This window comes from Tauraco erythrolophus, chromosome 6 (assembly GCF_009769465.1).
Source record: "Tauraco erythrolophus isolate bTauEry1 chromosome 6, bTauEry1.pri, whole genome shotgun sequence".
NCBI lineage: Eukaryota > Metazoa > Chordata > Aves > Musophagiformes > Musophagidae > Tauraco > Tauraco erythrolophus.
This window is the reverse complement of record NC_141470.1, coordinates 27,542,040-27,672,245: the sequence shown is the minus strand read 5'-3', so window position 1 is coordinate 27,672,245 and position 130,206 is coordinate 27,542,040. Positions and strand designations below refer to the sequence as shown.

The 130,206-nt window shown below is 49.1% G+C and overlaps 12 protein-coding genes across 12 annotated transcripts; 8 read left to right on the top strand and 4 right to left on the bottom strand.

Moving 5' to 3' along the window:
• The first annotated feature begins 7,631 nt into the window (after positions 1 to 7,631).
• LOC104379596 (olfactory receptor 5AR1) lies at positions 7,632 to 8,585 on the top strand. Its single transcript, XM_009986900.1, has one exon. The coding sequence runs from the start codon at positions 7,632 to 7,634 to the stop codon at positions 8,583 to 8,585; it is 954 nt and encodes a 317-aa protein (XP_009985202.1).
• A 2,434-nt stretch (positions 8,586 to 11,019) lies between these two features.
• Positions 11,020 to 12,012, top strand: LOC104379594 (olfactory receptor 5AP2). Its single transcript, XM_009986897.1, has one exon. The coding sequence runs from the start codon at positions 11,020 to 11,022 to the stop codon at positions 12,010 to 12,012; it is 993 nt and encodes a 330-aa protein (XP_009985199.1).
• Positions 12,013 to 15,873: 3,861 nt separating this feature from the next.
• LOC104379597 (olfactory receptor 9G19-like) lies at positions 15,874 to 16,463 on the bottom strand. Its single transcript, XM_009986901.1, is given in 2 exon segments — positions 15,874 to 16,259; positions 16,262 to 16,463. Coding segments are annotated over 2 exon segments (588 nt in total).
• A 3,096-nt stretch (positions 16,464 to 19,559) lies between these two features.
• On the top strand, positions 19,560 to 20,504 carry LOC104379598 (olfactory receptor 5T17). Its single transcript, XM_009986902.2, has one exon. The coding sequence runs from the start codon at positions 19,575 to 19,577 to the stop codon at positions 20,502 to 20,504; it is 930 nt and encodes a 309-aa protein (XP_009985204.2). The 5' UTR covers positions 19,560 to 19,574.
• A 7,130-nt stretch (positions 20,505 to 27,634) lies between these two features.
• Positions 27,635 to 28,570, top strand: LOC104379599 (olfactory receptor 5AP2-like). The gene has a single exon (XM_009986903.2). The coding sequence runs from the start codon at positions 27,635 to 27,637 to the stop codon at positions 28,568 to 28,570; it is 936 nt and encodes a 311-aa protein (XP_009985205.2).
• A 6,153-nt stretch (positions 28,571 to 34,723) lies between these two features.
• Positions 34,724 to 35,662, top strand: LOC104379595 (olfactory receptor 5G9). The gene has a single exon (XM_009986899.2). It carries the CDS (start codon positions 34,724 to 34,726, stop codon positions 35,660 to 35,662), a length of 939 nt encoding a protein of 312 aa, XP_009985201.2.
• Positions 35,663 to 41,456: 5,794 nt separating this feature from the next.
• LOC104378689 (olfactory receptor 5J3) lies at positions 41,457 to 52,288 on the bottom strand. The gene is made up of 2 exons (XM_009985760.2): positions 51,380 to 52,288; positions 41,457 to 41,558 (listed from the first exon to the last, which is right to left on the bottom strand). Exons 1-2 carry the CDS (start codon positions 52,286 to 52,288, stop codon positions 41,457 to 41,459), a joined length of 1,011 nt encoding a protein of 336 aa, XP_009984062.2.
• On the top strand, positions 41,972 to 42,967 carry LOC104378691 (olfactory receptor 8U3). The gene has a single exon (XM_009985762.2). It carries the CDS (start codon positions 41,972 to 41,974, stop codon positions 42,965 to 42,967), a length of 996 nt encoding a protein of 331 aa, XP_009984064.2.
• LOC104378690 (olfactory receptor 8I2) lies at positions 46,681 to 47,631 on the top strand. The gene has a single exon (XM_009985761.1). It carries the CDS (start codon positions 46,681 to 46,683, stop codon positions 47,629 to 47,631), a length of 951 nt encoding a protein of 316 aa, XP_009984063.1.
• A 6,651-nt stretch (positions 52,289 to 58,939) lies between the features above and the next one.
• On the bottom strand, positions 58,940 to 61,225 carry FEN1 (flap structure-specific endonuclease 1). Its single transcript, XM_086613273.1, has 2 exons — positions 61,193 to 61,225; positions 58,940 to 60,328 (listed from the first exon to the last, which is right to left on the bottom strand). The coding sequence occupies exon 2, from the start codon at positions 60,325 to 60,327 to the stop codon at positions 59,179 to 59,181; it is 1,149 nt and encodes a 382-aa protein (XP_086469399.1). The 5' UTR covers position 60,328; positions 61,193 to 61,225; the 3' UTR covers positions 58,940 to 59,178.
• Positions 61,226 to 61,358: 133 nt separating this feature from the next.
• TMEM258 (transmembrane protein 258) lies at positions 61,359 to 62,489 on the top strand. The gene is made up of 4 exons (XM_086613310.1): positions 61,359 to 61,414; positions 61,516 to 61,625; positions 61,710 to 61,867; positions 62,343 to 62,489. Exons 1-3 carry the CDS (start codon positions 61,412 to 61,414, stop codon positions 61,834 to 61,836), a joined length of 240 nt encoding a protein of 79 aa, XP_086469436.1. The 5' UTR covers positions 61,359 to 61,411; the 3' UTR covers positions 61,837 to 61,867; positions 62,343 to 62,489.
• A 5,107-nt stretch (positions 62,490 to 67,596) lies between these two features.
• MYRF (myelin regulatory factor) lies at positions 67,597 to 127,820 on the bottom strand. The gene is made up of 27 exons (XM_086612962.1): positions 127,775 to 127,820; positions 100,801 to 100,888; positions 99,649 to 99,978; positions 95,994 to 96,055; positions 91,514 to 91,823; positions 90,860 to 91,032; positions 90,400 to 90,523; positions 81,695 to 81,890; positions 81,160 to 81,236; positions 80,750 to 80,860; positions 80,319 to 80,409; positions 78,603 to 78,803; positions 77,818 to 77,926; positions 77,095 to 77,204; positions 75,444 to 75,604; positions 74,842 to 74,914; positions 74,443 to 74,531; positions 74,168 to 74,236; positions 73,400 to 73,480; positions 71,472 to 71,557; positions 71,074 to 71,235; positions 69,928 to 70,221; positions 69,251 to 69,338; positions 68,837 to 68,911; positions 68,581 to 68,683; positions 67,956 to 68,030; positions 67,597 to 67,683 (listed from the first exon to the last, which is right to left on the bottom strand). Exons 1-27 carry the CDS (start codon positions 127,818 to 127,820, stop codon positions 67,597 to 67,599), a joined length of 3,471 nt encoding a protein of 1,156 aa, XP_086469088.1.
• Positions 127,821 to 130,206: the final 2,386 nt, after the last annotated feature.

The following is a 130,206-nucleotide window of genomic DNA, read 5'->3' as shown; positions in this document are numbered from 1 at the left end:
GGTGCGGGTCAGGGCTTTCTGCATCTGAGCTAATTCCCTAATTACTAATTCTGCAAAACACATCTGACCTTACAGCCATTTCTGCACATTTCCATTTGGAGACTCTAAGAACAGGCTAAAGCCCTGGGAAAAGCTTTTATGGCTAAAACAATGTTATCAGGAGGGAGAGGAAACCAATACAAAACTCTGCATAAGGTTTCATAGTCAGGAAGAAGCCCCACTGAAGAGGGAAAAAGAGGGTGATTGGCAAATGCCAAGGAGAGGATGAATTATCAACTTTGCACTGTAAAGGTACTACTTTTCTCTGTGTTTCGGGTTGAGCTGGATGATCTCGAAGTCCCAGACCGAACAATAGCTCAAGGGATGAAAGGCAGCACCTAGGTAAAGCTACTCAGGTGTGTGACCTCCCTACGACTTTTCATGCTGAACATCCAGAATGGAGCCAGAGGACCAGGCACCACGTCGTGCAATGGCATTTTACACCTTGGGCAAAGCCTTGCTTTCACGTCGTCCCATTTATTTTACCTGCTACGACTTTTGGCAAGCTGTTTCTAATTGATGCGTGCCTACACCCTTCCTTTGGATCTTGTATGATTGTTTCTGAGCAGGTCCCACTGGAGAGAGGGTTTTCCACCTGGAGGATACCTGCCTGTTGGAGAAGAAACCTCCAGCAAGGAATTCATGCAGAAAGCACGAGCGCAACTAATGGCAGAAAACAACTGCACCCAAGCCAGAGTTCAGCTTAATATGGTTCACAGAGGACCTGGTGATTCAGGTCACCCTTTCTGATGGTTCTGTTCACCTATCTGTCACCGTCCTGGGGAACCCTGGGATGATCGAGTTGATCAGGGCTAGCCCTCAGCTCCACTCCCCCATGTGTTACTGCTTGGGTAACCTGGCTTTTGTAGACCACTGGTTTGCTAAGCAGAAGGGAGAGCAGCACAATGCGCAACTCGTAATTTGAGTCCAGCCAATTGTAGAAATGCCATATTCTTCTGGTTTAATTTGGGTTAAATAAATCGGATTAAATCAAGTCAGGATATCAAAGCATTTTTCTGATTTATTAACGACATAGTAACAGGCACCCAGGGTCAATCGGCTGAATCCTCCTTTGTTCGCAAAGCTTCCTGATAATTTCCTAGTCATTATTTAACCCAGCCCGATGATCGGTAGCCCAGCTAGCACCGTCAGCCTGGGGAAAATGTCCTCCCAGGCTGTTTGCGCTCCCATTCCTCTCTTATCAGCTGTGCTGCCATCATGGCTGCCCTGCCCAGGAGGGGCTGTGCTGGCTCCACCATGGTGAGGACCCCAGGAGGTTTCCGGTACAGCCACCCACACTAACCAGGGCCAACTCAGACCTCATTGTCCCACTGAGCCTTGGGGACCACCCAGGGCAGAGGTTTCATGCTCTCCCTGGCCCCTGTTTCAGTGTTTGACCACCCTTATAGAGGGTTTTTTCCTCCCGTTGTTTCAAACTGGAATTTCCCACGTTGAAAATTCATTATAGAAAGTCTCGGGTTTACCTTAATCTGCAATATGAAGCACATGGAGCACTTAAAATCTTAGAGTCATTTTGGTTGGAAGAGACCTTGAAGATCATCACGTCCAACCATTAACTTGGGCACTTGCAGGTGGCATCAAGTCAAAAGGAATATGACATTATTAATTCCTTCATGTGCCCTTTCTTTGTCCCTGAAATGGGTTACAAACCTGCACTTAGCCGTCGTTATTTCGTGCAGACTACTCGCCTCATGACGACGAGAGCCTGGATGCAGTCATAGTGAGCCAGGTTCCCCTCTCTTCGTCATCTCACCTGTCTCCAGATGTGTCCATCAGGACCTACTGAGCTGGGATCTCTGTGTAACTCCTGCTGTTCTCCCACACTTCTGCCCCTCTGCCGCTGTCACCCTCAGGATGCTGTTTAATTTAGGTGCAGGGAAAACTGTTGCCTCTTGCTTTAAATAAAAGACTCATGAATATTTTTAGTGTTTTATTTACGGTCCCAGCGCATCTCTTCTTGCTGCAGTGACCTACAGCCGTTATTTGGCAATACGTAAAATTCAACAATATTCAAAGACTTTGTGTCCAGCTGGTCTCGCCTTCCCCGTCACCTGCTGTTTAATTGCGAACACAAAATCTTAGCATCTTAAAAATGCAAGTCTGTGGCTACAGCAGTGTTGCTCCGCTCGTTGTGGCTTCCTGCCGGAGCTGCCGCTCTCAAAACCGAAAGTGTTGTGCTCGTTGCACAAGCAGTGCTTACTTTTTGGGGAAACCAGTGGTTAGCCATGTCTAACGGGCCTGAGACCTCATCTGACCATGGGAGTGGTGGCAAATCCCCTGCATGCCTTCAGGAGGGGAGTTATGGAGGGGAGAACGAGCGTCTGGTGTTGCAAGCCCCTTTCCTGATGGGTCATGATGAACGGGCGATGACATGGCTGGCGTCTTGCATCTCATTTTGCATTCACGCCGATTAGCTCCCAATTGCTTTGGAGCTCCTCTCCTCTGAAAAGGCGGGAGCTGCTACAGCTACATTCTTGTCAATAAAGGTGTTTTAGCTTGTCTCTGTGTCGTGTTAAATGCTCTAGGACTCTAGATGCAAATGAGTTTCCAATTGGAACTCATTTTACACAAAAAAGCAGAAATGAGGTGATCAAAACAGTGGTTTAACACCGTAGTTACTATGAGTTTGGGGTTTTGAGCCTGAAATTGTCCTCTGAATCCCCTGCAGAAAGCACAGGCTGCATCTCAGAGTTTAGCTGGAGCCAGCTAGGCTTGAGCTTTTAGGTAGAGCTTCCTTAATTCTGATTAAATCAGTTTTAAACAGAGGGCTGAGCAAATATGGCTATGGCAGGGGTAGGAGCCACCTCCCCTTCTTTAGATACTTGGTGATTAGAGTTGGGAATCACCTCAAATGTCTTTAGGGGAAGGACTTATGTCCTTAACTTTAAATAAACACCATGTCACCAATACGCATTGACTGGATACGTGGGCTCCCTTTATGACCAAGGTGGGGTTGCATCGGTGGGGTCTGGGTGGCTCACTGCAAGGCAGACGCCTACATTTTGTCAGATGAAGAGATTGATAAACTGCTAATTGCATCAGCCAGAGTTGTGTTAGCTGTAACAAGACCTTTGCTCACAAACAGGTAATGATAGACACCCAGATTTGGGCGTTAATATGAGCTGAATCTAAAAGAGGGTAAGGTTGCCACTACAGCTATGTCTTCTCTAGCTGGTGGGTAAAAAAGGCACAGAAACAGAGAAATGTAATTTTTTTTTTTTTCCTTCGATTAAAAAGGATTTGAAGACTTGGGCTTCAAATGTGTAAATCCTGCACTGGGGTGGTGATTCCTCTCCACTGCATGACATCCAGATGTATGGGAAGAACCAGGAACATGGTGCACAACCCTCTTCTCTCCAGGCTACCTGAAACCAAGCTGCCTTCAGCTTCCCCTAGTATAGAAACGAAAGAGTCTCGGTTTGGCATTAATCCCTTTAAAATCAATGGCCAAGGTATCTCCCTCTTCTTTTCAAAACTGAATTGAGAGATATTATAATGGCTCGTTTTAGACACAGTTACTGCCCTGGAGCAAAAAATCCTCCTGAGGTCCTGGTGGATGAAGCAAGGAGACTCCATTCAAACTCCGGTGAGTTCCTCTCTGTTCCTTTACCACCCTTCATGGCTCAGAAAGACATTTTGAACCCAAGAAAGATAAATTGGCATTTTCTGCATCTTGAGAAAGGGGAAAAGCGAGAAGGGGAAGGTTGGGTTGAGCAAGGACAAAGAGACACATGGGGCAGGACTAATCACAGGCTTTAGACATCTGCAGCGTCATCATGTGTGCCTGAGGCAGACACCCCGGAGAAAATGTGGTATTTGAGATGAGACGGCTGATGTTCTACACTCTGCAGACACTAAGAATGGCTGGTTTGGATGTTGTTGGATGTAATATGTGTGTTTTAGATGTCTATGCTCGGTTCCACAAATCCAGTCTCAGGCTAAGAAGGAAATTAGAGAGGACGAGAAGATGGCCAACCAATGCGAGAGATCTTAGCAATGGGACGCAGAAGCTGCCTCCTTCCCCCTGCCCAAGACAGGTGTAAACGACTGCAGCTGGATCTTCTGAACCCATTTAAAGATGTAAAAGCGATTTAGCAGAACACCCCATGCAATCAACCTCTCGTTTCTCCGAGGCACAAGCCACACTATCGGTTTCTCTTCCTTCCACGAGCACCAGACATCTCGCTTCCTGATACTCTTGGCAGCAGCATTCACTGGTGGTTTATGATGAAACAGCCAATCATTTTTTTTCTGAAAAGAAGAAAACAGAAACGCTAAAGTCTTATTTTTTTTTTCCCGTAGTAACAAAATACAGACAGATTAGTTCTAAATATTTGCTTGTTTAATTGTGCTTTCTCCTCTGTTTTCTCTCTGGCCTGCACAGGAGTGCTCATGTGGACCTAGAAGAGTTTAAGGCATGTGGACCGTGTTCTGCATTGCATGGCGCGTGCTTCATCTGCTGATAGTTGGACCACTCATAAGCCTTCCACCTTCCAGCCTTCATAAATCATGGGTAGAATCAGTGTTAAAAATAAATACATAAATAAATATTTCCTCTGATGATTAATCTCATGTCTCATGGCTTCCAGTTCCTCATGATTGAATAAATCAGGGAAATTCTGCAGCAGCAGCAGCAATATGGAGTGCTACGGGAGGAGCTTTGCACAGCGATTGCCTTGAAAGAGCAATGGACCTCCTTGGCTTTAAACCTCTGGATGGGGTGGAGTGAATAAAGTTGTCTTGGTAATGGAGAGCAGCAAGAGCAGTTCTTCAGTTTTATTCGGTATTTAGTACTTTCTCTTTCACTTCTATTCCTCCAAAACTGAGAACATACCACAATGCTGGGTTCATCCACATTTTGGTGCCCCTTATTTCTTCTAGACTTGATGTCAACTTCTAGGTTGATAACGTACACCATGAGGAGCACCGCGAGGAGGAGGACCTGCAGGTCTTGGCAGTGAGTGAACCAAACAAGAGAGAACTCCATCACCACAGAGTGATGCCCCTGTACCATTGCCTGGGGAGGAAACAAAGATAAAAACTGGCTAAAACGAGTTTGACTCTCCCACAAGACCATAATCAGAAAGTACGAGACATTTTCTGTCCCCCCGCCTTGGGCACAAGAAATTAGAGGTTTGGAAATTACACATCTGATACTGCAGAAAACCGAGTTTCATCCTCAGCTGTTGTAAATATTCTGCTTTCCAGTCTGTAATCATCTGTCCAGGGGATATTTTAATTTTGAAGCATACGATACAAAATGGCTTTTCAAAAGGAGCTTTTTTGTCCAAAATTGGCAGATGGGAAACATACAAACTTCAAAAAGGGAAAATGCTGAGTAATGGCCATGGGGAAGAATTGCCCCAGGCACCAGGACAGGCTGGTGAGCAGCTTAGCAGGGAAGGAGATGGAGGCTGTGGTGGCTATCAAGTGGAAGATGAGTCATCAATATGTCCTTGCATCAAAGACGCCTGCCAGCACCCCAGGAAGAGTGTTGGCAGTGGGTCAAGGGACTTTCTGTCATGAACCTCTGACCCACAGCCTGAGGAATGGGAAAGTAAATGCTGCTTTGAGGTGGGTGATGGGAGAAGAGGAATTGTCCTGAAGAAATGGTCATCTTGCTGGTGCTAGAAAGCAGACTGATCTATCAAGGCTGATAGAAAGAGGGAAGTGGGAAGGGAAGACATAGTAATACTCGCTTCTCAAAGAGGCAATGCATGTGTTTTAAGGTCATCTCTAGAGGGCAACATAAGAAGCATTCATCTCCTTTTTTTAAAAAAAAAACCACATAAATAAGAACAGAGGAAGAAAAATATATCAATTAAAATTATAGTGATAGGGAACACCAAGGTGTGTGACCAGCAGGTGGGTAGCGGGGGGGGGAAGAAGAAAAAAAGAGAAGAAAACAAAGTATTGAGTGAAATTCATGCACCTAATTGCAAATGTCTAGAAGAGAGCTACCTGAGTCTGAGTTCACCATCCCAACACACGCTTGGGTGATGTGTCCTACCCTTGGAGACAGCCTTCCATGCAAATGCTGCTTATAGGATGAGACTCTTCCTCCTGGGAAGCAATGGCACAAAAACATATTCATGGATAAAAGGAAAATGACAAGTTATCTCAAAAAAAGAAAACGACAAGATGATGGCAAATTGACATCTGTGTTTTGATCCACTTTTTCTTTTTTTCTTTATGTGAATATCTGGTACAAAAGAAAATTAATCTGACCATTGAATATATAAAACAATAATTTCCTTTAATTAATTAATTATTTAGAGTTATGTTTTTTTCTCCCATGTTCCTGGAGAATAAAAAAAGTCTTTCCAGTCTTAAGGAAAAATACGTTGCCTGGTGTTCTACTCCTCATGACGAAGCTGTGTACACAAGATGAATTGCTGAGGCTCTGCAGGTGTCATTTCTAATGCGCCTTGGGGATCTCATCCCCAAAATGGAAACCTCAGAGAGAAATCTCTGTGTTTATCCCAGGCCCTTTGGAGAAGGCTCGCTCTGTTGGCAGGTGCCCAGAGACCCTTCACTAATTTGTCCTGTGGGCACAGGATAAAACTTAAATCTTCCAGCCACATCAGAGGCTGCCGTATGGTTACCTACCTGGTTTCGGAAAGACCGACGGAGCTCGTGTTTTAACTTCAGCTCAAGGACCAGTGAGTATCTTTCTGAGAATGTCTTGAGATACCATTGACTAGAGAGAAGGTGACATTTTGAGACAATTTTTTACTGGACGGGGTAGAGCTTCCTCAATCAGTGTGTCCACTCCCTGAAGAAGCAGCAGCCCTGCCAAGAAGCAATATTGAAGTTATTCAGGTCCCTCCTGAAGGAAAAACCACATACCCCAGTGTGTCAGAATCCTAATTTCTAACTCAAATTTTGGATAAAATTTCCTGATATTAACAGACCCAGGAGGCGCAAGGGAATGGATACCTGCAAGATGACATGCAAGTATAATTCACATTAGAAGGGGGTAGTTTTCTCTTGAAGCTATACATGCATGAAATTGCAATCAGGTATGCTAGTCTCATTTTAATTGACCCAAATATATCTCTACAGAGTCAGAAAATCACTCCAGCATGGTCTGTTATTTGTTTAATGCAATACTAGTTAATGCAGCGAATTAAGGCACAGTAGTATCGCATTTACTTCCCACTAAATAAGAACATTCACCCCAACAAAGGGAAAGAAATCTTGCCAAACATGCCCACATATTGGAAAGAATTTGGATGTTCATGAGAAGATATCATCTACAAAATCTTTTGCAGAACCAATTCTTTCCATATTGTGCCAGTCAGATCTTTTTAAGATTTAAGCTTTAAGATTTTTTCCCGTATTGTGATCTATTGGCTATTATTTTGTCAATATATTATTTTTCAATATATTACTTTGGATCTTCAGCCTGCCCACTGAGGGTAACTATTGTATTTTTTTCTCCAAATAAGTGGGTGTATTCATACAGGAAACATCAAATTCTGCGTTAGCCTCAGGCACTACATATTCCTGTGAGCTGGGGGAAAATATTTCACCTGTTCCCTATCTGTCTTTGTCTTGGTGCCAGGAGAATGGCTGGGGCGAACCACTCGAGGGTGACTGAGTTCGTCCTCTTGGGCTTCACAGACCCACAGCAGCTGCTCTTTGTGATTTTTTTACTTGTCTACGTCACCACGCTGGTGGGGAACCTGGGGATGATGGTCCTTATCAAGACAAACTCTCAGCTTCACATGCCCATGTACTTCTTCCTCGGCCACCTCTCTTTCCTGGACATTTGCTGTTCTTCATCCATCATGCCAAAGCTCCTGTCGGGCCTCCTTGCAGAGAGAAATATAATATCTTTCAATGGCTGCATCACACAATTTTTCTTCTTTGCAGTATTCGGCACCGCAGAAGCCATCCTTCTGGCTGTCATGGCATATGATCGCTACGTGGCCATCTGTGAGCCTCTGCGCTACTTGGCTGTCATGTCCCATGGGGTCTGTGTTCAGCTGGTGGTGGGCTCCTATGCTGCTGGAAGCCTGAATGCCCTCGTGCACACCAGTGCTCTCCTCCGACTCTCTTTCTGCGGCCCAAACCTTATCAATCATTTCTACTGTGAAATCCCACCGCTCCTGCTACTCTCGTGCTCTGACACCTGGCTCAACAAGGTGATGATGGCCACGTGTATTGGCTTCATCATAACGACCTCACTCCTGGCCATCATTGTCTCCTACACCTGCATCCTGCTCACTACCTGGAACATCTGCTCTGCTAAGGGCAGGCACAAAGCCTTCTCCACCTGCACCTCCCACCTCATGGCTGTTGCCCTCTTCTACGGCTCTGCGGCTTTCTTGTATTTCTGTCCCTTTTCCAGACAAGGAGAAGATCAAGGGAAAACAGCTTCCATCTTCTACACCGGGGTGACTCCTATGCTCAATCCTTTCATCTACAGCCTGAGGAACAAGGAGGTGAGAAGCACCCTCAGAAGAGCTATGAACAAGGTCCTCTTCTGCATGTATCCCCACAGGTCATGCTCTAACTGAGCCAAAGCAGATATGACCTGTCACAACAGAGTGAGCAGAAGAAATAAAGCTGATGCCTGATAGAAGGACACTGTCCATTTCTATGTGTTTGATGAGATGTATGTGCACTACCTCATGATGAACACCATAAAGTATGAATTATGAATTAATTCCATATTAGGGTCCCTTGAAAAATAAATTACTTGTAATTACAATGTCTGAAAAAAGGAAGGGATGCAGGAAAGACAGACAACTCTAAAACCACGTACATTTTCAGTGAGACTTTTGGAGTAAATGAACATATAAGCAACTCTAGAACATGCATGGTTGATACTTTTAACCAAAGAGGATTTACTCAATGTTATGACAATATTTAATTCTGTGGCCTGAGAGAGGCAGCTCAGAGCAGAAGGGGACAAGCTAAATAAAGACCATATGTTGGAGAGGGACAATGTCTTTCATAACTCTGTTTTCAGATTTTTTAAGTAGTTGCCTAAGATTTTGCTTTAGTATAATAAACCTGATGTACTATTTTCTCTGGTTTGTCCAAAGGTAGTTTTTATGGGAAATAGTGCATCCCACTCTTCATATGCATTGTGTGCAGACCACCTGTCCCAGACATCTTGCTTTCCTGGATGGGTCCCTGCCGTGGACATCTACCAGCCTGGATTCACCACAATGACACGCTCCTTTGCCTAGGAGCAGAGTGGAGTTTTGTCACCAGTGATAAGCAGTCTCTCACTTCGGCCAGGAAGAGTCTTTCAAAGACATTGTCTGAGCAGTCCTGGCTTTTCCCAGGATGTCATCTGGTGTTGACAATGCAGGAAGCCTCCATGCTTCTGGCCATATGTTGAATTCAGATGTGCCTGACTCTTTGATGGCCCCAAGACTCTCAATGCTGGCCAAGACTCTCCCTCCACCTCCTCTCCTATTTATGTGTCTCCATCCAGGCAAAGTTTATTTTCCATCCCGGTTGCAGCTTATTAATAATTTCTGCTTCCAGGTTTCAGAGGTTGAATCATTTCGGTCCAGGAGTCATCTTATCTAATTGTAGGCTTTCACAGCTGAATCAGCCACCATCGGTTCCCCTTCTGGAGACAACTCTGCATTTGGGGGCTTTGATTCATCCAACCTATTTTAAATGACCACATCAGGGCGAGATGAGTTTTTCTGGAAAAAATGCCAGATTTTCTCCACTTGCTGCTTGGTAGTGAAGGGTGATGGGCTGTCATGGCTACATGGCCAATGTGGGCTTTTGTACAGAGCAGTCACACTCAGGGCATAGTCTGAAGAGTGAATTTAAGCATAAATTAACTAAATTTAAGCATAAATTAACTAATACTAATTAAATTAAGTATATTCTGTTCTATAAGGGGAAAGCTTCAGCTCACCATGCTAATGTTTTGGAGTCCTTCAAAAACCCTCTTCAAAAGAGAGAAGGTGAAATTAGCTTTTAACCAATAATTTGTAATTCAGCTGAGCATGGATGCTAAGCATTCACAAAACGCTTTCTGGAAAGAACAGAAAAGCAAAATGGATGAAGATGGTGTCCAAGCTGTGTTCTCGCTTTGAGATAAAGGTCACTAATACCAGACATTAACTTCTTGAAGAAAGGTTTATATTTTCCATGGATGGATAGGAAATAATTCCCTAGGTCTAATTACAGATACTGGTACCACTTTGTTCTTTTAAGAGCAATGAAAGAGAAACTTTTCTCCATAATCCTGGCTGTGACTCTCACAGATGCCTGGATCCAACCCTTTTGGTTTGTAAACCACAGGATATGCCAGATAACGTTAAAAAAATTGCAGCAGCAGAGTTTCTGAACAGTTTTTCCTTCCTCTTCAACAGCATTTGCAACACTTCTCCAAACCCCGAGCTAGCTCCTAATCCTTGAATCTCTATTTCTTACACCAGCTCTTTTTAGCTCTGTGATTCCAAGAGAGAAATTCTATATTCCAATAGATAAATTTATATATATATGTATACAAAATTCTTTATATATATGTAAAGAAATGGGGAAAACACCCAAGCTTACATTTAACTTGCTGAAACTACTTGTGTTTGTTTATCAGTGCATGTCTCCTCCTTAAGGAGCTGTTTCCAAAGTCATCAATTCCCAAGAGGATTTTCCTGCACGACACTGTGGGGAGGGCAGTGGCAAAACCCTTGGTCTTTCAATGAGAGAAGCTTATAAACAGCGGCTTTTCTTGGTCAAGTGTTGATGTCCTTCATGACTGGCGAATCATTCTTGCTTTTAGCACCACCACCAGGAGAAATTTGGGCTTATTTCTCAGATGAAATTTTGGTCTAGGAGATAACAAGTCTCTGATAAAACAAAAACCAAGATGTGAGTAAACAGGTGAGTTTTAGCCTAAATAACACTACAAGGAGTTGATCTGTTGCAAGAGAAGGACTTTAGACGGTAGCCTGTTTTCACACAAACAAGAATATCATGATTCCATGTTTCTCTGCATCTCTGCTTTCTTACAGCAGCTCTGTTCTGGCAACGGCCAAATGGAATCGCACACCCACCCCTGAATTTGTTCTCTTGGGGTTCTCAGAGCATGGGAATGTCCAGGCTGTCCTCTTCATGGTCTTCTTGGTGATCTACGTGATCACTCTGCTAGGGAACCTGGGGATGCTCATGTTAATCAGGCTGGATGCCCAGCTTCACACCCCCATGTACTTCTTCCTGAGCAGCCTGTCCTTCCTAGACATCTGCTATTCCTCCTCCATCACCCTCAGACTGCTCTCGGATCTCCTAGCAGAAAGGAAGGTAATTTCTTACTCCGCATGCCTTGCACAATTTTATTGCTATGCTGTGTTTGCCACCACCGAGTGTTACCTCTTGGCTGTGATGGCGTATGATCGGTACGTGGCCATCTGCACCCCACTGCTCTATGCCATCTCCATGTCCAGCAGAGTTTGTACTCTGCTGGTAGCTGGCTCATACCTTGCTGGGATCGTGAATGCCACCATCCATACAGGGTTTGCACTTCGACTGTCCTTCTGTGGTTCCAAAGTCATCAACCACTTTTACTGTGAGGGACCCCCGCTTTATGCCATCTCTTGCACAGATCCCACCATCAATGAGATTATAATGTTCGTTGTGGTTGGCTTCAACCTGTTTGTCACCAACCTTATCATCCTCATCTCCTACACCTATATCCTGTCCACCATCCTAAGAATGCGCTCGGCAGTGGGGAAACGCAAAGCCTTCTCCACATGCGCGTCCCACCTGACCACTGTGACCCTCTTCTACGGATCTGCTGCGTCCATGTACTTACGACCCAGCTCCAGGCACTCCCAGGATCTCGACAAAGTGGCCTCTGTGTTTTACACTGTGGTGACCCCCATGCTGAACCCCCTCGTCTACAGCCTGAGGAACATGGAGGTGAAGGATGCTCTGCGGAGAGTGATGCAGAGGAGACATTCATCTGAATAATAGTTTCCTCTAGTGCGTCAGAGGAATTGAGAAGTCTTCTCAGAAACGTTTATACTTTTCATTTCTGTACTGCTGTGGTATAAAAGAAGTAGCGCTCTCCTGTGAGCTTCTGGGGACAAATGTATTGGGAAACCCTAAATACTGAGTCATTAACTGCTTGTGGATTAGACTGTTCACTGACCTGTCTCAGGGATGCATTAGCTACTTTTATTTGTGTTTACAGCCTGATATTATTTTAATTTCAAAAATGTAAGCCCTTCTGACCCTTTGTAGTTTGAGAATGCATTACCACTATTGTCTTGAACTATGACAATAAATAACACCTATTGCTTTCAGTGTGACAATGATGACCAGAACTCTCTTCATATAGAATAACGAACACATTTCTGGTGAACACAAGACTCAGATAATTTAGTGCTCCCAGTACTCACAATAGGAACTGGGTTTCATAACAACAGTTCATGGCACCAATGCCTGTCAGGCCTTTGCTGCAACTTATTTTAGCTCAACTGTAGCTGTATTTTCAAATTTATTTGAGAAACTCCTGCAGTGCCTGCAACTTACTGAAGGACCAGAGAACTATCATCTGGCATTTCCTATGAGTAATGGTAAAATTACCCACTAGTCAGGTACCTGCTCACTATCCTGGCATTTTGAGCTTGTTTTGGTTATATTATTATTAACTGCTTTTGCTTAGTTTTGAGCAATTGTGTGATTTCCCCTTTAAAATAAATCGTGAGATAAGGGGAACAACTAACAAACTTTAATAGCTGTAATGTAACTAACTCTGTAGAGCAATAGGAAAGAAAAGAGGGCTGACGAGGAACAAATATGGGGTAGAAACATTTAGAAGTGATCCCAAGCAGCCTTGAGACTGGCATGGAAGAAGCTCCTACAACAACCAGTGCTCCTACCAAGCACACCACCATACCTCCTCAGCAAGGAGCTCAGGGTGCTGCTGGGTTACTGCATCATCCCATTGAGAAAGAAGGACCGCAGCCTGTGGGTGAGAATTTAACCTCAGGAATGATGGGCAGGTACTTTAATCACAGAAACCTCCAGGAGCGTTGCTCTCCATCCATCCAGGCCCATACAACTGTCCTTAATTGGACATTGCCATTATGCCATTGGAGAAGTGCCATTGGAAGACCTCTCCCACAAAGACAGGCTGAGAGAGTTAGGGTTGTTCGCTGGGAGAAGAGAAGGCTCCAGGGAAACCTTCTAGCAGCCTTCCAGCACCCAAAGGGCCCTACAAGGAAGCTGGAGAGGGACTTTTTGCAAGAGTATGTAGTGATAGGACAAGGGGCAATGGCTTTAAACTGAAAGAGGGGGTATTTAGATTAGAGATAAGGAAGAAATTCTTCCCTCTGAGGGTGGTGAGGCACTGGAACAGGTTGCCCTGAGGAGCTGTGACTGCCCCATCCCTCGAAGTGTTCAAGGCCGGGTTGGATGAGGCTTTGAGCTTTGTACTGGTCTAGTGGCAGGTGTCCCTGCCCATGGCAGGGGGTTTGGAACTACATGATCTTTAAGGTCCCTTCCAACCCAAACCATTCTATGATTCTATGATTAATACAGTCACATGCCAACACACTGACCTTCCAACTCATTGGCTTTGGAGCCTGGACTGACTCTGACAAGCAAGACAGCTGTAGAAGTGCACTTTGTCGTTAACAAGGAAGAAAGTTTCTTTCTTGTTAGCTCCTGCTAATTAGTCTCTCATGGCTTGTTAAGAAGAATGAGGTAAGTTGACTACAAACCTGCTGAGAAGCTTTCATGGTGATTAAGAAACTTTCTTGGTAAACCCCGAAAGGTCTTGTTAAGCTGATGACTCCTGGAAGGGTGGTTGGTCCTCAAGGACCACTTCTTGTTCTGGGAAGGGGAGTAGTGTCACTTGTGATGGAAATAGCTGTAACCACCCGTATGGCAAGGGCATGGATCTCAGGCCTGCTGGAGGGCCTGCTGGAGGGCTTTCTGTGCCAGTACAAGCTTGGTCATACACGCTCATTAAAGAAAGAGACATCCTTGTCTTCATGAAGTGTGCAGGTAATGTGGGTCCTTTGGTTCTCACTAATGAGGTGATTTGTCCCTGCCTGCTTTTGACCTCGTAGCAGAGGGAGACGGGGAAGCTCATTGCATTTCTCCTCAACTTTGGACCTCCTCGAGGACACCTCACACCTTGAATCTCTTGTCATTAATTGGCTTGGGATAGATTTACTTTTGTCCTTTTTGATTTTCAAACAGCGAGGTAAATTGAAGTACACTATGTACATCCTCCATGCCTGACTGATTTTCATATACATGATTTTCCTACCAGTACTTTTGGTACTGGAGAATAAGCACAGGAATGGGCTCACCTGGCTCTCAACACCTAAAAATTTGTTGTCTAATTTTAAGATAGTCAGCCAGGTCCCCTCTAAAATATATTGGAATAGGAGGATGTTTTATCACATTCTAGGACAGATGGTTGAGATGGATGTGATGCAACAAGAGCAGGTTTGAGCATCAGAAGGACTGGTACTGTGCACCTGCTGTCTACAGTACACGCATTTCAGGATAGTTTTCTCTGGATTAAATTTATTCTGGTCCAGGGATCTGAACACCTACTGCAGGTCAAGCTGCATTAGGCGCCCCCTTCAAGCCCATTCTTTGTTTTTATCCAAAAGGAACCCACCTCATGTAGCCTGACCTCAGCTTGCAACGTGAACCAAACCACGGCAAGGGGAGAAAGCTCGGAGATCCTCAAACTTCAGCTCTTTAAACTGCACTCTCTGTCTGAACAAAAACTAGGAAAATAGAAATATTACCTTTATTGGTCACAAATGGAGACAAGGAACTCTGACTTAATCACTCAACTTTTATTTATCTAAATTTGAAGGAGATGAATCTACTTCAGACTACCTAATCCCTCCTCCCAACATCTTAATAATAATAATAAAAAGAGATTTATTGAGGTTTTTTTCCCCTCTTTTAGTTGGACTAAAACTTTATAAAAGAAAAAAGAGATACTTTAATAACTAGGAAACCACTTCACCTGTTTTGCATGTTTTCCTACAAGTGGTGCTGGAAACTTTGGCTGAAGTTGCAGGAAAGGAGCAAGATGCAGTGAAGTTCCCTAGGCCAGATCTTGGTTTGATTGCCTTCATGCAGAAATCTGACAGCATTTGCTCTGTCCTGAAGCACCAAGGACATCGACATGCCTTTGGCACATATGCCATGCAACCTTCAGAAGAGTTGGGTCTTTCTGGAATGACATCTGAAAGCTCAGAGGGAGACCTGAGGGCATCTCCAAGGTGTTAATAGTCTACGTTCAGGCAACTGAACTCAATCCTGGATGCCTCTGAGCTTCTTGACATTGGTTCTTCCAATCTGACCCACTCTATCCACACCGGTGTGAACGTTTCACTGGGAAAACAGTCTAGGACTGTGAAAAGTATGTTTATGTGAGGCAATACAGCACAGTGAGAAAAAACTGGGACAGCTCAGGAGCAGAGGCATGTTACCTCATGATACATGGAGCTCCACCTCAGCTACTGGTTTGGGCATAAGCAAGGAATATTTAATTCATATAAAGCACAGAGTGAAGAAGCTGATGTACAAAAATGACGCCAGCCACTGCTAAGATGCCATTTTATAGCAGATATAAGTTATAAATGGGGAGAGGTGTGAAGGAGAGGAGGTCTGTCTGCACAGTGACATCTCCTGTCCATCAGGAAGCACTTCAGGATCAGAAGTGCTTATGTTTCTGTGTTGCATCCTCCTGCACCTGTTGTGAAAAGCAACAAATGAAAACACAAACAAGAAAAGATAGGTACACTTCTTGCCATAGGCATCTTTGGGGACACAATCCCTATTTTTCTCTTGTTAAGAAGCTGTCTGTCTCTTCACCAGTCTCTTCAGAGCCTCCTTCACCTCCTGATTCCTCAGGCTGTAGATGAAGGCGTTCAGCATGGGGATCATCACTATGTAAAACACAAAGACCACCTTTTCCTTCCTAAGGACATATGTGGAGCTGGTCCAGGCATAAATGAAGAGGATGGAACCGTAGTAGAGGGTGATGGCAATGACATGGGCGGCACAGGTGGAGAAGGTTTTGTGCTGCCCCTCAGCCGAATGAATCTTCAAGACAGCAGCCAGGATGGAGGCGTAGGAGGTGAGGATGAGCGTGGAGAGGAGGATGACGTTGGAAGTCAGGATGAAATACAGAATTGCCTGGTAGCTGTCTGTCACGTTGCAGGAGAGCTTCACATGTTGCAGAAGTCATCGATGACATTGGCGTAGCAAAAGCTGAGGGAAAATGTGCGGCTGGTAATGAGGGTGGAGTTAGCAAAGCTGCTGAGGTAGGAAGCAGCCACCAGCCCCATACACAGGTTCTTAGACATGGCAGCAGAGTAGAGCAGTGGGTTGGAGATGGCTACGTGCCGGTCATAAGCCAGGGTGTAGACAATAGACATCGCTCTATTGTAAAGGTGGGCATCCAGTGGCGTTCAGGGAAGCTGTGATATGGAATCAGGTGGGTTTTTGGTGAGTTTGCTGCAGGAAAAAGGCAGAGTGACTTCAGAAGGGGAAATAACCAGCTCGTCATGTTCAACTGGTCCTAAGTACTGTCCTTACCCCAGAGGGATGCAATGGCTGCAATGGCTGTACACAGCCCATCAAGCATTTTGGCCCCAGATCCCATTAAGAAAAAATAATACTGAAGAAAAAAGTCATATGATTCTATGAAAAAAGTCCAGCATGGAAATAAATAAGGGATCTACTTATGAGAAAAAGTTATCAACATTTTTAAAATAATTGGTGCCTTTCTTTATATATTCATATGTTTTAATCATAGAATCATAGAATGGTTTGGGTTGGAAGGGACCTTCAAGATCATCTAGTTCCAACCTCCCTGCCATGGGCAGGTACACTTTCCACTAGATCAGTTGGGTTGTGGCTTGGCACTCAGAATAAGACACAAAAATAAGGCTCTTTCACCAAAAATCTGGTTCCTGCAAGTAAAGTCGTAGGTTGAGTTCAAGGTGTTTCATCCTTCCAGATATCACAGTGATTGTTGGTGCTGATTTTCCTGGACACCTCTGGGCGATTTGAGCCTCACCTCTGCTGTTCCTGAAGCTGCTTCTCAGATGGTGTGCAAATGGAAATAACTTCATCACCCATTGGGTCAATAACAGCGGTTTCACCATTTATTGAACCATTGATGCTGTATTGCCCAGCCCTTTAAAGAGAATTAAGAAATAGACTTTCTGTATAATACAACAAGAAGTTGTGGAAAGGAGATCGATACAGATACCCTGAAGGTATCTCTGTCATATTATTAAGAAACAAATAACTTCAGGTCAAAAATACAAATATCCAACTTCAAAGGTGGGGTAAACTATGTTCTTGCTCAAGTAAATTTTCCACCCAGTTGATATTTTCTTGCACCCCCAAGAAATAGGCACCCCTGTGTGTAATTCACTCTGTTGCAAGACCAATCTCTAGAGCAAATCACATGGATCACACCCCAGAAATGCCTGTTTTTCTCCCAGCAATGGAGATTTGTGTGCACGTACGTATTTTATGGATAGCTAAAATTGAGAGATGAAGCCATGCAGCCTGTCTGAGCCTTTTTGAGCCACTACACTCATAAGAGCAGTTATATTTTCTATTTTATTATATTTTACTTTATTTTACTTATTTTGTTTATTTTATTTTGTTTTTTAATTCCTCTGACATACATATATAGGTATATGTGTGATATACATACATGTATGTCAAACATACATGTATGACAGAGAAATATAAAAATAATTACATTTCTCTCAAAGGAAGTTTTGCAAAACACTTCTCAACAAAAGCACCTTGGAAATCTCAGTGGATTAGAGACAACAGCATTAAAAAGCAATTAAACCAGGCAGGCTGGACAGACCGAACATACAAGTGTCCTCCCAATCTGCCATGAATTAATGGGAAGTAAGGAAGAAGTAAGACACAAGACCTCAACTGGTAAGGAAAAGAGGCCATCCAGATTTGTTTTATAGCTGTAACTTTAAGGTGATATATAATTTTAAGGGGATATATAATATCCTTGCAGAATACAACATCTAATTCCTTGCAGGAAGCACAAGGGAAGGAGAACGGCTTCCTCCTTCAGAGGTGAGGTCTGTAAAGATGAATTCGGTTGCTCTTGGTTGTATCTGTATTAGACACACCAAGACAAGCTGTTCCCTTCGTGTAAGAGCAATAGAACACGAGAAGGAAAATCACATGGCACACGATTTTTTTTAAGCTTATAATACCAGTTCTAATTTTTTATAATTTTTTGAATGTTATAATCCCAGTTACCAGATAAAATACCAAGTATAATACATCTTTATCTCTGCATTGCTGAGGAATTCTATCTGGAGTCATTCTGTGATTCTACAGGTTTTTCTGCAGGGTTTTTGGCCCCTGTTGTTGCATCAATCAGTGCTTGAGTTTTCTGACATACAGCTAAATCCCACACGCTTCTTCCACCTTGGTACATAGTTTATTTGATTTTTCATTATGAAATAAGCCAGGCACATTAATGCCAGTTTTACACTGATTTACCTGCTGGTTTTCCTGATGGGAAAGCTGTATTAATTCCACTAAAGAGATTTAGTCACAGTGGCAGGAACCTTATGAGCAGCACAGTATTTTCCATGATCATAGACTAAAAGCGGGGCCAGTTTACCCAACAATTTTCTAGACTCTTTTCTTGTTTTTTTTGTTTTTTGTTTGGGTTTTTTTTTAAATACATATTTATGTTACAGTGGCTGCTTATACCACCACTGTGGAGGGCTGCTCCATACTTCTCACTGATCTCGGTCATCAAAAGTCAGGATGCACTGCAGTATTTCTATATATTAAAAACTCCTACTTGTGAATTTTAGGTTGAAGAGGTGGTAGAGAAAAACGTTATTAAGGCAAAGATTCGTCGCGCCAGCTTTCTTTTTTAACTGTTTCTTTTCTCCCGAATGTCATCACTGCACCAGTTCATACACTAAGTAAAAGCATAACTCCAAATTAGTAACAGATATGAAAAGTTATGGAAGAGTAAGGGAGATTTCCATTTTTCTCTCTCTGCAGCAATGCAAGCAAAACAATCTTTAACATAAATCCCACTGGGAAGGCTTCCTAAAATTTGAAAGGTTATATTCTAGTTCAAATTCTGTGAAAAGCCCATTTTCATTATCAATATAATTAATTTGAAGAGGAATCACTGAACTCTTTTTTTTACTCTTTTTTGTTAGAACTTGGGAGGGTTACACTGAAGTGTGATATATACTGTGGGTGTACAATAGATAAAAATATATATGTATCAGAATGAATGAAAAATGGAACACTTGGCAGAGGAACTGATACTGAAACAAAATTTCCACTGTCTTGCACAATTGTTTTTTGATGAATGTTGATTTAAAATTAAACAAATCTCTGATAATGAGAGTGTTAGCCAGTAGTGGCACTGGGGATTGTTGGCCTTTTCAGATGCTGAGTCTCTCCATTTATCTATTATTTTTATGATGGCTCTATGAACATAACTCACAGTACTTTTGAAGAAGATGGCCGAGGAAAATCAAACCAAGCAAGTTACAGAGTTGACTCTTGTGGGACTGACAGACAATCCACGACTACAAGCACCTTTATTTGTCCTGTTCCTCTTCATTTACTTCACCACACTGGCAGGGAACTTGGGCATGGTTGTGCTGATCAGGAGCAGCGGTCAACTTCAATCACCCATGTACTTTTTCCTTAGCAATTTATCTCTCCTAGATGCTTGCTACTCATCAGTGGTGGCACCAAGAACGTTAATGAACCTTCTGATGGAGAAGAAAACAATCTCTCTAGCTGGCTGTGCCACCCAGCTTTTTGTTTTCATAGCTTTTGGGACCACCGAGTGCTTCCTTCTGGCTGCGATGGCGTACGACCGCTACATTGCCATCTGCAACGCTTTACTTTACCCGTCCATCATGTCTCACAGGATCTGTGTCCTGCTGGTGACTGGTTCGTACGTGCTTGGCCTGCTGCACTCTTCAGTGCACACAGACTTCGCCTTCAGCCTGCCTTTCTGCGGACCAGCTGAGATCGATCATTTCTACTGCGACATCATGCCTGTTCTAGCGCTCTCCTGCTCTGACACCCACATCAACAGGCTTTTGATATTTGGCCTCGCAGGACTGGTGGAGATGGTGACCATCTTTGCCGTCCTGGTCTCCTACTCCTTCATACTCTCTGCCGTCTCAAAGATCAGATCTGCTAAGGGCCGGCGCAAAGCCTTCTCCACTTGCACGTCTCACCTGGCTGGAGTCACCATCTTCCATGGGTCTATCCTCGCCCTGAATTTCCGACCAAGGTCCAGCAACACTCTGGGCACGGACAAGACCTTTGCTGTGTTTTACTCGCTGGTGGTGCCCATGCTGAACCCCCTGGTCTACAGCCTGAGGAACAGGGAGGTGAAGAGTGCCCTGAGGGAGTTTGTCGCATGGAAGTAGCTTTGGCATGATATTATCTGCTGGTTTTGTGATAGAGGATGCCACAGCTTGACTTGACAACAAGGATTTTTGTTTCCTTACCCTATTACTTAGGCTTCCAGATTTGGTTTGGAAACATATCCAAGTCTTGCTTTCTTTCTGTTACTGGCTTGTGCTAGTCGCCAAATGCCATAGACAGCCTGATTCATCTTCTGTATTTTATTGCACATAGCTCTTTTTTCCACTTCTTGGTCTTTTCAGACATACGCTGGACATTAGCTCCAGGCTGCTTGATAGCCCTGTCAAAATGCTTTTCCACAGCCATCAGCATCTCCCTGCATAACCTGCCTTATGACCTCTTTGTATTTTTAGGGCCTTGCTCCCTTATTGTTAAAGGGCAATGAACCTTTCCTGTACAAATAGAGGAAATTTAATGAAATTAGTTAAAGAAATACTTATTTTTACAGGAAAAAACCAGCATTTATCTCACTCATGTTAGACACAACTCTGAAATATCTATCCTCTCTTTTATCTAAAGGATAAAGCTAGATGAGATATCTAAAGCTTAAGATTTAGTAACTAATTTTTAGATAGATAAGGCTAGGTTATATGAATACAGTCTTAAATGCTCAGGTCAATACGGGCCGGCTTTGAATGATCTACTGAGCATCTGATTTTCTCTTTCCAAAACATTCAGGCTGAACTAACTGCACCTGAAGCATGGGGCAAACTGGCATGTTTCCAGCTCTTCCTGTCAAAACGTTGCTCACTTTTTGAGATGTCAGAACCACTTATGGAGAGGACTTCTAAAATTTCACAAGGGAAGTTTGTGTCTACAGCAACAGGTTTCTACATTTTGTAGATCCCTTCTCTGCAAAGATCGAAGCAAAATAATGCAATGATGCTCTTGGTAAAAAAAGTATTTCCAAAAAAAAGAAGCCTGTTTCTCATCTTGTGAGAGTTTATAATTCTGCATCCCCTGCACTTTAGACTGAAGTTCTTCTTGGAAGTTCATTGCGTTGCATCCACTCTTGGAAGCTCATCGAGTTGGATCCACTCTTGGAAGCTCATTGAGTTGGATCCACCACCCACAAGACTATGGCAAGCCAGACCTCTTTCAGGAATGTAACTTCGAGTCCAGGTGAACATTTGAGCACTTTTGTTGTCTCTGCTTTGAAAACTTAATTAAAAATGAGAGGAAATAAGGACACTCAGAGTGGGGTAATTCATGAAGCAGCAATGAGTTCTACATGCTACATTTCTCATCTAGTCTCCTTTTCTCAGATGATCTTTCGAGGTCCAACCTGAGCTTTCCATGGTTCTAGGATTCTATACTATAACCAGAAATATCCAGCAACCTAGAAGGAAGAATAACAAGGTATGGTGAAGGTTTTAAAAGAAAGAAACTATTCGATATCATAGAATCATACAATGGTTTGGGTTGGAAGGGGACCTTAAAGATCAAAAGTCAAGCTCTTTAACATTTAATTATATCGATTCCAGTTCCTCCATTCAGCTGCAGGTGAAGGACATTTTTCCCCCAGACCTAAGACAAGGTATCCTCTCCTGCTGCTGTTTGCCAGAGCACACAAAACAGACTGTTCACCATCCATCTACTTTCTAAATATAATTTACAAAGGCTAAGGGAAAGATATTTTTCTGCTGCAGACAAGGCACACGGTCTGTAACTCTGCAGAGTCAGAACTCACCCCGCCACTTGAAGGTGATGAAGTGGCATCAACAAGCAAGGGGCAACCAAAACCAAGTGTTTGAGAAGAAAGAAGACCCTGAACTTATCTAGCCAACCTGAATTTTGCTGAGTTTTGCAAGGATGTTGCAGAATTGCACCCAATCACAAATGCTTATGAGTGTGCACTCAAGAAACAATGAATGTCCTTTGGAATTAATTAGGCTGAGCAGAAATTAGGATGTTTTTTCTCTTACATGCCTGCCAGGTAAAGATGAAGGATTGCTGGCCCCTCCTCAATGTTGTGACCACATTTCATGTCCCCCCCTTCCTTAATGAGCCATAATTTGCAGAATTGCTGGGTTTTGGCTTTTTTCAGACCCAGACAGCTATCAGCTACCCAGAGATCATGTGTCCAGGATTGTCTTTCAACTGTGGAAACTAGACACATGCTTAATTTTTAAATGAAATACGCCATTTGTTTTTCACTGTGTGTTTTAGCACGAGCTGGCCATTTGCATGTGGGATATTGGTGAGTATTTTAAGGTGTAATTCCATCTGTCACCAGTTAAGTAAAAGGCACTTGAGACGAATGTAAAACATCACTTGAAATGAATGGCAGCCCCCCTTGATGTTATCACTGTGCAGAAATTGTCCTTAACACCGAGCAGTCTCGGCATGGTTCATCATCCTCTATTTTTAATTCTATTACCTACACTTTCTTCCTTTAAGTGAAGATATATGCCAAAGTGTGCAGCCTGGGGAGGGATTCCCCTTGATATTCGAAGGTATAGTTTGAGATCCTGACTCCCACCAGCTTTTTCACTTTTTAAATTCGAAACAAATGCACCGTAGATTTTCAAGCCTTTTATCTTACTCTTTTTGGGTAAGCAAATTTTAAAATACATTTACTCTTCCAAAATGTTCCCTCCCACCCCAAAAACTTAACTGTCATAAATAACTTGCAGGTAACAGTGAGGAAATTTATTGGAGTTTAGGGATAAAGTCAGTAACTTTGCAAGAAAAATACATATTTATCAGTGAAAAAAAGTTGTAAAACAATAAAACTATGATTCTTGCTTCCTGTGAGAAAGAGAGGCCTGGAATGATTCAGGGTGTTTTCTTCCTACAGGCTGGTGACTGCAAAGTGAAATAAAGTTTGAGGCTCCCAGACCTCCTGGTTTCCTTCCAAGGAAGATGCAATTGTGGGGTCTGTAATTCCCAAGAGGATGAATTTAGTCTGTGTATGATTTCCTCCTATCATCAGATGTTACCAGCTGAGGCAAAAGGAAGAAAAATAGCAAAATGATAAAAAACAGAGTTTCACTTTTGGACCATATTTCACTCCGATCAATCAATAGTTTCACCGCCACATTTTGGCATATTGTGCTTTGTGTTCTAAATCCAAATAGTGTACGTTTTTTGTTTTTCATCTGAAGTGTTCAGAAAAGAACAGAAAGGGAGTTGAAGCCATATGAATGGCAATTTTGCTTTTCTGTGCTTGGATACTTAAAACTATGAATTTATTCTAGTATGTCTGTTTTCAGATTTAAGAAAAGAATCAGTTTCACTTTCAATTTGAAAGTGATTTGTTTCAGAAGACACCTCAGAATAACCTCATAGGAGTGCACATAAACCTGGAGTGAGAGAATGCCAGTGTCAGTGAAATCACAGATTACACAACATTAACAACCTCTAGATGTTTTCCCTTGGCTTTTAATTATTATTCCAGTCTTTCCACCACTATTATCAATTTATTATATATCATTTACAATGGATATAATCCACACTAGTAAATTCATGATTTATACCTTCATGAGCTCCAGGACGCTGAAACATCCTAAAACCATGGGCATTAAGTTAAGATGCTTACTTGAAAACTGAGTTAATTCTAGAATGATTCCAAAGTCTGATTTGTCAATGACTTTATTCTGCTGACAATTTGAAAAGTTGCATCTCTTTATAACAAAATAAGACTTGTCATTATTCAACACTCACATAGATCAGTTCATCATGTTTTAACTGCCTAAGTAAAAGAAAAGCAATTTACATAAGCCATCACTCTCTCTTACTATAAAGAAAACCTACTTTGGTAAGGCTGTTTTCCGACAGAGCCCAAAAAAAGAGGACATGAGGACATGAAGAAGAAAGCCCACTGCTGAAACGTAAGCGTGGGCTTTGCCTTGGCATTAGGGCTCCTCCTGTGCCTTTGCTGCTATCGAGTGATGGGAGCCAAGAATTTATTCCAAATGCAGCAGAGAACATCTACGTGTCTGCATAACGTCCATTAACCACCTGATGTGAAGAGAGACACACTCCTTCCCAGACTCAATAGCTGAGCTCGTGGGTGATGAGGCTGTAAATACAGTCCCACAGGGTTCCTCAGAGCACAGTTTACCAGAAAAAAAAAAAAAAAAAAAAAAAAAGGGAGCAAAATGAAATTCTGAAAGCCCTCGTGTTGCTTTGGGTATCTGAAAGACATTGTGTGGATGAGCCATCACTGAGCACAGGTACACAGCAGCAGTGCTAATCAGCTCATATGATGCTTCTGAGATACTTGTGGATGGTGCAAAAGTTTCAGTCTGACCTTGTCAAAAGAATGAAAACAGGTTTAGAGATGTTTCAGATCTTTCAGAGGTTCCCCAAACGATTCATAAAGCACAACTGACTCCATCTCTGGAGGTGCTGAAGTCTCTCTGTGGACATTATACAGTCCAGTTTTCCAGCAAGGGTGGGGTTATCCACATTTGAGTACCTCTAGTGCTGATGTTCACACCTGAGCTTTGGTGACTCTGGGCTTCCACTATATTTAATGGTGAGAAATGGGCGTTTTCAGATAGGGATTAATCTCTCCCAGACTGAACTAATAGGCCTTAACGGCCCTGACCAACCTCACCTGGTGCCTCCATCCCCACCCAACCTTTGCCCAGTTGCCCATGAGGTCTATTTAAGCTCAGTCCAGGGAATTCACCCCTCTCTTGGGTTGTGCCAGAGGAGTGCTGGTTTCCAGCTTAGCAATAGGTGTGCACGCCTATGGTCTCCTTTGATCTGCACCTTGGCTTGATTATGGACCTGCCTAGCAATTGCTGGACCTGACCCTGGCCAGAAGATTGACTTGGTTTGACCTTGAACCTGCCTGTTGCCACCAATTTGCCTGATGGTCTGGAGTCTTGACTGAATTTGGCCCTGATTTCTTAATCTACCCTGGAAATCGCCTGTTGCCATCAACTTGCCTGATGGTCTGGAGTCTTGACTGAATTTGACCCTGATTTCTTGGTCTACCTTACTCACCTTGCTCAGGTATGGTGGGATGGTCCCCTGCATGCCATGGTGTTCCCCTTGGCTCTATTCAAAGAGACAGAAGAGGACAAACCCCTGTGGCACTCCCCTGGTCATCAGCCTCTAGGCAGAGTATGACCCATCTCCCTCTGCACCCAATAGCCCAGCCAGTGCTTGCTCCTCTGGCAGTATCTCTCCATCCAGACCATGTCCCTACATGGCTACCAAGGGAGACAGCATTCTCAGTGAGGGAAACAGAGTAATAAATTTAACATGATATTCAAGTGTTATTATCTGGTCCTTAGTAGCTCCTCCATTTCATAATGTGATATTAGGATTATGATCTTCAGTAGGCTGGCAATGTTTTGTTTTGGAAATGGGTAGAGTGTTAATTTTGATTTTCGAGGCTTAGTAAACATTGGTAAATCTTTCTGACTTGAATGTTTCCATAGTTACAAGACGCTGAGACGCTATTTCTCAATAACTTCACAACAGTTTCTCATCTTGGCATACTCTGGCTCCCAGAAGACAACCCATCTCAGGGGTTGAGGCAGTGATAGCTCCAGAGCTCTAACTCTTGAATTCATTGAGGGAACTTTCTAATTATATCTGAGGAGGAGAAAAAAGCAGAAGTGATTGGCATGGGGTGATGTGCCCAGTGAGGCTGTGGGCAGCTTGTTCCAACCACCTAAGCAATAAATAATGAAGACAAGAGACTCTGAGAGACACAGCCATACATGGACACCCAACACCATGTAGGATTCAAGAGAAGAAAAGGAGACTTGGAATAAAATTGTTTCCCTGAAGCTCTGACTTATGCAGCAAGCTAAAAGGTGGAAAATCAATTTTTAAGTAAGCAGTGATTGTATGCAAAACAGTTGTTCAGACAAGTGAGGAAGATCTGATGAGAAACAATGCCAAAGAAACGTAGAAGTAATTGTCACAAGAGCAAAAATCACTGTTTCTTTTTGAAAATATATCCTTGCCTACTGGTAAGTGTTATACTGGGACAAATATATATGTGTGTGTATGGAGGAATCTCTAGTATGTCTTATGTGCTTCCTCTTTCCCAAGAAACAATCTTTTTTTGAGGTATACCAATTATTTTATCCTGCCTGAGATGCACTTTCAAATGAATTTAATAGGAAATTGTCTAATTTTCTGTTTTGTTACTTTTTTAGTTTTCCTTGGAAATAAAAAGGTGCAAATTCTCTCTGTTAAATGGTCTCCTTGTAGAAACTAATAACAGAGGTGGGCATGAAAGTGGTTCAGACTAGAAAAGGCTGGACCTTCTACAGGAAACTGGAAGAGGTGGCATCTCGGGTATCATTTGGGGGATAGTGGTGGAATTGGTGGCAAGCAAACCCAGGACAGTGAGTTTTCAGAGTCAAGCAGAGGATGGGACTGGTTGCTTAAAATGTAATTTAAATGATACAAATAAAGAGAAAAGCACAATTCTTAGCAAGTCTTCAGTTAGGCTGGAAGCTATTGGAAAATGAAAGACACATACATGTGTCCTTCTGTCCATGTGTTTATTCTCATGAGATGAGAGCAGTTATTAAAATGCAGTTTATTTCCCTAAAGTAGCCACTAACTTTGTCAGCAATCACTTATGTTTTTTTTAAAAAACACATTATTTTTGTTTCTGAGCACTTAGAATAAGAAGCCCTGAGCAACCAGTTCAAACTCTGGACTACCTGGGATAATAAAAAGAGTCTCCGAGACATTGTCAACCTGAAAACTGGAGTGAACACTAATTTTCATCCAGTTTCTATGTTATCAGAACAAACATCAATGAATGTGAGCGGCTCTTCTCTTAACATGGCAAAAACTGCTGATGAATGGAAACAATGTACATTGAAGACCACAGTGATGTCCAAAGGGAAACTGGCTTTATACTTTTTTCTTTGAAATCAGTACATGAAGGCAGAAGATAAGCTTGATTTTAACCAATAAAAGCTTGGTTTAAGATGGAGATGTAGTTAGGAGACATGGGTCTCTGCTTGGCCAGGTGGTTGTGGACCAACTGAGTGTCCTGCCAGGGTGTCTGGCAGTGATTCATTAGGAAATGCCCTCATTATCTACAGAGCAGAGGATTAAAACCTACTAATAATGAAGAGATCAAGTCAGCATAATTGATGGAAATTGTCTCCCTGCTTGAGAGCTGTGTATCTCTTGCACACTCATGGCTTGGGAAAATTGGACTACAGTGACAGAATTTGTTTTCAGGGGATTCACAGATTTCCCCAACCTTCAGGTTACCCTCTTTGTGGTTTTCCTGCTCATCTATGTCATCACCATGGTGGGAAACCTCGGTATCATTGCTGTAGTCTGGCTCAATTCCCAGCTTCAAACTCCCATGTACTTTTTTCTCAGCAACTTGTCCTTCTTGGACCTGTGCTACTCCTCAGTGGTGACACCCAAAATGCTGCTGAACCTCTCCTCAGGAAGGAATACTATTTCTTTCGCTGGCTGCTTTGTTCAGCTGTATTTCTATGTTGCTTTTGTCATTGCGGAGTGTTACCTCCTGGCCGTGATGGCGTATGACCGCTACGTCGCCATCTGCAACCCCCTGCGCTACCCCGTCATCATGTCCCAGAAGGTCTGTGTTTCCCTCTTGGCTGGGTCCTATGCAGTTGGTTTTTTTAATTCGGTGGTGCACACAGGATTTGCACTGCAAGTGTCCTTCTGTGGCCCAAACATCATTGACCACTTCTTCTGTGATGGGCCACCGCTGTCAAAACTGGCCTGCTCTGATACTCGCCTCAACCAAGTGTTGCTACTTGTTTTCGGGGCCTTCAACGAGGTCACCACCGTATCAGTTGTCCTCATCTCCTACAGCTGCATCCTATTCACCATCTTGAGGATGGACTCTGCACTGGGCAAGCACAAAGCTTTTGGTACCTGTGCATCTCACCTGGTGGTCGTCACCATCTTCTATGGGACTCTTCTCTTCATGTACCTACAGCCCAGATCCAGCTACTCCCTGGGTAGGGACAAAATTGTCTCTATCTTTTACACAGTGGTGACTCCTCTGCTGAACCCTTTCATCTACAGCCTGAGGAACCATGAGGTGAAGAGAGCAGCAGAGAGAACAATAATTTCCCTGCTAAAGCAATAAATGGTTTGACATGTAGGCAGTGATGGGAATGGAGACTGTGTTTTGGGGTCTTTTTGAAACCAGAAAGAAGTGGTGATAATTCTGTATATTACCATCCATTTTATAGTCTGGCCCTATTGATGTGGGATTAACTTGTTATATGTTCCCCTCTAATGCATCTCATACAGGAGAAGTATATACTCATTATACTCATTAGGGGCTGGAAAATAAAACTTATGAGGAGCGGCTGAGGGAGTTGGGGCTGTTTAGCCTGGAGAAGAGGAGGCTGAGGGGAGACCTGATTACGGCCTATAAATACTTGAGAAAAGATGGTGGGGAGGTGAGGGAAGGGCTCTTTACATTAGTGATGGGTGATAGGACAAGAGGAAATGGGCATAAGCTTAGTCAGGGGAGATTCAGGTTGGATGTTAGAAAGTATTTCTTCTCTGAAAGGGTTGTCAGCCACTGGAATAGGCTGCCCAGGGAGGTGGTTGAGTCCCCATCCCTAGATGTGTTTAAGAATAGGGTGGATGATCTACTTGAGGATATGGTTTAATGGGGATTAGGGATGGTTGGACTCGATGATCTCTAAGGTCTTTTCCAACCTAGAAATCTATGAATCATTGAAGAACCACCAAAGGTTGATTTGTGAGGAAATGTGTTAAAATGTCCAATTTGTTTCTGAATATTTGGAGGCAAGTATGTTTTAGGTTTCTTCATGGACCTAGCAGTCTTCCAGCACTTAAAGGGGCTACAAGAAAGCTGGAGAGGGACTTTTGACACAGGTATGTAGTGATAGGACAAGGGGCAATGGCTTTAAACCGAAACAGGGGAGATTTCAATTAGATATAAGTAGGAAATTCTTCCCTCTGAGTGTGGTGAGGCACTGGAACACGTTGCCCAGAGAAGTTGTTGCTGCCCCATCCCTGGAAGTGTTCAAGGTCAGGTTGGATGAGGCTTTGAGCAACCTGGTCTAGTGGCAGGTGTCCCTGTTGATGGCAGCGGAGATGGAACTAGATGATCTTGAAGACCTCTTCCAACCCAAAACATTCTATGGTTCCGTAGGCAGTCCCAAGTCACCTCTCTCTTGAAGGGAAATATGATGACAAGGCTCAGCCCTGTAAAAATAGCACATGTGAGATTTCAGCTGAGGACTTGGACCATTTTCTTCTCAGCTGTCTTGGTCTGACCCTACTCATGGCCACCCTGTCCTACAGTTCAGATATCGTTCATCAGCACAGTGGACTACATCCCTACTAAGTGCTGTACCTCTTCCAGCTGTGAGATGGGATCTACAGATTGAAGGTGGACTTCAGTACTTCCAGGTAACTCCATGACAGATGGGAGTGTGCAGGAGAACACATGGAGAAGACCAAGGAGGCTTGGATGGAGAGGAGGAAATGTTTCTCTAAAGCTGCAGGAAATGGGGAAAATTGAGAGGAAGTTCTCTGAATCCTCTTCTTCCCCAATGACTTATCAAAGTATGTTCAAAGATATTTTAAACATTTTCTGCTGCACTTTAATCCTTCAAAAGACATTCTATAGTGAATAAATACTTCAAATGATTTTGTTAATACTCAATATTAAGTATTGGACAGTGACAGTTCCTAAATGTACTGTTTATTGGAATTTTTCTGTATATCTGTTCAAACTTAAGGATGTACAGTAAAGCTATGGCATATTAGTTACAATAAAGCTAACATTTCTAATTCCTCCTCTAATTTTCTCAAAGTGTGTAGTTATTTGTATTGGAAAGACCATTAGTTGTGGGATTTAACTGGCCAAATTCAAAGTTTAAAAGGTAAACATGAAATCTGATCTTAATCTCCCTCCCTAGCAGGATCAAAAGACCATGGCTCTTGCTAAGATAAACATGTGAAATGGCTTGAGGTAAACTATGTTGCATAAAGATGTAATGTTGCATATGGGAAATGTAGCAAGACTCTGATATGTGAATTTACAGTGGCTGAAATCCACCCAGCCCATGGGTCATGCCATTTCCATATGTCAGATTTCAGTTTATATACTATTTTAATGTTGATTTAAAAAAAAAATAAAATTGCAACTCTCCTTTCTATTTCTACTGCCATTATAAGAGGAAAAATGATAGGCTGAAAATATCCTTAAACATAGCAATACATGACACGGCTGCATAGCTACTACAAGGGAGAGGAAGGATTTAGTGATGAACACTTCAAAGGTTTATACATAATCGCTTCTACAATTTTTCCTTGTTTGTCATTCTTTTGTAGGAAGCAAAAGTAGTTTCTTTTGGAAATAAACTGGAATGCATGTTTTTATTTACCCTCTCAAGAAGGATGGGAGTGTTTTGAGTTGTACCTGGAGGATTGATGATAAAGTTGGACTCAGCAGTGAAAGCGTTGCCACAGAAACTCCCTGAATATAAACCTTGCTGTGAAAATATTGTTTGTAGAGCTACATCCAACCAAAACATTTGTATGGGGCCAGCACAGGTGTCTGCAGTGCTCTTCTCTGTCAATGTTTGGGTTTGCTGATGCAGGTGCTGGTTGTGCTGGCTTTGGTCTCTAGTGCCATTGAGGGATTCCTGCTGGGCTTCAGCTGCTCCTCCAGAAGGTGATATGTTCCTCTAAGTCCTGTAGTATTTCTGCTAGAGCTGTCCCTTTGGCCAACTGAATTACACCATTGGAGCTCAGAGACTGGAAGAGAAGTTGGGAAGCCTATAGCCCATGTGTAGGTCTGTATGTCATGCAGACTTGGAGAGAGGTGAGCCCAAGCCCATCCCAGGTGTGCAGCTCTCAGCCAGTCCTCTAGACTCTCAGTAATACTGATGGAGAACTTACCTGTTCATGTGATCATGCATGGGTCTCTCCTTTGGACATGGCAAATTCCTCTCTGGGCTCATTTGAGTCTATCAATGCACCTAATTCCTCCTTAGATGTCACAGGACGTACGAACACGAGTCTGGCAGATATGGCACAAGATGGAAGGAGACTTGTGCCCTTTGGAGGAGCAGGAGAGATGTATATTGAGTCTCAGATGGTCCTGGACACCCATGTCTGAACAGCTGAATCATCACCTTCATTTCTACTGACTGCAGAGAGAGCTGGGACAGTTGGCTTATATGTCTATGCTTAACATTGCTGACAATTGATTGGTGAATAAATCTCATCTGTGGATCAAAAATGATCCAAATATGAACTGCTTTTTATGTGGTGACTCCATCCATGCTGTCAGTTTACCTAAAAGCAGGGATTTCTAGTACTTAAAGGGAAAAATTAACTCTACTGAAAGAAATAGGGTGAATTGTAAACTGCTGAAAACGTTCCAGACTCTGAAAGAAGCTGGTGTCTATTGAGTGTGGTGAACAGAGACCAATTACAGACATTCCCTTGAATGTGCTATCATTTTTCTGCTAGTCAAAAAAAAGGGTTTGCAGAAAGGGCTGGAATAGCACCATTTATTTTCCGAATAGGCTGTGATGGGATGTTTTTGATCTTTGCTGGAGGTGGAGCAGCAGCAGGACCCTGCTGTCTGCAAAAGGGAGGGAAAAACGGGCAGTTGAGATATTCCTGGAAATATCTGGAGCACAGAAAAAAGGTTTAATGGATTGTCTATTAATCATGTCCTGACAGGTGGGTCCTGTATACACCTCCCTGCTTTTAACCATCACTATTCTGGAAGTCTTTCAGGCTCATTCCTTGCCCGGAGGCTAGGGTCAGCCTTCATGTCCTGTAATCCCAGCCATCTGCTCCAGACATCCATCCAGAGCTAATTACAACAGCCTAAGCTGCTCGCAATGGATATCAAAGATACTTGGAGTAAAGTGCCCTTTGGATGCACCTTCTCACCTCCCCCTTGGTTTTTGGAGGGGTTTATGAAGAATAACTTGTGTGCGTTTGGATCTCTACCTTTTCTGTCCTGTGGGGCTGCCGAGCGTTGTAACGGGTTATTGGTATTTATGACAATAATCAGCACAGGATTTTGCATCCTCCTGTGTGCATCGCTAAGTCTTTGTTAACAGATTAGACTGTTGTGACTCATGGATTCTCGTGAAGGAGCTGGCAGTGTACAATCAAGATTCACCTCTTTGTGTTCCCTTTGGCTACACTTCAGCCAAAGTCATGACAATCACTTATTCCCTGAGGAGGGGTGCCTGTTGCCCACGAAGACCTGCAGACACACATATAAAAGCAACATGTTGCTGCAAGTGAAGAACTTAATCTGATGGAAACACGCAGGCGGCTTTCAACTGCTCAGGAGAGACATCCTTGTCTATCTGGAAGCTAGGAGGATGGTGTCAGGGGTTAGTCCTCCAGATTTACAATGCAGACATCCTGAGCCTGTAGCATCATCCAAAGTGGAAGAGACCCTGCAGATGGTAAAAGGAGGTGGCACCATCCATGGGTAGGTGTGACCATTCCCCAAAAGGTCCAGGTAAGCTCTGTGGGACTACCCTGCTCTGGTATAAATCACTGCAGTGATGTTGCCTTTGGGGAGGCTGCTCTGATTTACACCAGTGGAAGGTTTGTTCCTCCGTGTTGGTTAAAGAATATGAAATATCTCTGCTGGGATGCGTTTGCGATGTGCTGCAGCATTTTGAACTCAAAAGATCAGAAATCATTGTGGTATGTTTAAGGAGCCTGGGAGAAGAAGAGAGGAGAACACTCTCAAGGGAATATTAATCCACTCACCAAGCCTGAAATTGAGTGATATTCACTTTAAAGTACAAAGAATATTTCTATAAAGAAACATTCAGCTGATGGAGAATGGTTCTTCAACGAGCCTTCTGATCCTCGTGCTCGTCTGGTGGGGTAAGACTTTGATTCTCATTTTTAATCCTGTAAAGATGTAATTGTTTTACTCTGAGTCTTCATGTTACCAGGGACAGAAACCTGTATTTCATGTCTTCATCTGGGTGAGCAGCTTAACTAGGTGCTTAAACTCAGGCAACCAGAGTTGAATGAGTTTGGCTCGACTCAGCTCCGTAGGCTCATTCGTGGTGTTAACTCCTCTTCCAGCTGAAGGGAGATACAGGAGCTGTTGGGCTTTTGTCTGCTGAAAATGGGCTGAGAGAAGTCCTCATTAGTGCCCTGACCACCAGGACGCCATGATGTGCCACCATTGGGCTCTCTCTGGGAAGGTTTATCGTCCTCATATGGCATCTTAAACACTGAATTTTCAGCCTGGCTTTTTTCCCCTTGACTGTTCCCCTCCCTCATGCCTTCTGCCGGTGCTCTCAGCCATACTTTATTTTCACCCAGAAACGAGGTGCAATTCACAGTTGGATGCTGCTGTTTGCACACACCGGGGAGAGCTCCAGGTGTGACTTTATATTCCAGGGCAAAGGCGTGGATCCCACTTTTGCCTGGGCTCAGTTGGAGCGCTACAGCTGCTTCATACTCATGAACACTGGCAGGTATCTCCTGATGCTTCAATCACTTCTGTACGTCAAGTTCCATCTCCTGGTCCGCTTCTGAAAACACAAGGCATGATCAACGTCATTGGTGTGTGGCGGCAATTTGCAGTGCTGTGGACTACGGCAGTGGGCGAGGGGAGCCGTGACCAGGGACATGAGGGGCTTGCTCATCACAAGGCTGGGTCATCATTTGTTAAACCCACATAGACTCTTTGTGCAGGGCACCCTGACACCACAGCTGGTACCTTTGCTCTGAACGTCATGGGGAAATCAAGACAGATTTTACAGTGTTTAGTCTCTTAACTGTGTGTTCCCTAAACTCTACTGAGGAAAGAATAGAAAGCTTGCAACAGTTCAAAATAACACCTTCGGACCCAAACTTTGCGCATGATCTCCCTGATTTCATCTCCCCAAGATGTAATATTAAACTCTTCATGTCCTGAATGAGTTTTAGGATCATGCGACATCCCCTTCCTCTCTCCCTCCCTACAAATTCAAGACCCTTTTCTTTACCACAGTGTCTTTTCCAAAATCAATGAAAGAAAGCTACCATATTTTCACATTTACTCCAAGCTATTACAATTATAAGCAGAGCTCTCTTGTTCTTGATCTGTTAGCATGATTGATTTGAAAGGGGGGGGAAGGGAGGAAACAAACGTGGAGGAAAAACCCATAATTATCAAGTTGTCCCATTTCAGTTCTAATAAATAAAGACATGGTTTCCTTTGTCCTGTATTTTCAGGCTCTGTCCTTCCTCGGCAGACATGAAGCCCTGAATGGTGGGGCAGAATCACACCTCGGTTGTAGAGTTTGTTCTCGAGGGCCTGAGTGACCAGGCGGAGATGAAGGCAGCCCTTTTTGTGCTGTTGCTGCTCACCTACATCATCACCCTTTTGGGCAACATGGGGATAATCACAGTCATTCGAGGTGACCCACGGCTCCACACATCCATGTGCTTCTTCCATGGCAGCCTCTCCATTGTTGACATCTGTTTCTCCTCTGTGATTGCCCCCAGGACTTTGGTGAACTTCCTATCAGAGAGGAAGACCATTTCCTTTGTTGGCTGCATGGGCCAAGCCTTCTTCTACATTGTCTTTGTGATGACTGGGTGTTTTCTGCTGGCTGTCATGGCATACGACCGGTTCGTGGCCATCTGTAATTCTCTGCTCTATTCCTCTGTTATGACTCGAAGGTTGTGCATGTGGCTGGTGGTGGGATCCTACATTGGGGGTGTCCTGAACTCCATCATACAGATGACCTTCATCATCAGGCTGCCCTTCTGCAGTTCCAATGTCATCAACCACTTTTTCTGTGATGTTCCTCCCCTCCTGGCACTGTCCTGTGCCAGCATGTACATCAACGAGATGATCTTCTTCTCCTTGGCGGGGGTAGTTGAACTCAGCACCATCTCCACAATTCTGGTCTCCTATATCTTCATCTCCTTTGCCATCCTGAGGATCTGTTCAGCTGAAGGTAGGCAAAAAGCTTTCTCCACCTGCGTGTCCCACCTGACAGTGGTGACCATGTTGTGTGGGATGACCATCGTCATGTGTTTACGCCCCAGCTCTAGTTACTCCCTGAACACCGACAAAGTGGTCTCTGTCTTCTACATGGTGGTGATTCCCATGCTGAACCCCCTCATCTGCAGCCTGAGGAACAAGGAAGTGAAGGATGCTCTGAAGAAAACAGCAGAAAGAATCACAGTCAGGCTCTGAACCCTCCTCATGAAAACCTCATGCAGGAATGTGGATAACACGCGGATTTGTCCCAGAGCCTGTGGACCCTCCACCCACGGAGATATCCAAAAGCTGTCTGAATGAGGCCACGAGCAACCTGATAGGGTTGTGATGTGAACCCTACTTTGGGCAGGACATGGAATAATTTTCGATGAGAAGGACATCCAGGAGGTCTCTGGTCCTATGAATAGCAAGTTATACATATACATACATACCAGGCCAAGTACAAGGTCCTACGTCTGGGTCGTGGCAATCCCAGGCACAAATACAGACTGGGCGGAGAATGGATCGAGAGCAGCCCTGAGGAGAAGGACTTGGGAGTACTGGTGGACGAGAAGCTCAATATGAGCCGGCAATGTGCTCTTGCGGCCCAGAAGGCCAACCGCGTCCTGGGCTGCATCAAGAGGAGCGTGGCCAGCAGGTCGAGGGAGGTGATTCTCTCCCTCTACTCTGCCCTCGTGAGACCTCACTTGGAGTATTGCGTCCAGTTCTGGAGTCCCCAAAATAAGAAGGACATGGACCAGTTGGAGAGGGTCCAGAGGAGGGCCACGAAGATGATAAGAGGGCTGGAGCACCTGTCCTGTGAGGACAGGCTGAAAGAGTTGGGGCTTTTCAGCCTGGAGAAGAGGATGCTCCAGGGTGACCTTATAGCGGTCTTCCAGTACCTCAAGGGGGCCTACAAGAAAGATGGGGAGAGGCTGTTCAGGAGGGCCTGTTGTGATAGGACAAGGGGTAATGGTTTTAAAATAGAGGGAGGTAGATTCAGATTGGATATTAGGAAAAAATTTTTTACCATGAGAGTTGTAGAACACTGGAACAGGTTGCCCAGAGAGGTGGTGGATGCTCCATCCCTGGAGACGTTCAAGGCCAGGTTGGACGAGGCCCTGAGCAACCTGATCTAGTTGGAGATATCCCTGTTCCTTGCAGGGGGGTTGGACTAGATGACCTTTGAAGGTCCCTTCCAGCCCTAACCATTCTATGATTCTATGATTCTATATTCTGTGTGTATATATATAAAATATAATATTAAATGTATATTACATTATATATTTTTATATATAATGCAATACATTCTTGTGTTAAATGCGTATGTCAACAGTCTCAATGATTGATGGGCTGGGTCAGGGAGGCAGCTACTGTGCAAAGATTTTCCTAGGAAGGACTGGAAACACGAGATCTAAATGGATAAACTTTGAAATTTTAATACAATTTCAGGGGTTAACGGGGTATTGTGCATCAGCCAAGTAAATGTAGTAGAAGCTCTTAAATAGATCAGTCTTTGAAACCAGTCTGCTGAGTTAAATTGCAGGATTAAATTGATCTTTGTCACTTCTTTTTAGGCAACTATACACCTTTCTCCTTTCATTCCCCCCCACTGACAATTTCTGTTTTTCCAAGCCTTGAAAAAAAGCTTTAATGAGTTTTCTAATTTATGCCCACAGCAGTTTGTTAAAAACAAAGATGATAAAATTCTCAGTAGAGTTTGCATCCAGAGATTTGAACTTTGGCAGTTGGGAAAAGGACTTAAAAAAATCAAAACAAACAGAAAACAAGAAAAAAAACAACACCCTGAAACAAAAATAACTGAGGGTAATAAAAAAAACCCCAACCCAAAACTAAACTAGTTTTTATTTCCTATGCAACAAGCAACTCCTGCCAGAAATTGCAGCTCCCGCATTTCCCCATATTCTGAAGAGAAACTTGTGTTTGCTGTGAAAATGCAGCATCATCAGGGGGAATAGGACCTACAATATTCCTCTACAAAAAAAAAACCAACAAAACTCTTTTCTGTTTCCTTAGCAGTTCATCACTCAAAGGTAAGAGACGCCCCTGAGCGAATCATCTTAACAAGCTCCTCTGGGAGGGGATGTAGAGATTATGGTCTGGGACGGAGAAGTCTTGGCTGCGTCCTGGATGAGGATTTTCCACCTGCAGTCACTTGATGTGAGTGGTTTTGTCCACAGTGGGGAAAAATACTCTAACACAGTGAAAAATAACCCAAACAGTGATGTGACACTCATTAACACCTAAAACTTATTATTATTTTTATTATTTTATTATTATTATTATTTTGATATTGAAGTTACCAGCCCAAATCTGACTCTCACTGTTGCTGGCAAGAGAGTGTCCAAATATACCTGTTCCTTAGATGCCCCTTTCCTTCTCAAAAGTCGCATTTCATCTACTTCTGAATGAAATCTGTGCCTGTATAGAGGAAGGATTTATTTTTGTTCCTTCTGTGTACCATCAGGCTCTGTTGTCAGCCCCAAAAGGCACGAAATGACCATAACAGACTTTCCGATATTAAAAAGGGAGTGTGGTGGGGGGGGTGATGCTAAATAAGTGGTTAGAGAAACACTGATCAGGATTTCTTGTGCATCGTCACCATCTATTGGACATTGTTGGGAATATCTACTCCTTTTTATTTTAGATGAAAACATTTTTATGTGCTAGTAAGCCTTGAGTAGCAAAGTGACTTGTCTATGTTCAGGAAACTGAGAAATAGTGCATAAATCAAACAAGACCATTGTCTCGCCTCTACAGTTGGCTGATCGCTTTTAGATCTTTTATTTTCTCAGCATCAGTTGAGCTCCTGAGCCTCCTAAAAATGAACGGGCAATGTTAGATCATAGAATGGTTAGGGTTGGAAGAGGCCTTCAAGATCATCTAGTTCCAATGCCCTTGCCATGGTCAGGGACATTTGCCACTAGACCAGGTTGCTCAAAACCTCATCCAACCTGGCCTTGACACTGCGAGGGATGGGGCAACCACAACTCCTCTGGGCAACCTATTTCAGTGCCTCACCACACTCAGAGGGAAGAATTTCTTCCTTATATCTAAATCCCCCTTCTTTCACTTCAAAGCCATTGCCCCTTGTCCTATCACTACACGTCCTTGTAAAAAGTTTCTCTCCATCTTTCTTGTAGGCAACCCCCCCCCCTCCCCGGAGAAGCTCTTCACTTCAGCACTCAGCAGCTTTAAACAAGCTTATGACCAACTTCCTCACATTTAGAAATTATATTTTAAACTGTTTAAACTGTGATTGTTTTTTTGTTTTGTTTTGTTTTGTTTTTGCTTTTTTCTTCTTGATTGAGGTTTCAGGTTGTATGAACTCAAGATTATCGAGTTGACTCTGCCCTGTGAATTATTTTTCTCTTAAATAGAGTGGGCTAACCATACACGTCTTGAAGTGATAATTCCTGGTATTTTAAATTATTACCTCCTGTATCAATTGCTTCCTGTGGATCTTCAGATCATTCTTAGAAAGGGTTCCTACAGCACATCTTTACCTTTGACAAAGCTACCCTAGATTTGGGGTAGACAAGCAAAAACATATAGCGAGATCTGAACTTTTATCCCGCGTAGGTGAAGGATTTAATTTTTTGTTGTTGACTTATGTAAATTGCATCCATCCCTACCTAAATAATCCCAGGTGAGCAGCTGCCCCAGTGCTCTCGGATGCTGAATTAAATGGATGAGGCTGCCTATATAGTTACCTGGTTCTTGGATGACCATGGGGGATTCATCCTGGTCACCTTCATGGAGAGGCAGCCCACACTTCACTGTGAAATGCTGAGTGCTAGGTGGATAAAAGCGGGGTCGTTCTATACTTGGTTTTTTGGAGCAAAGAGGTGACTTTCGTCCTTTCCTGGAAGGCACTGCAGCTGGTGCAGCCCTCTCTCGTCTTCAGGAGCAAAGTATAGGATGAGTTTCTGATTGAAAAACAAAGGCAGATACATCAAAATGAAAATTAAGCCTCTTTTTTTGTTCTAGACATCAGCATAAACTGAAGAAAGGGAGTGTTGCATTTCTCATTGTATGCAATCTGCACCGAGGGTCCAACGCTTCCAAGAAAAGCTGCTGCGCGGAAAAAAAAGAAGAGGTTTTTTTGAATACAGGTATCGCACACTACACACAGATATCGCAATAAACTACCTTTGGGGATCTTTTTAGGGTGTATGAAACTATTTAGGGCAACATTTTTGAGCCAGTATTGTTCAAATAACGTCTTCTAGTGTCATTGATTTAAAAAACCCATTGGCTATACCTTGGCCTGGCAGTGGAGGATCTCCTCCTGGCAGAGGAGCCCAGAGGACTCCTCTGGGCTCGGCAGGGGCTGCGCATCGCTTGGTCTGACAGCTCCCGGGAAGTCAGGACATTATTCCCTGACTTGTTTTACCTGGGTTCTGTGAACATTGCAAAGGCAAAGCTCTGGAAGCACGGGTAGATTTTGCATGGTATACTTTTCCAGCTGGAGCAGGGAGTGGCTGTGGTTATAAAACCTCCTTCAACTGGGCCTGAGGGCAAAGCAGAAGAAATCCCTGCTGTGAAAATCTCAACAGTGTCCACAGCATCCCTAGGACGTGTGGCAGACTGTCCCCCACCATCTCTGCTTCAGGGTGGTGAAGACGGTCACCCTCAGAAACCAGAGGGACACTGGAGGCGTGAGCACAGGGTGCTTTCACTTCACATGTTAAACCATCCTATTAATGAGGCGTTTCTGCATTCACTAGATAGTTGGGGCTGTAAGACTCAAAGCACCGGCTAGCCGAAGAGCGTGTTTTAGCTCAATAGATCTGGGACCTTCCCCTTGTCCCTAGACCAAGATTTTGAAGATAACGTTCACCATGAGAGCCGGCCAATGGGTGTCTAACCAGGAGGATGCACTGCAAGGCTGTGGGGTCTCAGCAGTGGCTGGTATTTCTCCAGTCTATAACGTCATGAATTACATTTCAGAAACCACTAACGACAAGCTGCTTGGTGAGTCCTAGGGCAGCTTGTTGCAAGGTCTTGCACTGGCATGCCCAAGGGATGCAAGACCTCACCAAATATGAATAGGAAAGCAGGTATCACAAATGAAAAGCCTTTGCTCAGGAGGACAAGAAGAAGTATTTGGGGATTTGCTGGCAGTTATTTAGCAGAGGGTGGCCCAAGCATCTGGCTGCCAGCAGGAACAATATCTAATCCGAGGCAGCAAGGTATGGGGTTTTTAAGTTAATTTATCTCCATTCCAGCCAGTGTCTTCAAGCTGCAGAGAGATGTGGCTCCCAGTGGGCGCTCTCGTGCACGGCACAACCTGCAGCCTTAGAAATTCCCCAGGTTTCGTATCTACATCTTGACTCGCTCCACACAACACAGTTGGCTTGTCAAATATGAAAAAAGTTGAGGGTGAGCCTTAGTTAATTGTGAAATTCAGGTCGATTCTCCAATGGCAGTAGCTGTCTGCATCTGGGCAGGTGGATGCTGCCTCTGGGGGAGAATTCAGCCCCAGACTCAAACAGCTCGATTTTCATTATTTGTAGAGCATCTTCCAGCACCATGCGGATGTCTCAGCAGCTGCTTTGCCTCCGGCATCTCTATGTGGGCGTTGAAAATCAGCTCTAAATTCCCAACAACAGCACCAGGAGACCAGCCAGGTTGCTCACAGGACATCTGAAATGAGCTGTCTACATCTGGTGGTGAATCTCACCCCTTCAGCAAAGAGTCATCAAATAATTATGATTTTTAAGTTCGAATCTGTTTGTCAGACACCAGGCAGCGCGCGCTCTCGCTTTGCTCTCCAGTGGAACTCTGTCAAGCGATGATTAATGTCATCCAGGAAGAATCAATATTTATTTATTCTGTCTGTCATAGAGTGTGATTTGAGGAGCTGCTGGTTTCTCCCTGGTGAGCAGAGAGAACCAGCCTGAATTTATCTTTTATCTCCAAGTTAGGCATCACGTCTCAAACAAAGTGAGGCGAGGCAAATCCTGGCTCTTATGACTGCATCATCCTACACAGGAAAAATCAAGCTCAGGAAAGTCGCCTTTTCCAATGCTTTCACCTGGAAGAGATCTTCCTGGGACACGGGGAACTGATATTTATTCGTCATGTACTCACGTTGGACCGGGAGTGCTCAAAAGATGAGAAAGAACTCAATTTTCCCAGCAGTTATTCTGAAAATCACACACTGCTGTGTGTAAACAGCTTGAGAGGAACTGCGAAAAAACCCTGTAATTTATTTAAGCTTTTTTCTGGTATTGTATTGCCCTCCTGACTTGCCTTAAAATATCCACCCGCTTCCTAGGGTATTGCTGGTGGTTGTATGCGTTTAGCAAAGGCTGAATCGGGAGATTGGCCTGGGGAACTTGAGTTTTTCCTCTCTGAAAGAGAATTTACCTTATATTGACTTAAACCAGTGTAGCTGCTGGATAGATAAAAAATTGACGTTCTTAACGTTATTGACAGATGCTATTAAGCACTTCCATTCAAAAGACGGAAAGCAGCTGAACTGCTTGTATAGCCAATATGACTGAAGATAACGATACATTTGCATCCGAGTTTATTCTCCTGGGCTTCACAAACCAAGACGACCTGCAGGTGACATGCTTTATCTTATTCCTTGCCGTCTATGTGGTCACTCTAATAGGAAATCTGGGAGTAATTGTATTAATCAGAATCGATTCGTGCCTACACACCCCCATGTACTTCTTCCTAAGCCATTTGTCTCTCCTGGACATCTGCTACTCCTCCACCATCATCCCTCAAACCTTGCTGAATTTTTTAGTGGAGAAGAAGGTAATTTCCTTTGTTAGGTGCGCTGCTCAGCTCTTCTTCTTCGCGACTTGTGCCACCACCGAGTGCTATGTGTTGGCTGCTATGGCTTATGATCGCTACATGGCCATTTGTAACCCTCTGCTCTACTCTGTGGTCATGTCCCAGAGGCTCTGCGTTGGGATGCTGGCTGGTTCCTACTTAGCTGGTGTGATCAGCTCCATCATACACACTGTTTCCATATTTCGTCTCCCATTCTGCCAGTCCAAGAGAATCAATCATTTCTTCTGTGATGGACCACCGCTGCTGGCCATCTCCTGCTCTGGCACCCATATCATTGAGGCGATGGTTTCTGCCATGGTGGGGTTCAACGTCCTAAGCACCACAGTCTTCATCCTAGTCTCCTACTTGTCAGTCCTCTCCTCCGTCTTGCGGATCCGCTCCATGTCTGGTCGACACAAAGCCTTCTCCACCTGTGCCTCTCATTTGGTCTCCATTGCTTTGTACTATGGCAGCTCCCTCTTTGTGTACCTGCACCCTGGCTCCAGACACTCCTTGAAGCATGACAAGGTGGTCTCCACACTGTATTCCGTTGCAGTCCCCATGCTGAACCCACTCATCTATAGCCTGAGAAACACGAGCATGAAGAATGCCATGAGGAAAGCAAAAGGTAGAGTCCTCTCCTTGTCTGTCCGCTGTTCCCGGTCAACTGAAAGGAGAGGGTTACCCTTCCATGGTAAGGAGGGTTAGATATGGAACCTTCAAGAAGGAGGGTTAGATGTTGCGTCTTCAAGAAGCAGAGACTAAATGCACCTGGAAGCACAACACTTGGAAAACATGTTTCTCCTTGAACCAAGGCTATGAACCACACTAGGAGGGACAACAGGTCTTTCTCCAGCTGTAGCCTGAGACCTGTCAGTGACTTTGTATAGGGCAGAAAGTTATTATCCAAATAAATGTAATTTAAAAATCATTGAAATAAATATTATTTATTATTTAAGTACTATGCAAAATAACAATCAACTTCATTTCAGGCTTCAGAGAGCTGAAGGTAGAACACGGGTGGTGGCTTTGCCCTGCTAACATCAAACCAGCCGACATCTGACCACTCATGTTTTATACTGATGAACATCCTCTGGTGATGTTCCCAGTATTAGGAGGATGTTAACAGAATTTTCCAGGAGTTTTAACTCTAGACCACAATGTCAGGTGGCTTGCAATAATGCTGTGAAGGTGTGTTGGTCATCAAAGTGCTCATGGTAAGTGGGGACAAGACATGTTTGAGCCTCTGTTCTGCCGTGAATTTAACCAGGCATGTAAAGAACCAAAGTGCTTGTGAGAAGGGAGGATTTCAGGTCCACTTTCCCCCAGAACAGCCAAGGTGCTGGTGGCCTGGGTGGCCTCACGATGGAGAAGAAGCAAGTGCAGTACCAAGCTGCCTGGATCTGGGATTTCAAGCTGCGTTATTTATGCCACAGACACACACCCTCCCTAGCAGACATCCTTACTGGGTTATTTTGCCTTCCATGTATTTTTTTTTTTAATAATCTTTGAAACCTCTTATTTTTCCACCTCCCTGTTATGTTGCTTTTCGCACTTCACAAGATTTAGTTTTAACCCAATACCGAATAGGGAAGAAAAAAATCAAAAACCACCATGAAATCCTTTTCTACTCACCTTCAAGACTAATAGTCTGGTGCATTCCAGAAAAAAAACCCACCAAATTTACATTAAAAACCTCTAAAACTATCTATATACTTCTCCATCTTGCTTCCTCACGCTTTCATAGCTCGGTATTCTCTTCCATCCGCCCCATTCTTTGTGTTTTCAAAATGTCTGGGACAAAGTTTACATTTAGTATTTGTGCTAAAGGTTTTATAATGCCTCTCCATCTAGCCGAAGCTTTCAGGGAACATTGGCACTCAGGATTCATCGGAATAAAACTGGTAAATCTGAGTTAATTCAGTTACATCCTCAAAGCAGCTGTGTAAAATGATGCTTTTGAGTAAATGTCTTGTGCAGACACCAGTAAAATGTGTGGAAATAAATATATCTATTAGAGAAGACTGCCCATGGCCACACTCACATCCTTCATACAGTACATGCTCCATCAGGTTTGTTTCCAGCATCCTTCAATGCACCATTAACTCATCAATCAGATCTCCTCCTTGGTAGCAAAGGGCTTTTTTTTTTCAATACAGAAAGTTGTGAGAGGTGGATAAATAAAAAGTGAACTGCCCTAGACTTGTCTTTCTGCAAGACCAGGTGATGGCATGGGTAGGTCTCTACCAGAGAGGCGTTGGTGCCACCAGAAAGGTTTTGGAGGGTTGAAGTTGAAAGAGGCTTTTGTTGAGCAGGTCAAAAATAATTATCAGCTGAAGGAAGGTCCCTAGGGAGAGTGGCTTCCACGAACAGCTGAGGTAATTCTTCAGCTGGGATAAAACCCCTCTGCCAGACAGCCCGGGTGATCCTGCTGCCAAGCATCTCCGCTCCTACCACGAATTCCATTCATCATATAGGTTTCTCAAGGAGCTGCAGGCATCGTGTCTCCCAACGCCTTCCCTTCTAACCAAGGAGGTTGAAAAGGGTGGGACGTTTCCTTTTGGTGACCCCTGTTGTGCCGCCTCTCACGTGCTCGAAAGTGTTTTTGAGTGCCAGTGGTACAAGAAGACTCATCCCAGTGCTTTGTTGCTCTCTCTGTTATCCCTCAGCCCCTAACACCATTCATGACACTGCTCCCAACATGACTCGACTAATTTATCTCTTCAGCTCTTTGTATACCTCATACTGAAAAAAAAAAAAAAGACATTAATATTGATGGACAGTGGAAAAATGCACACCAGCCCGTTTTTGGGGTTGTAATTTTTTAAAAAAATTCTGCATTCAAGTGATCAATTGGCAAACCTAAACAAACAAACAAAACCAAAAAAAAGCCTAATTAATGATTCTATTTTGTTCACATGGCTAAAGATTCCCATGTTCCTGTTGAGGTGAGAAGAAAATTCAGAATAAAAGCTTCTGCTCTGTGAAGTCCTGCAGCACAGGCTCATGCTCACAAGTAGCTCCGTCAAGAGCTTGGCAAGATTTTAAATATTTTCATTATTAAAAACAGTTCCTTTAATATTTAATTATTTTTAAATATTTACCATGTTCTTAACCTTGAAGCTGTTTAAGATACGATTGTCCTCTCCAGGGCTGGAAGTTCACGTACGAGCTGGTCACCACAAGTTGCCTCTACGGGATGGAAACGGGCACCTCTGGGACACAACCCGTTTAATTCCAGTGATGGAATTGTTGTCAATAGAAAGAAATGTGTTCTTCAAGAGTACCGGTCATCCAGACGGAGCTACAACCACGTCTCCATCACCAAGCAACATTGACCAAGAAGATCTGAGGTCAGTATAGTAAAACGAGTGGTGCAGGACTTTATTCCCCTCCTGCACTCAATTCAGCCTTCTATATTTTTTAATTCAGCCTATTTTGGGGGAGTGGATGCTGTTTTGTGGCCAGGAGGTATCAATTCAGCTGCATTTAAAGGAAGCCCATCTATGCTCTCCAAAAGCATCCATGGTGTGAACCCAAGTGCCCAGGCAGGGGCTAAAAGGTTGGCTTGAAAGCACATGCCTGACCCCATCTACGGCTGATCTAGGGACATTTTAGGTGAGACATAGACTGTAGATAGATCTTCCATTAGATAATTCATCAGCAGAGGGGCTGGATGAGGGAGATGGTGGGAATATCCAAGCTGAAGCTTTGAAGAGTTTGATTTGTAGATGATGTATTTTGACACCATTACATGGATATTTGAGTTGGTCATAGACAGCTCACTGCAATCATGGCAGAGCTGTGCCGGAGGCACCACCACTGCTTCAGCCCCCACCCAGCACACGCAGGGGGTTTTCTTTAAAAGCAGAAAAATTTAGAAACTGAAAAAAAAACATAACCCAAACAGTTTCAAGTGCCTGGCTTTGTTTTGTGGTGAAAAGGCTGCACTGGAACAAACGAGGCCACGGAAAAACACTGATCCAGTCGGGGGAAAAAAAAAAAAAGAAAGAAAGAAAGAAAAAAAAAAATCCTTTAAATTTCCAGGAATCAGAGGTGAGAATCTGAATTTCCTCTGTTTTCTGCATTTTGGAATGTGTTTCTTTAACTTCATTTTTTTACACTTGAATAAACATTTTTATATTTCTTCACGTCTCATCAATACAGTGTACATAAATCATGGCAGGATTATTCTCTTTTAAAATCTGGCTGCGTAATTAGCTCCTTCACCTGTTTGACTTCAGATCTTGGGTTAAAGGTAGAAACACAGTTGCTTTGTATTTTTCTGAAAAAAACCACGCCATTTTCTATTGCATTTACTTTATGGATTAAAATCCCATGTCTCTGCAGAATTTCTCTCTTAGGGATTTATTTCACTGATTCATTTTATTTCTACTCAAATTATCTAACTTGTAGAAACGATGGACGCAGAAAACCTCACTGTTCTGTCTGGCTTCATCCTCTTGGGTTTCTCTGATGCTCCAGAGCTACAAACCACCATATTCACAATTTTCTTATCCCTGTATGTCTTAATGGTGCTGGGGAACCTGATGATGATCCTGCTCATCAATGCCGACCCCCAGCTCCACACTCCCATGTATTTCTTCCTGACCCACTTATCTTTCATGGATTTTTGCCTTTCCTCATCTGTCGTCCCAAAGGCTCTGGAAACCTTCCTGCTGGGCAGAAGTCATATTTCTTTTTTGGGTTGCTTTGCCCAGGTGTACTTTTTCCTTGCTCTGATTGTCTGTGAGTGTTTCCTCCTGGGAGTGATGGCTTATGACCGATACATGGCTGTGTGCAAGCCGCTGCTTTATGTCACCATCATGTCCAGGGCATGTCGCTATGGCTTAATGGTCCTGGTGTACACCATGGGCTTCCTCAGCTCCCTGGTCCACACCGTCCTGGCGGGGAGGTTGTCCTTCTGCCGGGACAGGAGCATCAACCACTTCTTCTGTGAGCTGCCCACTCTCCTGCAGCTCTCCTGCTCTGATGCCCACGCAAATGAGATCTTGCAGGTTTGTGATGCTGGGCTGAATATTGTGGGCTCGATCCTGGTGATCCTAGTTTCCTACACCTACATCCTCCGCACCATCTTGCAAATCCCTTTGGCCAGGAGGAGGCTTAAAGCTTTCTCTACCTGCGCCTCCCACCTGGTTGCCGTCACCATCTTCTACGGTCCAGGGATGCTCGCCTATGTCCAGCCTTGCAAGGCATACGCCTGGGATCAGGCAATGCTGGTTTCAGCATGTTACACCCTCCTGACCCCCACCCTCAACCCCCTCATCTACAGCCTGAGGAACAAGGAGGTGAAGGGGGCCCTGAGGAGGCTGTGGGTGCGAAAGCTGGTGCCACATCTATCCGGGCTTTGAGAAGGCACTTGCAGCTTTTCGGTATCTTGGAGGTAACAAAGGAATGTGCGTTACAGGTCGTTATTGGTCTACTTACTGACAAGGAAACCACACTGCAAGTGCAGGGTACAGAGAACAAGCATAATGACTCATTCTCTTCAAACAACTTCAACTTATTTTAATCCTGGCATCAGCCGCCCGCAATTAATCAGAATGACTATCAATAGCAAAACTGAAAACAATACCATGACGTTTTGTGTCTAAATTGTGTTAAATGAAAATATTGCTCACAAAAAGGATGCTCAGACTGGGGATAGATCATTGCAGATATTTCCATCACCTGCTTAATAATCATCTTTCCCAAATAAGCTTGAAGAACTGAGGATCTGTTGAAGCCAGCGATATATGGAGAGCTGCAACGTGGCCTGGACTGAATTTTTCTAGGAGCACTATCAGATCTGCTCTTCAGAAGCCTTCACTGAGACAGGCACCCTTTGTAAAGGCTGCAAGAGGAAAATATGAGTTCTCTGTACAAGGGGCTGAGGAGGTTTATGGGATACTGCTGGAGGCAATCCAGACAAGAGGGGTACATTTACCCAACATGAGTGACCTGGTGATAGCAGGGTGGAATGTGACCATCAAAGTCCAAGTCCAGCTGTGACCTCAGATGCAATTTCTGACTAAGGTATAGAAAAAACATCAAAAAGCACAAAGCCATGGTGTTGGTTCTGGAGACCTGGAGCTGGGCTAACGACTTGTCATGGGCACATGTATGTTAGCGCATTGCCAGACATGTGTCCCAATCCAGACCTTCTTGGGAGCTATTGTATTTACATTTACTAATCTTTTTCTTTTTGGATGATTGGTAACAGGCCCGTGACTTGTGTAGCAATTCGAAAGCTGGAGAGGGACTTTTTACAAGGACGTGCAGTGATAGGACAAGGGGCGATGGCTTTAAACTGAAACAGGGGACACTTTGATTAGATCTAAGGAAGAAATTCTTCCCTCTGAGGATGGTGAAACACTGGAACAGGTTGCCCAGAGAAGTTGTGGCTGCCTCATCCCTGGAAATGTTCAAAGCCAGGTTGGATGAGGCTCTGAGCAACCTGGTCTAGTGGAAGTTGTCCCTGCCGATGGCAGGGGGGTTGGAACTACATCATCTTTAAGGTCTTTTCCAACCCAAACCATTCTATGATTTGACTGAGTTACGACTTTTCTGTGCATCATCGCATGGTTAAGACGGAAGATGCTCTAAAGAAAACAATAGACAAACGGTTTTTTAACATTAATCAAGACACATCTTTTATGTTTAATGAACTATACAATTTCTGGAAGAACATGTAGCTTGTATAATGACAAAGTGAATACATTTTATGTTTTAAAATAAACACCTTTGTAAATCATGGCCTTCCTAAAAGAATTGTAAAGAATAATGAATTAATGCAATGGCAACCAGTTAAAACCAGCTTTAAGCTGGAGTGACATTAAATGTTACAAAACTTTTCATCAAAGTTTCCAATGGAGTTTTTGTGAAAACTAGAGGCATTTGGACATTTTCCCCGAGAAACAGAGAACATGACATCTGAAGCGCCTTATTCTGCATGACTCAGGAGGAGAGAGAAGAATCGTTAACATGAGCAAAGGAGCCCATCGCTCCCCTTTCTGCTCTGTCCATCCATCCTCTGTGCAAAGGGATGCGTCAGAGCAGACTGGATACAGTGCTGTAGCAGGGTTCAGGGCACTGGATGGGTAAAAAACCCCATTCCCCTCTCCCTGAGACATCAAGGAGTGCAACCACTATAATTACCATGGCCAGCTTCACCTGGGACCTCCACCCACACCGTCTGCCCAGGGCTCTGGGCACTATTTAAGCTCAGCCCTGGGTCTTTAACCACTTTCAGAGCTGTGCTTGGTCCTGGTCCTGGTCCTGGTCCTGGTCCTGGTCCTGGTCCTGGTCCTGGTCCTGGTCCTGGTCCTGGTCCTGGTCCTGGTCCTGACTTGAATTTGGCCCTTGGTTTCCTCTGAACCATTGTCAGGAGCTGCTGCTCTGCTTGGGTGCTCTGGGGCCATGCCCTGTGGGTGAGGCTGTTGCCCACCATCACGGCCACCTTCAACTCCCAGTTTGCCTCCCCTTAGGGAGTCACTGGTCCTTGCTGCTCCCTGAGCCACACTGCATTGTGCAAATAGCACAAATAATCCTTAATGTGAAACAAGACCCTCTTGTCCCAGCTGAGGACAAAGCAAGCTCTTACGAAAGGTAAGTGATATAAGGATCTTCTCCTCTGCCCTGTTTTCTGTGGTTGCCTCTTAAGAAAAATGAGCCCTGCTCAGCTGCATGCCCTGGGAGGACTTTATTTTACCCTGCATTAGGTATCCACAACGTAGACTCTTACATCTGAGCCAAAAAAAAAAAAAGGGTTATTGGTATAACACTGTGGGTGTGCTTAGGTCCTGGTTTCTATGGCCATCTGAAAGAAATCGTGCAAGGAGTATTAATCTTTTATTTTAGCTATGAAAAAAGCAATGTCTGGACTAATTCAGGTGCACCCATATGCAAATGGACAATAAGTGACAAATGACCCCTTTCTCCTCTCTGTGGGGATCTGGCACCCCAGCTCTTATTGCTAAAGGTCTCTTAACAGGTTGCAGTCAGTCGTCTCTGCTTTAGAGAGCAGGAGACTGCAGCAGCATCTCTCAGTGGCACCTCCTCAGCTACACTGCTGGCTTAGGGAAGGGTCAGCTGGGAGGAAATATAATTTACAACAGCCCCAGAACAAGAAAATAGGGGGAAAAAAATAGTTCTCCATAGCTAGTTACATTCAATCACACTAAACTCCTTGCCCACAAGGAGAAGTACGAGTCCCAGCTGGTCCTTTTCCTAAAGCAGATGTAAGACACAGGTCAGATGAAGCTTATTTCTCTTCCTTGGAGTAATCCTGGCTGAGTTAGATGTCTTGCAGCTGTAGGAACAAAGGTGTAGGATAAGATCCAAGGGGGTGGCTGAGGCCACAGCTGTGCTGTTGGGTACAGACAGAGACAAGCCAGAGCTTGATGTGGAAGCCCCAGGGACAAAAGTGCTTGGGAGTTGAGCAAGAGGACCCACCCAGCTGCTTGGGTGGAAGTCTCCCCTCCAGGTCTGGAGGGAAAAGCAGTGGGGTGGCTTCAGCGCAGACCCAGCTCTGCTGCCTCTGGGCTGGGATGCTTTGGTCTCTCAATGATTTAGCATCTTCCTAATGCTGGATCACAGCACCTGCTACTCCCAGCCCCCTGCAGCTCAGTGGTCTCTGCTTCTTCTCCCTTTCCATGGCACAACACCCTGGAAGCAAATAAGATTTTCCTTTTTCCTTGTAGTTAGCCCAAAGTGAGGGTTTGGGTGGTGTTTTTTTTTAATACCTCCCAAAAGCCTCCAGTCCTCCTTGAACTTGCATCTGGAGGAATCAGTGCACCTTCTTAAGAAGCTAAGCTTAAGAGGGAAAATCCTAATAAGCTTATTTTTATCACCTTCTATAATATTACATCCTTTCACAGGCAAAAAACCTCAAGAGAAGTCAAAGAAACATTTATGAGACCTGCAATGACAGGATGTTTGTTAACATCCAGTCTCTGCAGATTTTAAAGAACGGTTAAAATTTGCTGTACCTGCTTCTGTTCTTGCACCTCCAGACAGCTGATGTAAGACTATTTAAAAAGGGAAGCAGGAGGGGTTTCGTCAACTGATTGGGATCAGTTTGGCCAGTAGGCAACCCCTCAAAATGTTATTTGCCGTTGCTTTCCTAAGTGCATCCTTGATCTCCTTGTTCCTCAAGCTGTAGATCAGAGGGTTGAGCATAGGGATGACCAGGGTGTAAAACACAGCGGTGACTTTCTCCATCTCCAGTGAGTACTTGGAGCCTGGTTGCATGTGGCTCAGCCCTGCGGGCACGTAGAACAAGGTGACTGTCAGGAGGTGGGAGGCACAGGTGGAGAAGGCTTTGTGCCTTCCTTTGGCAGACCTGATCCTCAGGATGGAGAAGAGGATGTACACATATGAGATGATGATGCTGACAAGCACAGACATGGAAATGGTCCCATTGAAGGTTACGAGCAAAAGCTCGTTGAGGTGGTCATCAGAGCAGGTGAGTTTCAGCAGAGGGTTAGTGTCACAGAAGTAATGGTTGATGACATTGGGTCCACAAAAAGGCAATGGCAGCAAGGAGCACGTCTGGATTAATGAGTTTAAAATCCTCCCAGTGTATGACCCGGCCACCAGCTGAATGCAAACTCTCCTGGGCATGGAAATAGCATAGAGCAGTGGGTTGCAGATGGCTACGTAGCGGTCGTACGCCATCACAGCCAGCAGGAACACCTCTGTGGTCACAAACACAAGGAAAAAGAAATGCTGGGCAAAGCAGGCGGAGTAAGAAATTGTTTTCTTTTCCACCAAGAAGCTGATAAGCAGCTTTGGAGAAAAGACAGAGGAGTAGCAAAGGTCCACCACAGACAGATTGCAGAGGAAGAAGTACATGGGAGTGTGCAGCTGGGGGTTGGTCTTGATCAATGTGATCAGCCCAAGGTTGCCCGTCAGGGTGATGAGATAAATCATTAAGAAGATTACAAAGAGAGGAGTCTGCAGCTTGGGCTGGCTTGTCAGTCCCAGGAGGATGAAGTGGGTCACAGTGGTGCGATTACCCTGAGCCATGTTACCGTGTTTTGCAGCGGCATGCCTGTTGGGAGGAGGAGAAACAATTGGTGTGAAATAAGGAAGAGCAGCAGTGGCACACACTGCTGTGACCAGCAAGTGCTTTATGAGGCTGTTCATTAAAAGTACAAAGCTTTGATACTGGAGATAATGTCTGACCATGCTCGGGTTCTCGGCAGAGCCTCACAAAGAGCACAACTCATCTGAAACCTTTCAGAAGTCATGTCTTTAACCATGCGGTTGAATTGCAAAATTAGGTTTTTCATTTTTTAAAAAAAAATCTCAATATTGAATGATTTGAAAACTGGAGAAGGCATGAAGAATCTGCAAACTTGTCATCTCGTTTCATTAGACTAAGAGGCAGAAAAAAGGAAAATACTTCATTTTCCCCATGGGAAGACTAAACACATGTGAGTGATGATGACCCTGGGAGCCCTGAATCCACCGTGCCCTCTCTGACCACCTTTGCTGGGTCCCAGGTTGCTGACCTTGCCTGGGCAAGCGAGCGGCCAGGGACTTGAGACAAACTCCGGTGTTAAATAGCAAGAATAAGCTGAGCTGCCACATTTTTATCAAAACTCTCTTGGTCAGGTTCCAGCACAGAGAGAAATATCTCCCCCCAGTGTTGCGAGTTGTAACGAAACAGGGTTTTATCACACTTGATTTTATCTGCTTCAGTACAATTGTTATTTACACGTTTTTCTCCCTTGGGATAGGAAAGGAACGTGCTTTCAGGCTGCTCTTCACGATTAGAAGACCAAGAAATGCATTGTACCTGATGTGTTAGATATGAAATAGAAAGCTGCTGGCTGTATTCACAGGCATTCAGGAGGAGATGAGGAAAAGGAAAATAATTGCTTTTATGAGAAGGCTCTATATAGCAAAAGGAGAACTGGTGCCTTCATTTTCACACCACACAACACTTTGCACACAGTATTTTGAATTTTTTTTCTAATCAAGCCCCTCCAGTGCTGGTCACTCACTTTCTAGCAGAACACAGTAGATGTTGGGAATCCTTCCTTCCTAATCAATCCTTAGTGGTCCTGGTACTAATTAACAATAACATCAGTGTGATAAACAGCAGTGGGAATCTTTTGTTGAGAATAGAAAATGTAAGCCAAAAAATAACTGGTAGTGAAGGTAACAAGGCGGGTGATGGTGCCATACCTGGAGTAAATGGCTGGGACAGAGGACTTTACCATGAGCTACATGAAGCAGAGATGTGTGCCATCACATCAGTAAAACCACTTTCACCTGGATCATCCCTGTGATTCCCCTCCTTCAGCAAGGAGAGAGGATAAACAGTTTCTCTGCAATACTGAGACCAAATGCTCTGCTGTCTCCTGATTTTTTTTTTTTTTTTTTTTTTTAAAGATGCTTGTAACCCCTTTTGTAAAGGCAGGATTGGGACCTACCGAAACAGCATGCTGCCATTTCCCTTACGGCATGCTGCACCGGAGTGTGGCAGGATGCTGTGGGTGATGCCTGGCAGTTTTACCGATGCACCAGGTGCTGGTGGATGTGTCACTTTATTGTTGTTCTTGGGTTTTAGCAGTCTCCATCAGATGGCTATCTCACATTTGAGATCTACTGCTGCACTCTGCTTTCCTTGCTACAAAACCAGATTCTTACTTAAATCTTTGTAACAGACAAGAGTTTTCACTTTAAAAACACTTATAACATTCCAACATACCAGAAATGGTGGGTAGGACATTTCTAAGTTTCTGCTGCAGCTGCATTTCCCTTCCACTAAATGAACATTTTTTGAGAAGGCTTGAACATCCTGATATATAAAATTCCATGTCAGAGTGGAATCCACCCAATCCTACTGTTGGGACCAAGCTCTCACCTTCTGCAAAGGAGGAATAACACTGCAGCATGGGCAGAAGCAGAAGGCTGCTCCAGGCTCTGTGGCATGTTTTTAGTCTTCCTAGAGAAAAATTGTGAAGGTTTCCTCAGGGGCTGAGCCCTGGTCATCCCTCCCAGGCTACAAGTCTTTCTGTAGCTCCATTGTGCAGTCCTGCTCTTGTCTCCCCTATTCAGTTTGTATATGGTCAGGGCAGAAGAGCAGCTTTTCAAATGTTTCCTCAGAGGTTTTATCACAATGAGATGGTGACACCATACTTGGAAAGTCTGAAGATAAGATCGGGTTGCTCAAAGCCTCATTCACGCCAGGTCAGATGAGGCTTTGAGCAATCTGTCTAGTGGAAAGTGTCCCTGCCCATGGCAGGGGTTGGAACTAGATGATCTTGAAGGTCCCTTCCAACTCAAACCATTCTATGATTCTATAATGCCTAGAAATTCAGACATATGGAAAATACACAGTTCAGGTATATTCTGTTAACAAGCTTTTGTCCTGAATCAGTAAACTTGCAAGTTTGAATGCTGCAGGGTTTAATTTTACTCTACATTTGAAGCCCAAGCCCACAGTCCCACTTTCCTGCGTAACATCAAGTTCTCACCCAGTGTCCGGATGCATCTTTCTGCAATTCGCACGCAACACCTGCGCTTCGTCCTAAGGCAGAGAGAAGAAACACGACCCGTTTTCCTCCATTCTTCCAATTACTCCAATGCTACAGGAGGAGGGAAGCAGCGGTTCGCAGATGTGGTGCTCAGAAGCGACATTGAGTTAGGCAGCAGCTCCGTTAGCAAGGAGTGACGGAGCGGAGCCCCAGCCTTTTGACTGGGGCAGACGCCGTTGGTGCCGCGAAGGGCTTGTGCAGGGGGACAGCTTCTGAGTTTTACTACTTTGGCCCTCATCGATAAAATCCCTGAAGTAAATCGTAGCTGAGCAAAGAGCTTCACGCCAGCCGCGGAGGGGATCATTAGAAACTCTCAGAATAGTCTGGAAGAAGTTTGGACTTGGGTCCTGTCCCCACCCCCAGCTAACCATGCAAGGCTCATTAACCTTTCTTGGCTCAGTGCTGATGTGGAGCTGAGGGAGGAATTTTCATCCGAGCTGAGCCACCGGTGGGAAAGAAGCCATACGAGTGTGCTAAATCATGTGTAATGGGATGCCAGGGTCTGGAATTTATTCTCCTGTTTGGACTGTGTAAGTTCAGGCTGCGCTTAAGCTATACAGCTTAGGGTAGCTGAAAGCATGAGCGCTGTAACCAAAATCAAACCCCCACCTAAACTGCTTTCTCTCCCTGCACATGTAACAGCTTTTTATGACTCCAACATAGAAAATCCTGATGTCTCAAGCTGATCGCTTCTGCGCCTGGGGATCCCCACTGCCGCTGTGTCCTACGCAAAACACACTGAGGAAAGCCACGGAGGCCGTGAAGACGTGCTGCCAACCCGAAGGTACAAAGCGTAACGCGTGTTTCGGTGTAACAGCATGAGCCGAGCGTACAAACACCAAACCCTATTTCCGTAATCGTGCTTACGACGTTACTTGAGGCTCATGAGAGAAATCCTGTTCATTTAAAGTTCATTTCCTTTGTGTGCGTCCCTTGACAAAAAGGGAAGCAGCAAACTTTAACGTTAAGTAAACTACAGGTATGTGAAACAGGCAGTCACACTTTCTTAGAAAGGTTTCACGATTCCCGTCTCATTCCTTGAATTATTCTCAGCATCGTCCTAAGGTGATAAATAATAATGCGATGAACTGAACCCTATTCAGGTCAGCAACAGTGGGCAGGATGAAGGGGGACTCCGCAACCAGATACGGAGACCGGGGTCAGGTCAAGGACAGTAAGTTCACAGTTTCTTTCTCCTGCTGCTGACTTAGTTTACTTCCTTGCTATAAGCATTTTCCTGACTCTTACTTCCACATATTATTTCTTATTATCATCCTTCATTCCCTCACCACAAACCCAGTTCACTGTACCTTTCTACGTGGTCACAATGAAGGTATTCACAGATAAAACAGGAATATTTAGTTCCTGTTAAGACAAATTACGGATTGAAACATTTAAGAGAATACACACGGAGAAAATGTAATTTGTCTTTACCACGTTTTGAAATGAAATAACATCAGTAATGAAATCTGAGTAGGTAAAATACCTGAACCATTATGACTTCCAGGCGAATATCGGCTAACAGAGACCTTTGCAACATCTTAGGAAAACGTATTGTCCTAGTTTTAGCTGGGACAGAGTTTTTAACAGCTAGAAGAGCTCTGTGTTTTGGTTTTACTCAGAGGCTCACTCTGAGAAGAATGCTGATAGCAAGCTGATGTTTGAGACTCCAAGGACTTTTCAGTGTGCCGGAGTGCAGAAGCACGGCGGGATAAGGGGGGAGCATAGCTGGGACAAGGGGGACACGATTCCCCTTGTGATTTGTGGTGGAACTTAGGATTGAGGGCCAAACTGGCCAATTAGTATTCCATATCACGCAGCGTCATGCCCAGTATAAAAGTGAGGGTCAGCCAGAAAGAAGGGCTTTTGCGCTTTGGCTCTTTCGCCACTTTTGCTCTTTTGCGCTTGCTGCGCTTTTGCTCTATCGCTTTTTTTTTTTTTCTTTTTCTTTTTCTCTCTCTCTCCCAGTACTCCCACTCTCAGAGTACCATCTCTCTCTCTCTGCCCCTCTCTATTCCGGGGCCTCGCGTTTGTCCGGGATTGCAGCTTCGGGACGAGATGGGCTTCACATACGAGGGGGTGGTGAGCATCCACATTGTGTATTAAATCATCTGTATTAAATTCTTATCTCAACCCACGGGTTTCCCGTTTATCCTTTAATTCTCTCCCTCATTCCTGGGGGTGGGGGAGGGGGAGTGACCGGCTGGGTGTGGGATTCGGCCTAACCCACGACACGTATTTCAATCAGTTTTCACCGACAGCTGTCTACGCACAATAAACACATTTCAAAAGTTATCTTTATCATTTGAAACTCATATAGTAGATGGCCTACTGTGTAGTGTAAGAGTGTGCAGCCTACTGCATATCCCACCATATAGCACAAAACACGGCCCACTACACATTTTGTACCATACCAGTAGTATAGCCCACTGCGTTTTATAATAGTGTAGGGATAGCTTACCCTGGTGACTGAGTCAATGTGGATGGAAGGTAATGGGGAAGGCAGGAGAGGGAGAGGAAGGACAGAGGGACAGGGATGTGGCAGACACTACAGCATCCCAGCAGCGCCAGGCTTTCCAAGTAACCTGCCCAGCAAAGCTGTACCTTAAAATAAAGCCTCCTGGGAAAACTGCAGAGAGAATTTAGCCTGGGCTCTGCTTCTCCGTCAGAAAAGACAAACCTGTGACAGGACGTTCAGACATTAACTGCCTGATTTTCCAGCTGAAGGAAAAAAAGAAAAATAACAAAATTGTGGCTCAGAGCTCACAAGGGTTCAGGGCGGAAATACAGACGGACAGAAGCCTTGTTAAATACAGCACAGAACAGGTGGCAAAACATCACCCCCCCATGTTGATTTTAAAATCTGATTTCCCCCGCAGCCGTTTCCTGGCTTTCTGGGTACAGATTCTGCAAATATCTTAACTTTTGGGTGCTGTGCTGCAGGTGCCCCATCCTACATTACACACGCAGCAATCAGGGCCAGGCAGGACATCCAACTCGAAAAGCTCCACGTGCAGCAGTTCCTGCTATTCTTCATGTTATGTTCAAGAAAACTCCTGAGGTGGCTTAAAAATCAGGATTATTTGAGCAGCATTAATTGAATTCCCCTGTGAAACAAGCTCAGCTTATTTTTTAACTTGGCAGAGAGTTGACCCACAGGTCTTTGATGTCTACAAAGCATCCAAAAGCCACTGTTAACACCAGGATTAAAATCCAAATTTTCTATATTCAGGCCCGCGCTTGATTTGTTGGCTGGTGTCACTCACAGGTTTCCCTCTAAAACTGGGATTTTTCTTCACCTGCACAGCCTTCAGCAACCAGGTTCAAGCCACTTCTCCAGAGAATGAGAAACATGGTATTTGTGTATAAACTTTATTGTGAAAACAAAACCCAGCACATCGCTTTGGCAAGCAAAATACTACGCAAAATACAGAATAAAATAAAATAAGGAAAATAAGAGGCACTGTCTTCTTTTCCTTCTTAGTCTGGGACCTGTCTCTGTGTGTGTAACGCGGAAGAACGCCTCATGAAATCAGGGAGTGAACAGGCTTCCATTCCAGGTTTATTGACATTTTTCTTTTTCAACATAAAACAGAACCCAGCAGCAAAACCCAGACTTGGGGAGCTGCAGTCTCAGCTCAGCTTGTCCTTTGTTTATGCACTAAGAGCGGGCCAGGACTTTGCAGGAAATTGGGATTACAACATTTATTTTTTTTTTAAAAACACAGAAAAGTGACTACAATAAGAGAAGGAAGAACCTATACTCAATCCTCATTAAAGAGAGAAGTTTATCTCATTATTTCAACTCTCCTTCCCAATTCCAGCTTGCCTTCCATTCACACCTCCCCAGTTTCCCCTTCAGCCTCTGCTGTTTGCACCTACCTCTTTTTGGATGGACTGTGTCAGGCAGAAATCTTATCATTTGTACCCAGTTCGCTCTCTAGCTGCTCAACTTTTTATTTCTTAAATTGGAGAGGGTGTCTGCGATCAGCACCTCCCTTTAACTCCACAGCCTGGGTATCACCTCTGGTCCCTGTGGCCTCATCAAAAGCCTCAAACCGATGAATGCTGCTGCTGAACTGCCAAATGCAACTCCCTGGTTCTTCACCCACCCCTTCCTCACCCCTCCAAACCCCCCCTCACTGCGGTGGTTTCAGCTCTCTTTGCTCCTAGCCTCATACGTTACTACTGCTGCGCAGGAAGACGCTTACCTGATTCACTAACCTAGCCTTGTTGGGAAGCACTTTAGCAGCGTCCTTCCTAGCACTAACACGCAGCACAGAAAGATGACCGTTTGTTATTAGCCTAAAATTCCTGGTTGAGCATAAAAACCAATCAGCCACAGGGGTCTGGGGTCAGCCGGTCTGGCTATTTTCCCTTTTTGGTCTTTGCGGTTGCGGCGTTGTTGGTCTTGGCTTTCTTCTTCGCCGAGCCCTTGGTCTCCGGCTCTTTGCGCTTGGCCGACGTGATGGAGCCCGTCACCTTGAAGAAGTCATCCAGCCGGCCCTGCGTGCTGCCCTGCCGGCTTTTGCTCAGCCTCTTGACCCCGTTGCGGATCCGCTCTTCATTGAACTGCTTCTCCCCACACATGAACTGGACGAGCTGCTCTTCATTCGGCTCGGTCCACTTCAGCTCAACAGTGTCGGGGTCGACCACGTCAGGCTCTAGAAAGAGCTTCTGGGCCTCTTTGTGTAACCAGTTCTCAGGAAGAGGGTACTTCTTGGTGTCGATCTGCTGAATGATCTTCTCGATGGTTTTGTGCTCCTTGATGAGCTCAACAGCTCGCTTGGGCCCAATGCCGCGGATGCTCTCGCAGTAGTCACAGCCCAGGAGGATACACAGATCCACAAACTGCTCCCACGTCACACCTAGATCCTGCAGAACACGGTTCAGGTGAAACTCCTGGATGGGCAGCTTCTTCGTCTCACTGGCAGTAAGGTGCCGCATCAGTACGGGACTGCCGAAGGTCAGGCAATCCATGTCTTCCGTGGCAGCTGCATAGACCTTCCCAGCCTTCACCAAGGTAGCGCAGCTGGCTTCAGCCTCCCCCGGTGCCTCCACGTAGGGGATGCCCATCAGCGTGAGTAACTTCTTGCACTCGTCAGTGTGCTGCTGGGTCACCTTGACCAGCCTCTTGCTGTACTTCTCAATGTTATTCTCCTCTCCAGCCTCCTGAGCCTCCTGTAAGTGTTTCTCAGCCTCAGCCCGGCGCTCAGTCCGCTTTGCCAGCTCCCCCGATTTCAGCTGCGGGGGCTTGCCATCAAAGACATAAACCGGCTTGATGCCGTTCTCCACCATGCGGATGGTTCGGTAGAACATGCCCATCAGGTGGCTTGTGGTCTCGCCCTCTTCATTCTGAAGGACCTCAGCTCCCTGCCGCACGGCGATCAGGAACTGGTAGATGCTCATGGAGGCATCTATAGCGACCTTCCGGCCGAAGTAAGACTTGATGTCATTCTCCCGGATGGCAGCAGGAGCCACATCGGCAATAAGCTTGGCCAGGCCATGGATTCCCATCCTGGGGAGAAGAAAAGGGGATGTTTGGATCAGGTCTGCACATACACTGAGCTGGGGGGTAACAGCTGGGCTGCGGGGGTGGTGTACCACCTAAGCAGAGGGGACCAAAGGGAGGTGGCTGTTTCCCTTACGAACCATTACCCCATGGGCTGCAGCCTCCGCTGGCTTCCATTACTTGGCTCTCAGCCTGCCTTGGCCCACCACTGTCTCCTCTACGCAACACTACCCCACCTTCCCCCCATCAGCCTCCCTTGGCACACCATTTCATGCCCTGCCTAGGCCCACTGGTACCCCTCCTGCGTAACTCAGCCGCTCTCTCCATTCCAACCATTATAACCATCCAGGCCTCATTACCCCCCTGTTCCCACGTCCCTGTTTCCCGGCTCCACCACTACCTCCCTACCTACTATTACCTCTCCTGACCGCAGCCTCCCCAGACCTGCCGTTAACCCTTCTTCTCGCTTCCCCCTCCCCAGGACATCGCTACCCGCCCCCCTTCCACTACCCCTCTCTTTCCGCCTTGGCCTCTCCCGGCCCACCGCTCCACCCCTCGTCCTCAGGGCCCTCCGTTACCCTCTCCTTCTAATCACAGTCTCCTTCAGCCCCACCATTACGCCCTCTTTTCCGCTGCGATCTCTCCCAGCCCGCAGATACGCGCCCCGGGCCTGCCTCGGCTGCCATTATCCACCCTCTTCTCGCCTCCGTCAGCCGCCACTTCCCCCCGGGCCAGCCTCAACCACGGATACCTCCCCGTTTCCCGCCTCAGCCTCCCCCAGCCGCCATTATCCCCCGCAGGCCCGCCTCAGCCTCCCCCAGCCGCCATTATCCCCCACAGGCCCGCCTCAGCCTCTCCGGCCGCCATTACCCCGCAGCTCGAGCCAGCCACCGCTCCCGCGCTCCGCCGCAATGCCCGCCGGGAACCGGCAGAGCCAATAGCGAGCGGCTCCCATTCGCCCAGCCGACCCGTCCCGGCATACCCGGCTCCCGCTTTCCTCTTCCGCTTCCGGCGGGGGGCGGGCAGCGGCGGGAGTGGCGGCAGTGGCGGCGACGTGTCGGAGTCGAGCGGTGGCCGGGACTGGGCGACATGGTGAGGGTCGGGAGCCGCGACGGGGGCCCGGGGACAGGAATGGGAGCCGGGAGCGGCCCCGGCCCCCGGCGGCGCCGTTCACCTCCGTCGTGTCCCCGCAGGAGCTGGAGGCGATGAGCAGATACACCAGCCCGGTGAACCCGGCCGTCTTCCCGCACCTCACCGTGGTGCTGCTGGCCATCGGCATGTTCTTCACCGCTTGGTTCTTCGTGTATCCCGGGGCGGGGGCGGGGGAGCGGGCGGGGGTCCCCTCACTTGTTCTGCCTCCGTTACCGCCTTAACCCCCGGGCTGCAGCTACGAGGTGACTTCTACCAAGTACACGCGTGACATCTACAAGGAGCTGCTCATCTCGCTGGTGGCCTCGCTCTTCATGGGCTTCGGTGTCCTCTTCCTGCTGCTGTGGGTCGGTATCTACGTCTGAGGTGCGGGTGGAGGAGCGCCGGTCCCGCCTCGTGAGTGCCCCGTGGCTGTAAGGTCCCTGCGCTCTTGGCGCTCTTCGTGTGTCTGGGTGGGGAGTCCTGGAAACGCAGCCCCGTGACAGCTGGTCTTTGCGAAGTTCGGGGTTGAATTTAGGAAATGGCTGTGCCTTCATCCTAGTAGCAGCTCTTGGGCTTAATCAGTGCAGCTACCCTGCGGGCAGCACGTTGCTGTAGGTATGGGGCTGTTGGCTGGTTTTCATCCATTGTCTGTGCTTCTGCCAGCACCTGAGCTGCAAAGCAACTGTTGGGTAACTTGGCTGGAGAGTGGTCTTGTGCCCATCCATTAACTGTGGGCAGAACTGGTGTTCATCCCTGTTTGAGGCAGTAGGGAATTGCGCATGCTGGGTATTGTCCTTTGCTCTGTGGCTTTAGTAGCCACAGGGTCCAGCTGCAGTGCCACCCTGGGGAACACTGTCTCACTGACCTCCTTCGTCTCATTTGGTTCTAGGTGGGAAGTCCTGCAGAAGCTCTTTTTGTATTTCTTTTATACTTCAGCAACAAAGCCCGTATCAGGCATGAGCTGTGCTCCTGTCGAGTGACTTCTGCCAGCCCAACAAACCAAACCTGAATAAAACTGGCTCTGTGATGCACCTGCCGTTGGACTCATGGTTTGTCTTTTAGATACCTTTTTTGTTTTTCCACCTGGCTTTTCCAAAGCCCTTTGATATCGGCACAAGAGCCACGTGCCTTGGGATGGGCCCCGTGTTTATCATAAATCTCCACAGCTGTGTACGCCCAGAAGCGTTTCAGTGCCACCTTGTGTTCTAGTGCAGCTAGACTCTAGAAAATAAGTGCTTCCTGCTTCTTCCGTAGCCTGCTTTTGTATCCCTCAACCTTTGTTACCATCGTGTATCACCCTCTTTCTGGAACACTGTGCCTGTTCTCATCCCGAGCCAGCAGCTTTGTGGCTCAGCAGCGCACCTGGCCCTTCACAAAGCAGAGAGGGACAGGGTCCGCTCCGAGGTGGTTCGTGTACCGTCAGCAGCCCATGTTGGGGACCTCCTGTGCTAGAAACGGAGCTGATGGAAATGCCTGGTCCTGCTCTTCGGCCAGGCTCCATGCTCCTGAGGTGGTACATGTATGGTGGCGGTGGCTGGGTGGATGTACCGTTTGGCCTGGGTGAAACGGCTCTTGCACAACGGCCTCTGGCCAGGCTTCCCAGGTAACGCGCTGGTGCGGCTCCTCGGACACAAAGCACGAATAATGCTTGTCTGGCGGGAACCACAGTGGGTGACATAAGCTGTGTTCGTGGGGAACGAGGCTTTGAGAGGAATGCTTGAGGAGTGCAGGACAGAATGATCTTGCAGCTGGATGTGTCATTCAGTCAAGTAGCGTATTTACTGCCTTGCTTGTAAAAGGGGTTTATTTATGGCATGCAGGACTGTACTTTTAAGGTCGCTTTGAATCTGCAGCTCAGCTTTCAAAGCAGTTAGATTTCAAAATCAGAAATCCAACAGGCAGCTTACAGATCCAAAGCCCTAATTTCCTCCTTGGGAAGGAAGCTTTCCCCTCTGCGGATGCTCTCGGATGCCTCTGGATCCGGCCCCAACCTCAGGCGTGAGCAACTGGAGCTCTTTTTCACACCTGTTTGAAAGCGCGCAGTGTAGCTGTGAGCAGCCACGGGCTGGGGCTGTGCTGACCCCGACTGGACCCTGCGTGGGCATGTCTGGAAAAACCCCACTGATTAATGACAACGGCGTTACGCCGTCTTGTAGGAAGCAGTTTTATAACTACTGAACTGAAAGACACTTATGTCATGGCAAGGGAGGAATGCGCCAGGAGCCGTCCTTGGATACAAAGCAGTATTTATATATTTATTTATATGGGCATATTTACCTCCAGCATAAAACAAAGTCTAAATAAGCCAAACAAAAAAAAAAAAAAGTGGGGAATCCGGAGACTCAGCACTCAAATTCAGCAAAATATAAATACAAATCAGAAAGAAAGGAGGGAAACCACGCTTGTTCCCCACAAATAAAAACCGATAATCAATAATACCTGCTAAGAATGCAATTCTACAAACTTGCTGGCAATATACAGTGATTAAAGCTGTGACAGCAACATTTAAACCAAATTAGTGCTTTACTTTTTTTTTTCTTAATTCTTGCAGTGGTGGCATAGTCTCTATTTACAGGCTTTAAGCTCTAACAGTAGGACAGAACATTTGTGAATTTGCTTTTGAAACAAACTCCGAAACAGCCAAACTTTGGCAAGTGGCCTCATTTCCACGCTTGTCTTCCTTCCTGCCAAGAATGTCCAGAGAGATGAAGCGTCAAGTTTCCAGCGGAAAGAGGGTTTTCCCCAAGCTGTACGGCTGGAGACAGCGGCTCAGAGCTCCCTCCGTCTCATGCAGGGAAAGGCCTGATTGTTAACTCTCTTGTTACTGATTGGGGACGGGGAACATGTCTTCAGTTAGGGCAGAGACACCTTTGCAGGGGAAGTCGATGCAAACAGCTGTTTCCGCGGGCTTAGAAGCGATCCTGTGGCCCTTTAATAATTACAAACCCCTTTTGAGCTCATTTCTGCCTTGCTGTGCAGCGGCTGGTGGAACTGGCATACACTTTGTGATCAACTTTTAAGACAAAAGTTAACTATTTGTGATATAAGGCGCTACAAACTGCGTTCTGAATCCCTCTCCTCTTTGATACCAGGGATTGCTGTCAGCCTGGTGCTGCTCTGCTGTGAAACAGCTGTACATGGATAGGGCCGGCCTTTGCACTTCAGTTGTCGCCTCGTCTCACTTTTTAAACCAACTGGCCACCGTTTCTGAGGCACGCAGCATTTTACACACGTGTGGGGAAACCACTGTTCCCTTGTGCTGTCCTGTTAACAGAAAAAGGCACTGGAGATGTTCCTGTAGCCCTTAGGCACTTGGTTTGCCAGTGGCCCTTGTAAACCCCATGGCTAAGCGTCACAGGGACACCTGAGAGACTCCATCTCCCTCTAGGGCCACCACTGCTGGCACGTTTCTAGTGATTGATTGGCTCCTCACCTCCAGGAGTAGGGCGAGACGTACTTGTGGGTCCTGACCTCAGCCAGGACCGCCAGTGAGGGGGTGGATGGGTGGTGGCGATTGCAGGCAGTGCTTTCAGCTCTGGCCCTCACAACGCCGCCCGTTACCTCTTCCGGGGCTAAACGAGCGGGCAGGCATTGAGCCCAGCTCAACAAGGCAAGGGAAAACAGCAGGTCTGAGAAGGCGACCTCTCGGCTGCGCAGACGTCAAAGAGCACGTGGCATCACTCGCCTGAATACGGACTTGCCAGACTGGTCCACTGATTGCCAAGTGGAGAGTAAAAGCTGCCAAGAAAGTAACTTCCCAGTTTAAGGCCAAGCAAAAGAGCTCAGGGCAGGTGGAGGGAAGAACGCTGAGCGGCCTCTCTCCAAAGAGCTACAGCAGAGAGTTTCCTTCCCAACTGCAGGCAGAAACGGAATCTTGCTGAGCATGGAGCTGACCTGCTTGCCACTGGTACTCTCAAGCCTTGGGACCTCTTGCTTTTTTTTCTAGGGTAGTCCCCTAGCTTCACTCCTCCTTGGCTGCCCGGCATTCCCTGCTCACCTTCTGGTTGCTGCTGGCCCAGGCTTCAGTGCATTTTAGTAACTGGAGAGGATCACCAATGTACAGTTAAGTGTTTGCTGCCCGTAGGCATACAGTGGGAATGAAGACTTGACCTTGAAACCGCCCTAAAAATAAAGTTGCCAGAGACACCAGCTCCTAGCGGTGTCATGAGGAATTGCAGGGCTATGGCTGCTTTGCTGGGACAAGCTCAGAAAGAGGTTCCGAGATGGGTGACAGGAGAGAAAATTGCTCCCCATATGGGGAGAGAAGGCTGGGTAGGGTCCCATGGATGTGCACAGGAACCATCTCTCCCTATCCAGATAAAAAAAATGTCTTTGCAGCTTGCTTCTCTGGAGCAGTGGAGCCAGCCACACGCTCCTCAGTGCTGGTACCACCACGGCCTGCAGCTGGCAAAGGGATTGCTGCATCTGTCTCCGCTGTGGGCAACAAAACGCAGCAGCCCAGAACCTGATGCCATTTCCCAAAACCAGTTTGGTTCCACTTGCCTATGTCCAGTGACGGGGCTGCGAGGGGTGAGGTGTGCTCTTCTCCAAAACAAGCTTTAGAGCGTGCTTCAGGTCTGGTGAGTGGTGTTTCCCCCTCATTGTCCTTCCCAGCGATGGCTGCTGTTTCCTTAGAGAAATGCACCTCAGATATGAGAACCTGGTGGTGGCTCAGCCTCCAGGAAGGCGGATGTCTCCTCCTTTAGCAAGAGATGCTGGAGCAGGACGGGGAGGAGGACTCGCGTGCTGGTCAGTCAGTCTGACGTGTCCCAGCACTGCTGTAGCAGTCGAGCTTTAATGTGGAGCTAAGTGGTGGCCCCCTTTGGTTTCCTATGCGAGACACGCGTAGCTCAACAGGGATAGAATTAAGAGACCCATTTTTATACGGCTTTAAAAAAAAATAATTCAGTAGTTTAGCAAGTTAAGAACTTGTAACAGTAAAATACCCAAAATACACTCAACATAACTGCTTTCCGAGAAGGTGACAGCAAGGACCCACAGCTGCTGTCGTTCCCCGCTTGGTGGGAGAGGATCAGCCTCTTCAGTGCCTGGCAGAGACCTGTCAGCCCAGGGGTGCAGCAAAGCCACATCGCACGTCCCCAGCGACTCAGCCTTGCTCTGCAGGGCGCACCGGGCTCTGCCAGTGGTCTCTCTTCTGCACATCTGGGCAGAGGTGGCTGTGTTGACTCGAGAGCTGACCAGGCAGCTCCACATGCACTGTGAGAGGCCGCATGCTGCTGCCAAATGAAAAAAACCCCACAAGTCCCATGACACTTAATGCAGGTGACTCACGGTAAGTTTTCTCCCATGGGTTGATGGTGAATGTCCCCACATACGGTTCAGCCTGGGCACAGCCTCAGCAGCATCTTTAGTGGGGTTCTTGAGTTTATCCATCCAGACCTGGATACGGTGAAAGTCAAGAGTACAGTGAGGAGGGAGAGAGACAGGGCTAACGTTGAAGCTGCACCTTCTCTTGTTGTCCACAGAGGACTGTCCGTCTGTGGGTCCTGGGGGTCTCTGAGGGTCTGTGGAGTGGGGCTGCGGGGGATGGCCCTGGGCCAACTAGAAGGAACAGCAACTCCAGTGTACGACTTCCAGTATGTCCAGGCACAGCCTTCCTTTCCAGGCCAAACTCCAGTGTTTTGCTCTTGGAAAGGGCTCCAGTGTCGAGCAATTCCAGTGTTGTGAAGAACTGATGTGGCGCATTGGGGACCACTGGGCCAGTAGAGGATGGAGCTCTCATCCGTGCTCTGGGATGTGGCAGACCCGTCCACGCTCAGTCCAGTGTAATGCTTTCAAATCCAGTGTTGCAAGGGGAGGGAGAAGTGACGGAGGACACAAGCGTCCCCATAAGGGAAGGAGAGAAACGTTTAGGGTGGCGTGGGATGGTGGGAGTCGGTGTGAGGTGAGCCCAGGAGATACCGCAGGGCTGGTTGTGTTTCCGTGGCTTAGGTCCTGTGTTCTGCGTGTGCTGTGCTTCACTGCCGGCGTCACCAGCCACAACCAAACCAGCTCCACGCCCCACGCAGGAGACAGGGGTAAGGTGGGGCTAGGGGCTAGTGGAGGAGGGTGTACAGGAGTCTTCCCCATTGTCACCAGTACCCCTCCTCTCTCCAACCAGAGGGCACTGGTGCTGCCAGGACTCACTCACAGAGCCAGTAAAACTGAAAATAATAGTCAGTGAAAAGGTGTCCCATCTGCTCGGGAGCAGCACTGCAGTTGGCTCGGCCCTGTGGGGGAGCGAGAAAAAGAGCTTACAGACAGGGGTAGGACACATGCTCTGAGAGCAGAATTGTGCATGAATTACGTGCAGTTGCAGAGAACAATCATACCCCTGCTAGCCATGTAACTAGCCATGTAACTGCAGGAGGCAACAGCCATGACGGAGAGGGCCATGGAAGGCTCTCAGCGCAATGTGGCCGCTAAACCTGCCATGGTGCCGTTGCTCTCCTTCTGCTCAGCTCTGGACAAGAGGAAAGACAAAGGAGGGGATGGTACTCACAGGCTGTGCCACTCTGAAGTGGTAGGTAAACTCCCGGAAAGACATCATCACGAGAGGCCAACGGTGCGTTGTTTCCTGGGGAAGAAAACAGAACAGGTGGGATGAAATCGGGGCTGAGCATCTGGGAATGCACTCCCATGCCAGACTGGCAAGGAATCACACAACCCCGCGCTGCCGAGTGGAGGAGCAACCTCTTTAGGGTCAGCAAGGGAACTGGACCAAGAGGGGCAAGAGGCACTTGAGGGTAAGAAGGGTCTGATGCAGGTGGAGCACACGCAGAGCTGCAAAATTCCCCTGAAGGGATTTCCTGAGGATGCATTATGGCAGCTCACATCTTGGCCTTTTCCCCACAGTCCTGGAGCTCGTGCAGAGGGGTCGGGGGGATGATTTCATTCGAGTGACCACATATATCAGGTTTACGGACACCTCCCTGTCAGGGTTGGAAGGATCTGGGGGTCACTGACGCTAGCCAGTGCAGAGCACGTCTACGTTTGAGCATCAGTTCCCTCCAGCAACTGCTGCGCTGCTGTAGCTGGGCTACTGTAGTCCCTTCTGGAGGGGTCGGTGTTGCGTTGGGACGACACAACGCATGTGGATTTTTGTGAGCCGTGTCCTCCCTCCCTACCTGTGCGTCTGTGGCATTGGTGGAGCTGTTCGTGCTTATGGCGTCCTGGCAGGGGTCACTGGAGACAAGGCCACAAAGGGAGATGGACACAACGGAGGAGGAGCTGGGGAGACAGGACACGGTAAGACCCTGGCAGGAAGCAGCCTCTGCCATCTCTTCCCCAGCTCAAGCAGGAGATGCTGTGGCCACAAGGCACAGCATCCCACCAACATCAGGGGTACCAAAAACACCTAAGAGATGAGCCCTGTCCACTTACTTCATCTCCAGGGTCAGGTTGGTGTTCACTGCTGTCAGCTGGTTGACAGGGATGCGGTAGGTGAAATTTCCGGTCCTAGGGACACAGAGCGAGTGTCAGACCTCACTGCAGTGCTTCAGGTGGCTGTGAGATGGCCAGGACAGGACCCGAAGTCTCTTTTGGGCTGAGACTTCAGAGGGGAAGGCTTCCTAGGCTAGTTCCCAAGGATGAATGCATCACCAAATGCAATTTTCCTGCACTCTGAGCAAAGGACTCTCTGCCCCAGCTCCTGCACCCGAGGGGCAGTGTGGGCTGCCTTGGGGTGATGGCAGAAACCAGCCCAAGGCTCCAGGAGCTGCCCATCTGCTGCCTTCCCTGGAGCTCCCACAGTGCTGCTGCCACCAAAGTGCTGGCAGCCAGCCTTGCCTCGCTCACCTGCACGCGTCGGCGGCTGCGCAGTACTGGGACTGGATGGCCATATTGATCTCCACGATGCGGACGGAGCGCAGCACTGGGCTTGGCTCTGTGGGTGGGAGAACAGGCTATTTAGGAAGGGCAAAGGGACGGCAGCTGGGCTATCCTGAGTGAGAAGGGCTGTAAGGGACGCCTGGCACTTGAGACCACCTTTCCACATCACTCTGTCAACAGAGAAGGGGTCAGATCACTGCAAGACTGCACTAACACCATGTCCAGGCACGAAGAGCCAGCAGAAGTGGTGTCCCAGACTATGCCAATGGCTGGTCATGGACACTCCTTTCTCTCTGCTGCCAGCATGACCAAGTCTGTGCATTTCTTCTTCTAGGTCTGATTTAGAAATGGCTGAGCAAGCCCAGATGGAGGTAAGAGTGGAGATGCTAGTACGGCAGCCTCAGAAGGGAACTAGCAGCTGGCTAATATGGCCAGAAAACACAGGGCAGCATAGGGGAGGAAGGGCAGGGCTGGAGGTTGAATCTGGCTGCACTGGGAGAGCTGGGGACAAAGAAGCTGCAGGACAGGGACACAGCGAGAGCTGTGCAGGACAGTTGAGACCCAGGTGGTTGAGGATACCCGAGGACAGAGAGCCCAGGACCATGGTGCTGCTGCAGGGAGAGAAGAAGATAGGGTCCACCTACCATCCGTGCTGAGATCCTCCGTGCGGAGCTGCTCGCTCACTGACTGCCTGATGCTGCGCTGCTGCCGGGCCTGCCCCAGCGGAGAGTTGCTGCGGGAGAGCGAGAGGTTGGAGATGTACTTGGATTTGCCCTGGATGTGGGTGAAGGGGGAGGAGGGGCTGGCATTGGGGCTGCCGAAGCTCTGAGACCTGTCAGGTGTCTTTGGCCACTTGGTGTAGGAGGTCGCTTTCCCGGTGATGCCCCTGGATTTGGCTTTGATATTTGTCACTGGCAGGAGTGAGGTCTGACTTTGGTCTGTGAAGACAAGGGGGGGAAAGGCTGTGCTGAGAGGCAGAGAGAGGCTGGCGGCACTCCCCACCTCCGAGGCCAGTGCAGAGAGAACAGGGACCAGCTCGGGGTTCATCCTGTCCCTGTGTCACCTCTGGTATTGCCCCGCTCTGTGCAGCTGAGGCTTCTCAGGCTCTGTGCCAGCAGGGGCCAGTGGGATTCTCGCAGCAAAGGGAAGCTAGAGCAGGGTCTGGGGACAAAGCAGGGGCACAGCCCTGCACCATTGTTTAAGGTAGGGTTAAGGCACGACTCCAGGGGTGTTACAGCTCTGCAGGGACTGCCTGAGATGCTGTTCCTCCTCCAACAGCAACCGGTGATGGAGCAACGAAGCTTGCAAAAGCCCTGCTTGGGCAGCCAAGAGGCAGCACACCTCCCAGCCTGGCCAAACCCTGCTCAAAGCAAACAAAAGAATGAGATCAGATTGTAAGGTACAGCTGCTCGCGCACACTGGCCAGCCTGGCGTAGCCTCTCATGACCTCATGCTGGCAAAGCAGGCAGCTCCGAAGATCTTCCAGCCCCCACTTACCGCTGGCAACACAATTGTGGATGTCTGAACCATGCCAGGAGGACAGCAAAGGCTGCTCAGCCTGGCCATCCCACTTTGCCCCCCATCTGCCTGCTGGAGTGGGCCTCAACCCTGGCAGCAGGTGTGGAGGAAACAAGGCATGTTTTGAAGGGGAGGCTGCACGGCCTTTTCATAATGTGCAGACATAGGACACGAGGTAGAGAGGAGGCTGGGGATACGAGATGATGCAATGGTGGGACACGCACACCTTGGTGTTGTTGCAGCACCTCCTGGGTGCCTGGGCTGGTACTTACCTGTCCGGTTAGTGGCATGAGTGGGGCTGGTCTCAGAGAGGGTGATGGAGGAGACGTTGGTGGGAGCAGCAGAACAGCACGTGGAGAAACACGGTGGGCTGAAGCATACTAGCACGCTGTGACCAGGTAAACCGAAGATTAAGTCAAGCGTGTCTGCTGTGGCTGCAGGTCAAACAGCAAGGACACATGGAGTAAATCGAGGGGAGAGGCATCTGAGAGGAGCCTCACCAACCTCCTCCAGCCTCCCTTCCACAAAAACATAGCCCCAGGACCTGCCAGCACGAAGACGGCACAATGCCAGCAAGCCCCGGGCATGGAGGAGCAGCCACGTACTTCACCCTCCACCGCAACCCAGCATCGCGTGTGTCTGCCAAGCCCTCTGCCCCGCCATGACCTACCGTGGTGCGTGGGGGTCCTGCCACTGGCTCTGTCTGACGCAGCTGTGGATCGCACTGTCTGTGTTTTATCAAAGTTCTGACTTGACCTGAAATGCAGGAAAATACAGTCAAAACCACTACCATGGGGGACAATGGTGTCACTTGTGCATGAAGAGAGAAGCAGCTGTAGCAGTGAGTGGGGCGATGGGACTAGGTACACGGGACAAGAGCAGATGTGGAGAGCGCAAGGGTGAGGAGCGAAGACTGGAGTGATCTAGGAAATGAAAGGCAGGAGAGAGGCACGCAAGCTGGGAAGACAGCAAGGAGAGCTAGGAAATGCCACAGCAGATCGTGTGGCAGTCCCATGTCTGGCAGGGACAAGTCACAGCTGGTTCTGAGGACATCAGCAACGTTCCCTCGACGCTCACTGTGGAACAGGGTGTACTTGGTGGACTTGATTTCCAACAGTGATCTCCGGGGTGGATTTATTTGCTCTGGTCTCAACGTGTTAGGCCATAACGGGCTCCAAGCACTCACCATCCCCTGAGGGAGGGAGGAGCCCCTTATCTCTCAGAAACAGACTGTTCCTCATCTTGTTTTTTTTTTAGAAATACACACAATCCCACCCAGATTGATCCCACATGATTTCAGCTGTTTCACTGAAGCTACTGAGTCCTGAGCTGAGGACACCACCGGCGCCTCCCAAGGGTATGGCAGATGTGAAAGGGGAGGAACCGCTGCCTGGTGCTGTTTTTCTCCCATGTTTGCACAGGAGCCCAGAGCCTCACCACTTCTGGGCACTAGTTATTGCCTACAGAAACAGGAGATAAACCAAGGCTATCGCCTTCATGGATTGTAGCTGCCCACTGAGCAGAAAGTTTTACTGAGCTCCTAATAAAGATTTTCAAGATTTTACCTGTCCAGACCCTGCCCAGGCATAGGAGCGGTTCGGTTTTATCTGTCCCATATTTTCCTTGTCCTGTATCCACGTCTTGCCTGTCATCTTAGCATCACTCAAGGTTTCTCAAAGAGAGAGAAATCAAAATACTACTTTGTCACCTGCAAGCCTTATCTTATTACATGTGTTTCTTTTTCCGGTGAAAGGAGATGCAACGTCGGTCTCCTGGAGGGAATGTGGGCACCAGCCTCTGGAGCTAACCTTCATCCCAGCCAAAAACCTTCCACTGCCTTGTGAACACTGTGCATGGCTTTATCTTGCATCCCACAAGCAATTACTTTTTAATAGCTACCTGTGAAACACTGATGTGGAGTTCTTAAAAGAACAAATTAATTGTGCCTTCCACCGCTCTTTATGCAGTGTTCTGTTGTAAGGGTGCTGACAGACAGGCATGGCCTGTTTTCCTCTTAAGGGAAGTGTTTTGCAGCAGCCCTGCAGATCCCATTAACTGAGGTGCTTTACAGGTCTGTCTCTAATAAGTAACTCAAGCAGCTTTGCCTGTGTCAGTACCTTTCTAAACATTCCCAGTGGTGATGGCTCATAAAAAGAAGTAATTTAGTGTTTTTTTTCTGTCCTTCTTTTGCACAGTAAGATGTCCTGTACTTGAGAGTGACCCTCCACAATAAAGCTACTCACACAAGAAGAGAGGGTAGGAACAGCTTTTTGGCTAACTCTTCCAAGTCTTCATTCTTTTTACATACTCCTTCCACTCCTTTCAGACTGTGCTCTTGCTCTACCTTTAGAACATAATTCCTTTATTTAGCCTTTGATTAATTGGTTCTTCAATCTCCTAATCCTAATTTCCCCTTCCTGACAGAGTCCATAATCCTCCCTCCTGGAGTCCCACTTGCCGAAGTATATTCATATCCCTCTCTTTGCTTTCAATTTTCCTTAAGATTCTTGGTCTTCTGTGGCGCAGACGGAAAAAAGAAGAGGGATTGAGAGAAAGGATGCAGCAATTAAATAACAGTAAAATGAAACAGTAACATACCGTGGACACAGAGCGACCGGGACCCCAGGACCCCTGTGCCGAAAGAGGGCCAGGAGACAGGCAGTGGGCACAGCAAAAGAGCTACAGGACAGTGAAGGGTGACAGGAAGAAAAGGCAGGTGGGCAGAAGATGAGGAGGACATGGGGGAATGAAAGAGGACATGGAAGATAATGGAAATGAAAAGAGAAGAATGGAAAAATCAAAGACAAAGTGGAAAGAAAATGGGTTGGATGAGAAATGGAACCGGAACAGGAGGGAGAGAAATAGGACAAGGAGAAGAGAGAGAGAGAAAAAGAGACTCATTATCTGGTAACATGAACTCCCCTAAGAGTGAAGTGTGCCAAAACCAAATGCCCAGCACAGGCTGCCTGTGCGCTTGCTTGCCGGGCTGGGGCCGTTCCCTCAATGCTCTCTCCACACTAAGGACACTGTTTGCAGGGGAAAACTCTTGCCGAGTACAGACTGGTCCAGCCCCACTGCAGTGAGTGGGACGGTGCTGTTTTAGTCCAGCTGAAGAGGCATCCCAAGAACATTCAGACCAGCCACAAGTAGATATGTGAGCAGCCAAACCATACGGTATTTTCTTTTTCTTCTCTGTTCCTCACTTCTTGCTCCAGATAATTTAACTGACATCAGATTTGGATGTGCGGATGCATTTGGTTGACTTGACTGACTGGAACCATGGTCAATAACCCCACGGAGGCTGCTTTTTGCATTTCAGACTGTCCCCGTCACCACGTCCCTCCCACAGAGCCCAGAAGTACCTACCCATCGATATCCACGAGGTCCTCTTCACTGCGCAAGCTCAGCACGTAGAGCGTGGACATGGACACCACACTGGAAAGCAAGAGAGAGGTACAGGCTGAGGATGGGCATGGGGCAAGGGACACGTCATGGTACTGATATGCTTCCAAGCGATTTCAGGCCATGAAAGAAGCCATAGGTCCGCAGCCTCTTGCTACAAACCCCAGAGATGGCGTGGGCCAAACCGATGAGCTGGAGAGAGACAGTGGAGAAGTGGCAGCCTGGGTGTGCGGTCTCACCTGAATGCCATGATGATGACCAGGGCAATGATGGTGCCTTGCAGGAAGCGCTGGCTGATGCAGGCTTGTTCCGGGACAACCGATGGTGACTGCAAGAGAAACACCCCAAGATCAGCTCAGGGCTCCTTACTGCTCTGGTCCTCACACAGATCCCACCCAGCTCATCCCAACCTCTCTTCCTGCTCCCCTGCAAACTCTGAACCCTTGCAGAGTGGAAACCAGATTAATGTCTTCATTAGGGACAGACAAAAAGGAAGGAGGGATCACGGAAATGGGAGCAGACAGGTTCCCTCCCTCTGCAGTATGAGTAAGAAAACACAGGAGGACCATGCAGACGACCGTTCCCAGACAGGCCACCTTCCCTCGCACAGCGCTGCTCCTCTGGGAGTGGTCCCTTACCTTGCTGGCTACTTTGTGGGGTCTTTTTTTGTGGGGTACACTTCCCGCACGGCTGAACTGGCTTCCTGTTTGGCTGCAAGGAGAAAGGAGGGGAACGGAGCTGAGCTGTACAGGGACAGCACTCGGAGCAATTCCCAGGTAAAAACGTGATTCTCTGGTAGGGGAGAAATCTCTGTGTGGCACAACAGTCACAAACTCTTGTTACTTCATCTGCTCGGGGGTTGGTGCAGCGCTGGTCCATTGCCCAGAGATCCTGAATTCTGCCCCAAAACCTGCCTAAGCTGATCAGGGTCAGTATGATGATTTTGGAAGCACAAGAAACTCTTTGCCCTGAGAAAGCTGCTCACTTACTCTAGCGAAACATGGAGACAATTTCATACCGGGGTTTTTGGGCTGGTCTAAGAGCAGGCTGCTGGTACATGTATGCCAGACCTGTCTCACCAATCTCAGCTCCTTGAATCTACCCCAGGCCAAATGACAACTGCCAACATCCCACCACTCCTCCCTATCTCCCCTTTCCCAAACTGAGCTGCCACGCAGGGCTGTCTGGGCTCAAAAGAAGACATCCCTTCTGGCTCCCCGTGCCCTCAGTACGCCCGTACCTAAATGCCCCAGAGCTCACGGTTGACTTCATGCTGTCCAGCCGCTTGAGCTTGGCCAGCTTGTGACTCCACCTCTCCAGCTCATCGATGCGGGTCTCCAGGTTGTCTGTGAGTTTGCACAGCTCCTTCACGGCTCCCACGTTCTCCATGAAGATGCGCTCCTGCCAGGAAACAGGTCAGCAGTCTGAGTGGCCTGGTATGTGGAGGTACTCCTGCTCCCATGGATGTGGCCAGCCCGACTACTCTCCTGTGTCCTACCCCAGAAGAAGGGCTACACACCAACTAGCTCTGGGGGTAGGGAATCATCCAACACAGCACATCTAGATCTCTACAGCCCCTGGATGCAAGAACAAGAGATATCCTCGTCAAACCCAATCAAAACAATAAATGTTGGTGCAGGATCCCTGAGGTCTCCTGCTGACGCTAATCCAAAGAGCCTTCCTCAGCCACAAAGGACAGACACGAAGTCTCCATCTTCATCAGGAGCCCTCGGTCAAATCATGTGAGCAACGTTCCCCATCTACCGCTCCTCTGCCTCTCCCCAGCCCTCTGTCTCTTGCTCTACAGCACAAGCTACTGCAGTTACTCTGCAGCATTATCCAACAGACAGTTGATCAGACCAATGGAGAGCCCAAACCCAGAAGCCTCTGGAGAGCAATCTTCCTCCTGCAGCCGCCCTGGTAAGGGCAAGGTGTTCCAGCACAAGCATCTCCCTCTGGCACAACCGCAGCCACATCCCACGTACCGCTGCCAGCACTGTAGTATCACCCCTGCCCCTTATCCACCCTCAGGCTCTGCCACTCTGCTTTCCCATACAGAGCTCCCCGAGGCAAAAGTTATTGGCGTGCTGCTCCAGCACTATGCTCAGAGGATCTCCAACAACGTGGATGATTTGTAGCAGCAGGTAGATGCTTCTTCGGAGAGCTCAGCTAGAGCAGAACACACTGCTTGCTGTGACGGGCTGTTCTGCAGCACACACCAGCTCCTTTCAGAGGGCTGATGCTGAGCTGCAGCCCACAGAAGAGAGCTGTACGCAAAAACAAAGGACAGCAATGGCCTGGCCACGTGCAGATGGGACAGAACATGCCATGCTCACAGCTACTGCTAGCTGGTGATGTAACTGCAGGGATCTAGGCTTCCACAAAGGAGAAACATGGCAGTAAGGTCAGTCCTGGCTGTTCCTAACTCTGGACGAAGTGATGCAGGAGAGAGCTGGCAGCTTTGGGAGGCTGTCCCCTCGGTATATGCTGTGGCAGGCTGTCCCCTCAACGCCCAGAGCAGCAAACAGGCTGCCATAGGTTACGGAGAGGTCAGGCAGCCAGGTGCACTGGGTTATCTTGACATAACCACCTTATCTTATCTAGGACGGGGAGACTATGACTAAGAGCCTCCCTACAGGAGGCTGCCAACAAGGAGCCCTTCCTGAGAGAGATGCTGCCAACTTTCACCAACACAGGGCTAGTTCCTCCCTGCTGATGTCTGCCGTTCACCCTGGGCTGCTCCTGGCATCTGAAAGATCATATGGGTGGTATTGGCTTAGAAGCATTTCCCAGGAACCACAATTTTCCTCTTCCATTTCCAGATCATCAACCCTCTTAAGCCACGTTGAACAGCCTCCTCAGCTTCCCTGTCCCTTTAGGCTGCCACTGACCTTGTTCACCACCAGAAAGTTCTCAAGGGTCTTCCCATTGGAAAAGACCAGGTCCCCAGTGTCCTTCACAGCTTCAGGGAGGATTTCCTTTACTTCCTGAGCGATAACACCTGTGTGGAAACAGCACAGTGGGTTAAGGTGTTCTGGGCAGGGCTCCTCCTGCCACAGCTCTTCCTCTGGCCCATGGGGTGGTTGGCAGAAACCCTTTTCACTGGGGATGACACAAGGGCTGTCCTCCCCTCACCCCAGCCTGTGCAGGGCCACGCAGAGCTCGTTGGAGGCCCCATGGCCTGGGCAGCCCATACAGGCTCAGCAACGGAAGAGCAGAGGCTGTTCAGACAAGGCTGGTTCCTAGATTATGTGGACAGGGGTATTTGCCTCACTCCGCTGGAGTGTGTACCCATGCCCAGGCTCCCTGTGTGCCCCTGGAGAGAGGTGTGTACTTGGAGATGCCTTATCATAGGAGCTCTATAAGCCAACTATGGGAAGTGCCATCTTCTCTCCCGCTCACTAAAGAGGGAGTTTCATCAGGTGCTTAAACTTCAGGCAGTGAGAAGCCCCCTCTGTCCTACACCATTCCATCCGTGGGAGGCTGCCCCAGGGCAGAACTGGGTACAGGCGCCCACTCGGCATTGTGAACAAAACGCTGCTGTAGGTTGCGGAACGCGAGGTCCAGCGCTGCAGGCACAAGCAGATCACCGTGGTGCGACGCAGGGTCCGTACCTGTCTCAGAGGTGTTGTCAATGCCCACCGTGGCTGCAAACTCAGGTTTGTAGTTGTAGTGTACTAGCCGCATACGGGAGATTCTCTTCAGCTGCTCTGTGGTGTCCACCTAGAACAAAACAGACACAAGTAACATCTAAGTGGGGTGTTGCTTCTTAAGTTCCCATAACTCTGACCTTGAAGCAGCAAAACCCACTATGGCTCATGGTAACACCTTTGTGAGAGAGCCCTTCACGAGGCAGCCCTGAACCCTGCTCAGATCAGCCATTGCAACAAACAGCATTTGCACTGGCATTAAAACCCCAGTTTTTGTCACTGGACAAGTTCCTTGGGTAGCAAAGCCAGGAGGAGACCGAGTCCCATGGCACAACCACGCACAGGGCAGTTCTCAAAAAAGAGACATGATTGTACCCAGCTTTTCTGGACAGGCACATCCAGCTGAGAGGATTTCAAAGCAGAGCTGAGCCAGGTTCTGGCAAGCCCCAGTGTGATATCTGATGTATTCATCTGTTTCCAGGTTTGTAACTTCTGCATTTGCTAGTTCTGGCTAACAGTGGAAGAGTCAATATTCCCTAAGACACAGTGGACAGGCTGTGTTTGGGACAGACAGGGACAGACAGACTTCTAAGGCACTTCCTGTCTGGTCAGCAGGAGCTCAGGTTGACCATAAGGACTATGTCAAAATCAGCAGCTGAAACAGGCGCACGAGGACCCTCAACACTTTCTGCGGTGCCTCTTCAGATCCCCGATCACCCCAAACCTATCCTGGTTTGCCTGGCTCTTACCTCCTGGATGTCCTCCTTCACTCGGACGTCTGAAGGGTGCATCAGTGAACCCATGACCTTCACATTGCCATGGACCACGAGGGCTTCATCGGGGCGGTCTGTGTTGATTCCAACCCGGCCGTGGTGAAAAACAGTATCAGGGAGCTGTGCCCGCTGCCAGAGCACATCGCTGTCACTCTCAAACTGGCCGGGGTTGGAGGCCTGGGGAGAGATGAGAAGTGTGAGAATGTCAGAAGAGCCCCACAGACCCATCCCTCTATGCACATTGCAGAAGGACTATATAGCAGGAGAGCCCATGGGCAGCAGACGGACATCAGAGAGCCCCAAGCTGCTGCAGTGGCCTGGACAGTGTGAGGCACCCTACTGCGGCAGTGTGCCATTCCATTAGCATGAGTGGGAAACAGCTGCAAAACAAAGCTTGGCAGAAGCAGAAGCACCCAGGAGCAGGGACACGCAGGAGCAGGGACACCCAGGAGCAGGAACACCTTCCCAGAGAAGGGAAACAGAGATAGAGAAGATCTGGGATGAAACTGGGGCATGTTCATCCAGGTCTCCTGAGAAGTGGGAGAAGGCTTTTGGGATGAATTGTCCAGGTCATGAGATCCTGGCATGGGTGCCCTCTCCAGCCTGCAGCGCATTGAACTACAGCCTGAGGAAGACCTCAAGGCTGAGCTGTGGCAGCCCCAGCCTCACCAAAGGGACAGCAGGGAGTTGGACAGATGGTCAGGGCAGAGCCAGCAGAGGACAAGCAAGGCCACAGAGGTGTCAGACAGAGCTTTGCAGCAGCACAAGGCAAAGTGGCAGGGGCAGGGATCCACTGCCAGCCCTGGGAACAGATCCCAGCCTGCCCTTACAGCAGAGACAGCCTTGGCACTTGTCTGCTGGCCCTCTCTAAGCATCTCTCCACAGGAACCCAGGCTATGCCTGCTCTGCTCCTCTCTCTAAAGGAATATCCTAGCTTTCTTGACCTGGCTGTTATCTCAGCTTTCAGAGCTGTTCCAACAACCCCAACCAGAACCACACAGGACAGCAGGAGATCATAAGTGTTGCTCCTGAGTCCCAAATCCCAGGGTTCTGGCCTGCTGAGGTGGTTCTGTGACCCACTCACAGGCTGAGATGGGGCAGTCCAGGCTGCCTGCAATTCCCTGCAGTTCTGCGCTGGGCACTCTAAGGGCTGCATAATTCATCGTGGACTTACTTGTCTGCAGACCCCGAGGTCCCTCAGTTTGTGTTTTACTCTCTGCCTTCATGTTCCACAGCCAAGTGCTCTAACTGGGGATGGTGCCTGTCCCTTCCCGTGCCTCTGCACTGGAGCACTGCTGCCTTAGCACACGCAAAAGGTGTTGCCCTGGGAAGGCACCCAGTCTTCCTGCACCTGGAGGCCTTGGCCCTGCTGCAGAGTTCCAACAACACTGTTCCCTTGCTCTCAACAGCTCTAATTTGGACACTGGTCCAGCCCTGGGAGAATGGGACACCTTCCCTGTCCTGCAACAGGTTCTTGCGTGCCCTGAGGCTGCTCCGGCTAAGCAGGTGTGGAAAGGCTGGAGGCAGAACCCAGGCATGGACAAGGCAAGGCAGTAAGAGTTTGGAGAAGGCGGGAAAGGGCTGGGTGGGGAAAGTGCTGAAAAGCCAGAGGAAGGTCGGAAGATTGCCCAGGACATCCAGCAAAGGACCGTGGGGCACCTGCAAAGGCTGAGGGAGTAGAGAGGGACTTACTCTGACGATGATGCGCTCAGAGATGTGGGCTGCGAGTGTGTAGTTCTGGTTCTGCGCATGTGCCTGCAAGGCTACCACGAGCATGAAATACCTGCCAAGAGGGGAGAGACAGAGGTCAGAGTGCCATCCTGCACTGCAAACTGCCGAGTTTGCTTCCCCTCCGGAGGCCGAGGCACCAAGCTGCCATGGTGGGCTTGGCACATCCCCTCTCCTTGTGCTGTGGGGCACAGGCACTGTCCCCAACCCCTCACGGAGAGGGGGGAGACCCTTCTCGAGGCCACAGCAGACACCTCCTTCCCTCCACGCAGACAAGGACTGCCAATTCAGGACCTGGCCTCCTCCCTCCAGCCACACTCCCCAACCCAAGGACTGGCACATCCACAGGCCTTGAGTATTCAGAACAGCTTGGAGAAGGCACGTGTGCTCCTCACCTCTGGTCTGGGTTGGGTTTGCCTTTCTTCCGCATGTTGTTGGCTGTGGTCTCGCTGAAGTGCAGCCGCCCCACGGTCACCTTGGTGACCTGCTCTGGAGGCAGGTTGACCCTGGGTAAAGGAAAACAGAGGAGCGAGTGAGGACACTCACTGGAGAGGAGGTTCTTTGGCGAATGGCCATGTCCTGGTCTGCTCCACCAAGGCAGGTCTATGAACTGGGCACAGAGCAGAGTGGGGAATGTAAAGAGAGGAAAACGTTGCTGTGAGAAACAGAAGAGAAAACCAGAGAACGTGACACCCACAGTACTATCCTGAGACCTCCAGCTTGGCCTCTTTCCCAACCCTCTCCTGCTATTGCTTATTCCCCCGCAGCATTTCCCCGATATGAACACACTCCAGGCAATACTCACGTGACGGGGTTGAAGGGCCGTTTGCTGCGGTCAGACTGCGACTGCTCTATGTTGATCGATTGGTTCAAGGCCTCTAGCTGGAGAGAAAGATTTGGGTGTGTGACAAAGAGCGGAAGGCTGAGACCTTCCCCTTCCCACCTCCTTCTCCCCAGCACAGGCTAGCTGTCTGCCAAGCCCTCCTACAACTCAGTACAACTGACGTGCAACGCCCAACTTAAGTGTGGTCGTTGTCCAAGTGTGGGTGCCTCCCTTGGCACGGGGGCAGCTGAGGGTGAAAGGATCTTCCCAAAGTGCCTATATACCTCTGGAGTCAAAGCTGAAGGTGAGTGAGAGGCAGCCCTGAAGACACCCAAGCAGTGATCGAGTCCATCTTAGGACTCGTATTTCAAGATCCGCCTTGTTCTGGCCTTCAGCACTCTCCTACACACTCCCTGACAACTTAGCACATGAAGACGTAGTGTTGCGTGACCCCAGCCGTCTGCCAAGCACCCCTTCTCCCTGCCAGATTCACCACTGGCCCTTAGCTCCCACTTGCCTTCACTCCATGCAGCTTCAGGTAGAAGCACTCTAAGGGTTTCAGGCCCTCGGGGGTCTTCACATACTTGGGATCTCCAAGCATGCCGATATAGACCGTGACTTGGAAGTGATTCTTCTTCTGGCACACAAAGGCGTCATCTCCCACCGAGAAGTTGAACCCCTTGTCGGCATCTACACGGTACGTGAGCATCGGGCTGTGGAAAAGGCGGTGGGCATTAGACCAAAGCCCTGTGTGCACCACGACAGGCTTATGCTTGTGGGGAGAAGGACGAGCCACACACTCAGAAGAAGAGTCAACGAGGGGTCCATACGGCACAGTACAGGGCCACATCCCGGGTGGTGGGAAGGGCTGGGGGACAGCTCACCTCCATGTCCCACCACACACGAAGAGTGACTTGTGAACAGTCTCACCCCTACGCAGACTGCGAAGGCCACCTCTGCTCACACGTACAGCCACAAGGCGATCCTGAGGCACGGCGGGCGTGTGGGAAGGGAAGGCGGGCTGTGTTGGGGTGAAAGAGCCAGCCTCTGAGGCTGATCCCTCCTGCCCCGCACCGATGTGGCTCTCAGGTGCCCATGGGGCTGATGGGCACAGGCACTGCCTGACATGAACGCAACACCTTGCCTAAGTCCACACAACAACCCTTCCTGCTGTGTGGGGAGGAGAGTTCAGGGAAGGTCCGTTATTACCTTGAAGCTGCAAAATTTGCTTCAGGTGGGTGTTCAACTGGGAAGGAATATGGTTCCTGGGACTAGGATTTGATGCAGATGTGGGGCAACCATCCCTCTATACGATACGCTATAGCACTAATACTATAAACGGAGTAAATATGAGCCACAACAGGGTAGATCTCCTTTCTGAGTGCTGCTTCTGCTTAACCCTGGCTCTACACACACTGGAGTTACCAAGCTCCGCAACATGCCCAAAGCCTGGAGCAGAGTCCTGAATGCTGCTCGCTGGGAGAAACAGCTCAGGGTGACCTGGGGGTGAGGGTGTCCCACATCTCCACTCACTTCACCCATCTCATTCCCGACGTCGCCTGCGCTGGCCCTGCTACCAGGCAGTACCGTCCGCGTGCTGGATTCCTGTTGAAATCACAACCACCTGCTCCGGTGGCTGCAAAAAGCTTCCAGCTCTCGGCAGGCACGTCCAGAGGAGGAGGAGGAGGGGGGAGCCCTGGGCTGCCCGATGAACACACACCAGCTGGGGAGGTTTAATCTACATCTCCTTAATGGGCTGGTTACCATGGGAATGAGGGAAATATGTGGCCTTTGCAGCAAGTCCCCTTTCTCTCACCATCCAAAAACCCAGAGCTGGGCTGGTGGGCCCCCGGGGCACTGCCTGCCCTACACAGGGGGGAAGGAGATGCCTCTCATCCCACCGCCTCATCAAGCAGTTCCAGCAGAACACCAAAATCCCCTCGTTTTTAATTAAAGAACTCTGGATGAGGTAAAGCAAAGCAGAGCTCAGCCTAGCCTTTGACATCAGCCTTAAAAATCATGGAACACTCTTCCACAAAAGCAAACTGCTTCTGACTTCTTCCACCTCCAGTTCTTAACACAGACAGACACTGCCTGGGAGCAGATACTCCCAGAGCAACGGGAGGGGAGACAGACAGACTGACAGTGACGGAAGAGGCAAACATTGGCAGACTTTGGGAAGCAGGAGATACAGAAAGGTTAGTCTTGCTTCCCCTGGTGTCCCCAGGCTGGTCAGCTCCTTCCTTCTGGGAAGAAAGCCATTCTCCTCCCACACACACTGGAGGGGTTAACGTGGATGAAAGCTGTGGGTATTTCCAGGCAGCCATGAATAATGCTGGGATGGCCATGAGCAGCTACTCATTTCTTGCCCCTGAGGGACCTGGGGCTGCCGTGCCGTGCTCTGAACACAAACCAGACGGTGGGAGCAGAGCACTACCTTAGCCCAGAAGCACGACAGGAATTCCCCTCTGCTCTCAGCCTCAGCCCCGAATTCTCCATCTGGCTCTTCTTGATGTGGAGCTGAGGTTTGGGCTGGCCCAAGCACCCTCTGCGCCCACTCCGGGGGTGCTGGAGCTCTTCCTGACTGCTTCCACCAACACCCCTCTCTGCCTCCTGAGCTGCCTCCGTCTGCCCAAGACCCCAAGCACTCACCACTCACCCCACTGTTTTTTAACAGAGAAAGCCAAGGAGAGGTAGGGTCTGACCAAATTTTCAAACCACGGATGCTTCCAAAATGTGCTCTGGCTAATGTCACTCAAACTGACGGCTGCTAAACACACGTGTTGAGAGAGGAGAGACAGTCAGGCTTCCCTTCCTCTGTCTTCTAGAAATGCCTGGTCCCTCCTGAGTCCCTTTCTCAGATATCCGCTTTCCCTCAGTTTTCCCAAGGCTGTGACTGGTGTCATTCCTCAAAGTGCGATCCCTGTGCTGGGGTAGATTGGAGGCAAGAAAAGAAGCTGCTTCCCAGGTATTGGAGAGGCCATGGATCTCCCCAGCCCTCTGCCTGCACCTGTCACCTTCGGCTGAACCAAGGGGCTGCTCTCACCTTGCAGTGCACAGGGATCCCCTGGACCTCCTGTTCTAGTAATTTTGTACTTTCACGTTTTTAATCCCACCTGAAAGCAGCAAACTTGCACCCCTGTGGTGTGGGGACATCACTGCCTGAGGCACCATTAAGGACTCCGGCGATAATTATGAAAAAAATCCATCCTGCCCTTCATCTTAACCCACAGAGACCTTGGAGTCACCAGCACCCTGCCCCAGACCCCATCCTCGGGCAGCAGCCTGGCACTGTGCCCCTCCTGCGACAGGTCTCCCTGGGTGGGTGACAGCCACCAAGGCAGCGGTAGGAGAAGGAAGTGCAGGTGACCCCGATGGAGAAGCAGTTCCTGGGATTAAGAATGACAACAGCTGCTGACAAGTCAATGTCCCGGGGCAGCCAAAGCCACATTAGCTTTACCCAGGGAGGGTGCAGGGGTCAGAGGGGAAAGTATCAGGAATAAAAGGTCTGGGGTCAAATGGATTATTTTAGCCAAAATGCCCCCACTGCCAAAAGCACATGAAGGCAGGACTCAGGGATCAGAGGAGGGGAGGTTTCTCCCAGCCCCAGTGAGGGTAAGAAGTTGCAAACTCCCTGAAGCCACGTCTGGAATCTGGCTCAGAGGAGCAGGAGCACCCTTGCCCTCCACGTCACAGTGCAAAGCAAAGGGAGAGGCCGTGCAAGGAGAACCGTGTCTCTGATGAAAAGGGAACTGTATGGGGATCTGCGGCCAAGGGCAGAGATGCTCACAGGTCTCAACTGTTTCCTCTCTGGATGAAAAACTTCCTCCATTTCTCTCCTCCTTCCTTCCACATTCCCCAATATCTCAACCACTCCTAAGACAAAATGTATGGAGATCCCCTAATTCAAGGACCACTCACTAATTCCGTGCAGTCCCTGCTTTGTTTCTCTTCCAGGAATCAAACACCAGATTGGAGGGATAGGAACCTACAGTTGAGCAGCCTGATGCTGCCACCTCACCCAGTGTGTCTTAGACTGACACAATCCCACCAGCGTGTATGTAGACCTGTAGACCCCTCAGCACTGTATGTAGACCCTTCAGCTGCCTGAGATACATTCACAGGATGAGAGAGTGAGACCTCAGTGATGCATCACCACGGGATTAGCCAAGTTGGCCCACCCCAACTTTACTCAAGCCACTCTTTGTCACCTAACCCTGAAGACATCCAGCAGGACTGGACCACATCACACTGGTCTCCGTCCCGTCAGGGAGAAGCCAGGGTCTGCAGTGAGACCAGGTTTGATGCTGTTCATGAGGACGTTTCTTCCAACCAAGAAGCACGATCTGAAAGCTCAGGTTTAGCCCACAGCCCTGAGCTTCTGAGGAGAGGGTGTGGAGAGCACCAGTTGGCTTGATGGGAAGAGAACGTCGCCAGCCCAGTTCCCAGGGTCAGAGCAGAGAAGCTCTGGCCTCATCATGGAAACGTGTCCGTCAGGCATTGCTCTACCCTTCGCCAGCTGCCTTACCTCAAACTGTAAACAAATGGGGAGAGGGAGGAGGGAGCTGCTGGCATTTATCAGAGTGCACTGTCAGGGAGATGAATTACTCCTGCTTCCAGGAGTAAATTAGTGAACTGCCTGGTTCCAGGCCTCTTCGGCACCACTGCTGGAAAACAGCTAACCCTTTTGAAGGTTCAGTGAGTCCGAAACCACAAAACCAGTGCAAAAGGCTAAGAAGAAACATATTATCTATAAAACTAATCCAGAGACTTTGGTCTCCTTCAGCCAACACAGATTCCTCAGCCCACATCAGCAAAGCCTGAGACACAAGCCCAGCGAGCCAAGACTGGGATTTCCAGGCACTTCCACTTGAAATCATGCAGCAACCCTCCCTCCCTTCCTCCCTTCCTTCCTCCCTTCCTCCCTTCCTCCCTTCCTTTCCTCCATTTCCTTAATCCAGCCTCCTTCTAGGAAGCCTGGGTCAAAATGAAACCTGCATAGTTTGTATGAATCCACCTTCCATTTGCTCTTCTCCTGGCAGAGAGGGCAGCTGCAGAGCTGGCTCCACTTCTCCACACCTGCCTGGGGATGGGGAATCTGTTGCCATTCACACAACCAAATTGACTGTAACGGTCTCTTAGAAGGCAGAAAAGCTACTTAGGAACTGCAGAAGGAGTTTGGAACCCCCCTATGCTGTCTTCATCTCATCAAGCCACAGCAATGGCTGAGAAGGAGCTTGGCTCCACGACACAACCCAGAACAGCAGAAAAAGAGAAATGGTTGAAGGGCTCCTACTCTGCAGTTTTCTGCCAGGAAAATGACTGAACAGAAATGAAATTTTCCACTTATTTACAAGCACAAGATACAAATATGATTTGGTGCGACAGCTACGCTCACTGCGTAAGAAAAGAGAGCTGTTAAATGGGCTTGAGTGGTGCTGATAGAAGCTGGAACAAACTCCCACAGGGCTATTGATCACCATAAACCATAGCAGAAAACTCTTCTGAGTTTCAGCCATGGTTACTAGTGAACTCAATGATCTTAGGGATCTTTTCCAACCTAAACGATTCTGTGATTCGATACTAAGGGACCTAATTTTGCGTGTGCAAGAGCAGGAGAACATGGGATATCATTTAGTTGCATTTTTTGCCCTGTAAGATTACACTTAGCATGGAAGGTTACACACAAATCGTTACAGGCACAAGCATTTAACATAGTTTTGAACCTACATGGAATAGTTAAGTACTGATAAAGCAATTATTCCACTAGCCCAACAGAAAACATCATGCCTAGATGCAGGAGCAGAGCTGGATCTCTCCTATGCAGCAGTAACAAGAGGATTGGCTTTTTCTGAGGCAGAACAGGAGGAAGCTCTACAGGGCTGAAAAATTCCCCTCCATGGAGGCTGCGAGCAGGATGGACCTGCAGGGATGGCTTTGGAGAAGTCAATCTTTGGCACACGCTGGGGCACCAACCTGCTCTTTGCATGCAGCAATTGCTGTTAAAACACTGACAAGCTCTTGGCTAGTGAGAAACACCATGCTGGGGTAAGAACCTGAACAGCTTCCTACAGGCTCATGGCATCCTAAAGGCTCGGTCTCCCTCCTTAACCTACCTTTCTAGTCTCTTTTCTTAAGAACAAGTGTAGGAAAAATCAGATGATTCAGATGATTCGAATTCCTGGGGCTGCGAATAGGTTGTGGGCACCTGGATCACAGGGGAAAAAAATACATTCCCTGTAGGGGCAGGAAATTCTTCACAACGCACACGAACTAGAGGACAGCTTGCAGCAGAAAACAGACCAGGGATGGCTGGTCCTTGCTTTATGAGCTCACAGGAAACTGAATTGTGGAAATACTCACAGAGCTCTAAGAGACACAGACGTCTGCTCATTTGCTGAGTATACCCAAAAGGCAGAAAAGAACAAGACTCCTACCTGCTAAAACATGAATCAGTCAACCTGAAAAATGCCATTCTGCAAGGAGGAAGGGAAGATGGGAGTTTTTGGAGTTTCTCAGGTGCAGCATTATTCTGGTGCAGTGTTCTGCGGACGTATTCTGGTGCACTGCTCTACTAGAAGAACTAAGTGATCTTCCATTTCGGAAGAGACGTAAGTTCAGCTCGCACAGGCTCTCCTAGAGCTACCTGGCCTCGAACCCACCGCAAAGGAGGAAGAGTCCACTGAGGTAGCACATAAAAAATTAATTGATCAACCCTTGACCTTAACACTTAACTCTGGTCAAATCCAGTGCTGCAACAAACTGCACGTGTCTTCCTAAAATCTACATGAAGTCAGTTAAAAGGAATTTATTCATTACACAACGAGATGATGACCTCAATGCCACAAAAGTAGGTTTGCCCTGGCTTTCGCCCTAAATCCTAAAAGCAGGTATTAGGCAAGTGATCCCAAGCACAAATCTAAAGAACATGGCAGAGCAGGGCTGGGTTTGCAGAAGTTAAAACCTGTCGTTTGCAGCACTCCTGCAACGTCTCTGTGCCCAGCAGAAAATCTCACGTAGTTTGCCTCTGCCAGCCTGCCTGTACGATAGCAGGGCGCACGGCACATCTCTGGAACGGGGACCGTAACACCTGCAAACGGTCCGTGACAAGCTGAAAGAGTTGTGACGTGTTTCGGACGAGAAACCATTTACCCAGCGCAGGTAAACAGTGAGACGGAAGGAAAAGGGGGACTCATTATGTCAAAGAGAAAAGCGAGGCCGCGCGAAAGGTCTGCTTCTACGATGCGCAGAGCTCTCTGGACCCTGCTGACTACACAAGGTGCGTTTGTGCTTCTGTCACCTAGTGAAAGCCCTGATGAGATTGATGGTGGAAAAGAGGCCGCTCCAGGGACTGACAGGCTGCGGCCAAGCATTGCCCGAGTTAAAGAAGGGAGGTTCGCTTCTCCTGGTGCTTCCACTTCTCAGAAGCCCTTTGACACAGGGCAAAGATACTGAGGCTCATGGCTGGGGGCACAAAAAGAGTCTGGGAGAAGCAAGAACAGCAGCAACAGCCGAAGGTGGCTTCATCAGGTGGGAAAATGGCAGCGTCACAACTGGCCCGTGATGCCCAGAACCTGGTTGAAAATGAAGCAATAGAGATGACAAGTCCAGACAGTGCCCAGAGGAGGTCAGAGCCGACTGCGAACACTGCCCTGTGCGGGAAGGCAGGAACTGGGGACTGCGGCGTATGTGCGCTCAGCGAGAGATGGTCAGCTTCCCCCGTCCCTCGATCCACAGAAAAACAAACTGATGGTGGAGAGCAGGGGTAGAGCTGCAGGCCTGGAATTCAGAGCTGCTCACAAGTTCCCAGAAGTAGTTGATATTCCACCTGAATGTGGGAGATGCTTCCTTTATGGAAACAGTTTAGTAAAAGAGAAGTAACCACCTCCCCAAATTACCTCTCTCCTGCTGCGGCTGGGGAAACAGCCACAAACACAGTCTTTGCAAATGACAGGATGTCACCGAAGAAGTAACCAACTCCAACAGCCACTTCTCTGCAGGGGAACAACCCACAGCACGCCCCAGTCACCACCAGGTCTGTGTTAAAGACGGCACAAGGACTAGGGCTGGGCTGAGAAGGAGGTTTGTGTGCAGCAGGGCTGGGGCTTGCAGCAGCAGCTTCCCCTGCACATCACAGATCTCGCTCTGCCTCCACAACTGGCCTCGCCTGGTGTCCTTGGCTCCCTTCCTGAGCACCATCCAGGCAGGTGTGATAACTGTCTTGGGTTATTTGGTATCGCAGACAACAGAGCAACCCCTCCTCCATGTCCCCCAAGAGGACCCCTCCCAGACGCTGACTGTGCACAGAGGAGGGTTCGTTTGCTCGGTGAGCGGTTCCTGGAACCCAGCCTGCTGCTTGCCAGTTCTCTGTCACCTCCAAGGAATGCAGGGAGGATCCAGAAGGTTTCCTCCTGAGCACTCCTCTCTTTCCCTGTGCAGCTTGTCCACGCGCTGTCTCCACCCTCCTCTGCCCCAACCTCTCCTTCCAGCCCCCCTTCCCACCCAGCTGCTCTCTGCTCTCCCATCTGCCCCGGTCACCCCAACTTTCCTCTCCACCCGCTCCCCTCGCCTCTCTGCCACCTCACTGCCCCTCCTGGCTTCCCAACTTTCCTCAGCCCCTTCCCTCTTCCTTTCTTTCTCCCCTTTCCTTGTCTGCCCATCAACCACTCCCACTCCTCCTCCTCAGGCTCCTTTCTATGCTGCTCTCAAGCTGTGCTGAAGTGGCTCCAGATTACCTCCAGTCATCCATGATATGCGATATGCATTGACTAGTAAATTCTAATACTTATTTTAAAATCTAGGACCTTGGTAAGCCTGGGCAGGAGGAAAGGGCACCGCTGGTCCAAATCACGCTCAGCGCAAGGCTGTATTTACCAATACAACCCCCCATGGCAGACCAAGGTCTGAGCAGCTGCTGAATTGCCACCAAAGCTGCTGAACTGCCTTCTGCTGGCTCCTACAGTGCCAGCCCCATTTCTTAATCCTCCATCAGCCCTGCAGAAGTGCAGAGAAGTAACTTTCCCAACGGCCAAGGTACAGTGGAGAGAGTATCTCCACCGCAGTGCAAGTAAGCAGAGATCAGCAGGTGACACGAGAGGACAAGGGGGAACTCAGAACGATCCTTGTCCCACCTTGTGAATAAGGTGCCCCCAACCCCGGTCCCTTGCCACGAATACACGAAAGGTGAATCTGACTTTCTCCAAAGGAGGATGAATTACTCACAGTTCTTTGTAGTTGGCATCGTACAGAGTTGCCCACTTGTTCTGTTGATGTGGCTGCCACTTTATAGACTGGTAATTGGGATCCAAGTAGGAGCCGTTCAAGCTGTCGTTATCTTGGATCAGGCCTGCCGTGAGGGGAAAACACCGATTTCAATCACTCCGACGGAGCGTCTGGCTGGGTAGGAGCACAAGGAAGCGACTGGCATTGCCTGAGTGGCCAGCCTGAAGCTCACCGCCTGACTGCCAGGGCACCACCAAGGGCACGAGATGTGGGCCAGGATGAACTCACCGCCCTGGGGACCCAGCCGGGGTGAGCCCAACAGCTGGCACCCTGGCACCCATGTGCCCTCCCTCCCAAGCACCCTGACCCAGTGGGGTGCCCAGGCTGGCAGCAGGGGTTGCATGCTGGGGCTATTAAGGGGAGAGGGATGGGGTGGCGGTGGGGGGCAAAAACCACATACCTGGTGAGATCGCTCCCGGCTGGTGCCAGGGAGGCGTTTGGACTCTGTCAGGGTTGAGTGGCACAGACCCCATACCTGGCTCCTGCTTTATCAGCCCGTTGAGCATCTGTGCATTGAGAGTGTTGGGGGGCGACTCAGAGTGTTTCCGCTTCTTGGCAGGGTGCACCGGGAGGCTGCAGGGACCCGTGGGAAAGCAAAGGCTGAGCAGGAAAGCAAGAGGTGGGGAGGTAACAGCCCACAGCCATGACCAGGAAAAAGCTGGGATCTCACATAAAACCCCAAACCTTCACGCAGGGAGCCACAGGCTCTCTCGGCACCATCACCACCTTCTCCCATGAGGCTCTGCCCACCCGCCATGACTGCCAAGCTCCATGCCATCCATGCATCGTGCCACATCTTCGCTTTCCTCTTGTCTGCCCCCACCACCCAACTCCGAGCCGTGCACTGCAAACCCCTGCCCCACGCTTTGGGTCATCTCCACCTCAATGCCTCCCCAGCTCACTCCTGCACAACCAGGGCACACTCCTTAATTGCAGTTAAAACCCGGTCATTTTGCTCATGCATTCTACAAGCCTCCAGCTCCCGTTCCCTCATCTCCCCTTCACCAAATCATGCAAAATCACACTGAAAAACCCCAGCACCCTGATGTCTTACTCTGCTCCGTGTTGCTGGAGTAGCTGGTGCAGCATCTGCGACTGCTGGGCATGGTGGAGGTCAGCCGGCGCCATGCCCTGCCCGATGCCATACGGTGGCATCAGGGGCTCAGCCTTCATGTACATGTCCCGCTGCAGGCTGGGGTAGTGAGGGTTGTGCTGCTGCTGCTGGTGTGGGTGAGGAGGCGGCGGAGGAGGACCCTGAAGGTGGGGGGGTGGAGGTGGAGGTGGCGGAGGAGGGTGCTCCAGGCGAGAAGGGGGAGTGATGTGGCACATGTTTTCGGGAGTCATGGTCCGGAGGAGGTGAGGATCTTGAAAGAGAGGAAGAGTAACAGATGTTAGACCTGCAGGTAGGGCCATGCGCTAGGTGTCCCAAGCCCGTATCCAGCATGGACACTGCACTCCTCTTCCCCTGAACCATCCCAGTCCTGATTATCTTCATGAACCCGCACCTCTCTGCCTCTTCTGCCTAGCCTCAGCACGACCATGTCCCCTTTGCCACCCCATCTGCCTTGCAACGGTCACCTTGCCCTGCCATTGACTTTTCCTACCAGGTTCCTTAACGGCCCCAGTACCCCACAGACACCTCCAGGCTTTCCCCAGCATGAGAACCAGAGCAGCGCTTCCTTTCTCGTGTCAGCAGCCTTGGCTGTCGACTTCAGACACAGTCTGTCCAAGAGGTATCTACAGAGCAAGGATACAGCAGGGTCCTGGCTGGCCAGCTGATAAAGGGATACACGATGCTACAAAACCAAGCGTCTTGTACCACTCATCTTCTGAGAAGAGGTGAGACTGGAAGCGGTAAGCACAAGGGAAGCAGGCAAGACCCAGCATCTTGAAGCTCAAAAGAACCAAAACTCAAAGGGCAACCAGGTCCTCCGGCTGAGGGACGACAAGGAAGATTTCCACAAATATTCCTGATACTTGCTAAACTTAGGTACCTTGCATGGATGCTCTGCAGTGAGAGCATGTCTTTAGGAATTCCCTGGCAGTTTTTGTGTGAGCTTTGTGTTTCCCTTCAGATGGAAAATCCATCCACGACAACATCCCTGTAGCACCAAGGAACTGCAGGGACCAAGGAAACACAGCTGGGTGGCAAAGGTCCAACAGTCAGCAACAGCAATCCGAAGCTTGTGCCTGGAAATGCAGTGCTGGAGAGAAAGCTTCAGAACTTTGCCTAATTTTACTGACTCTGGGCATCTGAGCAAGGATAGTGCCCAGCGATACACTCTTGTGGCAAAGACCACCCACTTCATGATGCCAAAGCTCCTCAGAGCAGTGGTCCACAACACCCTGCCAAGAAACAAGACTCTCACTCAGTGACAGAGCCTTGAGAAGCCAAGGGTGGGATTCATCCCACAAAGCACTGGCCAGCTGAGAGCTCAGAGTCCCAGCTTGGTGCATTGCCTGGTCTCCTCCACAGTCCCTGCAGAGAGATGTCCCAAGGATGCCCCACACCCAGCTTGGGCCAGAGGCACAAAGAAGGCTTGTCACTGCGTTAGAGTTCTACTGTGCAGGGACACTTGCTGTGCTCTTCTCCAACGAGAGCAGAGACAGGTGTGGGAACAACTAGGGAGGAGAAGAGACAACTGCACGACTGGAACACCTCCACCTCATCAGCATCACCAGTGAGAACTTCTGGGGGGAGAACTTGCTTGTTTTTTTTCTTTTAATTTAAACCAGAAGGAGACTTTGATCTCTAAATGTAAATAAACAAAAAGGGACATTCAAATGGGATTCTACCTTTCTCCTCCCCTATTTGGAATTAGATACTAAAGCCATGCTATGATTGACTATATCACCACCAAGAGAATTCTTGGTGTGAGGAGGGGTATGCAAAGCCCTCTCTCTTTCTGCAGCTGCTTAGGCCTCCAGCTAGCTGCAAGCTCCCAGCACAGCAACACCAGTGCTCAGCCAAGGGCTTTAACCGAAACCAAAATATTTTTGGAGGCTAAATGCAAAAGTAAAGTGCGTAAAGTAAAGCAACATGATTGAATCTCACCCAACATACCCAGAGAATGACTAGAAATTAGTGATTTGACCAAAGGAAATGATATGAATCTTTTTACTAAAGAAAATACAGGCGTTGGTGCGAAAGTTGGTGTGCTGGCAAGAGTCGTACAGGCTCAGTGCTCATCTCAGACGGAGCAGAACATGATTTTTGTATTCTCTGAACTCGGGTGTTTGCATGACACTGCCTACAGCATGGAAGGACTGGTCACACTAGTGACTGTCCCGGTGAAGTTTTAACACCAGTCTCATCAGAACTCAGCCATAACGACATGATTAAGTGCCTGCTCCAAACTTTCGGTGAATAGTCAGTGTTGGCATCATTTCAGCAGCTGATTTTACGTTTTAATGCACCTTAAAAAAGACTGAGTTTGTGCCATGAGCAAATGGAAGGCAAAGATCTGAGTGGGGTGAATTGCAATGATCTCGTATTCCAGCTTCTCTATTCTCACTGCAGAAGCTGTAACGAAGGGAAGGTACCTGCTGGGTCTTCGCCAGGCTGCTTCCCTAAGCAGGTGCCACCAGTCAGCCTTGAGCCATACACTGGCCTGGGTGGACTTTGGTCTCAAAATAACCAGTCTGTGGCTGACTAATGAGGCCAAAGCACTCGACCAGGAATCAGAAAACTCCTCCCGATGCAAGGTCTGGAAAAGTGAAACGTATTTATGCTGAGCCCTCCTACTGAACGCTGCCGGGGCAGGGCCACTTCCACCCCTTCACCCATTCTGCCCCCTTCAAAGGCTTTCTGCTGCCCGCCAAGATCTCTCAGCGTCCTTTTCCAGCACACATCAAGCTGGATTCCTCTGCCAGCTCCCAGGCAGGGTCTTGCTCCCAGGGAGGAGGGGAGGTCTCCATCCTCAGGAGTTTGGAGATCACAACCAAAGAGCAGCCTTGCTTTCATACAATGGCTGGGGCTGACAGGTGACATCCTGGGATGTATCCTCTCTGCTTTTCAGCCAGGTAGTGATGGTACCGGGCACGACATTCCCCTTACCCAGCTCTGCTCCCGCCATCCTGACAAGCACTCAACTTCCATCCACGTAACTGGGAGCAAAGACCAGCACAGCTCAACAACGCAACTGGCCACGCAGCTTTGGTCCCGCTCAGCCCAGCTGCTGGCTACAGCTTCCAGCAGCCTCAGAACAACCCCCAGAGCCCAAGCCCGCGCAGAAGGACAACCGCTTCAGGGCTGGGAGAGGAGCCTTGCATCCATCCTTGCGAAACGCTGCAAGAATGCATCTTTACAACATCTTAAGTGAATGTCCTGACCCTGCAGCATGGTGGCTCGGGCACAAGCTGGGAGACCTCATGCAGCTTTCAAGGGACAACTCAGGCACGAGTGTCCGAGAACGTGCCTTCGGACAAGATGCGTCTTCACCGTGTCCACAGCACATTGCAATGTCCACATGCTTCTAACCGGGGTGGGGTCAGAGGCTGATGCATTTGCCAAATGCAGGACCCATGCTCTGTGCTCCCAGCTCCAGGGAAAAACCAGGTCCAGGGATCGAATCCATCCCTTGCGAGGAAGGAGCTGCTTTGCGGGTGCTCTCCGGAGCCTCCTCTCCTCCCCGAGCAGAGGTGCTGCTGCTCTGCCAGCACGTCAAAGCAGCTCTCCCCATGGTGAGCAACCCAGCCTCTTTGTTATATTTAAGGAAGGGCCAGGAGGAATTCCAGGGATTTTTTTTAGCAAGATAAACAGAACTCTTGACCTCTTCCATCAGAAAAAAAAAAGAGCAGGCACTGTTCCTGGTGGGGACTGGGCTGGAGCCTGAGGAAGAGGGTGCTGCTGCTGAGGGGGAAGGGAGACCAGAAGCAACCTTCCTTCCTCCCCAAGGAGTTTCTTCCACCGTAGAGCAGTGAAGGTCACCAGAGGAACCAAATAATGCTCGGTGACTTACCCAGGGGGGCCTGGCAGTGACCTCGCCTGCACCTGGGGGGACCCAGCTCCCTCTGCCCTTTGCAGGGGGAGCAGAAGACCCCCTGGAATCAGCTGGCCCCACTGGAAGGGGAGGGAAGGGCTGGGAAGGAACTTACTGCTGAACGGCGGGTTCATTTCTGTCTCCCCAAGCCAGGCTCCATTTCAGGGACGCGCTTACACTCCTTGCCTTTCGCTCACCCGAGGTGGAGGGCAGGACAAGGAGGCTTTCAGGCTCCACATCCCACCCTGCCCGGGGATAAGCCACAGCGCCGATCTCTGCCCGTGTCAGTGGATTCCCACCTTGCCTTCTCTCCTGGTCCCTCTCTCGCTTGCTCTCCCCCTCACAAGACCAGCAGCAGAACAATAGGCGAAAGTCTAGGGATATTTACTAACTGATAATCTCCCCACGTATTGCAGCCGCCTGTTTTCTCCCGTCTGATAAAGATTTCAGAGCCAACCACTTTCCCAGAACAAAGAGGGGGAGGGATGTTGGATTTGGGGTTTGGATTTTTACTGTTTTTTCTCCCTCTTTCTCTCTCTTTTAAGCACTTACCATTCACCTGCTGAGGGGAGTAGGCTTCTGATCCAGAGTCTGGGGGAGAGTCAGGTAAAGTGCTGCAGAGCAATGGGGAAAGAGAAGGGAAGGCCATTTTAAACCAGCTTCCAGCACAAGCCATAGGTCCAGTTTGATCAAAGCACCCTCCAGGCTCTGCTCGGAAATCCCAGCTGCGCCTGCAGCAGATCCCCGTTACCCCAACTGCATCCAGCTGACGAGCTTGGGACTTCCATAGCTGTCATTGCTACCCCACTCCCCCACACGATTCCCTGGACCTCAGGAGCAGGGACAGACATTTTGCTGACCTGTCAATGAGACCTCAAGTTAAAAGAAGCCAAACAGAAATTTATCTGTGCTTCACCATGGGTAAATGGAGGCTCTGAGGAAGCTGAGCTGGGATCTAATGCACGAAAGCGAAGGCTGGGAAGCCCACGGGATGGATTCTGCCTTGTGACCTGTACGAACCTGAGCACCACCACAGCTGCTGGCTGTATCACCCTGGCTTTACTCCGACATCACCAGGAGCAGGATTTGGCCCTGGCTGAAAAATGCAACCAAATAAAGGGGGAAGCTCTCAGCTGCCCACACCAGCACACCCATGGCTTGGGGACGGCAGGGCTGAGGGCTAGCCCTGCCGTGTGCGGTGGCAGTGGAGACGCACTGCAAAGAGCTGGGGAGCTCCTGCATCCTTCCTTATTTTACCTCGAGCCAGTAGGGACTCCAGGCAGCTGGGCTCTTCAGCCATTTCCAAAGCACCTCCTTAGCAATTAATTTCTTTTTCTTTTCTCAGCACCTCCTCAACATGCATCCCTCCCCTGCAGCAGAATCTGAGGCCTCACACATCTTCAGGCGCAAGTAAAATTTCCACCATCCTGGTGCACAAGTAAAGGGCTTGCTCGTCTTCAGACATCGGTTCTTCTCTAGCAATGTTTTGGAGATCAAACACATGAAAAAGTTGAGGCCCTGCTCCCAGCTGGACTGAGCCATGGTCACTGCAAGGCAGAGCTACAGCAGAGACCAGTAGGGAGACAGCGGATCCGGTGGCTGGAGCAGACGTCGCCTATGCTCTAGAGAAAGACTCACTTTGCCTTAGCGTTTGTGATATGCTCTGCCCTGCAGAGATCTTTGCCAGGGAGATACCTTGTCTGCCCATTTGTGTCTGCTCCATTGCCAGTGACACACAGCCCCAGCAGGTTTCAGCAGTCCCAGCAGCTCGGCAAAGTCTGCTCCTTCTAAGACAAAGGTGGCTGTTTTCCTCCCTGTCTCCTGACACCTCCTGTTTCCTCATCACAAACGGATTCTCAATGGGGATCCTTTCCATTCCCTTTTTACACCCATTAGCTTTGTGGCTGCAAAATAATCCCACACAAACCAATGCTTCTTGGAGGAAAGCTGGCCAAAAAGCAAACAAGGCCCTTAGAGCTGCAGGGGAGGCCTCCCTGCACCTCTCCACATGCACCTCTCAAACTGCTCCTGACGGCACCCACAGGTCAGTTGCCAACCAGGACACCGACCAGGACCTTCCTGCACCAGAGGAGCCCAAGACCCCATAAGTGAGTTCTCCATAATAAATGGTACACAGAAGGAGCTGGAGACGGATGAGGTAGGGTAACCCTGTCAAAGAGCCCCTCACCATCCTTCCTTCATCCTCTACCTTCACTTGCAGCACCTTTCCAGCACTCCTCTCCTACACTTGGTCTGGAGCATCTATCACAGCCTTATTTCCAGGTTCCTTGCCACGCTGGCCATGACTTCATACTGTATTTCTTATTCATTTATCAGGATCTGTGCTTCAGCAAGCCAAGGTTTGGGCCAACAACAAAGGGTCCAAGACAATCCAGTGAATCCTGCATCCTATTCTGTGATTCTGGAGGCTGGGAAAGGCCTTGTAGCAGAAAGATGGACACTGCAGGATTCACATAGGGAGGTAATGTGGATTGCCCAGCCTAAGGGAAGGGTTTGTTGGTATCCAACATACAAGACATTGCTCCTCCAGGAAAGCCTAGTACAACGGAGAACAGTCATTCTGGGGTACTGAAGAAATGCTGTCATCAAAACTTATGCAGTTCGTCTACACTCAAACCAAGGTCCTCCACCTCCAACAGCAAAATATGATCCTATCTCATGAGTCCTCCATCCCGGCAAATGCCAGATGCATGTAGAAGAAAGGGACATGACAAGGCATCACGTCATGCTTTTAGGCATGGTTCCCTCTAAGCTGCATGTGGCCTTCCGGGTACACGGCAAGGGAGAACTCCCTGGTCTGGGAATAAATAAGGGCAGATTTGTTTAGCTTGTCTCTTCCTGGAAGATGTTTCCAAGTTCATCCAAAGGGCCAAAGTAATCCCAGTGGAGCTGCATTACAGCTGAATCATTTGTTCAGTGTGCTTGAGGCTTCCAAACTGGGCATCGCCACGCCATACTTGCTGGCACACTAGAGGGCACAAGGCAGAGGAAGAAAAGCCAGGAAGAAGGTGTCTTGCAGACATGAGCAGTCCGGGGGCTATCCTGGCCTCCTTGTCCCTTCCATCCACCATCTCCAGTGGAGAGGGCACAGAGGTCGGCTGTGCAGAGAACGTGTCAAGGGCCACTCATTGCCTGTGCTAGAGAGAAGGTTGGACGGTGGCACAGCTCCTCCTGGTATGACCACTGCAACTGTCAAGGCCTCCTGCTGATGAACACACTGCTGCAAACTTTTGATTTTCATCTGTCCAGCTTCAGATCATCTTCTTGTTTCACTCCCCTATGGCTAGCGAAGAGCAGCATGGATCAGAGAGGTGCATGAGGACGAAGAGCCCAGATGTGTTCTTCCCTTTGGATCTTCAGGCAGTAAAGCTTTATGCACCCAGCTCCTACCCCAGACACCACTGCAGGCTATACCACTCTCTGCTGACGTGGTCTCTGTTTGGCCTTTCTGGCCACTGCAGATGGCAGCTGCCATGTCACTGTGCCCTCCCAGCTGCCAGGGTCGTTTCCTTCCAGCCTGCTCCAGAAAAGATCATCCAAGAGAGCAGGAGCCACACCTTTTCTCCTCCCAGGACTAATTGTCTGTTCAGTCCATCCGCAATACTAACCCCAGTCGTCTCTTTCCCCTTCACCAGGATTGCATCCAGAGCTCATTCCAAGGAGTACCAATCCAGCTCAGATACCACCTCTTTCTTCTTTTGAGTGGAGCATCTAAACATCAGGCAGAGAGCAGGACATCTCTCTGCCAATTTAGTTAACATCTTCCCTGGGCCAGCGATAGGAACATCCTGGAGACCGAATTTTGTCTTGTTAAAATTTATTCTGTGTCTCTTCCTTCGTAAAAGAATACAATACTACACATTCTTCCATCACACACTTGCAGATGTGCAGTGTGGATATCCTGGTCACCCAGAGCCAACAGCTCTACCATCACCTGCAGACGTGGAGAACGTTACTGATCCTCTCTAACTCAATGCATACAGACAAGATCTAAAACAACAACCTTCAGGAAACTTCAGACCCACACTTGTAAAAAAGCACGTCTGTGAAGCCAGTGCTCAACACAAGTGACGCTGCGGCAGTTAAGGCACTGTGGGACAAACTACACCAACCCTCCAAGCCCCACCAGCCTGGAGGAGCACTTGTCCCACCATTTGTCCTTGTTCTGCCTCCCCAGCCACACTACCCAGGTGCGTAGGAGGCCTTGGGCTCTGATTTGATTGGAGGGACCACGTTGTTTAGGCAGTGGCCACCAAGGTATAGCCCTTGGGCATCCACCATGCCATTGTTGTTATTGCAGTTGAGGTGAGCACCGTAGCTGGGTCCACAAGGGTTGGCCAGAAGAGGACCATGCCGAATTGGGATCTGGCTGCCCGGGGGAGGAAGGTGGAGGGAACCGTTGGAAGTGGGGTTGGTCACATTGGCGATGGAGCTGGCAAGAGGCGCGTTGATGGTGGTGGAGCTGGAGGGCTGGGGGTGTGCATAGCTGGCTGAAGCAGGGATGTCAGGGAAACAGCTGAGAGAGAGAAGGGGACAACCTCAGCAGAGGGACAGGTAGGTGGTACTTTCTGCCCACCCCTCCCCTCCCCAGCCATACAGCAATGGGGACGGAGCCACTCAGGTGCTCTGGGACACCCAGAAAACAGCAAAACAGGCTAGGCATTGTGGTGGCACCAGCAGGAGCGTACAGGGAGGCAGGTCAGTCACCTGGGTTGATGAAACTGATGCAACCCCAAGGGTGTAAAATCCACCCATGGAGCTGTAAAGACCAGAAGTGCCCAGGACACCAAGCTCAAAGCTTGTGAAGGCAGCAGGAGGCAGCAGGATCTGCTCACTGTGCGTCAGCTTACAGACTAGCACAGGGAAGACCCACAGAATCCCGCTCCCACCCTGTGGTCCAGAATTGCCCCCGGCTGCTATCCGAGTCTGATCCCCACCTCTTTGCGAACGTCAGCTCACACACGGAGATCATTCCCTTCTCTGCACTCCTGTTTCACTGTGGATTTAACCTTTCACACTGAGATCCCGGCGCTTGCTTTCCCGTTGCTCAAATTAAGGAAAAGTCTTTTGTGGTGCCCTTGGGAGGGGAAGAGGGTATAGAAGAGATGGGGAGGAAATCCAAAAGGCAAGAGGCCAGGATGAGACAGAAGGAAGAACTGGAGACGAGCAAGGGAGCAAAGAGCAACAGAGGAGGACTCTGGGAGGGACAGAGGCGCAGGCAGGGTGCACAGTGATTTCTAAATGATTCCTCGAATTGCAGGTCTGGAAATTGTCACCATCCCTCCACAGAAAACAACAGTGAATGCTGCTCTTGCTGCAGAGCAAGGGAAGCACTTACATATCTGGTGAGTCCTCCTTGCTGATGTACTCTTCCAGGATGCTAGTGTCGATGTTAGACGGTTCCAGAGCTCCATTAATGTCGTGGCCTGCGAGGGGAAAGGAGGTGGAAGCATGAGCCATGAGAAGGATACAAAAGGCCCTTGCTTCGCAGGTCAAAAACACCACCAGACCTTTGCGGAGTCAAGAAATTGATCTGAGAATGTCAGCAGATCCTTGGTTGGAGGTCTGCCATCTGTCCATACCCATCTGCATCCCAGCGTAAAACCAGACAGAGATGGGGCACGTGGGACAAGCCAGGGTGGTATTACCACCTGGGAAGCCGGACACACAGGTGGGGTCTGTCTACAGCAATTTGCAAGCCATGCTCTGGCTGTGGGACACGTGGGGTTCCCGGGGCCAGGCTCAGGACATGTGGCAGAAGGGAGATCACGGGGTCAGGCCTGAGCTATGCAAGAGCACGAGAGCCAGGTCTTGCCCTACCGCCACCAACTTGGCAACAGCTTTGTCAGCGGAGCTGCAAGAGCCGCTGGCCTCGCCGGGGCCAATGGAGGGGCTGCCCTTTGCCGGCCACCAGAGAGAGCGATCCCTGCAGTGGCAGAGCTGCCAGTGTGTGCTCAGGGGGTGCTCTGGGAAAGCTGGTTTCCTTCCTTCCCTTTGGAGCCTTGCCTCCGCTTTGCAGAATGCGCTGTAATTTCTCCGCCGCTGCCACGACAGCTCTGGATCAGCTCCCAGCCCTGAAGGAGCCTTTCCACCCTCTCCTCTCCCCGCACAGTGGACTTCCCTCTCCTTTCTCCTGGAGGGTTCCTCCTCCCCTCTCCTGTTCTGGGGAAGCTGGGCTGGGTTTTGTTGACAGAAAGCGCTTTTTATCTGTCTCTCTGAAGTGGGAGTCTGCAGCCCTCTGGGGTCGGTGCCAGCCCTCGGTGCCAAAGACACTGCCAAGAAAGTGGAAGAGAAGACCCAGTTCCCCCCCAACCTTTCCGAGCTCAGATAACGAAGATGGCCCTTCCTGAAAGATCCTGCAGCTCCGCGTTAAAGCACGACGTCCCTTGCCCAGAAGAAGACCTGACCCCACCTCCCTCCCCGCAGACCATGCGCTGGGGAAAGGTCAGCCACTGAACCGCAAAACCCAGGACGGGGGTTTCAGCCCACCCCCGGCCAATTGCAGCTCTCCCCTCTGCAAATCCCTTTCATACCAAGACAAGCAAATCGGCAGAAATAAATCCAGCCAGGAATTCTGCCAAACGGACAGGGTGTGTTTGCGGATAGAGGGATCTCTCCCTTAGTAACCCTGGCTAGAGGGGAAAAAACCTGGATAGCTGCTCACTCGTGAGACACCTAACCCTTTGTGCACCACATGCCTCTGCAGCAGAGCCCGGGGCCTCGGAGGAGAAGGTGGTGATGTTCTCTCATGTGAACTCCTGCTACGAAAGGATGCATCTGGAGCAGGGACACGTGATGCTGCTGCCAGGCTGGCATCGTGGTGGGAAGAGGAGAGGGCAGGCAGAGTGTATGAGGCCCGGAGCTGTGCCAGCACCTCACTTATAGAGTCGCAGACCCCAGGTCAGCACAGGGGTACTCCTTTGTGACAGCCACATCCTCTCCTGAAGTTGCAGTGACATGCTAGCAACCATGTCGTTGTCCTGCTTTGAGTTATGGTTGACTGGAAGAGCTCACGAATGACCAGTACCGTGAGTGGTTGTGTCCCTCGCTCAGCCCCAAGGACCTCTGCTATAGCCTGCTCCCGATACTTCACCACATGTGGCTCTATCGAGGCACCTCTTCTACAAGCAGCCGCGCCTTGGCCACTGTGACCCCTTAACATTGGCCAAAACCCCTCTGCCAGGGGATGAGCGCTCCCCCCTCTCCTTTGCCTAGCTCTTGGCCAAAGAGACCATGCTATACATCACACGATGTATTGGCAAACATCTGCCACAAAAAGCTATCAGAAAACTGGTCTTCGTCCCAAGTCCCAGGGTTGGGACCCAGGTTCAAAGAAATAAAAAAGGTACTTTACCAATTTGCTGCCTTTCCACAAGCTACCGAGCCTGCCCAAGAAAAGTCTGACCCCAGTGGGTTTCCCTCACACCTCCAAACTCCAGGAGCTTCTCCATGGCAGAAGAGGAGCCCAGGACCTATCCAGGAAGGACAGGAGGCCATCAGAAAGCGATGTGCTGGGCTTTTCTATTTATTTGCTACCTGGTCTTAAAAGTCACCTTCAGGAGCCCTCAGCTGAGACCCAGACGAAGGGTGAGATAAGCACCGTGACGCGAGAGGTGTGTCAGCTGTGCTGCTGTGGAGCTGAGACGTGATAACAGCCATGGTGGGGTCTGGCCACACACATGCGATGGGAAGGGGCTGCCCGCTGAAAATAAAGGACTTTCCTCTGCTTGGGTACAGAGGCACTCGCACCAGCTATGGTGAATCGGGCATGTCAGGGCAGTGGGTCTTGCTGGCAAACCTGCCCAAGGAACATCCCATCGCCCGTAGCTTCCACGCAGGCTGGGCTCTTACCGAAAGCCAGCTTAGGTGATTAATAAAAAGCTAATACTTCTCCATAGAGTCACGAGCTCCTAACGACACCAGCAACACTCCCTCCCCCTCCAAAGTAGGGATTAGGAGGAAGCAGGAAGCCACCAAGGAGGGACCCTGGCAGGCTCAGCACCCATGGCTCCGCACCAGACAGACTCCCACGATACCTTGTCCCAGCAAAGAGACAGAGGAGCCCAAGGAAGCTCTGAGCTCCTCCATGCTGGCAGCATTTGCCATCTCACTGTGGGAAGAACATCAGCGATTCCCATACAGCATCTCCTGTCTACGGCCCTGCCTCTGCACCAGTGCCTGCTCCAAAGGGTACACAAGAGCTCTCATCACTGGTAACCCCTTTGATGTCCCCGAAGCTCAGCAGGATGAATTCTGCCTTCCATCGCAGAGCAGGGACCAGGAGAGGTGTCACAGGCACCCGCACAGCTGCCCAAAGAGCACTGTCAGCTTATTAGTGCTCCCTGCACACAATGAACATCCCAGGGCAGGAGAGGACCAAGTAATTCGGCCACTTCTAACACGCTGACCTCCCTGTACAGACACAGAGACTCCTCAGGGCAAACTCCTTCTATTTCACAACTCTTTCAGTCAATGCTGCTGCGAACAAACTCCCAAACCTGCCATGTCCTTCTGTCCTGTCCTCCTCTTGGCCCCCATGTTGCCACTCCATTCTCACACCATGCCCCTCCATCTGCTCCACTTTCCACCCTCTCCCTTGCAAAAGGGTTGAGAAGATCCCCAAAAAGTAAACTTTGCCTGAAGAACAAGAAGATGTTAAACCCACAGCACCCTCCTCGTGAGCACAGCTGGGCAAGCAGAGGCCCCCGTACGTGTGAGAATGTCAGGAATCCCAATGTTTGGACTGGTTTTCCCTGCCTTCCCCAAATCTCTAAACACGATTGACATCCAAACGGAGGTGCTTCCCACACCATCTCCTCCCTGCCCTTGCTCCGACGGTGTGGCTGTGCCAGCTTGTCCCTCCTGGGGATGTCCTCTTGGCTCAGCAACTCGCTTCCGGTCCCGTTTTCAGGTGCTTCACCGCCTCCCGCCTCCCATCAGAGATGGGCACGCGGCCACGGGGCTCTGAAAGAGTTAATGGCGTCTGGCCCCCGTGAGTCGTCATATTTACAGGTCTGAGAGATTAAAACCAGAATTTACCTCGAGTGATAGGCTGATAAGTTTATGGTATTTCTATTTATAACAGTCCCCCCCCAACTATTCTTGCTCTGTTGCCTGTCTCCTAATCACCCATAATCCTGCCTGGGTCACCTGGGGGTGGGAGGAAGGGAGAGAGCTGAAGAACTTCATCCTGGGATCTGCTAACAAGAACCAGATGTGGGAACCTGAAGATGACAATGAGGTCAACCATTTTCACAGGCTGGGGAACATTAGCGAAGGGTGGGGGGACACCAATGACCAGGAGGAGGAGAAGAGGCTGTGTCAAGCCCAGAGCCTCCCTGTGGCACTGAAGCCACGTACCAGGAGGTGAATTTTTGTTCTGGGTTTCAGGGACCCACTGGGGGCTTGAATTACAAATGAAGCACAGTGCTCCGACCCAAGCGCTGCGAAAGCCAGTGAGAAGAGGACTGTGATTAAAATGAACGAAAAGCCATAGACCCCGGTAAGCCTGAGTGCCACACCACTCTGTTCCCTGCCTGGTTCCCAAAACAGACAGGCACAAGCCACAGCCTCCACCATGGGCTGCTCAAAGTCCAGCTGCTTCTCCGAAACACTTGCCTGATCACAGCAGACGTTGCCGGCTGTAGCGCTGCCCCGTGTTCGCTTCAGACAGGACCAGGAGTGCTCCAGCAGCACTGTGGCAGCTGAGCCTCCCGCCCCGTTGCCAGAACAGCAGGGACGGGGACCAGGCGTCAGTAGTCCCAAGGTTTTGGAGGAGTGCTGCTGCACTGCCTTTGAATCGCGGTGGGCAGTGCCCGGGGTGTGGAACAGCAGGAACTGCCTGCAGGAGATGGTGCCACCGGCCCTTGGCTTTGAAGTCCTTAACCTACAGATGGGCCAGGTCCGTTACCCCAACATGTACAAACCTTCATCTGAAACCTGGTGCAAAGGGCTCGTGGCTCGCTCGCCTCCATGGAAGGCCGGGGAGCCATCAGATGCAGCAGAGCAGAGAGAGGAGGCTCACAGATGTGGTGCTGGTGGCACAGCACAGGCGTCTGGAGCAGGTTGGAGGGTCCATAGCTTTTGGGACAGTCCTTCAGTTGGTCACTGCAACCAGCAAAGCACATCCACCTGCCTAAGGACCTCCACTTGGTGTCCTCCCTATGCGAAGCACATTAAGGCAAGGTGCTTATGGGGAAACTGAGGCACAGAGCACCCTGCTGACAAAACCACTGCTGAACAAGGAGGCAATAACAAAATATCGAGCAGGTGCATGGTAGAACGAGACCAGCAGACCCCAGGAGCTCCTAGCTGCTGGTCCTACAGGGCAAGGTATAGCATTCCCTCTGCCAGCAGCTCTCCAGCACTCACTGGAGCAGGTGCCAAGCGTTGGTGGGATACGCAGCAAGCAGCAGAACGAATGTAGCCAGCCTCAAACGCTGGCAGGCATGAAGGTTCACCAGTCATTCCCTGGTACAGCACAGCGTTACCCGTGAAGCTCAGCAGCCACACGCCACGCCAGGGCAGCCAGTGCAGCAGCGAGGTGCAGAGACCTGGTGCAGCCCTGAGCACGTTCCTGTGGCCGTGCACGAGGGGTTGTGCAATCAGCAGCCCGGGCTGCCGCATCGGCACATTCCCGGGGCCTCACGCTACTCAGCACCCCCTTCTTCTTCCTCCCTGTTTATCCTTCGGCCCTGGCGGATTGGCTGCCGGCCTGGCCGCGAGCACGAGGAATCCGTGCCGTGGCTGGCTAACCAAACACCACCTAAGCCCGGGAGCTGCACGGCCGGCGCTCGGCTCCAAACCTACATCCCCATCAGCAAGAGCCCAGCTGGCTCTGCCACATGGGACAAAGCTCGAAGAGCATCCAGTGTGACAGCCCTGCTCTGCTCCGGCTGGGGATGGCATCTCGTGCCTGCCCTCGTGGAGTGGGTCACGGCGAGGGGCCGCAAGAAAATCTCATCCCTGCCCAGAGACCTGGGCTACGCATCTGCCAGCTGGGGAGAGCTAGCTGCAGGGACACAGCTCCTTGCATAAGGGACAGCAGGACAATCCCCCTGTCGCTCCACGTGCTCGACCCTGGGCTGCCCAGAGGGTACAGAGGGGTGGAAATATCCCCTCTGGCAGGAGGGACGGCGCCCCGCAGCCCCTGCCTCCCCCAGATACCAACCCAGCATTCCTCCTTAATTAATGCTCTTTATTACCTGACTGTAACAATAACCAGTCACTCCCAGCAGAAGTGGCTCCTGTAACCTGAGCGGGATGCCGAGCCAGCCCACCCCATCTTCCCCAAAGCAGGACCACCCCAGAGCGAAGCCCTGGCTGTCTGAGACACTGGAAGGGGACCCAGGTCCCCTGCCTGAACGGCAGCACAGTTCTTCCATGGGGTGAGCCCCTCCTCATGCCAACTCTTCTATCATCTTCCTTCGGCCCCTCCAGGAGAGCATGCTGGGCTCTGCATGGGCTCTCAGTGGGGGGAACCTTTACATGGTGCCAACTGCTCTACTTCAGGGGCCTTCACTTGATCTGATGCTGATGGAGCTACGCTGAGCTACACCAGCTGGTTACCCACTGCTAAATACCATCCTTGAGCAGTTTTGGTCGCATTAGGACACCCCTCTCTCGCACACATGCAAACACAGCACATGCCCCTTCCCATCACAAAAGGTAGGGCTGCCCCAGTCAACGCAGAGGTACGACCACCACCCTGTGTCCCTTCCTGGGGACATTCCCTGTCAGGCCATCACCAAGAGGATCAACCTGCCCCTGCAAAGCAATGGGGCAGCTCACACGTCCCCATTCATGCCAGAGCAGAAAACCCAAGATCCAAAGTCACACCAGAAACATGGCCAAGGCTGAGCTCTGGGAATCCGTGGGGCAAGATCCAGGGCTAAGGAGATGGAGGTTCCTGTGAATTTGGGCATTACCCGGAACCTGTGGGCTCCAGGGAGCCTAATTTGGGTGTCACGTATTTGAAAGGAACTAATGAATGGAGCAATTGAGAGGGGCTTTGAACATAGACACAACTCCCCAACATTCTCCATGGAGAGGCCAAGAGTGTACCCAGCCTGACTGTACATCACCTTCTCCTCCCTGGCATCTCTTTTCACTCTCGGTGACCCCTCTGACAGCATTCCTGCTCTCAGTCTAACCCCACTGCCATCCTCTCACTGCTAAGAGGAGAAACTATCCCATGCCAGCTAGGGTGAGACGCAGAGAAAGTGGTGCATCAGGAATGGACATATGGGACAGGTGGGATTTAGCCAAGACCTCAGACTTACCATAGCGAGTAAAAAGTGTTACAGTGGCCAGGAAGACCCTGGAGCAACAACCTGGCTAAACTGTGAACCAGCACCAGTGGCAAAACACTCAGAGTACTGAACCAAACTGAACGTAGGAGGTGCCACCAAACCACGGCCAGCCTGCAGCCCAGTGTCCAGAGCCAGCAGCACCATCTGCAGCAGCATCTCCACGTCCCCCGGGAAGCTCCCTTCTGCTCTCATGCAGGCTCACAGCTCCTTATCTTAGATGCACAGAAGAACGTGTCTGACAAAAGTGCCTTCAGATAAGCTGGAAAGTGTCCCTAACCATTTGATGTGTCCTGGCTCAGGCCCACAGCAACCCTCACACCCAGACCTGCTGCACAGCGTTGCTATTCCTGACATACTAGCAGGAAGGGAATACGAGCCAGTACATATGCCCTGTATAGGTGGAGAGAGAGAGAGATAATGCCCTCTCTCCGATTCCCAGGCCTCGCAGAGGACAAGGTGTGCGGTGAGAGACATCCTGAGAGAGAAGTTTGAGGAGCCAGAGGAAATTATCCCGCTGCACCACAGCAGGTCATGGGCACATCCCTCAGGAAGCCCTGTGGGAAAAGTCAGGCAGCTCCATGCAGAATAAATGACCGAGCCCCATCTTCCCTCCCAAACCTTCCTGCGTTATTCTCTTTCTTCTCCTCCTTCCCACTGCCCTCTCTGGTCTCTCCTCCAGCCACCTCTCAGCACCTTATCCTGTTCCAGCCCCTCTTGAATTTCCTTATCTCCTGCCTCCCTTGTCTCTTCCCTCCCAGAGCCACTCCCTCCAGACCCTCCTAAGTCCCTTCTCCTTCCGGCTTCCACCCTTGTCCTGGCCTCTCCTCCGCCCTTGCCAGCTGTGAACCTTGGCATGGATGGAGCTATTGTCCTCCGGGCATCAGGGCCGAGGAGGAGGAGGGGAAGGTGTGAGAGGGGACACAGTGGCGCGTTTGTGGTGTCCCCGCAGCCGTCAATGCCCTGCTTGTCCATTCATGCACTAAGATGGCAGGAACAGCAGCACCCACACAAGCGTCGCCATTTGGCGGGTCCAAGGTGCCTGCCCAGGGCAACATTGCCCTGTTTGTTTGGAGTCCCGTGGAGGCAGCAGACAACGCCTTTATCTCCCTCTCTGGACGAGGGTCGGAGGGCTGGCAGCAGGGACAACAGGACCAGAGAAGGTCGCTTCACCTGACATCTCAGGAGCTCAGGACTGACAGGGAGGTACCGCTGCACGAGGCTGGCTCTGACTTCACCTAGATGGCAAGTTTGGGGGACAGGAGTGACCTTTTTCTATACAATACACCTACGTGCATGAGCTCCCTGTCACCACCGTGGCAGCGAAGGCCCAGCACGGCTCTTTTCACTATCAGCATAGACTTTCTCCAGTGTGAATTATTACCAGAGAATATCAGCAATACAAGAAAATAAAAAAAAAAATTATTACCAGCTACATACCGGCATTAAGCCGAGACTATGACCCAGCTGCCCAGAGCCTTGGCGTGCTCAGTGGTGATGGGAGAGGCAATAAAGACTCAGAGAGGCAAAGAGACTTGACAAGGGTGCTGGCAGATGGCTCAGCAGTGTCACTGCTGCTCTGCTACTGCCAGGGAGAGAGCCCAGGGACACAGTCCCCAGACACTGACCTCGCTGCAGGGCCACCAACTCTGCTGGGCTTATGGCTCCTGGAAAGGCTCTTAGGAAACTCAGAGATTCAGGAGCCACTCCAGAGACCACTTTCAGCTCAATTCCAAACACCTGCACATCACGCATATGGGGGACTTGGAGCTGCGCTGCCTCTCCTGGAAACACCCCCAGCACAAAACAATCCTTATGCAGGAAGATAATAATCAAACAGCAACAGAATACAAGTTTGCAGGCAGCCAAGCATCGCCTGGAACACCACGTCCAGATCGGGCATCTTGTTCCTCCTTCTAACTGGAAGGCAACAAGGTCTCTCCTGTCCAGCCTGGACAGCCTCCAGAGGAGACTGAATGTAAGAAAGTGATTTATCTAGATGGGACTTTTTGCCAGGGCTCGAGTTGGGCCATCACTACTTTTATGCAACCGACACTGATCTTTCACAAGCAGGAGTGTCAGGTCGTCAGGCTTTTCCTTCTTCTCACACAGCTGGGACCTACAGCCATACTGCGTTTTCTCTCAGTACTACATTGCAATAGCATTTGCTCCAGAATTGACTCCTGTGAAAATCACAAAGGGCACCAAAAGCTTCTTACATCATTAGGTTTCCCCTACCATTGCTGCAGTAAGTCAGAGTCACAGAATGGTTTGGGTTGGACGGGACCTTAAAGATCATCTAGTTCCAACCCGCTGCCATGGGCAGAGACATCTGCCACTAGATCAGGTTGCTCAAAGCCTCATCCAACCCGGCCTTGAACACTTCCAGGGATGGGGCAGCCACAACTTCTCTGGGCAACGTGTTCCAGCGCCTCACCACCCTCAGAGGGAAGAATTTCTTCCTTAGATCTGATCAAAATCTCCCCTCTTTCAGTTTAAAGCCATTGCCCCTTGTCCTATCACTACATGCCCTTGTAAAAAGTCCCTCTCCAGCTTTCACTGGAGTCCTGCTGCCCACATGGCACAAACCTCCCAAGGCCGCTTCCAGGATCTAAGAGCAGAGCAATGCGGCCAAGAGAATGGACCAGTCAAGCACCCAGGTACAGGGGAGTCATTTTTTTCCCCAAGGAGAAGATTCAACATATCCTGCTTCAGTGGTCCAAGTCTTACTCGGCAGCTGTGGAGCGTAATTGGTGTGCTTGTAGGTACTACTGCAGCCAGCGCATACTGGGCGAGCAAGCAGCTTTGGGTCATGTAAATGGTCCAGTGAGGACCCTCCTGCTTTGCTGCTTGGCTTCTGTTTAGGGTTGATTCATGAGCTGATGTGCCCTGCTTGAAAGTTCTTGCCCTCCTTGTGCTCCTGAGAGAGGAAGAGACTGAAGGACGCAGTGAACACTATTCCTCTCCGATTTCATCATCTGAAGACTATACCAACCATTATATCCCTGAATCATGCAGACCACAGAGTTCTACTCAGGTTGTCCCCCACCAAACCCAGAGTTTCTTGCTGTAGAGGACACATCCTTTGGACAGATGCAATTGTGAATTAGGCTACACCTAATTAATTCATCTCCCTGAGGAAGGGGCCACACTATTCCATTTCTACCCTTAGTCTCATCTTAGTTCACAAGATGTATCTCCAGACCTTTAACTACCAGACTGAAGAGCCCTCCGCTTCAAGAAAGCTACTTTTCAACAAGTGTTTGGGGACTAGCTCAGTCACCTTCATGCTTTGCCTTTTCCTGAGCTAAGCTAAGCTTCTCTAGCCACCCACAATAAATAACAAGTAATGATGCAATTAAAATAATTATTTAAAAAAAAATCTCTAGGGATTACTGCCATGATGGTTATTTCCAATAGGCTTTCAGACTGAAACTGAGGTGTTCTTTAAAAAAAACAAATTGTTGTTTGCATTTTCTGACTAACTGTGAGCTGTCTCCTGCACTGGAACATAGTTCCTGCACCAAGGATTTAGCAAACAGTTACCAGACAATACAAATCAGATACCAAACGTGCTGCTTGGATCCCATCCACCCCGCAAGCTCTCTGTGTGTTCTGGGTCTCACTTCAAAGCAGCGTGCTGCCTGGAGCGGTACAAACCAAGAGGGAAGGTGCCTGGCACGCTGCTCAAGGATGCCGTGCAGGGAGGGCGCATGGAGGAGAGGATGAGGAGGTCACCCTGGGTCCGGGGAGGTGGGAGGCACCAACTGCATACATTCCCGCAGGCAAAACAGCTCCTCAGGCTCTTGATGGCGCAGAACGAGTCATCTCCATCCTCCAAGTGGAGGCAAATACTGGCACTGAAATACAGATGAGATGTGCCCAAAGCGAAATAAACCTCAGGGCAGCGCTGCCCGAGCTGCGGGCGCAGAAGCACAAGAGACGGATGATGACAGGTAAGACCTTCTCGCAAAGGACCGAGCGCAGAAGACGAGGAACGTCAGGGACCTGTGAAGTAAACTGAGAGCCCTCTCCTGGTACCTGGCCCGAGTAGACTCTGGGACCATCCCTCCTCTGCTCTCTCCATCTCCCTCCAGCGCAGAGGACAATGAGGCAGTTACTGCTGCTTCCCAGCATCGCTCACCCAGCTCCTTCCACCAGAGCCAAGTTCACATGTTGCTGCTGTTTTAAAGCACCTGCTGGGAAAAGCAGCGTGTAGGTCCTGAGCGAACAAGCCTGTCTTGCTGCCAGCCAGAACTGTGACAAAGAGCTGAGTTATGAAGGAAGAGTGGGAAGGCAAGGAAATCACACAAATCGTTATGAGTCATTAGATCAATAGATTAAAAGCCTCTTAGAGCCTTCTGTCCGGGCCAGCGTAAGGTCATTCATTCCCAGCTTGCTCCTTGGGGCTCTGGCCCGTGCGTCTGGACTTTCATCACTTCCATTCGGGAGCCAATGCTGCAGCCCCACACTCCTCCAAGTCTGCTGCCCTCCCAGAGCCCGACCTGAATGCTCCCATTCTCATTGCCCCTCACCACCAGTGCCCCTTGTGCTAAACAACACGAGGATTTCACAGCTGGGCCATTCACTGTCTTCTAACCACAACTGCTCACAGGCCAACTCCTCCAGTCCTGACTACCAGCAGCCTGACATTATCCATCTCCGGCGGCTGTCCCCAGCCTGCACACAATTCCCGTGCTATTGCTTCCTGTTGCCACTCCAGCATCTGTCGCAGCCGGCAGCAGGGAGGCTGTCTCTCTCCCTTTAACTATCTATGTATGGAATTTATTTTCCCCCAGATGCATCTTCTTTTGCTTTCCCCAAAAACGAGGGCCCCAGCTGGGCTGAACCACAGCAGTCGGGCTGACTTCATGGGAAACGGAGCAGAAAACCTGGTCTTCCTGCAAAATCCGCTTTTCATCTTCTCACTCAAAGCTTGTGGTACCGGCAGCATCTTTAGATTCCTAAATACACTTGTTATCGAGGTGCCTCCGTAAAATGTGCTCTGAGGTCTGCTGGGCTAGATGTTGTCAATTCAAATATCAGCCAGACAGCCCCTGCCCCGCAGCGTTCACAGCCTTGAACTTCTCCAGTGTGTTTCACTTAATTCCAAACAACATCCTGATTAGAAACCTCCCCTGAACAGAACCGACAGGGAGAACCTGAGAGCAAACACCGCCTCACTGATGGAGCTAAAATACAGCTGTTATATAGAGACATCAAAGAGCAGAGGGGGTTACTGGCAGAGACCCCCAGGGATTGGTACCTGGGCCAAAGCCATTCAGCATTTTTTTTTATCGCTGCTCTCCACTGGCGAAGTTTGAAGGTGGCACGCGTATTGGTGGGATAGCAAAGAAAGGAAAAAAAGCAAAATACTCATTCTTACAGAATGTCTTGAATCACCTGGTAAGTGACAGCAGCCTGTCTGCTGCATAATAACAAAGCAAAAGGCAAGAGAATCACCCAAAGTTGCATGTACAGGCTGGGAAACACTTGGAAAAAAAAAAAAGACTCAATGAAAGGCTCCAGTTTTCAGGAACAACCGCAGCCACGCAAGCCCTTGACACGACATCGTAGCTCTGACAGCAACTGCAGAGTTTTCCATGCACATGATGGAGAAGAAAATGGAAAAACGGTCCTGGCTTTTCTGCATACCACTGCTGGAATCCATGGCCCACCTCGGTTTGTCTGGAAGAAGGCATGGAAATACTCGAGAGACTTTAGAAAAGGTCGAAACAACGCTGCTAGGGATGCACAAGAAGCTTTACAAAAGTCCCTGTCTGGTCTGTTATCACCAGGAGGTTGAGCGGTGCTTGAATCCTCATGTATATGAGCTCACGTTGGAGAAAGCAGCCTGCTAGAAGGGAGTTTCAGCCTCATGGAGAGGATATGGCAGTTGGAGTGCAAGATTTGAGCATGTCAGCCACGAAACAAGACGTTGCTCATAGCAGGAGACAACAGCTTTGCCAGTGAGGTGAAACATGCAGGTCAGGGATCATCTGCTCCTCCATGCTTGCAAAGCACAGCCACAGCAGACCCATGGCCCTCACGTCTGACTGCAATAAATATGAATGTTAACGTTACTGGTCACCATCTTTTGGAAAGTATAGAAAAATTACTTTCAAAGCAATGCTCTAGGAGCAATTCTACCTCTCAGATATCTTGGTGGCCCCTCCTAGTTGTAAGGCCCACACACAGAGGCAGCAGACGGTGTCTCAACAGATATAAGAAGCTCAAGGAGACAAACCAACTTTCTCAGCACAGGAAACCACAACCATGGCCCTCTCACTGTTCAAGTTCTCCACACCATTGAGCTACGGACAAAGGTTTCAGAGCTAATCACTCAGTGATTAGAAGCCAATTTAGGATTTTCAGCAGAACATTTTGGACACTATTTTCCTTTTTCCTTATCCCCACTGTAGTTCACTGACCCTCCTGAGAGAGTTCTATTAGCAAAATTCAGTCACAGCACGTTACCATAGCTCCATATATCATGAGTTGTCCATGGAAGGGGAGCAGGGAGAACACTGACTTTGTCCCACTCCCACCAGACACCTCCCTCTAGCATAGCATCCCTTGCCCCGAGTCTTTCAGCCAGACTCTAGCTGTGACAGGAGCTTCCCTGGAAGCCGACACACAAGTGACAAACCATTCATTAACCTCGTTTTTTCTGGAGCTAATCTCCCTCTCTAAAGGATGTAGGGACAATTCCTCGCTGCCTATGAACAACACTGGGAGCTACGAATGAAAGATGATCTAAAATGATGGCTGTGGTGGTAACTGTAACCAATTCTGGGGGAATAAGCTAAGTCAAGATGATGAATAACCAGAGTTTCAGCCACCCAAAACTCCCCCAAGACAGCACAGCCCACTTTGCTGAAGTTTTCTAAGCTTTGTTTTCCCACTTTCCTTCCTTTTTTGACAGATCCCATATCTCTCTGGCACAGCACGGATGTACCCTGCAGCCAGGATCCATCCTCTGCCAGACCTCACTCCACTTCTTCTGAAGGTTAGTTGTGCAGATTCGGGTCTGTCAATGATAGAAAAGTCACAGTCCCTTTCTGCAGATTCCTGGCTCTCTCCTAGAAGCCTGCTCACACGCACGAGGCTCAGGAAGAGCAACGCCACGTCACTAGGGAAGTATGTCAGTGCTTATGCCTTAGGTCTAGAGCTGAATTAAAACCAGACTTTCAGCTTGATGCACCTCCTTTAGGTGCTCAGTGAACATTCTGGAGCTCTTCCACCCAACTGCACCTGCAAATGGGAAACGGGCTGGAAATGGGAAATTGTCTGCAAATGGGAAATGAGCTGCAACTGTCCGGCAAGGACTGACCGTCCTGCCATCTCCCTGTGGCTGATGGGCTCTCCGTGGGGCTGGAGGTGACCTCCTGGCTGGAGAAGGGCATGGAGAAGAACCTGCCAGGGACAGCACTGCTGTCCAAGGTACCACCATGCCGCAGCACCCGTCGTGTCTTACCGTGCACCGCGCCAGCATGCACCAGAAGGTAGAGACGAGCAGACTCTTTCCCAGAAGGACAGTCTACACCTATTGAAACAGCCACGGTGGTCTCCATTAGATGTTTTTACAGTACCGTGTGTAGAGCTCTGATCTCTGTGACATCTCTGCCCATGTGGGTTGAAAGGAATTCCCAAGATTACTGGCCTCTTGTTTCTGTTGGTCACTTATGCAAAGGTCTGCATGCACACAAGGAGAGATGGATCTTGCCCCAAAAAATTGTACAAGTGTGTTACACAAAGGGCTGACACAGGCCAAGCAATAGGAAACTGCCTGGATTAGTGCTGTAAAACGGTGGTAGAGCTCAAAATCAGAAAACACATGCCCAGTGTTTTGTGTGGAAGAGATCCTTGCTTATCCCTTCAGAAAAGAGCTCACAGACCTGAAGATCTGCTGGAAGAAGCTAGCAGACCTGGCCTCTGCCGCACAGACACAACACTTTCTTTTATAGAGACTTGTATTGAGACCAGTCAGCAAGTCAGACCCACGTGCTGATCAACCTGTACCCTGTGCTCTTGTTGGAAACTTCTGTTGTGGTTTATTTCTTTGATTTTTTCTTTTTTTTTAAAAAAGCTTACCACAGAAACAAATGAATTTCTGACAATTTCTGACAATCTGCACTAAGTCTCTTTGATTTCTCCAGTCCCTCAGAGAAGTCCTCAGTCCATGCAGGGCTCTCAGGGCTGAGCCAAGGGCAAAGTTTGACCAGTTTCTCACAGTCCAACAGGACACATTCCTTCCCTGTAAAAGCTCCAAACCACAGCTATGGGGTTTTCGGTTGGTTAGTTGGGGTTTTTTCTTTACAGATGAAACACACAAAGCCACAACCACACGTGATGAGAAGCTCCACAGTTCTCCTGGCAAAGCCAGACTGTTAGCCTCCCTTCTCAGACATAAATTCTCAGTGGCAGAAAAAAAACACCAAACCTATTATTCCTCCACAGTTTCAGATAGAGGTTGCATTGCTCAAAGTTGTTATATGGATCAGGCTAGAAGATCTGATGGTTCCTTCTAACCTCAGTTAAGCATCTTTATTTTAAGAAATGATACTGTCAAAGTAGGGAAAATCAGAATGTAATTTTACTGAAAGACTTACTGGGGCCTTATGAAATTACAGCAAGCAAGAAAGAGGAGTAGACAGGGTAAGAACAGAGGGGAGGAGGTCCCTTTATCCCAGGTGGTCCTTAGCTGCCTCTGTAAGCGGGGAGGTTCATATCTCCACTCTTCCACACCTCACCTGGACTATAAAGACTGTCTCCCACTGTCAGTCTGAAGAGGTTCTGAGCTCACCCCTGCTGTGATGCAACCAGCAAGAAGGACAAACATCTTAAGGTTCTGAGACTTCCCAACCACTCATTGACTCAAAGCCTCTGGATTCAGTGAGTGATATCGTTTGCAAAACAGAAGAAACAAACAAACAAAAAAGATTTAAACACGTCTCTTGCATTGACAAAAGCCCTAAAACAACAAGCACCACCTTGACCAATTTAGACAATAGGCTGATCAAAGCAGAAACAACTTTTATGAAACTTGGGGTTTAGTTCTGCAAAACCAGAGGCCTCCACTAGTCTCCTTCAGGCAATGACTAACCCGCACTCTTAAAACTCATTCCCTTTTTGCTTGCTCACATTGATTGTTCACTGGCTGATCAACCCACATCTTCAAACACAAAACAAGGACACATCAGACCAACTTTCTCCATCCCAATTCCTACCATCTAGTTCTCAAGCTCACTCTCAGAGTGGTTTGGTTTCCAAATCTGCAGAGAAGAGGGTTTAAACAAAAAAGCCCAGTAAACCCCACTACTTCTCTCCTTCAGACAAGCCAACCGAAAGCATTCCAGCCTACGCATTATGTCCTCCTGACGAGGTGTTGCTCTGCACCAGTGGTGGCAAATATTTGTCATGGCTGGTACCAACTTTACTACTCATCACAGCTCACTGTCACTGGGACTATCCTCATCTCTTTCAAAGCCAAACTTGGCCAATGCCATGATCACCTACAAATTTGTGCCTTGACTAAATTAAGAAAGCTGTGCTGAAAATTCATGGTCAAAATGCCGTAGAAATCTCTACCAGTCACCATCCATGATCTACTGCATCCACAGATGCCTCCTGGGTGTAACAGTCACAGTACCTGTATCTAAAAGCAGAGTAGTAAAGGTCCATACCCTGATGTCCACAAGATCATCCTGTTGGACTCGGTGACTTTGACCAGTTCCTCTTTCCAAGCACACCAGCACCACCTCCAGCACCCAAGCTTCTCATTCTGGGCTGTGAAGCCCATCCCCAGTCTGCAGGTCCCCACATTGCTGCTTCTTGTGTCCCTTCAGCCCCTCAACACCAATGAGATGAGTTTGGAAACATCATTTATCACTCCTCTCTCTTCATTACACATTCCACTATGTTGCATGCGAAAACTCATCACCATCCGCCTCTCCATTCCAACACCCCTTTCCAAAGAGTGAATTAAAATAGACAGGAGGGAGGGGAGATGGACAGAAGTTCTCCTACTACCCCCTACCCAGAACTTCTCATTGACCTCAGATTTTGATTCAGACGGGACCTCATCAGGGAAAAGACCGTTTCTGTTCTTATACTGAGCAGAGCATCGATTATATTATCAGCAAGCAGCCAACTATGAAATGGCTTGATGGTCCTCATAACGCACAGTTTTTAGCTTCTGCCTTACTTAAGCAGGTGTTTCATTTCCAATAAAGTCAAAGCGCACTTTTTAGTGCTTTATTGGATCAATGTCCATAACCATTGCTTGTCATAACAGAAGAGATAAGCCAAGATCAACCAGGCTGATAAGTTGTTTGGTTTCCTGTTTATCTGGATTTCTAGCAGTCAGTTGTAATCAGCACACGGGATTAAAAGTCAATAACGATAGTTCTTGATTATTAAGTATTGTCAGACACAAACTAAGTGAATCTTCATACTCCAAATTAAGTTGAACGTACTCTTTATATTATGTTCACTTCTCCAGGCTGCAAGCAAGAGCAGCTCAGCATGTTCTGTGGTCCTTGCCATCAAAATGGACAGACAGCTCACAGGAATTGGCCTCCAACTCTTTTGGAAACCCCACCTGTCCCTCTGCAAACCCTGTCCCATGCCCACCCCCACACCCTCTGCATTGTCTCCTCCCCACCAATTACTATCTTCTTCTCCTTGGGTAAGAGAATCAGATCAATTTTGGCACCCTGAATCTCCTGAGATAATACACTGCTGCAATGTTGGGGTGATGACAAAAAGATGCTACAAGAAAAAAAAACTAAACCTAAAAAACAGCCACAGCAAAAATTGCTTTAATTACGGTTTTCAAAAAAAAAAATCAGAGACCTTACCAAGCTAGGCCATGGCTGTTGGCATGGCACATGCCTATCAGCTCCTCAGTCACTGCTGGTCCCATCCCACACTGCCTCAGCCAGCCCATTTGGTCTCTATTCACACAACATGCTGGTCTGCAATCACCAGCACCACTTTTTTTTGTTCCTCTTCCTACTGATGCAGTTTGCAATCATTTAAGGTGTAATTCAGTACATATCCTTCAAACACACTGCAAACAAATGATGAGAGCAGTTGAAGAAAAAAAGAATGGATAAAGCAAAAGGGATGGGGAAAGGAAAGAGTAGGATAAGTCAGAGAGGTTCAGAAAACTTTAACCACTGCAGAGACTGATGCCTTCCTATTGCCAAGGCGGTCTGTCACAGCAACCGAGATGTGAAAGAGAAGCACTAAGGTTGTGCTGCACCAGGGGGAACGACTCCCACCTCTGCCTGCAGCCCCTGCACACAGCCTCAGCCCTGGACATGCCACGAGACTATGATCACAGCTGCGTGGCACTCCCCGGAGTGCTCCCCGGGGTTCAACTCTACCTTCTGCCCTCAAATCCTGGATCTGAGCACACCAAGGCTATTTAAAACCCTTTGGCTTTGGCCTTTCCAACCAGTCCTCCTCCCCATCACCCCAAAAGCCAACAAAATCCACAAGTGTGGACACCACAAATCTGTTTGCAGCCAGGGCTGGCCACTCTCCCCAGCCCCACAGCCCTGCTCCCACACTCCCTTTCATCATTTCAATTAACTGCATCAAAACAGACAAAGTTTAGCGAGATAAGTGGTGGACCCTGAGTATCACAATTACACTTTTCCTCAGGAAGGAAGCCTTTCATTCAAACATGCCTCGAACACTCTCCAGGATGTGCTGGAAAATGGCGAGGAGCACAGGGTCCTGGCCTGACCGGCCTGTCCACCTCCACCACCTCAGACAGAAGACATCATCCTCCGTCCTTGCTGTGTGTAACAAATGGTGCCGATGGGAGAAGGAAGGTCTAGATGATAAGCAAGGCTATGTCAAAGTGTGCCAGTCAGTAGGAATGGTGTATCCATGAAACCGTAAGTGGGAGTCACCAGATAGCCAAAGTGTGGTGTCAAAGCGATCCACTCTCTACTTCTAAGAGCATCTCTTTGCCCTACACACAGCAGTATCCTCCCTTGGACTCTGCACTTTCCCTGCTGATGTGACAGTCTCATCTCTCTGTGTCCATCTCTAATTCTGATATTTGCCTGGAAATGAAGGACAGGCTGAGAGAGTTGGGGTTGTTCAGCCTCAAGAAGACAAGGCTCCAGGGAGCCCGGAGAAGGCTTCTAGCAGTCTTCCAGTACTTAAAGGGTTCCTACGAGAAAGGTGGAGAGGGAGTTTTTGCAAGGGCGTGTAGTGATAGGACAAGGGGAAATGGCTTTAAACTGAAGGAGGAGAGATTTTGATCAGATATAAGGAAGAAATTCTTCCCTCTGAGGGTGGTGAGGCACTGGAGCAGGTTGCCCAGAGAAGTTGTGGCTGCCCCATCCCTGGAAGTGTTCAAGGCGGGTTGGATGAGGCTTTGAGCAACCTGTTCTAGGGGAAGGTGTCCCTGCCCATGGCAAGAGAGGTTGGAACTAGATGATCTTTAAGGTCCCTTCCAATCCAACCATTCTATAATTCTATGAAAGCATGAAGGAAGCCATGGTGTTGGGTTCTGTCTCCTAAAGGATGTACCCTATGAGCTGGCGCAAAGGAGAGGCATCCGGGAAGCACCAGCTCGGGCCCAAAAGCTACAAGTCTGTTCCTGTTTGTGTCTCCAGTCACAGCTGCTCCCTGTCCTCTGGCAACACACATGCTAGTTAATCATTCCTCAGACACGTTTAGCTTACTGAGGTTCTTATCAGAGAGTGCAAAGTCCAAGACCAGTCAGCAACGCTACTGGAAAGAGGCAAGGGGGTTACCCAGCAAGCTCTGCAAAGCTCTGCCGGGGCAATGCCATCCCCAGGCAAGGAAATCCCCAGGCGGAGATACACTGCGGCGATGCCGAACCACGGGCTAGAAGCCTGTCTGGGCAGCACAGAGGAAGGATAGACATCTGCAGCACTGCTGCAGGCCAGGGGTCCCTGGGCCACACAGCCTGACACCCTCCTAGCACAGCTCCCAGCTCCAGATCACTCAGGTCTTGTCTCAGCAGGAGGAATCCACAAGTCCCCCAACCAGAAGAGGACAAGTGCAGCAAGGGTCCCATCTTCTCTTCCTTCTTTGAAAGGCCTCTTCTGGTTTTATTGTCACTAAGTGACCATGGGCAGAGAACGACAGCAGGGCAGAGAATGACAGCAGGGCAGAGAACAGGGTGAAAGCAGAAAGCAAAAGATGACCCCTGAACTATGGCAGGAGGCAGAAGGCCCATGGGGACAGCAACTTCCCTACACACCACTCAGGTGGAGTGGCACTTCTCCAGGCAATGCGCAGCTCTCTCCAGGCTCACCATGCCCAAGAGCCATTTTATTCCGCGTTTATTGCAGCCAGTGCCACGGCAGCTGGGATGGCTCTGGCCCCAGAAGGCCAGCTCTAGAGAACGCTTTGGTCTCGCAAAAAAAAGGCGGGGGAGCGGAGGGAAACCCTGCCTACCCAGCACCCCAGGAAGGCTCCTTCTTGACCAGCATCTCTTTCCCATATCCTTGCATGCAGCAGCCCTTGCGCAATCCCAGCCCAGGCACAGGGAGCTGCATGGGTCAGCCAGATCTCTGAGTCACCAACATGCCCGTTTCCATCAGGCCTGGTCACACCTCCAGCACAACTCCCTTCTAATCTGCCCCAATGGCCACCTCTCCGTGCTACCTCCTCCCAAACTCCCTTCCTGGTCCGTGTCCAGGCATTGCTCCCAAGACACCAACCTGTGGAAGATACATTAACCAGAGCACGGGCAAAGTACCTCTCTCCGTCCCCGACAGAATGCCTCTTGCGGGCGTGTGCTCACGTCGCTCTTTCTGAATCACAGCCCACCCCTTATCGGACGTCTGCAGGGATCCACCCTCCTACAAACAGCTCTCCAGCCTTACTCCATCTGGATGTCTCCTGTCCTTCTCACGTTCAGGAAAAAGGAGTTTGGGGAAACTGGGGAGAAAGGGTAGATCCCAGAGAAGTACCAGCACAGTCACAAGACCACTGAGGAATGGATGAGAACAAGCGCTTTGGCTAAAGACTCTGGGAACTTCCCTCCTGCTGGTCCTGCTGGGATGGAGGTGGCAGGAATGCCAGCAGTGTGCCCAGGAATGCCACCGGGGCCTCAGCCAAGTGCTGCAGGCTGCTGGTGATGAGCTCAAGGGAACGTTTTTCTCTATTCCCTCCTCTGCTCAGGCCCTAGGATAGAGCTGGGTTCACCAGCAGCTTCACATTACCTGCTCTTGTTGAGGGCATGTGCTGAGCAGAGGCAGACACCAACTCGGGTGGGCAGGGAAAGCTCAAGAGAGAGGGTAGAGAGAGGAGGACCAGAAAAAAAATCACACTGGAAAGAGAGATGGAGAGGCAGAAGGGAAAGAAGCTGAGCCGTGGAAGAGTTGGAGAATCTGTGCTGTTACCTGCTCGGATCCAGCGCATCCTGAGCATGGTGAGAGCAGATGTCAAGCTCCCGCTGCGTTCCTGCTCTCCCCCTCTGTCATTATGCTGCCTAGCTCAGCTTGTCTAGGTCCCAGGGCTGCTGCTTGCTGGTTTTTCTGTTCCCTCAGGGAAGAGTGGGAGGGCCAGGGAGGAGGCTGGGAGGCTGCTGCCACATGCTGGGATTTGGGTCTGCGAGGGGATTACCAGAAGGGATGGTCATGTGTTTGTGCTGTACCAGGTTCCCCAGGACCATTCTGTCACGGGCTAACTCCATCCAGCAAAGCACTCCACATAAAGCCTCTTACCTTCCCCACTGCACCAGCCAGGCCCTGGAGAGACTGTCACCCCGCAAAGCCACCGCTTCCTCGACCCCGCTCCTCCCGAGAGTCGGGTCTAGGCACAAAGCACCCCCAGTGACGTGCAGCAAAAATCAGGCTGTGCTTTTAGCATGGAGCCCGTGATTCTCCCAGCCTTTCCCTGGTGCTTTCCCTCTCCCCTCACTCTTGCCACATCAAACAGCTCCATGCAAGCGGTGCTGGAAATCCTTCCTCCAGCACAGCATCGAAGTTTGGGGATGCATTTGGGGGATGCAGAGACTAAGGGCCAGACAGTCACTGGGCGGGCAAAGGGTGAACAGCAAGCATGAGCCCAGCTCCCCAAAAAGTGATTCTTTCATATAATTCAAAGGAATTAGATGCTCTGAATCGCTGTAGTTGCATTGCTACGTCACGCTCAGGTGTCTAAAGGGGCCAGTTGTTCTGGTTTGTGTGTGTGGCTTCTGCCCACCAGCCAGCACCACGACAGACACCATGGTCTCTGCTCTGGAGGCCTCGGGTCTACTGTTCCTCCTGCCCTTCCTGCTCCCAGCATTTTCAGCCTCAAGAAACCACCCCTCTGTACCCCTAAGCAGCCAGGAAGACTCCAAAGCAGGCCCTTGTTTCTCTCTGCCTCTTTTTCACAATCCTCCAGCCTCCTGCCTGGCAGAAACTGAAACAGCCCCCATGGTTCGGAGAACCCCCGGTGAGCTGTAACTCACAGGTGGGTCACCCCAGCACTGCTACCAGCCAGAGCCCTTCCAGCTCAGGGACACTTCAGCCCACCATGAGGTGCTGGCCAGCTCTGAGGAGAACCAGTTATTCCTCTTCCCTTCAGCTCATGGTTTCACTGTTTTACATCAGCGAAAGTTTTACCAGTGAAGTACTTCTCTGCTCATTCCCATTCACCACCAAATCCTCCTGCACACACTTAGCATGCAGGGACCAACCCTTACGACGCAGCACGGTGGACAAGGTGCCAACCCAGGAGTCCTGGCTTCAGCTCTCAGCCTCAGCCCCATCATTTCATATTTCTTCAACCAAATAAATGGGGCAACAGCCCAGACCTCTTCTTGCAGGCGTTTCCTACTCACATACATAAAGTCTCCACAACACACAATAAAAGTCACCAAGAAAGTAACTGACATCGTCAACACACACATACCCGCACTCCTACGGGCAAAACCATTCGCTAAGACAAAGGCGCTCACTGCCTTTGCTGACAAAATGCCCCTCCAGCAGCAAGCGCCATGCCTGCAGCCCCGCATGTGCACGCACAGACACACGGCCGCTCAACAAACACACGCTTCCCACTGCTCCAGCCGCTTGTGCTCGCCGGAAAAATTGTAAAGGGCGGCTCCATTCACAGGACTCACGTGCCCTCACTGAAATCTTGCCCCTTCTGTTTAACCAATACTGTCTTTCCCCACTACAGTTCAACCCCAAATCCTCCAAACCTTTAGCGTTAGCTATTCTTTCTCCATCTCTTGCCCTATCCCCGTTCAGCCATCTGCCAAACCGCCCACTCCCCTGCCCCCTAAGCCCTGCTCTGCACATCTTTCCCGATATACATTCTTCAACAACCTCTTATCTCATAAATTAGCCGAGAGAGAGAGGGATCCCGAATAGCTGAGCTCTGTCGTAAACTGTTTCCCTTACGCGAGTGGTAGGCAGGGAGGAAGGTAAGGTTTCTAGCAGGATGCCAGCCAAGGGTCAGACGCTTTCAACTCCCTCCTTTTCCTTTGATACAAAATACAAATGCTCTGGATAAACACTCCCAATACTATGGAAAGACCAAACTGAGCTCCTTTACCTCCTCTGCCAGAACGCTCAGCATCCCACGCTCTCTGCCTCGAAGCTTTCCCAGCTGTCTGCCCAAGCTCTGCTCAGCAGGATGGTCCTGGGCTCCACCAAACACATTTACCAGCTGTGCTAAAACAAAGCAGGACAGGGATGATCTTCCTAAGACAGGACAGGCTCACCTCGGGGATGCTCAGAGACCACACTGCCAGCCAGACTCACACTCACAGCACCTTCATCCTGCTCCCCAGGAGGGTGTGAAGTTATGCCCAACCCATCTCTCCTCTCAGAGACTATGTAGGCTTTTCCCTAGTCCCTTCCCAAACATCAGAACAAAGCCCTAAACTTTTCGCATCGTTCTTCTACTTCTCCATCCTCACGTCTCAGATCTCGCTCTCAAAGTGCAGACAGGCAACTACATCCCAGGGAAATAAGGACATCCTGCCCAAGCAATACTGAGAGCCTCTCTTTATGAAAATAAAGGTCCATCTCTTGGAGCTGAGAAAAAAAGAGGTGGGCAATCGAACCCGAGATCTCGGGAGCACTCGCTCCCCAAAACAAGACTTGCTCCGTAGATGGGACCTGCCGCACTGTTGCTGGAGCCAGGCAAATAGCAGGATTTGGAAGCAGCACAGATACCAACTCTCCTTCCCACCTCAGCCAGCACAGCCCCCACTCCCCAAAAGTCTGCAAGAAGACCAGTTAATCCTTGTCTGACACTTTGAAATACCGAGTGCTACACAAGCACTAAAGGATTACTCTTAAATATAGCAGGACTGCTCAGAGCAGGCTCAGATCCTGTGCAAATCAGAGTCCAGCAAAGGAAAGAAAATTCCCAAATTATTTCAGGGTTTTCAGTGTACAGGAAGAAATCCCTTTAGTGAAGAACATCCACTTGGTGAGAAAACAGTCTGTGAGAAGGAAAAATATTTCACTGTAAGAGAAAAATATGTTTTGAGCTTGTGTTCCCCCTAGGAAGGGAATCAGCAGACACCTTTTAAAGAAGTGACAGCGTAGCGAGGACTTGGTTCTATTAATAAATTTTTTCCTGTAAATTCATAAACTCTAACAGATCTATTGTTCACCACTATATTACACATCCAGAAACTGTTAATTCTTCAGGACAGTGAGATTTCAGGGTAAACCCGACTCCATGCTGCAAAACTAGCACTGATCCTCACTTCCAAGTAACAGAGGATCCGTTGGCCGCATACTCCTTCAGAGGACCATACTTAAAGCATGCTCAAAGGAAAAGAACTGTTTCTTCACTCACTGCATAAACTGAACTGAGCAGCAATCCTTCGTGGGTAAAACTTTCTCCTCTTCCCCTCTCACCCTCAAGCGCTGTGTTGTAAGAGATGCTCTTTAAGAACAGCGACAAAGGGAACTAGCTGCCCAAATGAAATAAATAGCCACATTAGGCACACAAAAAAATTATGCTCCGAGAAGTTCTAAAAGGAAGTTAAACAAGTAGGCAATAGCAGAGGCTAAGAAATATCCTTCAGCCCCAGTTTCCCTCAAGGACAAGATGCTTTCAGTTCAAAAGAGAAAGAGAACTGAAAGAAAGAAGGAGAAAGAGACAAAAGAAGGAAAGAAGGAATCCTAGAATGACTGAGGTTGGCAGAGACCTCTTGAGGTCATCTTGTCCAGCTCCCCTGCTCAAGCAGGATCACCCACAGTACTCAGGAAAAAAGAACAAGACAGACAAGACAGACAAAGAAAGAAATCTTCAACCCTATAAAAGATGGTCTGGGAGAGGGAAAGTCCCCTTCTACAAATGAAAAGAAGAGGACCAACAGTTTGAAGTCTAATGCCTGTAAATAAAGTCAAGGTGCCGAGCAAGGGCTGCGCAGGACACCAGGGAGGTGCTTGGTGCCTCGAGGACAGGAGGTGGGTGGGCAGGATTTAGGAGGTTGGTCCAAGTGAAATCCTGAAACCAAAACAAGCCCCCCTGAAGGCATGAGAACACAGGCTGGGAGCACACGATAAGAGCCCGTGTAGGGAGGCTTCCCATCCTCACTATCCTATCGCTCCCGGGAATCCAGAATCATGGCTGAACAAACAGGGGATGCTTTTTCCTTTGAAGAAGAAGAGATGTGTTACTGAGGCATCACAGGGATGCCAGAAGAGAAGAAAGCGAGGAGTAAGCAGCTTGAGCCTCTGTTCGCTTTCAAGAGCATCTTCCACTCGTGGTGCATCTTCACTTTCTTCCCCAGCTTAAGTCCTTCCACCAGTCAAAGAAACAGAAGGGACACAGTCCTCCCACCCCAGTTGCCCCAGGCGAAGCACAGCACGAGGACTCCGGAAGGAATCCAAGCTCCAGAACCAATCCATGCACGCAGCCCACTCTCCACAGACAGGGGTCCCCCCCAGCAGACTCCAGTTCTGACACCGGCACCAGGAGCTGTTGATGCAACAGAGCCTCGCCAGGATGGGCACATTGTTCCCCCTCAACCAGGGCATCTGCGTGCCAGGGGCTCACACTAAGGTGCACAGCCCACGCAACCAAAACCTCTGCCTGGCAAACAGCCCCCCCCAGAAAAGAAGGGGCGCATGGTGCAGGGCACGGCAGTAGAAAAAGAGAAACAGAGAGAACAAGCGAAAAAGAGAAGCAACAATACAGTCAACAAGAGTGAAGCGTGGCAACAAAGTCAGACCAGGGAGAAGAAACACTGAGCTGAGGGAGGAACAACAAAGGGCATCGGGGTCCCAGCGCCTCCCTAGCCTCTCAGTTCAGTCCTACCAACCCCTCAGCTACCAGGGGCAACGGGTGTTTCATCCCTGCTTGATAGAAAGACCAAATTCTCTTTACAACCACTTTTCCACTGTTGGTTTCAGTAAAAGCTGCCTCTGGTTTGCACCAATTGGAAGGAGACTCTGATCTGTGGACATGTGGTGCCCGAAGGGGTCTGGGCCCTGGCTGGACAGCACTGGCCTACAGATGCTGATTAAGGGGTGGCATAAGATCTGCTGCTGGACACCACTGCTGTAGGATCAGCTATCTTGTAGACCAGAGGGGACCAACCTCCCCGGTGAAGCATGCAGTGGCGAGCCTGCTTCCAACACACTGCGCCCAGCGGCCAGGGCGCAGGGGACAGGTAGGGAGGCCACAGGTCTCTAGGCAAGGATAGGGCAGCGAGGAATTCGGCCCCATGGTGATCCCTACACCAGAGCTGCTGTCAGGAGCCCGCTCTGAGGACTGGCAAGGGCCGTATCAAGGCCCTTGCTGGGGTGCATGTGGGCGCCTGACGTAGGACACAACATGCTCCCTGGCCCTCAGTGTGCCGGGACTCCTTGGCTTGGGATCCATGACATGAGAGTGGTGCACTGGAGGATGCGCATCTGCACCTGGATCCTGCCCGGGCACGGGGTCTTGGTGCCGCTCTGGCACCGGACGAGCGGACGAGACCTTTGGCTGGGGTCAGGGGGCGGCGGGAGAGGGCTGGGACTTACCGGGGAAGCCCCTTACCTTCAAAAAACCGCTGCAGAGCCTCCGTCTCGTCCACCACCTCCATAGCTGTGCCATGCACCGGACGGCCGGGCTAGTTTCCGCGCCTGCAGGGGGCATCCCCCCGGGGGAGGGGAGGTGGGGGGTGCCGCTCCGCGCTCCGCTCCCGCAGGTGATCCCCGGCCGCCGCCCTCAGCGCCCCGCGCAGCCGCCCCGGCGGGGTCCCGGAGCCGGTGCCGGCGCCGCGCGCGGCCGCCCGCTGCCCATCGGCCTCCGCCGCGCACCGCCCAGCGCTGCCTCCAAACTTGGGCTGCCGCGCCGCGCTCCTCCTCCCTCCCTCCTTCCCTCCCCGCCCTCCGGTGCCCCGGCCCCGCTCCTCCTCCTCCTCCTCCTCCCGCAGCGCCGGGCAGCGCGCGCCCCCGCCGGCAGGGAGAGCCACTCCCCCACCGCCCCGGTACCCGGGGCTCCCCCGAGAGACGGCACCTCCACGCCCGCCCTCCCGAGAGCCGGGTGTCCCGCGTTCCCGTCCCCCCTCGATGTTTTTTTTTTCCCCAACACCAGCGCAGCCCTGCGAGGCCGAGCCCCGCTCTCAAACCCAGCCATAAATCACTCCCCTCCCCAAATAAAATAAAAAAATAAAAAAATAAAAAAAATCCTTCCAGCACGGGGGCTGGGGAAAGGGGAAGGGAGAGTTGTGTTTTCTTCCCCAGATGTGCCCACAATCAATAATAATGCCTAAAAAAAAAAAAAAAAAGAAGAAAAAAAAACAGTACGGTATCTAAATGAAGTTACAGTTATGTGACCACAGTTAACCAAACGCAGAGCCCCTGCCAGCCCCAGACTGTGGGACCATTCTCTTCTGGGCAGATAAAGCGCACAATGAGGTTTTGTCCATCCCCACAAACCAATTCAGAAGGGCAGATTCTCTTATATATATAAATATATTTTTCTCACTCCCACAGCTGTGCAGTGACCAATTCTTCTCTGGGGAGGGGAGCGGGGAGGGGAGGGGGGCTGAGGTTTGGGGGATAGTAATAGGTCTATTATTCAGGGATTGAGAGAAAGAGCTCAACAGCCCTTTTTTTCTTCTCTCTCTCCCTCTCTCTTTCCATTAAGACAATTGTTATTCTCTGTTACCCCACACCCCTTGTTCCTGCACGCGCGCGTCACCTCCCCCATCTTCAGACGCAAGCTGCGTGGAAAGGAAGCGAAAATTTATTTTTGCCAAGGAATCCGAGTGCTAGGCCAGACCCAAACGCGGTTAGACGCTAGGCCAGGTTAGATTAGACCCCAGAACTAATGCTCCCGCTAAGGATTCAAGCCCCAACCCTCAGTCCCTCGTCCTCCCAGTGGCACGTTATCCCTGCTCAGCAAAAGCCTCCTGCACTAAGATGTCAGGAATAGACCTCCTGGTGAGCTGTACACCCAAGTTTTGCTTGGGAACATGGCAGATGATGTTCACAGGCACATACAGGATCATAAGCACCTAGCTCAGTGCTACTGGTGCACGGGAAAGCCTTTCCCGTTGAGCCTCTGCTTGCTCCCGGCTGGGTCTTGGTTGCAGAACCTCCCCTGTGCTCCCTGATGGTTCACTGCAACGTTGCCTACCCCTACGTCTTATTCTTGTGCCATCAGTCCTATGGTGCATCACCTACATGTCTCTGACGGCTAATAAATCACAGGAGTGGCAGGATGGAGCTGGAGCTTCAGCTGCTCAGGCACAATAAAACAACAAGGGAAGGCCAAGGCTGTTCTGGGTCACTTCACTGGTGACTGTCAAGGCCAGCAAGAGAACCTGTGAACGGGCCAAGCTGGCAGAAGAACAAGTTCCTGTCTATTATGGCATCGGACCCTAAAGCTGAGTCCAAAGATGATCAAAAGATTTGAAAGGCAAATGACCCTGAGACCAACACCTTGGGTTTCTAACCCGCTGGGCCGACCGCATCGGTCTTTGCCTGGGATTCCCTGCTCCCAGGGTGCAAATTCCTGCGCAGCAACTCATTTAAAATAAAACTGGGCCACCTCTCTCCTTTCCTTAGTAGCAAGGCGACTGGACCCACAGCACACCCTTCCCATAACGTGGCACAGACCAGCCAGCCCTCCCAGCCCCAGAGTGCCATGCACCTCACTAGCAAGACATTAAAAGCTCTTCGAGAGCAACCCACTAACAACGCAAACTGTAGCAGAGGGGCTGCCACCCCCAGCAAACCGTCCTCCTGACAAATACTCCAAGTACATACCGGGGGGAGCAGGATAAACAAAGCACCCGTTTCTATTGTCCGTGCTACGAAGTTATCACAAGAACAGGCAGGTCGGTGGCCCAGAAATAATTTCTGAAATAACTTGGTGTCTTTAGGCAACAGCATTAAGCTTGCCAGGTATTCGTAACCAGCGCATGGCCACGGTATCCCAGCAGGTCAACTCAGTGTGGTATCACCTGTGCGGTACCATCA

What these genes read in the sequence shown, in the direction of transcription:
- LOC104379596 (XM_009986900.1), top strand. Translation starts at nt 7,632, where the DNA reads ATGGCTGGGGCGAACCACTCGAGGGTGACTGAGTTCGTCCTCTTGGGC.
- LOC104379594 (XM_009986897.1), top strand. Translation starts at nt 11,020, where the DNA reads ATGATTCCATGTTTCTCTGCATCTCTGCTTTCTTACAGCAGCTCTGTT.
- LOC104379598 (XM_009986902.2), top strand. Translation starts at nt 19,575, where the DNA reads ATGGCCGAGGAAAATCAAACCAAGCAAGTTACAGAGTTGACTCTTGTG.
- LOC104379599 (XM_009986903.2), top strand. Translation starts at nt 27,635, where the DNA reads ATGGCTTGGGAAAATTGGACTACAGTGACAGAATTTGTTTTCAGGGGA.
- LOC104379595 (XM_009986899.2), top strand. Translation starts at nt 34,724, where the DNA reads ATGGTGGGGCAGAATCACACCTCGGTTGTAGAGTTTGTTCTCGAGGGC.
- LOC104378691 (XM_009985762.2), top strand. Translation starts at nt 41,972, where the DNA reads ATGACTGAAGATAACGATACATTTGCATCCGAGTTTATTCTCCTGGGC.
- LOC104378690 (XM_009985761.1), top strand. Translation starts at nt 46,681, where the DNA reads ATGGACGCAGAAAACCTCACTGTTCTGTCTGGCTTCATCCTCTTGGGT.
- LOC104378689 (XM_009985760.2), bottom strand. Translation starts at nt 52,288, where the DNA reads ATGGCTCAGGGTAATCGCACCACTGTGACCCACTTCATCCTCCTGGGA. An exon ending in TCAAGGATGCACTTAGGAAA is followed by an intron (nt 41,559 to 51,379) that starts GCAACGGCAAAT and finishes GTCCAACGTGAG; the next exon opens with TACATGACGAATAAATATCA.
- FEN1 (XM_086613273.1), bottom strand. Translation starts at nt 60,327, where the DNA reads ATGGGAATCCATGGCCTGGCCAAGCTTATTGCCGATGTGGCTCCTGCT.
- TMEM258 (XM_086613310.1), top strand. An exon ending in TTCACCGCTTGGTTCTTCGT is followed by an intron (nt 61,626 to 61,709) that starts GTATCCCGGGGC and finishes CCCGGGCTGCAG; the next exon opens with CTACGAGGTGACTTCTACCA.
- MYRF (XM_086612962.1), bottom strand. Translation starts at nt 127,820, where the DNA reads ATGGAGGTGGTGGACGAGACGGAGGCTCTGCAGCGGTTTTTTGAAG. An exon ending in GATGCCAACTACAAAGAACT is followed by an intron (nt 81,891 to 90,399) that starts GTGAGTAATTCA and finishes CCTTTTCCACAG; the next exon opens with CCCGATGCTCACGTACCGTG. An exon ending in AAACCCAACCCAGACCAGAG is followed by an intron (nt 80,410 to 80,749) that starts GTGAGGAGCACA and finishes CCCTCTTGGCAG; the next exon opens with GTATTTCATGCTCGTGGTAG.